Source organism: Oncorhynchus clarkii, chromosome 18 (genome assembly GCF_045791955.1).
Source record: "Oncorhynchus clarkii lewisi isolate Uvic-CL-2024 chromosome 18, UVic_Ocla_1.0, whole genome shotgun sequence".
In the NCBI taxonomy this organism is placed as follows: Eukaryota; Metazoa; Chordata; class Actinopteri; order Salmoniformes; family Salmonidae; genus Oncorhynchus; species Oncorhynchus clarkii.
The window spans coordinates 32,760,365-32,904,543 of NC_092164.1; the positions used below are offsets into that span (position 1 = coordinate 32,760,365).

Consider the following 144,179-nt stretch of genomic DNA (forward strand, 5'->3'; position numbering starts at 1 on the left):
CTCTTTCGTGTCTTCTGAGATTCCCAAAGATTGGAAAGCAGCTGCGGTCATCCCCCTCTTCAAAGGAGGGGACACTCTTGACCCAAACTGCTACAGACCTATATCTATCCTACCATGCCTTTCTAAGGTCTTCGAAAGCCAAGTCAACAAACAGATTACCGACCATTTCGAATCTCACCATACCTTCTCTGCTATGCAATCTGGTTTCAGAGCTGGTCATGGGTGCACCTCAGCCACGCTCAAGGTCCTAAACGATATCTTAACCGCCATCGATAAGAAACATTACTGTGCAGCCGTATTCATTGATCTGGCCAAGGCTTTCGACTCTGTCAATCACCACATCCTCATCGGCAGACTCGACAGCCTTGGTTTCTCAAATGATTTCCTCGCCTGGTTCACCAACTACTTCTCTGATAGAGTTCAGTGTGTCAAATCGGAGGGTCTGCTGTCCGGACCTCTGACAGTCTCTATGGGGGTGCCACAGGGTTCAATTCTTGGACCGACTCTCTTCTCTGTATACATCAATGAGGTCGCTCTTGCTGCTGGTGAGTCTCTGATCCACCTCTACGCAGACGACACCATTCTGTATACTTCTGGCCCTTCTTTGGACACTGTTAACAACCCTCCAGGCAAGCTTCAATGCCATACAACTCTCCTTCCGTGGCCTCCAATTGCTCTTAAATACAAGTAAAACTAAATGCATGCTCTTCAACCGATCGCTACCTGCACCTACCCGCCTGTCCAACATCACTACTCTGGACGGCTCTGACTTAGAAAACGTGAACAACTACAAATACTTAGGTGTCTGGTTAGACTGTAAACTCTCCTTCCAGACCCATATCAAACATCTCCAATCCAAAGTTAAATCTAGAATTGGCTTCCTATTTCGCAACAAAGCATCCTTCACTCATGCTGCCAAACATACCCTTGTAAAACTGACCATCCTACCAATCCTCGACTTTGGCGATGTCATTTACAAAATAGCCTCCAATACCCTACTCAACAAATTGGATGCAGTCTATCACAGTGCAATCCGTTTTGTCACCAAAGCCCCATATACTACCCACCATTGCGACCTGTACGCTCTCGTTGGCTGGCCCTCGCTTCATACTCGTCGCCAAACCCACTGGCTCCATGTCATCTACAAGACCCTGCTAGGCAAAGTCCCCCCTTATCTCAGCTCGCTGGTCACCATAGCATCTCCCACCTGTAGCACACACTCCAGCAGGTATATCTCTCTAGTCACCCCCAAAACCAATTCTTTCTTTGGCCGCCTCTCCTTCCAGTTCTCTGCTGCCAATGACTGGAACGAACTACAAAAATCTCTGAAACTGGAAACACTTATCTCCCTCACTAGCTTTAAGCACCAACTGTCAGAGCAGCCCACAGATTACTGCACCTGTACATAGCCCACCTATAATTTAGCCCAAACAACTACCTCTTTCCCTACTGTATTTAATTAATTAATTAATTTTGCTCCTTTGCACCCCATTATTTTTATTTCTACTTTGCACATTCTTCCATTGCAAATCTACCATTCCAGTGTTTTACTTGCTATATTGTATTTACTTTGCCACCATGGCCTTTTTTTGCCTTTACCTCCCTTCTCACCTCATTTGCTCACATCGTATATAGACTTGTTTATACTGTATTATTGACTGTATGTTTGTTTTACTCCATGTGTAACTCTGTGTCGTTGTATCTGTCGAACTGCTTTGCTTTATCTTGGCCAGGTCGCAATTGTAAATGAGAACTTGTTCTCAACTTGCCTACCTGGTTAAATAAAGGTGAAATAAAATAAAACAAATGTTTTGTTGTTTATATACTTATATAACGGATGTGTGTGTTTTAAAAATTCAGCGATACAAGCCTGTAAATGTACAGTGAGGGAAAAAACTATTTGATCCCCTTCTGATTTTGTACGTTTGCCCACTGTCAAAGAAATTATCATTATATAACTTTAATGGTAGGTTTATTTGAACAGTGAGAGACAGAATAACAACAACAAAAATCCATAAAAACGCATGTCAAAAATGTTATACATTTATTTGCATTTTAATGATGGAAATAAGTATTTGACACGCTCTCAATCAGAAAGATTTCTGGCTCCCAGGTGTCTTTTATACAGGTAACGAGCTGAGATTAGGAGTACACTCTTAAAGGGAGTGCCCCTAATCTCAGTTTGTTACCTGTATAAAAGACACCTGTTCACAGAAGCAATCAATCAATCAGATTCCAAACTCTCCACCATGGCCAAGATCAAGATCAAAGAGCAGGGACAAGATTGTAGACCTACACAAGGCTGGAATGGGCTACAAGACCATCGCCAAGCAGCTTGGTGAGAAGGTGACAACAGTTGGTGCGATTATTCGCAAATGGAAGAAACACAAAATAACTGTCAATCTCAATCGGCCTGGGGCTCCATGCAAGATCTCACCTCGTGGAGTTGCAATGGTCATGAGAACGGTGAGAAATCAGCCCAGAGCTACACGGGAGGATCTTGTCAATGACCTCAAGGCAGCTGGGATCATAGTCACCAAGAAAACAATTGGTAACACACTACGCCATGAAGGACTGAAATCCTGCAGCGCCCGCAAGGTCCCCCTGCTCAAGAAAGCACATATACATGCCCGTCTGAAGTTTGCCAATGAACATCTGAATGATTTAGAGGACAACTGGGTGAAAGTGTTGTGGTCAGATGAGACCAAAATGGAGCTCTGTGGCATCAACTCGCCGTGTTTGGAGGAGGAGGAATGCTGCCTATGACCCCAAGAACACCATCCCCACTGTCAAACATGGAGGTGGAAACATTATGCTTTGGGGGTATTTTTCTGCTAAGGGGACAGGACAACTTCACTGCATCAAAGGGACGATGGACGGGGCCATGTACCGTCAAATCTTGGGTGAGAACCTCCTTCCCTCAGCCAGGGCATTGAACATGGGTCGTGGATGGGTATTCCATGATGACAATTACCCAAAACACATGGCCAAGGCAACAAAGGAGTGGCTCAAGAAGAAGCACATTAAGATCCTGGAGTGGCCTAGCCTGTCGCCAGACCTTAATCCCATAGAAAATCTGTGGAAGGAGCTGAAGGTTTGAGTTGCCAAACGTCAGCCTCGAAACCTTAATGACTTGGAGAAGATCTGCAAAGAGGAGTGTGAGAAAATCCCTCCTGAGATGTGTGCAAACCTGGTGGCCAACTACAAGAAACGTCTGACCTCTGTGATTGCCAACAAGGGTTTTGCCACCAAGTACTTAGTCATGTTTTGCAGAGGGGTCAAATACTTATTTCCCTCATTAAAATGCAAATCAATTTCTAACATTTTTGACATGTGTTTTCCTGGATTTTTTGTTGTTATTCTGTCTCTCACTGTTCAAATAAACCTACCATTAAAACTATAGACGGATAATTTCTTTGTCAGTGGGCAAACGTGCAAAATCACCAGGGAATCAAATACTTTTTTCAAGGTGTTGCACACATGGATCGTTGAGAAAACGGGGATTAATATCCTGCTACGTATCCTGAATTGTCTGTATACTTAATACTTAATGTTTGCAAAAATAAAAGTTATAAATTAAAATGAAATGTTCTCGTTAACGTTATTGTACATCAGAGAGGCAAGAAGGATGGTGGAGCAGATGTTGAAAAACATTTATTATACCCCTTCTAACCGGGGGGTCTTATGGGGGGGGGGGAAGAAGCGGTTCCAGAGAGCTATAGCCGAGGAAACAGGTAGCAGGTTAGGCGCTTGCAGATAAAAATGATGGAAATCGCTACATGCTAACGGTTATAGATATTTTCGCTAAAATAGCATTTGTAAGGGTCTTAAAAAATAAGAGCGGGCAGAGGTGACCCGGGCCTTTGACTATATCTTGAAGGAAGGAGGAGCACCCAAGAAAGTGCAGACTGACGGCGGAAAATTGACGGCAGAAACTCATGAAGAAGCACAATATCGTACATTTTAATACAGGTTCGGATTTGAAAGCTTCAGTTGATGAACGCTTTAAACTTCTTAAGGCTAATGGACACTATTTTCACGTCCGGATGAAAAGTGTGCTCACAGTAAACTGCCTGCTACTCAGGCCCAGAAGCTAGGGTATGCATATTAGGCTCCTAGACACCTGCCCAGAGGTAAGTTACAACCCTTAAATCACACCTGTTGTGGATTTCCTAACCGATCTTCCACCTTCACAGGGTAACACCACGATCCTGGTAATTGTGGATCATTTTTCTAAGTCGTCTCCTGCCTTTGCCCGGTCTCCCTACGGCCCTACAAACTTCAGAGGCCTTGTTTACGCACTTCTTCCGGCACTACGGGGTGCCTGAGGATATAGTGTCTGATCGGGTTCCCCAGTTCACGTCAAGGGTCTGGAAGGAGTTCATGGAACGTCTGGGGGTCTCGGTCAGCCTTACCTCGGGTTTTCACCCTGAGAGTAACGGGCAGGTGGAGACAGTGAACCAGGATGTGGGTAGGTTTCTGAGGTCTTATTGCCAGGACCGGCCAGGGGAGTGGGCGGCGTTCGTGCCCTGGGCAGAGATGGCCCAGAACTCGCTCTGCCACTCCTCCACTAACCTCTCCCCCTTCCAGTGTGTATTGGCGTATCAGCCTGGCTCCTTGGTATGAGAGTCAAATCGGGGCTCATGCGGTGGACGACTGGTTCAGGCGCGCGGAGGAAACATGGGAGGCCGCCTATGTTCACCTTCAGCGTGCCATGCTTCGCCAGAAAGTTGGTGCAGACCGTCACCGCAGAGGCCCCGGTGTTCGCACTGGGAGACCGGGTCTGGCTCTCGACCCTAAACCTGCCCCTCCACCTGCCCTGCCGGAAGCTAGGTCTGCAGTTTGTGGGGCCATTTAAAGTCCTGAGGAGAGTGAACGAGGTATGTTATAGGTTACAGCTTCCCCCCGATTACCTCATTAACCCCTCGTTCCACGTGTCTCTCCTCAGGCTGGTGGTGGCTGGCCCGCTCTAGGAGTCTGAGGTGCGGGAGGTTCCTCCGGCCCCTCTGGACATCGAGGGGGGCCCAGCGTACTCCGTTCGTTCCATACTGGATTCGAGACGTCGGCGAGGGGCCTTCAGTACCTCGTGGACTGGGAGGGGTATGGTCCGGAGGAGAGATGCTGTGTTCTGGTGGAGGACGTGTTGGACCCTTCAATGCTGCACGAGTTCCACCGTTTCCGTCCGGATCGCCCTGCGCCTCGCCCTCCGGTCATCCCCCGAGGCCGGTGTCAGTGTCAAGGAAGGGGGTTGCTCACCGAAGTTGCTGCCTCACCTTGTTCGGGCGGTGTTCGGCGGTCGATGTCGCCAATCTTCTAGCCATCGCTGATCTATTTTTCATTTTCCATGTGTGTTGTCTTGTTTTCCAATACACCTGGTTTCATTTCCCTCATTATGTGTTGTGTATTTAGCCCTCTGTTTCCCCATGTCTTTGTGCTAGAGGTCGACCGATTAATCGGAGTGGCCGATTAATTAGGGCTGTTTTCCGTTTGTTAGGAAAACTTGAAATCGGCCCTAATTATTTTGGGGCGCCGATAATAAAAAAAAAAAAAGAAAATTAAATTTTTTATACGTTTATTTAACTAGGCAAGTCAGTTAAGAACACATTCTTATTTTCAACGACGGCCATAGGAACGGTGGGTTAACTGCTTTGTTCAGGTGCAGAACGACAGATTTTCACCTTGTCAGCTCGAGGGATCCAATCTTGCAACCTTACAGATAACTAGTCCAACGCAATAACGACGTGCCTCTCTCTCGTTGCACTCCACAAGGAGACTGCCTGTTACGCGAATGCAGTAAACCAAGGTCAGTTGCTAGCTAGCATTAAACTTATCTTATCTATCTTATAAAAAACAATCAATCATAATCACTAGTTAACTACACATGGTTGATGATATTACTAGATATTATCTAGCGTGTCCTGCGTTGCATATAATCTGACTGAGCATGCAAGCATACAAGTATCTAAGTATCTGACTGAGCGGTGGTAGGCAGAAGCAGGCGCGTAAACATTCATTCAAACAGCACTTCCGTGCGTTTTGCCAGCAGCTCTTCGTTGTGCGTCAAGCATTGCGCTGTTTATGACTTCAAGCCTATCAACTCCCGAGATGAGGCTGGTGTAACTGAAGTGAAATGGCTAGAAAGTTAGCGCGCGCTAATAGCGTTTCAAACGTAACTCACGCTGAGCCTTCTAGTAGTTGTTCCCCTTGCTTTGCATGGGTAACGCTGCTTCGATGGTGGCTGTTGTCGTTGTGTTGCTGGTTCAAGCCCAGGGAAGAGCGAGGAGAGGGACGGAAGCTATACTGTTACACTGGCAATACTAAAGTGCCTATAAGAACATCCAATAGTCAAAGGTTAATGAAATACAAATGATATAGAGGGAAATAGTCCTATAATTCCTATAATAACCTGAACCTAAAACATCTTACCTGGGAATATTGAAGACTCATGTTAAAAGGAACCACCAGCTTTCATATGTTCTCATGTTCTGAGCAAGGAACTGAAACGTTAGCTTTCTTACATAGCACATATTGCACTTTTACTTTGTTTTACTTTTGTACATATTACACTTTGTTTTTGCATTATTTAAACCAAATTGAACATGTTTCATTATTTACTTGAGGCTAAATTGATTTTATTGATGTATTATATTGTATTATATTTTATTGTATTATATACTTATTATAAGTTAAAATGAGTGTTCATTCAGTATTGTTGTAATTGTCATTATTACAAAACAAAAATGTAAAAAAACCAGGCCGATTAATCGGTATCGGATTTTTTGGTCCTCCAATAATCGGTATCGGTATCGGCGTTGAAAAATCATAATCGGTCGACCTTTACTTTGTGCGTGATTGTTTATTGTTAGGTCGGTACGTTTCCGACTGGTTCATTCCCGGGTGCTGCCTTACTCAAGAAAACAGAAAAAGAGACGATGTAAAGATATTCTTCCTCCTCCTCTGACAAGGAGTAAGAAATGTCGGACCAATGCGCAGCGTGGTATGTGTTCATGATGTTTATTGACTGAACACTGAAAATACAAAATAACAACGTGAAATAAACGAAAACCAAAACAGTCCTGAAAGGTGCAGAAAACACTAGACAGAAAATAATGACCCACAACTAAAATGGGGAAAACAGGCTACCTAAGTATGATTCTCAATCAGAGACAACAAACGGCACCTGCCTCTGATTGAGAACCATACCAGGCCAAACACATAAACACAACATAGAAAAAAGAATATAGACTACCCACCCCAACTCACGCCCTGACCAAACTAAGACAAAGACATAACAAAGGAACTAAGATCAGAACGTGACAGACGATATTTGTATGCGGGAATATTAACTCAATTATATATATATTTTTTTATTGTTTGCCAACTGATATGTGACACATAATAATGCAAAAATAACATGCAAAACAGTCAAGCCCCCCAAAAAACAAGCAAGCCCAGCTTTATTAACTCAATGATATATATATATTCCCCCCCCCCCCCCCCCCCGTTTTTTGCTAATAATGTGGGACTCAAAACAGGTGGGGCTCACCTGCCGTGAAAGAAGGGGGCCCGCTGGTCCTGCTAGTATTGCGCCTACAGCAATGGAACACCGGGAGGCACACACCTCTTTCTGAAACAAAAACGCGATCCTCTGTCAACGTCTCGCTTCAGTTCACGCGCACATCAGAGAACTACAGCTCTCTCAAAGGACTAGGTACGAGCGCGAGAGAAGAGAGAAGCTAAATACACCACGGGTGCTTGACTCGTTTTATGTCAGTCACATGTAGCCTACTGTTCAATACCTATATAGTGGTTGGCGTTTGGATGAATCAAAAGGCATACTTGAGAAAATAACAGAAGGAATCAAGTGAGCAGCTCTCAGCTCTGAGCACTGAGCAGGCATGTCCCGAAGGAAGCAGAGCAATCCAAGGCAATTTAAATGTAAGTTTATATTTCTCTACCTTGTGTGTTGCTTTATTAAAAAACATATTTAAACACATGCTGTATTATCTTCAACATATAGAAAGTATTTCACAATAGAAAGTGAGAGACATCATTACGATCAACTTTTGATTTGTGAATATTTCAGCAGCCTAGGCATGTCCCGAAGGAAGCAAAGCAATCCAAGGCAATTTAAACGTAAATGACTTCTGTGTTGCTTTATTAAAACACAGAAAACACGGGTTACTGAAATATTTACGAATTAAAAGTTGATTGTAATGATGTCTCTCACTCTCTATTGTGAAATACATTCTACATGTTGAAAAAATACAGCATGTGTGGAAATATGCAAGCGTATTTGGAAGAAATCATCATCATTATAACAGTAGGACTATATACTATATAATGAATGGTCACAATCATTTGTAAATAGTTGTATACAAAATGTTCTGGAGTTTTGTGAAATGTGGTGATTTTTGCAACTGTTATTCTTGAGCTATTGCAGCCTACTTTTTGTTGTTGTTGCTCTTTTCATGCTATTTCTTAGAAGTGTTTAATTTAATAAAATGTGTCCATGTGTTCCATCAGCTGCCATGTGAAATCCTTAGATTAGGGCCAACTGAATTTATTTAAATTGACTGATTTTCTTATATGAACTGTAACTCAGTAAAATCTTGTTGCATTTATATTTTTGTTCAGTGTATTTTTAACTACTAAAAGTCACTGCATTAAATATAATTTTTCTGTGTGCTTGTGGGAAGATTTGTATTGTCATTTATCATTGATTCGGGGTAAAATCACCCAACACATTCTGATGACCTGTCCTAAACCTTTAACCTCATACAAACCACTGCCCTCATATGGCATTTGTTTACACAATGTTTACATGTTTCTAAATATATATATATATATATATATATATATATATATATATATATATATATATATTTCATCATGACTATGCCCGTGGCTGTTTATGATATATGTTATGTTATTGTTATGACAGTGTTATGCAACCCTTATTACAGAGGGTTCAAGTGAAGTGTTTACCTTGTATATAATGCAGTCTGTTCTGCTCACCTTATGTCATTGGACTGCCTTGGTGTTATCAGAGTAAAAACTCTAGTGTGTTTAAATCATTTAACTATTTCAACCCTTCAAACTTACATTAGGTCAACGCACGTGACCTGTATGTACTTTAATACAGTGTGTACTGTAACGCAGTGTGTACGGCTCACCCCCTATTATTGGGTTATACGTCAAAGTAGAAACTCAAGTATAGTTGGGGGAATGTGGTGAGCCTGAGAGCCAGCCCATCAGCACAGACAGTTATAGCAGAGGACAAAAAGGTTGTTAAAGGGTGAGGAGGATTTTTCTGCTCCCCCTTCAATGGAACGCATTGCCCCTGCCTGTTATCTGGCCATGCGATTCACAGTGAGCAGAGTATTTTAATATTTAGCTTATTCCATTCTCTGGGGTGCCCTCTGCAGAGCAGATAAAAAAGAGGAGGTCTGAAAGAGCTCCATTAATTTGCCCCGATGACTGAGGTGATAAGGGGAGATAATGGAGAAGATAAGCTGTAGAAGATATACCATCAGACACCCCATTATTACCATTAGAATTCCAGCCTGGCAGTCTGCAGTTTCCTGATAATCCCCCACCACCACTGGATGATAACACAAAAAATAGTCACTCTGTCCACACTCCCGAGGCCCTTTGTTATCCCACCTCCAGGATATTCTGATAATATGGTGATATATATATATTATGTCTTTTTTCCCCCGCCTCAACTTTTGTGCCCATATTAGTATAATTATTTCTCTATTTTTTCCATCACACAGAGATATAACAAAGGCATTTCTTTCTGGGAATCTTTCACGTTGGCTTTTCCACCTTCTTTAATCTTGCCTTCCCCCCCCCAAAAAAAATACAGAGCTTTTATTGTAATAAGAGTTAGATCCCAAAACCAGATAGATGAAAAGGTGGTGTTGTATGGGAAAACATATATCAATGGTATCAGCCAAATCTAACCAGCCCAAGTTGGTGGCAGCTGTTGTTCTTTGCCTTATCACCTCCAAGCCAATATGCCAATAAATATTGTTCAGATTGGGCTGGCCAAAGTTATGACAGGGAGATTAAAATAATGTCCAGTGCATTGCAGATTGGGCTAGGCTGGGTATGTGTGATATGGGGTCGTGCTTTGAAACCTTCACAGTGTCCACACACCACCATGTCTCTTCTACACACAGCCTATCTGCTCCTTCAGAGGTAGTGTACTGTAAATACCCATGTTTCAATTGGGCACCTGTCCTGACTCTTTCTGCTAGTGTGCACACTGTAATGCACGGCTCTCCAACCCTGTTCCTGGAGACCTACCCTCCTGTAAGTTTTAATTTCAACCCCAGTTGTAGCCAATTTAATTTGAGGTATTATCAACAGTGAAAAACGTGTTTCTCCAATACCCTTAGCCACGTTATTCCCACACTGTAAGAAGTACCGTATTAATTATTTACATAAAATTGCATGGCAATGCACTCTGGGTGATTTGAAGCGTAAACAGTCAATTATACCGTAAATTCCAAATAAATCTTGGTTTAACAGTACATTACTGTTACTGTACAGCACTGTGGGATTGGCAACTTGCAACCTTTTCAAACAATTAGGATTGATAGGACTGAGAGACATCAAGGTCTGAAGTGAACCAAACATGGTGTGTAAAACGTTTACTGCATAGGATTTACCTAAACGAATTACACCAAACATTACACTGTAATAAAAACAGTGATTTATACGGTCCATTTTTACATTAATCAACAGTAAAATACTGTGAAGCATTTTGTGGGCAGTGAAAGAATTGCTGTATTTCGAATGATACTGTAATTCCATCCCACAGAATACAGTACCATAACGTATCTTTGGAGCGCTAAAAACCTTTTGACCACTAATGGGTGCACGGTGTTGCTAGTACAAACTGGAATAATGTTCCGGGATTCTTCCGATGGCATTGAGGAGTACACCACATCAGTCACTGGCTTCATCAATAAGTGCATTGATGATGTCATCCCCATAGTGACCATACGTACATACCCCAACCAGAAGCCATAGATTACAGGCAACATCTGCACTGAGCTAAAGGCTAGAGCTGCTGCTTTCAAGGAGCAGGACTCGGAAGCTTATGAGAAATCCCTCTATGCCCTCCGACGAACCATCAGACAGGCAAAGCATCAATACAAGACTAAGCTTGAATCGTACTACACCGGCTCCGACGCTCGTCGGATGTGGCAGGGCCTGCAAACTATTACAGACTACAAAGAGAAGGACAGCCGAGAGCTGCCCAGTGACACAAGCCTACCGGACGAGCTAAATAACTTCTATGCTCGCTTCGAAGCAAGTAACACTGAAACATGCACGAGAGCATCAGCTGTTCCAGACGACTGTGTGATCATGCTCTCCGTAGCCGATGTGAGTTAGACCTATAAACAGGTCAACATTCACAGGGCCAGACGGGTTGCCAGGATGTGTACTCAGAGCATGCGCTGACCAACTGGCAAGTGTCTTCACTGACATGTTCAACCTGTCCCTGACGGAGTCTGTAATTGCAACATGTTTCAAGCAGACCGCCATAGTCCCTGTGCCCAAGAAGGTAACATGCCTCAATGACTACCGACCCGTAGCACGTATGTCTGTAGCCATGAAGTGCTTTGAAAAGCTGGTCATGGCTCACATCAATACCATTATCCCAGAAACCCTAGACCCACTCCAATTGGCATACCGCCACAACAGACATTCTTGTCGTGATGTGTGTTTTGTCCTATATATATATATTTTTTTGTTTTTTATCCCAGCCCCCGTCCCCAGCCCCCGTCCCCGTAGGAGGCCTTTTGCCTTTTGGTAGGCCGTCGTTGTAAATAGGAATTTGTTCTTAACTGACTTGCCTAGTTAAATAAAGGTTAAATAAAATGTAAAGATCCACAGATGATGCAATCTCTAGTGCACTCAACACAAGGTACACCTATGTGAGAATGCTATTCATTGACTACAGCTCATCATTCATTACCATAGTGCCCTCAAAGCTCATCACTAAGCTACTTTACAGTAGGTGTACTGTAAAATGAAATACAGAATTTTGCTAGCCACTGAGTTGCCTGTAAGTTACTGTCAAATTCACGGCTCTAATGGTTTTCGTCCTCCTCTTCTGGGGAGGAGTAGGAAGGATCGGACCAATGTGCAGCGTGGTAAGTGTCCATAATATAATTTTAATGAAATATAACTGAACACAGAAAACAAAAGAATAAGAGAATAAATGGAAACCGACACAGTCCCGTATGGAGCAAACGCTGACACGGAAAATAATCACCCACAACCAAAATGGGGAAAACAGACTACCTAAGTATGATTCTCAATCAGAGACAATGATCGACAGCTGCCTCTGATTGAGAACCATACCAGGCCAAACACAGAAATACAACATAGAAAAAAGAACATAGACTACCCACCCCAACTCATGCCCTGACCAAACTAACACAAAGACATAATAAAGGAACTAAGGTCAGAACGTGACAACGGCAACCCCTTTACAGTGTATAGTAGTTCCAGGTGATCAGAATTTGAATAAACAATATGAAATGTATGTTCTAAATATTCTAAATTTCCCTTATTAATTATAAAAGTCTGTCTTCTATTGTTATTATATGCCAATTTGATAGTGTGGCTCTCAGTCAGTGAAGAATTAATAATTCCCAGATCAATGCGACATGAAGAGGGGTGACTGCATGCCAGCGTCTCTCTCTCCATCCCCAGCATCTGTGCACTCTGCTAATTAGGTAGACTGTGTTGTGGTCCATTGGTCTACAAAGAGGCGGCAGGTAGCCTAACGGTTAAGAGCGTTCGGCCAGTATCCAAAAGTTTTCCGTTTTGAATTCCAGATCGTACTAGGTGAAAATCTGTCAATGTGCCTTTGAGCAAGGCACTTAACTCTAATTGGGTAAGAGCGATTGACACATGTACAGTAGTTGGGACCTGACTAAGAGGAGTTCATGTTCCTTTCTCTCCCCCTCTACAATATTATAAAACAATACTGATGAAAGGAGTGCTGTCAGGTGATCCTCTCTGTTAGCAAGCGGAGCACTGAGCGGTCTGGCCAAGGCAGACCCTGTGGCAGGTTATGAAAGGTGTTAATGACTGCTTTCTTTGTTAAATGAGGGGGGGTTGATAACTACTTCCTCGGATGAATGAAAGGTGTTGATTTGTTACAGTGTTTCCCTTTTGGGGTAGATTTACTGTGGTGTACATTTGGGGCTATTGTGTTGAGAGGCTGGTTAGAAAGTGTTGGAGTTGATGAGAGTGAATTGTATGGACTGTTTGGGCAACTTTCTGTTGTGCCTCAATATGCAGAGAAAATGTGCATTAAAGAATATAATATGTCTTCAATCAACTACACTGGAAAAACTTTTAAAGTTTGTTTTGTGATGGAAGAATGAGGTACAAACTGGTGTGAACTGCTTAATTCCAGAATTGACACAATCATCGCAATCCATTGAAATTGGCCTTGTTCTTTTCTGATATAATCAATGTAAAAAAGCAAGACAAGCAAGATGTTTATTTGACAAATCTTTATCACTTATGTTCCAGTGTTTGTAGATTTGCTATTAGTGATGTCCAGCAAGCCTGCGGCAACAAAATCCCTTTTATTTTCAGGTTAACCTTCAGTTAGCTCGCAGGGATCAATGCTTGTGTTAGTCAACCACCATTATCAGTTACACGATCTCCCTTCTGTTTGTTGTTGTTGAATAACATCGATACCAATATCTAGTCTGCTCATGGTAGAACACGGAATGCGAGTTGTGAAGAAAAAAAAACATTGCAGGATTTAATTATTTCATTAATTCGTTTTTCTGCACAGAGGGAGGTGGATTTTCCTCAAAGTATGGCAGGATAATCAGTGTGTTCTAATGTATTGTAAATGTAAAGGATTTGATTCAGAGAGGAAGGAAGTTGATTTTTTTCTGTAATTCGCTTAATTTAATTCCTTGTTGTAATTTGAATAATCAGTGAAGTTCAGAAAGGATTTGACTGTAGAGAGAGAGAGAGAGAGAGAGAGAGAGAGAGAAAGAGAAGGCTTAACCCTACTAGAGTCTGAAGTCCAATGTCTCCTGTTTTCGGATGATCTGGTGCTCCTGTCCCTAACCAAGGAGGGTCTACAGCAACACCTAGATCTTCTGCACAGATTCTGTCAGGCAAGGGGCCCTGACAGTAAATCTCAGTAAGACCAAAATGATGGTGTTCCAAAGAAGGTCCAGTTGCAAGGACAACAAATACAAATTCCATCTGGACACCGTTGCCCCCCCCCCCCCCCAAAAAAAAAAATAATGTTAACTTCCACAATGCTGTGAACAATCTTAGAGACAACGCAAGAAGGGCCTTCTAACCCTATTACATAAAATTCGATATACTAAGTAGGATCTGGCAAAAAATACTTGAAACATTTATAGAACCCATTGCCCTTTATGGATGTGATGGGATCCACTCACCAACCAAGAATTCACAAAATTGAACAATCACCAAATTAATACTCTGCATGCAGAATTCTGCAAAAATATCCCCAGAGTACAACATAAAACAGCAAATAATGCAGGCAGAGCAGAATTAGGCCGATACCCGCTAATGATCAAAATCCAGAAAAGAGCCGTTAAATTCTACACCCACCTAAAAGGAAGTGATTCCCAAACCTTCGATAACAAAGCCATCACCTACAGAGAGATGAACCTAAGCAAATTGGTCCTGGGGCTCTGTTCACAAACAGACCCGAGAGATCCCCAGGACAGCAACTCAGTTAGACCCAACCAAATCATGAGAAAACAAAGAGATAATTGCTTGACACATTGGAAAAAGTTAACAAAAAAAATGAGAAAACTAGAACGCTGTTTGGCCCTATACAGAGAGTGCACAGTGACAGAATACCTGACCAGTATGACTGACCAAAGCTGCTGCTCCAGTTTAAACTGTTCTGCCTGCGGCTATGGAACCCTGACCTGTTCACCGGACGTGCTACCTGTCCCAGACCTGCTGTTTTCAGCTATCTAGAGACAGTAGGAGCGGTAGAGATACTCTGAATGATCGGCTATGAAAAGCCAACTGACATTTACTCCTGGGGTGCTGACTTGTTGCACCCTCAATAACTACTGTGATTATTATTATTTGACCCTGCTGGTCATTTATGAACATTTGAACATCTTGGCCATGTTCTGTTATAATCTCCACCCGGCACAGCCAGAAGAGGACTGGCCACCCCTCATAGCCTGGTTTCTCTCTAGGTTTCTTCCTAGATTTAGGCCTTTCTAGGGAGTTTTTCCTAGCCACCGTGCTTCTACACCTGCATTGTTTGCTGTTTGGGGTTTTAGGCTGGATTTCTGTACAGTACTTTGATAAATCAGCTGATGTAAGAAGAGCTATATAAATACATTTGATTTGATTTAAGGAAAGCTTTGACTATTTACAGACTCAGTGAGCATAGCCGTGCTATGGAGAGAGGCTGCCGTCGGCAGACCTGGCTCTCAAGATAAGACAGGCTATGTGTACACTGCCCACAAAATGAGGTGGAAACTGAGCTGCAATTAGAGACACATATTTCCCTCAGATTACACAGACCCATGCAGATCTCACTTAGACTTTTCAGCAAAACTCTAAACACATTCTCATACACAAAACACATTCTGCACTCTAATGCACATGTCATCCATACTGGTAAACCAAGTGGCAACAATCAAATACAAATAGAGAACCCATGTCATTGATTGAACACAACCACTCAAAATTGATTTAACCTGTTTCAAATGATGCGACACAACCAATATAAACCAGTTCTGAGAGCAAACAGGTTGTTGAAGGTGGGAAGGAGAAAGTCTGAGAATGGATACTGTAGTACAGTGCATTGTAGGCTGTATACTGTACAATGGACAAATTGTATGGCCCTGAACATTGTGCTTTCCATTTATTAACAGTACTGACTGCTCAATAGATTTTGACTGGTTGCAGGTTCATATCAACATAGAACAAGAATTACAGTATCACAGAGACAAAGGACAAGTTTGTGAGATGCAGGGTACAGTACTGTAAAAATAGGGGTACAAGGAGGAGGAAGAACAAAAATCAAAATTGCAAAGTGCAAAGCAGAGTAGTATTTCTGATCAAAAGACAATGACGTAAAAATATGAATATTTTTTTAGATTAAAAATGTACTTCTCCCTGAGAATTGTATGTTTTGAATGATGTGTTTTCTATTTTTCGGTGCATTGTTTACTGACTGCTTGAGAGTATATATAATTTTGATCACTTTGTTTATGATTTGAGAGCAGTGTTTGATTTTGAACACAGGTATAACTTTTTGAGGCGAATGTTTCATTTTGCAAGAGGAGTCAGAGGTTATGTAAATAGTGCTTGAAGATGAGGTTTTGTGTTTAATGTTTTCAGGAAATGGAGCAAGGTTTCAGAAATTGTGTTTTAGCAATTGAGAAAAACTGTAATTGAAATTGAACTGTGAGTGAGTGAGTGAGAGAGAGAGAGAGACAGAGAGACAGAGAGACAGAGAGAGGGAGAGGGAGAGGGAGAGGGAGAGGGTATGGGTCTGAAGAGGAGAGTGAAGGTGATAAATTGGAAGGGAAGACAGACAGGTCTGATAAACACAGATTGGTTGATGTGAGGCAGCCAGACCAGCCACCAAGGAATCAACAGTTTGACTGTTGCAACTAGATCAAAATCTCTAGATCTCTTCAAACAGGGGGAACAGTAAGCAAGTCAAGGACAAACCCAGGTCAACTGTCCTTCCGTCTCCTTTCCTTTCTGAGTGTTAACACTACCAGTGTCCCTCTATTGTAAAGTTTAGGCTTTATTTTGTTGACACTAAATACAAGAGGCAACACTTAAGGAAGTATTGGTGCTCCTCTCCTCTCTCCCAGTTAAAAGGGGGGGGGGGGGGCATTTATTATTCTGGGGGATTTGAACCTTTGGTGGTTAAGGGCTGTGCAATCAGTCTTCCTAATCTCATTTAAAGATGGAAATAAACAATCAGTCTTCATGGTGAGGAAGAAAGCCCAGAGATGCACGTGGGTAGGATTATGGTAATGTGGGAATGAAACAAGCGTCTTTAATACACTGCACTAATAACTCTTTATGCATGCGAGAAGAAGATGGTTCCAACAAAAATGGGGGAGGACGACTCTCAATCACATTGTTTCTTTGAACCGAAAACCTAAAATTTGCATGCAGATTTTTCAACATTAATCTGGGACTATTTGTTACAGATGGTAAATGTTCAGAGAACAAGTCAGAAAAAGGCCACAAAAAATCTCAGGGTAGGATTTCTGAGCTAGGATCAGGTCTTCCATGTCCATATGACCTTATTCATTATGATCTAAAAGGCTAAACTGATGCAATGTTGAGGGAGACATTTTTATCTTCCCTCAAGTCCTGGAGGTAAACAACAGTTAATTTAGGTCTCAGGTTGTGCTTTCTCTCTCTCTCTCTCTCTCTCTCTCTCTCTCTCTCTCTCTCTCTCTCGATTCCTGGCCCACTGAAAACAGCCCTGAGGTGATAGCAGCACAGACCTAGGGAGAAATAGAGAGAGGGAGAGAGAGTAAGAGTGAGAAAGAGTGAGTGATATAGAGAGAGGCCAGAGATAGAGAGAGCCGTTAGTCACGGCACTGAGGAGATTGGACACACAATGCAGCATGGCACCGCACAGCGTAACGTGGTGGATCGGATTCCCTTGTCCCCAGCCAAGGTGCCACAGCTGCGTGTTTGATGTGTGGCAGCCGGGCAGGAGGGGCATGTGGAGAGTGCTATGCTCTCTCTCTCTCTGAAATAAAAATTCTGATCGCATTATTGGCATGAAATACAATTTGTAGATTTTTCCAAAGCAGTATAGTGGTATAGCATTTCAGTAAATACAGTACAATGCAATGAGGATAATGAAATACAGTTAATTTCAGTAGTAATAATAATAGTACATATAATCATGTATACAGGTACAACAATACTGCTGTTGTATTGTGTAATCTTCGGTTGATACATTTTATAAAAAATAAAAATAAGATTATAAAAAAATATATATATTGGCAAATAAATAAAAAACAAAATGTACATGGATGATGGTCACACTATTACTTGTAAGTTATATACAATGTAAATACTTCAAGTAGTTAATGGCCATGGGATGTCCCTAAGACTATGAAAATCATATACGTACATACTGTATCTGGCAGTAATATTTGAGGTTTCTCCCTCATCCAGATTCACAGCTTTATGTCATTAGTAAATGCATAGAAGTTGGGAATTGATTGAGATATTTTCTTTAAAAATATTTGGGAGTATTTCTCACAGTAGAGGAAAAAGTGCATCTCTGTCCCTACCTCCCCTGTCGTGCAGTGACCACATAGACACTCCTCTTTGGATAGCCATGTCTTTTTGTGTCTCCCTTTTTCGATAGCCAATTAGTGATCACTGAGCCTGTATTTGGTCAGGATCTGTCTATGTTTTGTATCTCTGATAGCTCTGCAGCGCAGGAGTACTGTGTTTAAGCATTTTATTCTTGATTCTGCCAGGGCCACATGCCTTTCCAGGTTTAAGGCGTTGTATTTTCTTTGAAAGTTCAGCCTGTGTAAGTTGGTAGTCTATTGGGTTCTGGTTGTTTTTGATTGTGTGTTGTAAGGAGCTGCATTTTTCTTGAATATTTTGGGGATTTAAAGTAAGGTCTTCTGATGGTATTATTTCATAGAGGTTTTCTAAAAAAAATGATCCAAATGTTACCATTTTGAATGGCTAGGTCATTCCTTTGTTTTCCATTTAAACCATTCCATTTCTCCCAGAACAATCTTCAATCTCTTTCAGAGTATTTCCAAAATGCTTCCATTTCTTCCATCTTAGATTTTGTTTGTATTCTTTCAATGTGTCACAATATTGTTGCCGAACATCTCTATCCTGTGGTTGGTGATGTTTTCTACTTGATAAAGCTCTAAAACATTTTCTTATGAGATTACGTTCAGCATCAAACAATTTCCCTTTTTGAGGTTTCCAATTGTAATTTTTTCCCCCCGTTTGCATAAATTTACTTTTGTGGCTACTTTATGATACATCTCATTTCATTTATTCACAGCCAAATTGATGTCAGGGAGGTTTGGGCTGAATGTACTTGAAAAGAAATCAGTAATACAGATTGTAATTTCTGGGCAATGCAATGCTGTGTTTAAGTGTGCTGCGATGTCAGGGGCCCATCTGTATATTTTATTTAGATGAATCAGTGTACACAAATTCCCGCCCGTAATGGTGTCTGTGGTCTGACAGTGAATGCACTAATGGTGGAGGGGTTCAAGTCTGAGATTGCATAGTCAACAACATTGGTCACAAGAGCTGAGCAGTAGGTGAATCTTCCCAAAGAAGAGATGCACTCTCCTTTCCATTTGAGTTTACTACCTGGTCAGGGCTAGTTCTATTACTAGTGGGGTATATGGAGGGACGTCCAAATGTACTGTATGTCTATTACCCTCAGGCTTTGCGGTTCGGAAGCTGTTCTAGCATTAAAATCCCTACACAAAATGACATTCCCCTCATCTTGAAACTGGTTGGTCTCTCTTTGGAGATGATCAGAAAACTGATCATCATAGTAAGATGAATCTGAGGGAGAAGCATAAACCACACCTATGTATAAATCATTGTCACTAAGGATTGTGCCCTTTTCTGAGTTTAACCAAATCTGGGTTTTAACCTTTTTATTTTTCTCAGGGAAGGGTCCCGTTTATATCATATGATCAATCCTCCCAAGTCCCTGCCCTGTTTTATGTTTTTATGTTTTAATGATTGAAGTAGAATTTCCTTATAGCCCGAAGGACTTTTAGAGTTTGTGGTCTTAAGACCTAAGGTAGAGGAGTACAAGCCCTGGATAATTCAATAACTAAAACGCAACTAAAATATAAATGCAACATGCAACAATCTGAGTTACAGTTCATATAAGGAAATCACTCAATTGAAATGAATTAATTAGGTTATAATCCATGGATTTCACATGACTGGGAATGCAGATATGCATCTGTTGGTCACAGATTCTTTAAAAAAAAGGTAGCGAGCCTCCCGGGTGGCACAGTGGTTAAGGGCGCTGTACTGCAGCGCCAGCTGTGCCACCAGAAACTCTGGGTTTGCGCCCAGGCTCTGTCGTAACTGCCCGCAACCGGGAGGTCCGTGGGGCGATGCACAATTGGCCTAGCGTCGTCTGGGTTAGGGAGGGTTTGGCTGGTAGGGATATCCTTGTCTCGTCGCGCACCAGAGACTCCTTTGGTGGGCCGGGCGCAGTGCGCGCTAACCAAGGTTGCCAGGTGCACAGTAACTAACAATTGGATACCATGAAATTGGGGAGAAAAAGGGGTAAATAATAATAATAATCTTTTTTTTTTTAAAAGGTAGGGTGTGACCACCATTTGCCAAAGAGTTGATCAGGCTGTTGATTGTGGCCTGTGGAATATTGTCGATCCAGAGCATCTCAAACATGCTCAATGGGGTGACATGTCTGGTGAATATGCAGGAAGAACTGGGACATTTTCAGCTTCCAGGAATTGTGTACAGGTCCTTGTGACATGGAGCAGTGCATTATCATGCAGAAACACGAGTTGATGGCGGCGGATGAATGGTACGACAACGGGCCTCAGAATCTCGTCACGGTATCTCTGTACATACAAATTGCAATCGATAAAATGCAATTGTTTTTGTTGTCTGCCTATACCATAACCCCACCGCCTCCATGGGGCACTCTGTTCACAACATTGACATGAGCAGACCGCTCGCCCACACGACTCCATACATGCTGTCTGCCATCTGCCCGGTACAGTTGAAACCATGATTCATCTGTGAAGAGCCAGTGGCCATCAAAGGTGAGCATTTACCTTCTGAAAGCGGTTACGACGCCAAACTGAAGTCAGGTCAAGACCCTGGTGAGGACGAGGAGCCCCCAGATGAGCTTCCCTGAGACCGTTTTTGACCGTTTGTGCAGAAATTCTTAAGTTGTACAAACCCACAGTTTCATCAGACGATACCACAGGTGAAGAAGCTTGATGTGGAGGTCCTGGGCTGGCGTAGTTACACGTGGTCTGCGATTGTGAGGCTGGTTGGACGAACTGCCAAATTCTCTAAAATGACAGTCCTATGGTAGAGAGATGAACATTTAGTTCTCCGGCAACAGCTCTGGTGGACATTCCTGCAGTCAGCATGCCAGTTGCATGCTTCCTCAAAACATGAGACATCTGTTCCTAATGAAGTGACAATGGGCTGATTGATTTGAAAATGCTTCTTAGGTTTCACGCCTTAGTGTTATTATGAACACTGGTAAGATGCATGTCTATGGAGATGCTAACCATAGCACTAAGGCCGAGGACGAGTTCAGGTCCAGGGACCGTAAGGTTGACAAACACTTCAGATCACATTGACTTCTATTGAAGTCTCAGGTGCTGCTGCAGTGCTGTGTCCCTGGGCCAAGCAAGCTACGGTCACCAGGTTCGAAAACCAGGAGCCAGGCATCAGCCAGCATTGTGTGTATGTGTGTGTTTGTGTGTATGTGTGCGTATGTGTGTGTGTGTGTGTGCTTGCGTGCGTGCGTGCGTCTGTCCGTGAGTGTGCATGGTATAGAGGCAGTGTAGTGGCTGAGGCTCAGGAATGATTTCCACATTCAATTACCTCACCTCTAATTAGGGGACCTGTGGAGGGCGCCAGCTCTGTGATACAGGCCCCATACTGTACTGTGGAGCCAGCTGATAGTGTGCACTGGCGCTATCACCTTGCAAACACACTCCTACTACATCGCAGGAGGGAGACAAACATAACTATGTAATTTACAGTCACTCAGATCATACCTGCATATTTTATTTTGTAGGTTAGTGTGTGTGTCTCTATGTGTTGTGGTTTCTCTAGCTCTTCTGATTCAGTCAGTGTTTGAGAGAAGGAAGGCTTCTCCCTCATCCATTTCTGTACATTTGTATTGTTCGTATCACAGTCAGTCTACCAGAGTTTATAAAAAAAAAAATTGTGAGCTTTATCAACAAGTGAATTACAACACAATCCAATCAATCAATCAAATTGTATTTGTCACATGCTTCGTAAACAACAGGTGTAGACTAACAGTGAAATTCATACAGGCCCTTCCCAACAATGAAGACAGAAAAAAGCTAAATAATAGAAAAACAATAAAAGAAGGAATAAATACACAATGAGTAATGATAACTTGGCTATATACACGGTACCAGTACCGAGTTGATGTGCAGGGTACGAGGTAATTGAGGTAGATATGTACAGTACAGTGCATTCAGAAAGTATTCAGAGCCCTTCCCAATTTCATCATTTTATTACTTTACAGCCTTATTCTAAACTGGATTAAATTAATTTCCCCATAAATCTACACACAATACCCCATAATGACAAAGCAAAACAGTTTTATGTTTTATGTTTGCACATTTATGAAAAATTTAAACAGAAATACTTTATTTACATAAGTATTCAGACCCTTTGCTATGAGACATGAAATTGAGTTCAGGTGCATCCTGTTTCTATTGATCATCCTTAAGATATTTCTACAACTTGATTGGAGAAACAAATTCTATAGATTTTTTCCCGGAAGGTTCTCTCATCTCCACAGAGGAACTCTAGGGGTTCTGTCAAAGTGACCATCAAGGTCCTTCTCCCCCAATTGCTCAGACTGAACCAGGTTTTCCTCTTGTCTGTGTTTAGCACCACACCATGTTTATTCCACATCAGTTAACTGATGCTAGCAGTAGAATCCGATTAAAAAAAACAGATACTGTCACGTCTACTCCTGCTCCTCCTCTCCGGTGTGCGATGTCGCCGGAATACTATCCACCGGTCCTGGGAATCATCATTGCTAACACCTGGCACTCATCATTACGCACACCTGGCACTCATTGTTATGACTCACACCTGGACCTCATAACCTCCTCTTTTTAGGTACCTTCCTTTTGTTCAATCCTCAGTTGGTATTGCACCTGCGTTCATGTTACCTCGCTTCTGTTACGCTGTCTTGTTTCATGTTTGTTGTTTTCATTAAACGTTTCACCTGCACCTGCTTCTCGACTCACAGCGTCATCGTTACAGATATAAATATAACTTATGGAACAGTGGGGACTGTGAAGAGACAGACACACGCATACACATGATAACACACGCACTCTACACACACGTACACATGTACTCTGTCTGGTGTAAAGCAGACTGAACCAGGTTTTCCTCTATGTCTGTGCTTAGCTCCATTCTGTTTCTTCTTATCCTGAATAACTCCTTAATGATTACAACAGCCATGGCTATATGGAACTCTATTCCACATCAGTTAACTGATTTTGTATTGTGTGTATATACGTATGTGCTAGTAGGGTAGTGGCACGAGGGCACACACTTAATGTGTTGTGAAAAGTATTATGAAATGAAATATATGTAACTGCCTTAATGTTGCTGGACCCCAGGAAGAGTAGCTGCTCCCTTGGCAGCAAATAATGGGGATCCATAATAAATACAAGCAGACCCATAACATGATGCAGCCACCACTATGGTTGAAAATATGGAGTGCTACTCAGTAATGTGTTGTATTGGATTTGCCCCAAACATAACACTTTGTATTCAGGACAAACAGTGAATTGTTTTGCCACATTTTTTGCAGTACTACTTTAGTGCCTTGTTGCAAACAGGATGCATGTTTTGGAATATTTTTATTCTGTACGGTCTTCCTTTTCACTCTGTCAATTGCGTTAGTATTGTGGAGTAGCTACAATGTTGTTGTTGTTGACTCAACACATTTCAGCTTTTCATTTTGAATTAATTTGTAAAAATGTTAAACAATTCCACTTTGACATTATGAGGTACTGTGTGTAGGCCAGTGACAATGACAAGTAAATGTAATCCATTTTAATTTCAGGCTGTAACACAACAAAATGTGGAAAAATCAAGGGGTGTGAATACTTTCTGAAGGCACTGTAGGTAGGGATAAAGTGACTAGGCAGCAGGATAGATAAACAGTAGCAGCAGTGTGTGATGAGTCAAAAGAGTTAAGTGCAAAAAGGGTCAATTTGTATTTTGTATTTATTATGGCAAGGCAGCAGCTACTCTTCCTGGGGTCCAGCAAAATTAAGGCAGTTATACAATTTTAAAATCATTACAATACATTCACCGATTTCACAACACACTGCAATACAGAGAGTCCGTGTAGATATTGGTTTGCTAAGTATTTAGCAGTCTTATGGCTTGGGGGTAGAAGCTGTTCAGCGTCCTATTGGTTCCAGACTTGGTGCATCGGTACCGCTTGCCATGCGGTAGCCGAGATAACAGTCTGACTTGGGAGGATGGAGTCTTTGAACATTTTTAGGGCCTTCCTCTGACACCGCCAGGTATAGAGGTCCAGGATGGCAGGGAGCTCGGCCCCAGTGAAGTACTCGGTCGTCTCACGCACTACCCTCTGTAGCACCTTACAGTCAGATGGAGAGCAGTTGCCATACCAAGCGGTGAGGCAGCCAGTCAAGATGCTCTCACGCTGTGTGTAAGAATAAGAGAGAGTAAAGTCTGTTGACATTGTCAGTTTTAAGGGACTCAAATCGAACAGCCAAAAAGCACATTGAGTCGGATATTTCAAGCCACATTTCAAACACCTTTGTAGGTAGTTTGAAGTCAGATACAAATCTGATTCCTGATTCCTGGCCATGCGACCTGTGTATGAATGGTCAAATCTGATTTATTTGCCCTCAAGTGTTTTTTAGACTGTTGCTTGTTGACAGTTTGACAAGAACATGTTGTAGCTAACTAGCTTGTTAATTGATTAAAAACAAATGAGTGAATGTGCTAGAAAGCTAAGCAGCTACCTAGCTACTGTATATACTGTATTATACTATATACTGTACTGCTGTGGCTAGCCAGAAAGAGTTCTTACACTATCACTTTGAACATTCTAAGCAACTGGGAAACATCCGTGGCAGGCATTGTTGTCACCGAGCACCACCACCAATCATCCTACACCACCGTGCACACACCCATCGTTACTTTGACAACTAGCGTAGCCATGTCAGCAAATGACTTCTGTCTGTACACACACAAAAGGCCTTACTGCTCAAAACTGATTTGAGCATTAAGGCCTGCAGTGTGAACAAGGCTTAAGAGCACACACATGCATGCGTACATGCATGCACAAACATACTCACATGTGTAAGTGCACACACAGACGCACATACACACGTTATATTCTTCTCTCCGTGTGGGGACCTAAAATGTATTTCCATTCAAAATCCTATTTTCCCTAACCCCTAACCCTAAGCTTAACCCTTACCCTAACCCGTAACCCTAAACCTAAGCACTAACCTCTTACATGACTCTAATTTGAACCCTAACCCCTAAGCTTAAAATAGCCTTTGCCCTTATGCGGACGTGGGAAATGTCCACACGAGGGATACTTTTCCTTGTGTTACTATCCTTGTGGCGACTTTTGGGGACTGTAGATCCCCCCCACAAGGATATTTGTATTTGTGTTTATTTATTAATGATCTCCATCCTGTGGTCCAGCAACATTAACAGTTATATACAGTTTAAAATTTGACATGACATTACATTTCATAACACTTTACACAACACATTTAGTGTGTTCCCACAGGCCACTACTCCACGATCACATACAGTATTTACAATAAAAACATCCATGTGTACGTGTGTGTAGAGTTCGTGTCTTATCACGTGTGTGTGTGTGTGTCTGTGCCTTTGTGTGTCTCTTCACAGTCCCCGCTGTTCCATAAGGTGTATTTTTACCTGTTTTTTTGAAATCTGATTCTACTGCTTGGAATAGATGTGGAATAGATTTCCATGTAGTCATGGCTCTATGTCATGGCTCTACACGACTGAAAAGTAGTCCAGGTGCGACAAAACTAGAAGAACACACCCACCCACACGCACGCACGCACGCACACACACACACACACCCACCACAAACAATAAGTTTGTGGTGCAAAACCAATATTCTCTTTACACCTCATGTATCCTCAGTCAGACTCCCAAGCATAAATTCTAATGTAAATATGCAAAGTTTCAAATAACTTGAAAAAATGTCATACAGTATTTCAAAGGTGAAAATGTCCTGAACTAATTCCTTCAGGCAGGTAGGTAGCCGCAATTCCTTCACCGCCCCTGATTAAAGCAAAAACAGGAATATACAAATATCAAAGAATTTGCGTAGCTCGGAGCAGCAATGAATCATTGGGATTTAAATGAGTACAATTGTGTGGAGGGGAGGAAAATTAATCAAATATGAACTTCCCAGAGGCATCAGGAGTAAATGAAAAAAATCAACATTGTACTGGCAGATAAAAAAGTGTGTTATGTTCTGACTACCTTCAGTGGCTTGCTTTTGCTTTTGTGAATATTTAGCCCTGCAGTGCAACCTTAGGCTTTTGGATCAGTTCCCGTTTTGCTCACTGTGGAATAACCACTTTGTTGTGTAGAATATGCTTTTATTCAGAATTTAAAAGCAGAGTGGAGTAGAACCCATTGATTGTATCAACCTATTTCTCTCTTGATAAAAATGTTTTCTATTATTCTAGTCTAATCTCTGCCTGAGAAGAGGAAAGACCTCTGTGAAGGCAGATTGTATTGATCATTGATGTGGACATCTTATTTTGGGAATGCTTGAACTGACTGTCATCTCTCTCTCTCTCTCTCTCTCTCTCTCTCTCTCTCTCTCTCTCTCTCTCTCTCTCTCTCTCTCTCTCTCTCTCTCTCTCTCTCTCTCTCTCTCTCTCTCTCTCTCTCTCTCTCTCTCTCTCTCTCTCTCTCTCTCTCTCTCTCTCTCTCTCTCTCTCTCTCTATTCAATTTAAGGGGCTTTAATGGCATGGGAAACATATGTTTACATTGCCAAAATATGTGAAATAGATAATAAACAAAAGTGTAATAAACAATAAAAAAAACTGTGAACATTACACTCACAAAAGTTCCAAAAGAATAAAGACATTTCAAATGTCATATTATGTGCAAATAGTTAAAGCACAAGAGGAAAATAAATGTACAATGGTGTTTGTTCTTCACTGGTTGCCCTTTTCTTGTGGCAACAAGTCACAAATCTTGCTGCTGTGATGACACACTGGGGTATTTCTCCCAATAGATATGGGAGTTAATCAAAACTGGATTTGTTTTCAAATTCTTTGTGGATCTGTGTAATCTGAGGGAAATATGTGTCTCTAATATGGTCATACATTTGGCAGGAGGTATGGAAGTGCAGCTTAGTTTCCACCTCATTTTGTGGGCAGTGTGCACATAGACTGTCTTCTCTTGAGAGCCAGGTCTGACGACGGCGGCCTCTCTCCATAGCACGGCTATGCTCACTGAGTCTGTACATAGTCAAAGCTTTCCTTAAGTTTGGGTCAGTCACAGTCGTCAGGTATTCTGCCACTGCATACGCTCTGTTTAGGGTCAAATATCATTCTCGTTTGCTGTTTTTTTGTTCATTCTTTCCAATGTGTCAAGTAATTATCTTTTTGTTTTCTCATGATTTGGTTAGGTCTAAAGGGATCGGGAGACAGGCACGGGAATGCGTAATCTTTTTTTAAATGTTAAATTTCACCCAAATTACAGCGTGCCATGTAAAGGCACAGGGACGAAGACCAAACAACGCGTATGCAAAACACAGGGTTGAAACCACAAAAAAATAGCGATGAGTACCTAAAATAAATACACCAGGGCGAGACCCTTAATCATCTGCGCAACACAAGCGGCACAAAAGCCAAAACACAGCACAGGTACTCACATGACCAACGAACATTGGAACAATAATCGACAGCCCAATGGAAACCAAAGGGCACATTTATACAATTAGTGTGCGTAATGACACAGTTCCGGAGGGATCCGTGACAATATAGTGTTTTACGTTGTACACTAAGGATATTTATGCAGAATCCTCCATGCAGAGTCTCAATTGGGTGTTTGTACCGTTTTGTGAATTATTGGTTGGTGAGCGGACCCCATACCTCGCAATGGGTCCTATAACTGATTCAAGTATTTTTCACCAGATCCTAATTGGTATGTTGAATTTTCTCATTCTCTCAATCTCTCTCTATTTTGTTCTCTCTCCCCCTTTTCGGAAGTTGGTGTGGAAGGGGGCCAGACGCTTTGTGAATTAGAGGAGAACGTGGCGCTGTCTTATGAAGACTCTATGGATGAGAACCTCTCTGATGATGCCGGCCGCAAAAGTGTGAAAGATGCAGATGACTCCAGCAGCAAAGGTGATGCTTATACTTGATATATGCTAGCCATAGTATATATGTTGGTTTCTTTATATACTGTAACACTTGATAACTGTTGAGATCCCCCACCTCGTCGAACATCCCATTCCAAAATCATCGGCATTAATATGGAGTTGGTCCCCCCTTTCCTGCTATAACTCCACTCTGCTGGGAATGCTTTCCACTAGATGTTGGAACATTACTGCAGGGACTTGTGTTGAGCGATTAGGCCTGGCTCGCAGTTGGCGTGTCAATTCATCCCAAAGGTGTTTGATGGGGTTGAGGTCAGGTCTCTTTGCAGGTCAATCGAGTTCTTCCTCATGATCTCGACAAACCGTTTCTGTATGGACCTCGCTTTGTGCATAGGGAATTGTCATGCTTAAACAGGAAAGGCCTCACCCAAACTGTTCCCACAAAGTTGGAAGCATAGAATAATCTACAGCATTGTATGCTGTAGCCTTAAGATTTCCCCTCACTGAAACTAAGGGGCATAGCCCGAACCATGAAAAACAGCCCCAGACCTTCAGCACTTCAGCACTCAGTGGTCCCGTTCTGTGAGCTTGTGTGGCCTACCACTTTGTGGCAGAGCCATTATTGCTCGTAGACATTTCCACTTCACAATAACAGCACTTACAATTGACCGGGGCAGCTGGAGCAGGGCAGAAATTTGACGAACTGACTTGTTGGAAAGGTGGCCTCCTATGACGGTGCCACGTTGAAAGTCACTGAGCTCTTCAGTAAGGCAATTCTACTGACAATGTTTGTCTATGGAGATTGTGTGGCTGTGTGCTCAATTTTATACACCTGGCAGCATAGGGTGTGGCTGAAATAGCATACTTCTGAATATACTGTATAGTGTACTACTATGTATGCAAAGGCTCTGACTTCTGACCTGGCTGTGTCATGGCCACAGTCCGGTTTTGCAGTTTCACTCCTCAGATGGTTCTATAATCGAACAAGTCCCGGCATTCAAATACCTTGGCATTTGAATTGACAATGATTTAATGTTAAAAAAGCATACGAATGAGCTCGTTAAGAAGCTAAGATTTAAAGTGGGCTTTTTTTTAATAGAAACAGATGTTGCCCCTCTCTAGTCAGCAGGAAGCAGATTGTGCAGTCAACCTTTCTATCTGTTCTTGATTATGGTGATACTATTTCTGAAAGTGCAGCTGGCACTACTCTTATACCCCTGGATGCTGTTTGTCATAGCACCCTTTGTTTTATCACAGGTTTTATTACTCATCACTGCATTCTTTACCAAAACATTGTCTGGTTGTCTTTAAAGTCATGTAGATCACATCATTACGCTCTTTTTTTTGTTTACAAAGCCCTGCTTCATAAGCTTCTGACATACCTAACATCAGCAGAGGAGTCAGCCTCGTACTTTATGTAGACGTCGAGCAGTCAGGCACATACAGTTACGGCTGTAATATCAGGGTTATCATCCATTCTAAACAGAAAGTTCTTTTTTTTCTAGGCCCAGCCAAGCTAACTCCATTTCATCCTCCCTTACAATACAAACTCCTTCTAGCAGACATCAGTACAGTTAAACCAATAATAGATTAATACCAGGCTAGCAGCTGTGTACAGTAGCTTTGCAAATCTCTCTGTAATTCCTCATGTCCTTCATTCAACTGATGTTGAACTTTTCCTGTTAGTTTCGCAGAACATCACTGTTACATTACTGCATTGTAATAAACACACATCAGACATTTACTCCAGTTTAGGTTGCTCAAGGAGCACAGCTTAATGTCACTGTCCTGAGGCTGCCTACTCGTGAAGTCTATACCACATTCTCTCTCTCTTTTGCTGCATTCATTCCCAGTATGAACGGCGTCAGTTAGATAGCATAGACTCAGCTAATGCTTTAGTTTGCAGTCATATTTCAACAGTTTTTTAAAAATGAATTTGCGTAATAACCATTTCATGTCTAAATGAATAGCAGGTTGACTGTAGAATAACCAAGTCGATGTTACCATTAGATGGCCCCTTTGCTGCCGAGTGAGGCTGACCTCTGAACTATCCTTCCTCAGGGGAAGAAGAGTGTGGACAATCAAAATCACAGGTTGATGATGGACACAGTGGGAAGTCGGGAGTAAGGCCACAGAACAAGGAAGAGTGGGACGGACCAAGTAAGACAACACAGACATGCACGCACACACACTACACTATCCCCGATTATTTAACCAACTCATAAATCCACCACAACTTCATCACAATTTGCTGGAGGTGTGGTGGACTTATGAGTTGGTTAATTAACCGGAACAAACACAAGTCATACACGTAAAGGATCTGGCATATCTGGTTCATATCTTTTCATGGTTTTGTAGCCATTGTCTAGTGTGATATTACTAGCACAGACAGACATTCAGTCTTTGTCCCAGATTACTACAGTCAGTGTGGTATCGTCTCTCTCTCTCTCTGCTCTCCTTCAGGGCAGAACATGATTAAAAGGAGATAAAGAATCATGTCCATGTCAGTAATGAGCTACACTGCCTTTTATCTGATCGTCTAGAAATATGTATTTTTCTTCAAGATTTTGCTGCTCTTTGGTGAGGTTGCTTAGGGAAGGGTTTTCCAAACCTCTCCAGTCGTTCCAAGTATTTGAACTATTCCACAGCTAGCAGACCTGATTCAAATGGTCAACTAATCATGAAACACTTGACTAGGTGAATCAGGTGAGTTAGTTCTGGGCTATAACAAAATTGTTAAATGTCTTATTGTCCCCAAGGAGAGGTTTGAGAATCACTGGCTTAGGGAATAATTACACTATATGGAAGGGTGGTTATACACACTTTCCTCTGATGGGATACAACATATTTTATATATGAATCTTGAAATTTAAACAAAAATGATTTTTTTAATGGAATTTTTTTACTTTTATGTCAATTGTGGTGTCCTGTCAACGTTACATCTTCCTAACAGTGAAATATAAATGTGTTATATAATCACAAACCTATTCTATAATCAATCTATAATAATAAGCCTGTAGGCATACAGTTTCAATTGACTTTCAACATTCATTATCACCGCCAACCACTCTGACTTGGATATAACTTTTTCCAACGGCCAAGAAATGTACATTTGATCCTGTCCAATAATAAGTCCAATAATACGTTTTGGGAGAGAGTAGAGCGAGAGAGAGATGAATAACGAGAGAGAGCGAGAGAGAGAGAGAGAGAGAGAGAGGGAGACAAAGTGAGACGGAGGAGCGACACGGATACAGCAGCAAGTAACGAGGGCCTGGGAGGATCGGACTAGGGATGGGGATGGAAAATGGATTTTAATGGCAGTGTTGGATTAGAGAAATCCCTGGAACAATGTTAAATCATTACAGCTCCAGACGACATCAAAGTCCCCATGATTGAGTCCCTAAAGCCTTTTCACAGGGGGACTGGAGGAGAGCAAAGCGGGTGTAAACCAGTGGCGAGACCAGGCCGGCCACATTGGGCTAGAGTGGATTGGAAATGTAAGAGCAGGGAGATACATCGGGAGACAGTCTCTTTACTTCTGATATATTACAGTATGTGATGTGGTGAAGCCAGGGATGTATGTAAATACTATATATATATATATATATAGTATATGTATATAGTCCTACAACTGAAAGGTGTTATTGAAAGGAGATAGTTATGTGAAGTGATGAAGTCAGGGATACAGGATACATCTACTGTATAGTATACGTGTACATCTGAAAGGTATTTTTGAGAGTGCCACATTGGAAACGAACTCAGTTAAATAGCAATAAATAAATCAACTCCAAATGTAACACTATTTGGGGTTTATATGGTCCCACCCACGGGTTGTGTTAAAACTACTCTTGTCATCGTGTTGATATTTTTGGAGTTAAAGCATCACTAAATTAAGTGAATATCCAACCCTCAGAGAGTTACTTAAATTTACTATTGTCAGTGTTGTTTTTAACAACTCCCTTGCCATTTTACACTGTTCTGTGTTGTTTTGAATTAACAATCAACTTCCTTTGAGTTCTAAGTGTGTGAAGCCTTATTTGAAAATGTCTTAATGTGTCACATTATGTTGGTTTGCAATGTGACATCCAATGTCTGTTGGAAGCCAACTTGCAGGAAGACATCACTCACAACTTGTGTTTAGAATGCTTGTCAGAGTAGGGAAGAAATCCCAGTCCATGAAGACGACCTACACTACGTAAACTGGAATAACTATCTCACTAACGGTTGCTTTAAATCCAACCACTTACATTTTTGCGAAACTAATCCAATCTGTATGTTTCTTATCTTTGGGTGGCATAAGATAATTAACAATCAAATGCAAACAATCAAAACACAGATTAAAAATCATTTTCAAAATCTATCTGTAACAGGACATGCTTGGAAATATGACAATGAAGCCCCTCCCAAATCTGTGGATCACTCCATAGATGTAACTTCCTGGCTCTGGTTACTCTTAATGGAGTTAAAAGTACTCTGTCTCAATCAACTCCAGATATCAATACTAACTCCAGGAATTGTATCACTCTCTTCAATTTAACCCACATTTTTTTAAAGGCTGTGATTTCAACTATCCTTGATTTACTGTGTAAGAACAGGAAGATTGACTTTTGACATGCAGAATGTGAATAGGCTTCTGTATACATCTGAAAGGTGTGGAAAGTGTCATTCGTATAACATAAGCCAATCGAGTATTATATATCTCGCTATACTTCCAATTCCTCCTTGGTGAATATTATCAACACACTTGTCCACTTGACCCCCACTTTGTCTCGTTTATAAAGGCAGTGTCTAAATGATGGATCTCTCACTATGTGGATGAACGAGGGAGGGAGGAGGAGGAGGGACCTGGTTGTCAGCCGAATTAACTAAGATACCAAATAATGCTGTTAATAATAATATTCATATCGATAATGATAAAGGCCTCTAATCTTCACAAAAACAAAACGCCATGTTCCTCCCTGATTGTTGGAGTGTTGCGGTATTCAATTAGGAGGTTTTCTCCAGCATATTAATCATCTCCTCAACAAACAACTCGGCAGTAATTAAAGCCTCAGCCTGGATAAAGACTTGTTGCTGGATCATCAGTCTGTTTATCAACGCTCACACAGCCGCTGTTAAGTAAATTTCGTGTCTTGAGGGGAATTTCAATTATCGCAGTCAGGTTAGCCTATATTTTTTGTGAGTTTAGTTTATTTGGATCAAACAAACAAATACATGATAAAGTACAGAACACTAACAGAGAAGAACAACATAAGATATTACATTAAATTAAAAATAAGAGTTATATAGACACCAAGAGGCAACAAAAATACTATTTACACAGTATTCATATATAGATATTCATATATACAGTACAGTTAAATTCGAGATGCTCAGTGATACAAGATGTTATTTCATTTATTTTTTAAAGCTAAACTTGCTTTTTGCGAGAGTTACCTCTGGTGGCAGAGCATTCCACGGTGACATGGCTCTATACATAACTGAGTGACGCATTAAATCTGTTTTTGGTTCGGGTACCATGAAGAAACCCATAGTGGCGTGTCTGGTGGGGTATGTCTGTTTTAAGTGTATGCAAATAGATTATACAAGTGGTTAGGCATTTTCAACACACAAATGTTTCTTAAAAAGATTAGAAAGAGTCCATTTCTCCTCAAGTGATTGAGGGAGAGGACAACTGCTTAAGTTTGGATGTTTGAATTCAAGTCTGTCAATGGAATGGAAAGTGCCTTAAGTGTTTGTAAATGGGGGGAGAGTGGCAGATCTAAAGGAAGAATAGAACTAGAAAGGCTTGACCTGAGCAGCGATGCTGCCTACCCCACAGGGGTTTGACAGAAAGGCCAGGGGAGTGAAATGTAAGCTTTCTGATAATGGTAAAATAAAATGGGAAGTGTGTGGAAGGAAAAGAAAGCCTGATGGGCCAGAGGAAACATACACAGGTTACTGAGGAAGTATGGAAGTCAATCAAGGAATAAATTGTATCATTAATATTGTTATTTATTATTCTCCCAATTATATACAGAGTGATTTAATATGAAGATGCATATTTTAATTATTGCATTAGTGTTTTGTGGAATTGGCTATTTAGATGGTTCTAGACCGGTTGTGGGATTGGGATTTCCGTCTACAGAACACAACCTTTTCTTTAATGTTGGGGTGATTATATCAGTGCTATACTGTATATCTGAGTCTTGAGCTTGTGGTTGGTCAGCCCTGAACCATCAGCAGGGGCTGTACACGGTCTCACAGTACGACTGTGAGAGGACTTAACACATCCATCACTGTGCTGCAGCACATCATAAAATCACTCCACACCCTACAACCTCTTTATTCTCCAACAGCTTGAAACCCCCAACGCACTCAAACAGACTACTGCACCACAGCAGCAAGATCATTCCCTTCTCCGTGAAATCTAGACAGAGAGAGAGAGAGGGAGAGAGAGAGAGAGAGGGAGAGAGAGAGAAGTAAAAAACCTGTGACAATGTGCCTGAGAAATGTGTTTTTTTCCTCTCACTTCCTCTCCTAAGCCAAAGATGGGCTTTCTCCAAATCCTTGTGCCCTATCAGACAAATTAAAGTAAATCAAGCATGAAATGAAGCAGTAGAGCCTGGAGATAAGGTCCCTTTAAGTCCCTCACAGATTACGCTGTAGAGAGAGAGCAAGAGAGGGAGTGAGGGGTGTGTGAGAGAGCGAGAGGGAGCGAGGTGCATCAGGTCCCCAGCAGTGGAGGAGGCCAGCCTCTCATCTCAGCACAATAGGAGCCTGTGTATTGGATTACTGATGTGGGGGAGCGGTGCAGTAAGACGAGAGGGAGACAGAAAAATGAAAACAGAGTTTAAAATGTTCTTTAAATCTCCCGAGCCCCCAATGTTCCCCCCAAAAACCAAACTTAAATTAATTGTATTTTTTTTTTAACAGAGAAAGTCATCAGAGAGAGAGAAATTTGACTTGAGAGTGAGAGAGAGAGAGGGAGAGAAAGAGAGAGACAGAGAGAAAGGGGGAAATGTGCGTTGCGTGACAGACATGAAGATATTTTTAATGGATATTGGAGTATTGGATTTATGTATTCCGTGATGTTTTTACGGGTATGCTCAGTGCTCATTGAATTTAACAAGACCAGTGGGCCGCTCAACCAGGAACTCCCTGCCTCTCTGTAATCCAAGTTCTTAGTCACGAAGAAAAAAACTACTCCTGATCACACTGAGCCAGAGACTTAGGTTCGTCAGCCTTTCTATTTGGTTGATCTCCTAGAGCATTTTCAAAAAATACTCCTGAAACTGGGTGATTTGTATTTTATTTTGTATGAACTTTTATTTAATCAGGGGAACCCAATTGAGACCAATGTCTCATTTACAAGGGTGCTCCGAAAAAGTCCATCAATACAACAAAAAGAAATAAAAACTACAAGACAGCTAAAAATACATTACATCCGGTTATTGCTACAAGTTACAATAATCAATTGAAACAAATGCACAATTCAGTGAACTCATTTAATAGCAGTTTTAAACTAACTAGAGTTTTAAACTACCCTATCGGCACCAGGGAATCCAGGTGTCATTTGTTTTGTAAGGTATTCCATAACTGTGGTGCGTTAAATCTAAAGATGGATTCACTAAACTTTGAGAAGACAAGCGGGACCTTAAGAGTTAATCCACCCTGCGAACGGGTTTGGTATCAAAATGTTGTTATATTTCCACAGAGAAAGGAGGTATGTTAGAAGCTTGTGGAGCCAAGCTTTGTAAACAAGAAGGGAGTAATGAAGTGGGTATGCAGGATTTTTGTGAGGTCCAGCTGACCTTCTTATACAGGATGCAGTGATGAGTATTAAAACTGTCACCTGTAATAAAGCCAAGGGCGCTATGGTAGACGGCATCCAAAGGTTTAACTATCACCATAGTCAAGAACTGGCAGAAACATGTACAGTACAATCTGCTTCCTGCTGTTCATGGAGAGGCAAGAGCTATTTCCAAAAATGAAACTTTAATTAAAGCTGCAATATGTAACTTTTTGGTTATAGAGTTATAGATCTGTCATTCTCGTTAAAAGCAAGTGTAAAACGGTAGAGCTGTTCTATGTGCACTATTTCTATACTTCACATTCTTAATTTTTGTTTTAGCGTCTTTTACATCAGTTTCAAAACAGCTGAAACTACTATATTTTTGGATATGGAGCTGTTTAGATGGTACAATTATTCTCTCCACTATACTTGCTTGTTTTGTCACAAACTGAAATTAGGCGAATTATAATTTTTCTACATAGTGCACCTTTAAATCTTTGCTTTTTAACTAGCTCATCAGGATGTTTTTTAGGTGTTAGATCTTAATCAATCTAAACGTCCAGATCTTTATTGGCGGTAACCCGCTCGATTTGAGAAACAATCAATGAGTGAATATGTAGCCCATCTGACATATTTTTTGTTTGGCCTGCATTAAGTACAAGTTTTAAATCAACATTGCCTTCATGTAATGTAACAAAATCAGCATGGTCAACAGTCAGTGCAATGGCATACATAACCATATCATCTGCATACAGATTAATATGAAGGGATTTAATACATAGACCAATATTATTTATATGAATAGTAAAGAGAAGAGGACCAAAATCTACCCCTGTGGTGCACCTTTCCTAATATCAAGGAAACTAGACTTGACACCATCAGAAAGCACACATTGTGTCCTGTTTGTCAAATACAGTGTCGGTCTTAAACCATTTGCAAACCATGGTAAGCCATTTGGGGCGGCAGGGTAGCCTAGTGGTTAGAGCGTTGGACTAGTAACCGAAAGTTAAAGTTCATATCCCCGAGCTGACAAGGTACAAATCTGTCATTCTCCCCCTGAACAGGCAGTTAAACCCACTGTTCCTAGGCTGTCATTGAAAATAAGAATCTGTTCTTAACTGACTTGCCTGGTTAAATAAAGGTGAAATAAAGGTGAAATAAAGGTGAAATAAAAAAATATTTGCAAGACTCCTTATCCAGGCCCATTTCAGACAGCATTTGAATGTGTAGGGAATGGTCAATGGTGTCGAATGCCTCGGAAAGATCTAGAAATAAGGCAGCACAATGTTTTTTATGATCTAGGCAATGTAACAGCATCTAAAACAAGCATAGTGTCTGAAACCGTGCATGTTTAGAATAGAGTGAGAAGTTTAAAAAGTTCTTAGCTGGGATTTGGTCAGGGATTCTAATAGCTTGGCTAGGCAAGATAACTTGGAGATTGGGCAGTAATTATCTAAGTCAGAAGGATCTCCATGCGTGTGTAGGGGGAGGACATGTGCCATCTTCCAAATCTAAGGGATAAACCCAGTATCAATTGTTAAGTTAAAAATATAGGTTCAACAATAAGTGGGGCTGAAAGCTGTAGTAGATCATGTGAATCAGCTCCTGTGGATTTTTTTTTACATTGATCATTAGCAATGTATTTAATACATCATATACAATACCAGTCAAACGTTTGGACACACCTACTTATTCAAAGGTTTTTCTTTATTTTTTAAAAACTATTTTCTACATTGTAGAATAATAGTGAAGACATCATAACTATGAAATAACACATATGGAATAATGTAGTAACCAAAAAAGTGTTGATCAAATCAAAATATATTCTATATGTGAGATTCTTCAAAGTAGCCACCCTTTGCCTTGATGACAGCTTTGCACACTCTTGGCATTCTCCCAACCAGCTTCATGAGGTAGTCACTTGAAATGCACTTCAATTAACAGGTGTGCCTTGTTAAAAGTTCATTTGTGGAATTTCTTTCCTTCTAATGCGTTTGAGCCAATCAGTTGTTTTGTGCCAAGGTAGGGGTGGTATACAGAAGATAGCCCTAATTGGTAATAAAACAAGTCCATATTAACAGCTCAGATAATCAAAGAGAAGCGGCAGTCCATTACTGACATGAAGGTCAGTCAATCTAGAAAATGTCAAGAACTTTGAACATTTCTTCAAGTGCAGTCACAAAAACCATCGAGCGCTATGATGAAACTGGCTCTCATGAGGGCCGCCACAAGAAAGGATGACCCAGAGTTACCTCTGCTGCAGAGGGTAAGTTCATTAGAGTTACCAGCCTAAGAAATTGCAGCCCAAATAAATGCTTCACAGAGTTCAAGTAACAGACACATCTCAACATCAACTGTTCAGAGGAGACCACGTGAATCAGGCCTTCATGGTTGAATTGCTGCAAAGGAACTACTACTAAAAGGACACCAATAAGAAGAAGAGACTTACTTGGGTCAAGAAAGCAATAAGCATTAGACCGGTGCAAATCTGTCCTTTGGTTTGATGATTCCAAATTTGAGATTTCTTGCTCACAACCGCTCTGTCTTTGTGAGAAGCAGAGTAGGTGAACAGATGATCTCCGCATGTGTGGTTTCAACCGTGAGCTTGGAGGAGAAGGTGTGATGGTTAGGGCTCCCGAGTGGCACAGTGGCCTAAGGCACTGCATCTTAGTGCTAGAGGCGTCACTACAGATCCTGGTTAGATCCCAGGCTGTATCACAACCGGCCATGATCGGGAAACCCATAGGGCGGTGCACAATTTGCCCAGTGTTGTCTGGGGTAGGGTTTGGCTGGGGTAGGCCGTCATTGTAAATAAGAATTTGTTCTTAACTGACTTGCCTAGTTAAATAAAAAAAAATGTAAATGGTGTGCTGGTGACACTGTTGTTGATTTATTTAGAATTCAAGGCACACTTAACCAGCATGGTTACCACAGCATTGTGCAGTGATACCCCATTCCATCTGGTTTGCTCTTAGTGGGACTATAATTTGTTTTTCAACAGGACAATGACCCAACACATCTCCAGGCTGTGTAAGTGCTAGTGATGGAGTGCTGCATCAGATGACCTGGCCTCCACAATCACCTGATCTCAACCCAACTGAGATGGTTTTGGACGAGTTAGAGTGATGGAAAAACAGCCAACAAGTGCTCAGCATATGTGACTGACCGGCTCAAATGTAGCAACATTTGAAATGGTGTTTTTTACACTGGATAAAAGTAGAAACTCAGAGCTACAAAATGTTATACCATACAGTACAGTTTAGGAACAATTGATTACAAGTTGATAAACTTGTAAACTCACTTGTGAGAAAATGGCCTTTGATTGTTTTGGTAGTACTATTGAAGAGCCCTTTGTCGACACCCATTCAGCATCGTTCACACCCCTTCATGTTTTAGCCCCACCCATCTCTTTAAGGGTTGATCCGAATGTACTAACAGCAGTGAAGTACCCAAGCTAACTTGCTAGCTACTTCCAGACATCTAAGTGAGAGAGAACAGTTCACTGAGCATTACTCGCCCTATCAGAGCTGGTCAGGCTGTTATGTTATCCAGAGTGTTGGTGACTGCAACTGTGCTGTCAGATTGTCAGTTCGTAAATTCAGAGCGTTTCGCATTCAGAGCGCACACCAGACCCTCTGGCCGATGTTTACTGATGTTTACTGACACCGGCCATATTCAGTGGGTATAGAGCTTTCGCAAATTCATCCGTTATTCTCCGCCCTCTAGCACACTCAGACGAGAGTGCTCTGAAATCAGAGTAGATGGCCAGACTGAATTTACGAACGCACCCGAAATGGTTACTTGCATAGTGGAGTCTTTTGTTAGGACATGTAGCTAGCTAGCTAGGTACGTAAACAATGAACCATAATCACAACTCATGATGTTACTACCCTTTATGAATCTGCAGGTAGCTAACCAACCAGGTTCAATGTTAGCTAGCTAACATTAGGCTATAGTTAGCGAAGCAAATGGCTCTGAGATACGAATAATAAGGTTATACACGTAACGTTATCTAGTGAGCCAGCCAGTTAATGTTAGCTAGCTAGCTAGCTAGCTAGGTAAGTAAACAATGAACCATAATCACAACTCATGACTTTACTATCCTGCATGAATCTGCAGGTAGCTAACCAACCAGGTTCAATGTTAGCTAGCTAACATTAGGCAATAGCTAGCCAAGCAAATGGCTCTTTCCGTCCTAATTAGAAAGGTGTAATATCTGAAAATGTAGCTAGCTTGACTCTCTTACCCACATTCATGGTTGGATGCGTCTCCTGTCGGATGCCATGGTTGCCCTTAGTTTGAGATGTAATCTGGAGACGGTTGTTTTGTCCATCTCCTTAGCTATCATACTAAACTTCCACTGTTATCAAAACCCAGTCCTCCAGAAAGTTGAGAGCAATACTTATGCAGTTTTAATACACGATACATTTAAAAAAAGCAGTGTTAGACAGGATTACCTAGACATACTGACCAGCTCAAATTGACAGAAGCGTGCTATATGGCAGACCAATCCAAACTCATCTCTCGGCATATCCAGCCCACACATTATCTCAGCCAATCATGGCTAGTGGGAAGGTTGCTGACTCTTTCTTTGGCTACACCAACTAAGCTCAGAATTGAACACTTTTATTCATATTTTACAGATGGCATACACATTTGTTATTAAGGCACATGAAAGTTCACATGTTCTAAAAGGCATTTCTACCCAAAAATGCATTTTGATAAAAAAAAAAGTTTACGTTCAAACGGCTCTCCTGAGAGGTAGTGACCCGCGACATACGCCTAGTTTCCTGAAACGGGTCACATATGTGGGCACTCCTTCAAGGCTTTTGGAAAAGCATTCCAGGTGTGGCTGGTTGAGAGAATGCCAAGAGTGTGCAAAAGCTGTCACCAAGGCAAAGAGTGGTGACATTGAGAATCTAAAATATTTGGATTTGTTTCAAAACTTTTTTGGTTACCACATGATTCCATATGTGCTATTTTTGATTTCTTCACAATTTTTCTACAATGTAGAAAATACTAAAAATAAAGAAAACCCTTGAATGAGTAGATGTGTCCAAACTTTTGACTGGTACTGTACATCAAATGGTTGAAATGAAAATAAAGTACACTGCATTCGAAAAGTATTCAGACTCCTTGACTTTTTCCACATTGTTACGTTACAGCCTCATTCTATTTTTTATTTTATTTTCCTCATCAATCTACACACAATACCCCATAATGACAAAGCACAAACAGGTTTATAGAAACAGTTGCAAATGTATAAAAAAAAAAGAAATATCACATTTAAATAATTATTGAGACCCTTCACTGAGTACTTTATTGAAGCACCTTTGGCAGCGATTACAGCCTTGAATCTTCTTGGGTATGAGGCTACAAGCTTGGCACATCTGTTCTTGCAGAGCTTCTCCCATTCTTCTCTGCAGATTCTCTCAAGCTCTGTCAGGTTGGATGGAGAGTGTCGCTGCACAGCTATTTTCAGGTCTCTCCGGAGATGTTCGATCGGGTTCAAGTCTGGGCTCTGGCTGGGCCACTCAAGGACATTCAGAGACTTGTCCCAAAGCCACTCCTGCATTGTCTTTTGTGTGCTTAGGGCCATTGCCCAGTTGGAAGTTGAACCATGGCCCCAGTCTGAGGTCTTGTGCGCCCTGGAGCAGAGATCTCTCTGTACGTTGCTACATTTATCTTTCCCTCTATACCAACTAGTCTCCCAGTCCCTGCCGCTGAACAACATCCCCACAGCATGATACTGCCATCATCATGCTTCACCGTAGGGATGCTGCCAGGTTTCCTTCAGACGTGATGCTTGGCAGTCAGGCCAAAGAGTTCAATCTTGGTTTCATCAGACCAGAGAATCTTGGTTCTCATGTTCTGAGAGTCCTTTAGGTGCCTTTTGGCAAACTTCAAGCGGGCTTTCATGTGCGTTTTACTGAGGAGTGGCTTCCGTCTGGCCACTCTACCATAAAGGCCTGATTGGTGGAGTGCTGCAGAGATGGTTGTCCTTCTGCTAGGTTCTCCCATCTTCACAGAGGAACTCTGGATCTCTGTCAGAGTGACCATCGGCCTTGACCACCGGGTCTTAGTCACCTCCCTGACCAAGACCCTTTTCTCCCGCTTTCTCAGTTTGGCCAGGCGGCCAACTCTAAGAAGGGTCTTGGTGGTTCCAAACGTCTTCCATTTCAGAATGATGGAGGCCACTGTATTCTTGGGGACCAGCAATGCTGCAGAAATGTTTTGATACCCTTCCCAGATCTATGCCTAGACACAATCCTGTCGCTGAGATCTACGGACAATTCCTTCGACCTCATTGCTTGGTTTTTGCTCTGACATGCACTGTGGAACCTTTTATAGACAGATATGTGTGCCTTTCCAAATCATGTCCAATCAATTGAATTTAGGTGGACTCCAGTCAAGTTGTAGAAACATCTGATGATCAATAGAAACAGGATGCACCTGGGTCTGAATAATTACACTACCGTTCAAATGTTTGGGGTCACTTAGAAATGTCCTTGTTTTTGAAAGAAAGCTAATTTTTTGTCCATTAAAATAACATCAAATTGATCAGAAATACAGTGTAGACAATGTTAATGTTGCAAATGACTATTGTAGCTGGAAATGGTTGATTTTTAATGGAATATCTACATAGGCGTACAGAGGCCCATTAACAGCAACCATCACTCCTGTGTTCCAATGGCACGTTGTGTTAGCTAATCCAAGTTTATAATTTTGAAAGCCTAATTGATCATTAGAAAACCCTTTTGCAATTATGTTAGCACAGCTGAAAACTGTTGTCCTGATTAAAGAAGTAATACAACTGGCCTTCTTTAGACTAGTTGAGTATCTGGAGCATCAGCATTTGTGGGTTCGATTACAGGCTCAAAATGGCCAGAAACAAATAACTTTCCTCTGAAACGTGTCAGTCTATTTTTGTTCTGAGAAATGAAGGCTATTCCATGAGAGAAATTGCCAAGAAACATCGTACAATGCTATGTACTACTCCCTTCACAGGACATCGCAAACTGGCTCTAACTAGAATAGAAAAAGGAGTGGGAGGCCCCGGTGCACAACTGAGCAAGAGGACAAGTACAATAGTGTCTAGTTTGAGAAACAGACACCCCACAAGTCCTCAACTGGCAGCTTCATTAAATAGTACCCGCAAAACACCAGTCTCAACGTCAACAGTGAAGAGGCGACTCCGGGATGCTGGTCAGAGTTCCTCTGTCCAGTGTTTGTGTTATTTTCCCCATCTTAATCTTTTCTTTTTATTGTCCAGTCTGAGATAGTGCTTTTTCTTTGCAACTCTGCCTAGAAGGCCAGCATCCCGGAGTCGCCTCTTCATTGTTGACGTTGAGACTGGTGTTAGAATAATATCTGTGTTAGATTAATATCTAAGAGAGTCTTTATAGTTGAGGCGAGTAGTTATCAGCTGAGTTAGATTTAGCTCAATACAAATATCTTTCAGCCGATCAGATACTGGCCTCAACCAATCCAGAATAAGACCACCCACTGTTAATTAATCGGATTTAGCATAGTTAGACAGCAGGTCAGACAATTTGTTAATGGCACATAAGGAGGCCAAAGGAGGGTGATAAATTACCGCTAGCATCAGATGGGCATTATTACCAAGGGCCACATTTAAGACAAGACATTCAAATTACTTAGGGACAGAGGGTGTAATGGATACAGAAACATTTAAGGTGCTCTTTATGTATATGGCGACACCCCCTCCTCTGCCAACTCTGTCAGATCTAAAAACATTATAATCAATCAGAGACAAATCAGAGTCTGGCGTAGACTTCTTTAGCCGAGGTTCAGTTATAACCATGTCCACCTTCGTTTGAGAAGCCAGAGTTACAATAAAATAGATTTTCTAAATACAATTTCTGGCATTTACGTGAATTAGTCCAATGCCGCAGGTGTGGGATTTCAGATCAGAGGGAGTTTCAAATACGTACATGCCATGTTTAGCAAGTACATTTAGAAAATATTAGAACATCTCATGTGGTAGGCTTGAATTGGAATAGATACAGTACAATATTGCCTAGAACTGAACCATTAGGACGTGGATTAAAACAAGAGTCAATGAGGGTTACCTGTTGCGGGCAAGGACTGATATCCCGTCATTTTTGTAGTACCTCTTCGATATTAGCAGTCAGCATCCTAGTTCCTCTCCTGTTCGGGTGCAACCTGTCCCCTTTTAAGAGCTGAGGATGTTCCCAAAATAAATTGAAATTGTCAATAATATCCAACGCTCTTTCGGGTCAGAGTTTAGACTTCATCAAAGAGTCCAACGAAAAAAGACGGGAGAAACTATCAACTCCAAGATCATGGTTAAGAATAGGACAAGAAAAGATAATCCGCTTGCCGGTAGCCAATAGCCCTCAAGTATTTGAAATTCCGTCTCAACTCCCAACACTCTCCTCCACTATTCACATCAAAACGGGATGGACAAAGAGGCTTAATCCACTCTATCTGTTGGCTGTCACACTGCTGGGGCTAAAGCCTAATCAAGGAGACAACTAGGTCATCAAGGATCAAAGCTATGGGAGAGACGCTTTAGTGAAGTTTATGATCTGTTAATTGACTGCAGAGGGAAGAGGGGCTCAGTGATGGTGTTGATAGTGGTGGTGGTGTTCAGTATGATGAGGAAGGAAGTCATTCTGAAATACACTGAAGGGACCTTGTGATAAATGTTCTCTAGCTAAATGTTCTCTACCTGTGTTCCCGGTAGAATAACCGTAGAAAGGCTTCTACATTGAAACCAAAAGGTACTACCTAGAACCAAAAAGGGTTCTTCAAAAGGTTATCTCATGGGGACAGCTGAAGAACCCTTTAACGTTCTAGATAGTACCTTTTGTTCTAAGAGTGTACCGAAGACTATCATACACTAGTACTCTCTGACTGAAAATGCTACTGCAGTGGTGTGGTGCCTCATTAAGATAATATGGAGTAAAAAAAAACGTTTTTATTAAAGAATTTTGAACTCAAGCTGAGCCATGATTGAATGTTAATAAATAATCTAAATACAGATTGTGCTCTGTTTTATAGGAGAGCTGGAGATTCTCTATGACGGTACAGAGTGGCAGACACGTTCTCGCCAGGCACTTCCTGTGGGCATCACATGGGGTCCTTTCGAGGGGAAGATCGAAATGACCACAGCAGGAAGTTACATGGTAGGCTACTCAATAATGAACACTGTTTATGTTCTGGAGATGTGATATGAACGATATGATAACTATATTTGGATGGGTCCAAATATACAATGCATATTGTAAAGATCTTCCCAATGACATGAAACATTTCCATATTTTCACAAACTATACTGAACAGAAATATAAATGCAAAATCTAAAGTGTTGGTCCCATGTTTCAGGAGCTGAAATAAAAGATCCCAGAAATGTTCCATACGCACGAAAAGCTTATTTCTCAAAAATGTTGTGCACAAATTTGTTTACATCCCTGTTAGTAAGCATTTCTCCTTTGCCAAGATAATCCATCCACCTGGGATGGAGGGGGTGGCATATCAAGAAGCTGATTAAACAGCATGATCATTACACAGGTGACTAAAGTAATACTGTGACACTAGAGGGACAGAGATGGCGGACTGAAGATGGCGGTGCAAAAAGCCTCATGAGAAATTGCAATATTCAATATCTAAAACTGACTAAATAGTAGTACTATACTGATCTATGTACTTGTGGGCAATAGCATTCAAGCTGGATAATAACTCACCAAAAAGGCTAGAGAAGTTTATTGATACATATTACGAACACCAAAGCAAAAAGCATGTTGGGAGAGGAAACGAAAAAAACAGAGAATCAAACTCCAAGAGAAAACGACGAGATTCCTCGACAGACACCTATGATTTATGCTTTTCACCACCCGGTACGGTAAGAGTTGAAACCAACCTGCTAAAATCAATAAATGATAAGTTGGGCGTACTTGAACTTGTCAGTAAAGCGACGAAGGCGAGCCTCGAAATGAGTGATGAAAAAGCTGTGACAATGTAGAAAGAAACCAACAAGCTTAAAGGTCAATACTATTGAAACGGACATTAAAGAACATAAAGAGGAGAGCATGTTTCTGAGAGAAGCCTTACTTGGAATACAGACTCGATCCATGCAAGAATATCTGGTATTGGGTGAAGATCCTGAAAGTGTGTTGAAATAATTCCTTTTTAAAGCCCTACAGATCCCAGGCGATACTGTCAACAAAATCAAACTCGAACAAGTACCCCATTTTGGACAGCGATATGAGTGCCCAATCGTTGCCAAATTTGCATTCTTTAAACGTAAAATAATGGTTAAAAGCCTGGGCAAAAGACTCGCTGGCATGAAAATAAGAATGAATGATCAGTTCTGGAGGAACTTTCAGAATGAAGCAAAGTTCTGTACCCATTCTTCAAGGTGAATAGACTTGAAGGGAAACGTGTAGCTCTCGTAGTCGATAAACTGTACACTGATAATCAACTTTTCCGAGACACCAATCACTTCTCCATGGCTATTCTAAATAATGCAAAGTTTCCATAGAGGATTCAAATAATGGAACACCCAATATTATCCATGGTCGGGATTGTAAAAAAAACAACAACTGAAAAACAGTCAAATACAACAATTGATACAAAAATAAACTACAAATACACTATACCATTCAAGATAGGGAATGTTGTAAAAATAATTATTATTCAACATTCTATTCTTAGTATTTATAAATAGATTTAAAAAAAAACAGCATTAGAAGAAAGGATAATTATTAAATAATGCATCTTCATATATGAGGAACTGAAACACAAAAGTACTAAAAGCCAGAAATGAGGTAGGAATCAACATGGTAGGGATAAAAACACAGCAAACAGAGGGCATAGAAGGCACCGTATGTGGGTATGTGCGAGTGTATATGTGATGGAAGGTGGGGTGTGTGTTTTTGTGTTTGGAAAAGTGTGGAGTTAAGTGAGTGAAAAAGGAAAATGGTTGCAAATGCCAGAGCCCATGTGTGTGTGTCTGCGAGCAGGAGTTGTGACAGAGAGAAATATTCAATTTTGTGCAGATATGGGATAAACATTTTAAAGGAAATTCTAAATATAGTTTAGGTATTTATTGTCCTATCATGATGGAACAGTCCCTCACCCTATACACCCACCTGAGTGACCCACACACTCAGGAGAATTCCTTATCTGTTTTATAGGCCTACTGCAAGTAGCCTATACGCAGCCAAGACAGAAAGACCAGAAACCCACTAAAGCAGCACTGCCCCCTCAAGAGTCTGAGCCTGCCTGACAGGGTTGGTCCAACGAAGCCAAAGCCCCTAGATGGGTGAGCATAACGTATAAGGAATTTCTCAAAGCTGCTAATGAGAACCTTGATGAACTTCCGGTGATGTGCCCCCACCCAGGTAATGGAAGTGCTGGCAACACTAGCTGCTGTAACCCATGGAGAGGGGGGTCACACTACGACAATCAAAGATGGGGAAACTTATTGTGACCCTGGTGGCACAAAATAATCAAAAGGTCTGACTGCACAGAGATGTTTGGGAAAATGGTCACAACTGGGGACCAGCGTGTGTGTGTTTCAGGGTAGGGGGGTGTATTTGAACTCCATCAGCTAGGATTTGAAATTGGTTAATCAAATCTCCCCATTCTTTCTCAATTTTGCATGCCTGCTCAAACAGCTACAACTACATATGCATTCACACCTCAAATCTTCTCTTGAGTTGGGCTCGGAGATGGAACAACTGAGCTTGTGGTTGTTTGTGGGGAAAGGGTGGGGAGTGTGTGTGTGTGTGTGTGTGTGTGTGTGTGTGTGTGTGTGTGTGTGTGTGTGTGTGTGTGTGTGTGTGTGTGTGTGTGTGTGTACATCTGTTGCTATGGGGTGATGATGTTAGGGACAATACAGGATGGATCACAATAATTGTTTGCTTGCCGAAAATGTGATTTTTGCAATGCCAATCCTGGTTATAGGTAACAATCCTGGTTATGGGTAACAATTGTGGTTATAGATAACAATCCTGGTTAGAGGTAACAATCCTGATTATAGGTAACAATCCTGGTTATGGGTAACAATCCTGGTTATAGGTAACAATCCTGGTTACAGGTAAAAATCCTGGTTATGGGTAACAATCCTGGTTATAGGTAACAATCCTGGTTATGGGTAACAACCCTGGTTATGGGTATCAATCCTGGTTATATGTAACAATCCAGGTTAGAGGTAACAATCCTGGTTAGAGGTAACAATCCTGGTTATAGATAACAATCCTGGTTAGAGGTAACAATCCTGGTTATATGTAACAATCCTGGTTATAGATAACAATCCTGGTTAGAGGTAACAATCCTGGTTATGGGTAACAATCCTGGTTATGGGTAATAATCCTTTGTAGGAAGTGCCTACATTATTACGCATATCATTTGTTAATTGTGGAAATAAATTAAGATATCCAATTTTCTTTATAAATATATTTGTTTCAATTACTTTATTTTAATTACTTTAATTGCTGTATACAACACAATTGAGGTGAGGGCGTTGGAAATGCTTTTGGCAGTTAATCTGCTTCGGTTCTGTGGTGGCACTGTGTGATTTTTTAAAAGGATGTCCCAGCGAAAAAGAAGAGGGAAACATGCCACTGATACCTGCAAGACAAACTGCCCGAGTGGCTCCACCTGTCCACCGACAGGCCCATAGAACTCGAGAGAGCTCACCGAGCACTGAGGCCCCCACCAGCAGCCAGACAACCACCGCGCCCAATCACCATACGTTTCCTGAGATTCACCGACAAGGAACGAGTCCTACAGGCGGCGAAAATCATCACCATTACAGTGGGAAACGTCAAACTCACTTTACACCAGGACCTGTCAGCTGGAATACGCCGAAAGCGCAGAGAGTTTGACGAGGTGAAGAAATACTCCATTGACCGAGGCATCTTTAGGGGATTCAAATACCCAAACGAGCTCAGGATTCTTCACCAAGGGGCCCTGCGACACTTCAAAACTCCCGAAGAGGCAAAACGTTTTTTGAAAGACAATCCTGGGCAATGAGAAACGGACCAATGACTAAATGCGATTAATGCTATTACTAAAGGGGGTAAGACAACATATAGCCGATATCCAAAGACCCACCCGCCCGCTAAATGTCATTATAGCCGTCTAATCTATATTTGTTTTCCTTTAGCTGAGAGGGATAGGCTCAACAGCCTAACCTAGGCCTACTAACGTTTCGGCCTACTTTTATTTCCCCTTTTTTTGTGTTGCTATTATTACTTGTGGTTCCCTATGTCCCTTGGGGGAGGTATATGTAGGCTGGGCTATTGATTTGATTTTCTCCCTCTTTTAATGTGGTCTGGACGGGGACTACGTGGTCACTTACTCAATGCGGGGCGGAGAGGATGAGGCATTTCTTTAGTGGGGAGGGGGAGACATTGTGCGTTGCTAGCTGTTCCAGTTATGAGACTGAGCGGGGGGATAATAGATCCAACGGGATATGTTGAGTTGTTTGGGAACTCGGCTGGAAGGTTCAGAGATGATTATTTTATGTACATCATTTATTTTCCTTTTATGTGAACGCAGCTGTAACTATTATCCACCTTTACCCAGAGATGACTTGCACTAAAGTTCGATTACTGTTCGATGATGATGACTAGCACCTTAAATCTATTGACATGGAACTGCCATGGTCTAGGTCATGCAATAAAATGGAAAAAGATACTATGTGCTCTAAAAAAAGGAAAAAGCAGACGTTGCGCTATTACAAGAGACACACCTCTGTGATGCCGAACATGCCAAACTCCACAGAGCTTGGGTGGGACAGGTGTATTTCTCATCTTTCAAATCAAACAGTAGAGGTACAGCCATACTTATCCATAAGAATGTTCCATTCATAACTGACAAAAACATATCTGATCCGGAGGGGAGATTTATTTTGATAACTGGGTCACTGTATGGACAACCAATTACTATCTTAAACATATTCGCCCCTAACACAGATACTCCTGCTTTCATGTAAAAAATGATAACCCTGTTCAATGAGCATTGTGCTTCCTTTGGAGTGGTGGCCGGAGATTTTAATTGTACCCTTAACCCAACACTAGACAAATCATCTCAAGTCCCCACCACAAATCCTAGATCTGCAAAGATGTTGAACTCTCTTACTAAAGAGATGGGACTGATAGATATCTGGAGAGAGACTAATGGCTATGGACTATACATACTACTCTAATGTCCATAACACCTACTCCCGTATAGATTACATTTTATCCCAAAGAGTTTCATAAATTCAGCCACGTGTACAATCGGACCCATAGCACTTTCAGATCACGCCTTTGTCCACCTCCGCTTTGACCTCTGCAAAAACATCCCAAGGTCAAAGAGCTGGAAATTCAACACCTCCATGCTATCAAACGAAGCGTTCCATACATTGGTAACTACATGTATAGACAACTACACACAAGACAACAAAGATTGTCCTGTTTCTCAGGCCACAATGTGGGACGCTGCCAAAGCCACACTAAGAGGTCATCTAATTGCATATGCTTCCTCTAAGAAAAAAGCAATGGAAGCACACAGGCTAGATCTTGAGAGGGAGCTAGAATGCTGTGAAAGAGTACATAAACAATCCCCAGACAGCACCTCCTGGAGTCAACTTAAAGCAGCCAAAGCCAAACTGAATTTGGACTATACTCGGGAGATAAAAAAAAAAATGTTTTCTTTACTAAACAGAAATACCATGAGTATAGCAATAGGCCGAGTAGATTGCTTGCTTAGCAATTTAAAAAAGAGCAGTCAGAGCGTACAATCATGGCTATCCAAACAGCAGAGGACGAGGTCACATATGACCCAAAAAAGATCCATTTAACTTTTCATGATTTTTAGTGCAAACTATATACCTCTGAGAGAAAACACACGGAGGCAGAACTCCACTCCTTCCTAGAGGGAATCTCACTACCTAAACTATCAGAGACCAACCAAGAAGATCTCAACTCCCCCTTCACTCCTGAGGAGATCCTGGAGGCAATTACCTCCATGCCAACTAGTAAGTCCCCAGGCCCAGATGGATTCCCCAGAGAGTTCTACAAACCTTTTTGGCCCCAGCTTAGCCCTATTTTCATGCCAATGCTGGATGATTTTTGCAAAAACTGAGTTCTCCCAGACTCAATGCACACAGCTCGCATTACAATGTTGCTCAAAAAAGACAAGGACCTTCTATCCTGCTCGTCCTTCCTTTAAGCTTGTTGGATTTCGACTACAAAATAATTGCCAAATTGCTCACCAAAAGACTAAACACTCTTCTTCTCAAAATAATAAAATCAGACCAAACTGGATTTATTAGAGACAGATACTCTTCTGATAACATTCGCCGTCTTTTTGATATTATTGATCAAGTAAACGCACAGAAGACCACTGTCCTGCCGGCTTCACTGGATGCTGAGAAGGCGTTTGACAGAATGGAGTGGAGCTTTCTGTTCTCAGTCTTAGAAAAGTTCAATATGGGCCCAAAATGTATTAAATGGATCAAATCACTATAATCTCATCCAAATGCCATGGTGACTACTAACGGACTGAATTCTGACAGATTCCCTTTGGGACGGGGCACAAGACAAGGGTGCTCACTGTCCACCCTGCTCTAATTGTTGGGGGCGGAGCCGCTGGCAGAGTTGATAAGGAGCAATCCAAGTATTACGGGTGTTTCTGCAGGCAGCCTGCAGCATAAGATTTCGCTTTACACGGATGTTGTCTTGCTCTACATATCCAACCCTGAGAAATCCCTCCCTCCCATTTTAGACACAATTGCTCAGTATGGCAAGTTTTCAGGTTATAAGATATATTTTAACAAATCCACTGTCTGCCCTCTCAATCTTACACTCACTAGCTCTATGAAGACACTATGTCCATTCCAATGGAAGAGACAGGGGTTTCAATACCTTGGGATCTTCATAACACTAGATCTGAATAGCCTTTTCAAGGAAAACTATCTTCCACTCCTGGATCGAATCAAGAACGATCTCCAAACCTGGATCTCCCTCCCAATTAGCTTAGTAGGAAGAATGAATGTCATCCATATGAACATCCTCCCTAGACTGAACTATTTATTTCAGATGCTCCCATGCTATCTCCCAGTTTCCTTTTTCAAAACAACTAACCAAAGCATCACCAAATTTATATGGGGCAATAAAAAACTTAGGATCAAGTTCTCCACTCTATCGAAACCTGAATCTAAGGGTGGTCTTGCCCTTCCCTCCCTTCAATTGTACTACTGGTCTGCCCAAATCCGCAACATGCTAACATGGATCACAAACAGACAAGAGTCAACGTGGATTCAGATAGAAGCCCAATCCTGTGGTTCATTGCCACTAAGCTCAATTATATTCATTAATAACTTTAGTGAAGTGGGCAACATAGCCAAAACCTTTGTGATTTACAGCACCCTACTAGCGTGGAGGGACTGTAAGAAATACCTGGGCATTTTCTCCCAAATATGTTCCCACTCGCCCGTAGTAGGCAACCCAGACTTGCCAAAAGTCCTGAAGGATGCCAACTTTAATCTTTGGCATACTCTAAGAATCAGGACCTTTTCAGACCTATTTCATCAGAAAAACACTACACTAAAATCCTTTCAAGAGCTCTGCAGTGAATTCAATGTGCCAAGATCCCATTTAAATTCAAATTAGACATGTCATTTCCTGATTTACTACCAAGAGGAGGTGTAGAACTCAGTTGAATGAAGTTGAAACCCTTCTTGTCACAGCACAATCCATTAATGGCAAAATATATTATATCTATAGACTCCTTTCTGAGAAAGGAGGCTCCTCCTTTACTCCTTTGAAAATAATCTGGGAAAAGGACCTTGGTCTGACTATCAGTGACGAGTTATGGACGGAGGTTTGCAACAGGGTATACTCCTCCTCTACTAATGTAAAAATTAAATTTTATACACTCTTTTGAGACTCCATAGAATGAAAACGACATCTCTCCTAACTGTAAAAAACAGTGGGGCAAAAAAGTATTTAGTCAGCCACCAATTGTGCAAGTTCTCCCACTTAAAAAGATGAGAGAGGCCTGTAATTTTCCTCATAGGTATACTTCAACTATGACAGACAAAATTAGAGAAAAAAATGTCTGCATTAACAAGGACAACACACAAGTCGTTCCATCATTGTATGATTTTTGTGTGCAAATAAACTCAAGCTTATGGACAATGTCAAATGTGAAATAGCAAACACCTGAGTGAGTTGGGTGCTCAATTATGCAAGTACTTTCCCGAAACGGACGACACAAACAACTGGATTCATTATCCCTTTCATGTTCTGCCTCCAGTCCACTTACCGATATCATGCCCTGCCTCCAGTCCACTTACCGATATCTGAACAAGAGAGCCTCATCTAAATTGCAACAAGCGGGTGAAAAGCTGTGAAAATTGAATTTAATCAGAAGCCACTGCAAGATTTCTGGATTGGGCTGTGCTCAGAGTATCCTGCCTTGGCAAATTGCCCTATTAAGACACTGATGCCCTTTGCAACCACATACCTATGTGAGAGTGGATTCTCGGCCCTCACTAGCATGAAAACTAAATACAGGCACAGATTGTGTGTGGGAAATGATTTAAGACTGAGACTCTCTCTAATACAACCCAACATTGCAGAGTTATGTGCATCCTTTCAAGCACACCCTTCTCATTAACCTGTCGTGAGTTATTCACAGTTTTCGATGAACAAATAATGTTTTATATGTAAGATGGTTAAATAAAGAGCCAAATGATTGATTGTTATTATTATATTATTATTTGTGCCCTGGTCCTATAAGAGCTCTTTGTCACTTCCCGTGAGCCGGGTATAATTTGTGTGTGGCAGGCTTACAATGATGTCAACAAACAACATTTGAGAGTGCGCTGACCCTGGTTCTGGAAGAGGTACGCAGCTGAAGGTTGAATGTTTGAAGGGGTACGGGACTATAAAACGTTTGGGAACCACTGGCTTAGAAGATAAATCCGTATTTCCCTGGCTAAAAGAGAATATAGTACCTATTGTTGACAGGACACTCATTCCACTATTTTAGATGAAGTTGTGTGGAACAAGGCCTGGGGGGGGGGGGGGGGGGGGGGGGGTCTAAATATACTTCTCCCATGGGAAAAGGGAAAAGAAGCCCAAAAAGGGTGATGATATTAAGTAGCAATAATTTTGATCCGAATGTGCAAGTTGTTCAAACAGATCTGCAAGGTAGATGATTCTTTAAAATATGTTATTGGACCATAAACAGATTTCTCTCATTAATCTATACGGTCCAAATAATGATGATCCACTATTCTTTGAAAATATATATAATACTGTAACTTATCAAGCCTACAACAAGTAATACAAAACTATATTATTATGGTGGGAGATTATAATATGGTTTTAAATACCTCAATGGAGCTTGAAGGAAATCACACTACAAACCATCACCCTTATGCACTTAAGGAAACCCCGAATATCATGGATATATTGGAACTACTGGTATATGGAGGCTTAAATATCCTGACCGAGTGAGATAAACATGTCATTCTGAATGAATATCATGGATATATTGGAACTACTGGCATATGGAGGCTTAAATATCCTGACCGAGTGAGATAAACATGTCATTCTGAAAGAATATCATGGATATATTGGAATTACTGGTATATGGAGGCTTAAATATCCTGACCGAGTGAGATAAACATGCCATTCTGAATGAATATCATGGATATATTGGAACTACTGGAAATATGGAGGCTTAAATATCCTGACCGAGTGAGATAAACATGTCATTCTCGTTGGCACCAAAAGTTTAAAAAGTGTTGATAGGAGACAGAATGCGGTCAGACCATCAAATAATTGTTATATACATTACTCTTACAGAACTTCCATGTGGGTGAGGATTTTGCAAATTTAATCAAAGCCCATTGGATGACAACATATTTTTTAACCAGGACAGAATAATTTATAACAGACTTTTTATGACAAAATATACGCAAAAGTTTGGGGTGACTTAGAAATGTCCTTGTTTTTGAAAGAAAATCACTTTTTTTTTGTTCATTAAATAACATCAAATTGCTAAGAAATATAGCGTAGACATTGTTAATGTTGTAAATGACTATTGTAGCTGGAAACGGCAGATTTTTTACAGAATATCTACATAGGCATACAGAGGCCCATTATCAGCAACCATCACTCCTGTGTTCCAATGGCATGTTGTGTTAGCTAATCCAAGTTTATAATTTTAAAAGGCTAATTGATCATTAGAAAACCCTTTTACAATTATGTTAGCACAGCTGAAAACTGTTGTCCTGACTAAAAAAGTAATAAAACTGGCCTTCTTTAGACTAGTTGAATATCTGGAGCGTCAGCATTTGTGTTTTCGATTACAGGCTCAAAATGGCCAGAAATAAATAACTTTCTTCTGAAATGCGTCAGTCTAATCTTGTTCTGAGAAATGAAGGCTATCCCATTTGAGAAATTTCCAAGAAACTGAAGATCTGGTACAATGCTGTGTACTACTCCCTTCACAGAACAGCACAAACTATCTCTAACCAGAATAGAAAGAGGAGTGGGAGGCCCCGGTCCACAACTGTGCAAGAGGACAAGTACATTAGAGGGTCTAGTTTGAGACACAGATGCCTCACAAGTCCTCAACTGGCAGCTTCATTAAATAGTACCAGCAAAACACCAGTCTCAACATCAACAGTGAAGAGGCGACTCCTCGATACTGGCCTTCTTGGCATATTAACAAAAAATTGATGGAAAAGCAGTACAGATAGATACCAATAAAAGCTGTACCAATATCAAAACAAATTGTATTTGTCACCGTGAAATGCTTAATTACAAGCCGTTAACCGAACAATGCAGTTTTAGAGGCTCTGTCACGGTCGTCCTCCTCTTCATCTGAAGAGGAGAGGCGAGATGGATCGGAAGACCAAAATGCGGCGTGGTAAGTGTCCATGGTAAATCTTTAATCAAGAAAATACTGACACTGCATACAAAACAATAAACAAATGACGACCGTGAAGCTAACAAAATAGACCTGTGCTGACACAAGCCACTGACATAGACAATCACCCACCAACAAACAGTGCAACCCAGGCTATCTAAGTATGATTCTCAATCAGAGACAACTAATGACACCTGCCTCTGATTGAGAACCATACTAGGCCGAAAACATAGAAATGCCCCAAAACATAGAAAAACAAACATAGACTGCCCACCCAACTCACGCCCTGACCATACTAAATAAATACAAAACAACGAAAATAAAGGTCAGAACGTGACAGGCACAGAATGCGTTAGAGGAAAAACAAAAAGAAATTGAGTAACTTATTTAAGAAAGATTGAGTGTAATATATTATAAAAAATAAAGCAAACTGGATGAAATATGGGGAAAAATGCACCAAAATCTTTTTTCATCTTTAAAATGCTACCAAAAATAATTTACTGAAACTTGTTACAAATGATGGAGTCACCCATGATTCACCAAAATAGATTTTGGAAGAGGAAGCAAAGTACTTTAAGCATATGTTTTCATTTCGGTCTCCTCCATCTCCATTAATCAAAGTTAATTGTATGGAATTTTTTTCTATTAATAATGTAAAATGAACAGCTGTACAGAAAGACTCATGTGAAAGCCAACATACAGAGGAGGAACTTCTATATACAATTAAAGCCTTTAAGTCTGGGAAAGGGCTGTATGACATACCAGTTTTGATACACCAAACATTTGTTATGTACTCAGACTACCCTTAATTAGCATGTTTTAACCACTCCTATAAAAATGGTAGATAATCAGATACTCAATAATAAGGTCTGATTTCATTATTACTGAAACAGGACCCAAGTGGTAATTATAAAGATCCAGTCCATTTTAACAGTTGGAGGCCCCTTACAATTCAGTGTTGTGATGCAAAAAAAATGAGCAAAATGCATAGTGCATAGAATTAAAAAGGGATTGTCAGATATTATTCATACTAATCAGAGAGTTTTTTTTACATGGACGATACATTGGAGATAATATAGGACAAGTACTGGAAACAATAGAACACTATGAAAAATCTGGGAAGTACGACTGGAATATTTCAATTTTGGAGAATCTCTTATAGTTATGTATAATAACCCTAGGTGTAAAATAGTAAATAATGGCTACTTATCATTAAGTATTAAACTGTCAGAAAGAACAAACCAAGGTTATCCACTATCGGCATATCTATTTACTATGGCCATCAAAATGTTAGCTATTAAAATTAGATCCAACAATAATATCAAAGGGCTAGAAATCTAGGGCTTAAAAAAAGGTGTCATTGTACGATGATGATTCATGTTTTCTTTTAAATACACAATTTAAATCCCTCCATAATTTAGATCTAGATACCTTTTCTAATCTGGATTATAACAGAATTATGAAAAGTTTACTATATTACGTATTGGATTACAATTTTTGGGGGGCGGGGTAGTTTACCAATAAAATGGTCTGATGGTAAAGTATTCATATCCTGAAAGAAAGAAATTCTCACATTTTATTACAAAGTTATCAAAAATAGATAAAATATTGATACCATGATTTGTGGACAAATCACCCCGATTAACTCTTTAGTCATATCCCAGCTTACCTATTTGCTTATGGCCTTGCCTACACCGAGCTAAATTAAAACGGGCCTATTTACAGTTGAAGTCGGAAGTTTACATACACCTTAGCCAACTACATTTAAACTCAGTTTTTAACAATTCACGTAACAATTCCCTGTTTTAGGTCAGTTAGGATCACCACTTTATTTTAAGAATGTGAAATGTCAGAATTAATAGTAGAGAGAATTATTTATTTCAGCTTTTATTTTTTTCATCACATTCCCGTGGGTCAGAAGTTTACATACACTTAATTAGTATTTGGTAGCATTGCCTTTAAACTGTTTAACTTGGGTCAAACATTTCGGGTAGCCTTCCACAAGCTTCCCACAATAAATTGGGTGAATTTTGGCCCATTCCTCCTGACTGAGCTAGTGTAGCTGAGTCGGGTTTGTAGGCCTCCTTACTCGCACAGAATTTTTCAGTTCTGCCCACAAATTTTCTATAGGATTGAGGTCAGGGCTTTGTGATGGCCACTCCAATACCTTGACTTTGTTGTCCTTAAGCCATTTTGCCACAGCTTTGGAATTATGCTTGGGGTCATTGTCCATTTGGAAGATCCATTTGCAACCAAGCTTTAACTTCCTGACTGATGTCTTGAGATATTGCTTCAATATATCCACATAATTCCCCTACCTCATGATGCCATCCATTTTGTGAAGTGTGCCAGTCCCTCCTGCAGCGAGGCACCCCCACAAGATGATGCTGCCACCCCCGTGCTTCACGGTTGGGATGGTGTTCTTCGGCTTGCAAGCTTCCCCCTTTTTCATCCAACCATAAGGATGGTCATTATGGCCAAAACAGTTATATTTTTGTTTCATCAGACCAGAGGACGTTTTTCAAAAAAATACTATCTTTGTCCCCATGTGCAGTTGCAAACCGTAGTCTGGTTTTTATGGCGGTTTAGGAGCAGTGTCTTCTTCCTTGCTGAGCGGCCTTTCAGGTTATGTCGATATAGGATTTGCATTACTGTGGATATAGATGCTTTTGTACCTGCTTCCTCCAGCATCTTCACGAGATCCTTTGCTGTTGTTCTGGGATTGATTTGCACTTTCACATCAAAGTACGTTCATCTCTAGGAGACAGAACGCATCTCCTTCCTGAGCGTATGACAGCTGCGTGGTCCCATGGTGCTTACACTTGCGTACTATTGTTTGTACAGATGAACGTGGTACCTTCAAGGATGAACCAGACTTGCGGAGGCCTACAATTTTTTTCCTGAGGTCTTGGCTGAAATCTTTAGATTTTCCCATGATGTCAAGCAAAGAGGCACTGAGTTTGAAGGTAGGCCTTGAAATACATCCACAGGTACACCTTCAATTGACTCAAATTATGTTAATTAGCCTATCAGAAGCTTCTAAAGCCATGACATAATTTTCTGGAATTTTCCAAGATGTTTAAAGACACAGTCAATTTAGTGTATGTAAACTTCTGACCCACTGGAATTGTGATACAGTGAAATAATCTGTCTGTAAACAATTGTTGGAAAAATTACTTGTGTCATGCACAAAGTAGATGTCCTAACCGACTTGCCAAAACTATAGTATGTTATTAACAAGAAATTTGTGGAGTGGATGAAAAACGAGTTTTAATGACTCCAACCTAAGTGTATGTAAACTTCTGACAACTGTATATAATTAATTTTATTTCAGAGGGCAGAAATTATACATATTAAACCCTTAGACCTCACACTAAAGGCTTCAGTCATACAAAACATATACTGTACTTCAATCCGAACTGCTTCTCCAGCAGATTATTAAGAATGTCACAACCCATGTTAAAGAATGGTCTTTTAACTTGGTCTTTTAACTCTTAACTTTCAATTATTTGAAAATGAAATCCTCTCCAAAATGTTGCTATTTTTAAACAAGCCATAAACAATTGGTTGCAATTTCAGTTTAATCCACCAGAAAAGACAGAACAAATATTACGGTTAAACTCAAATATACTAATTGATTTTTAAAAAACATTATGTTTTAGTTTTTTTAAACTATCATCTTTGTAAATGATTTTATAAATAGGACTGGTGGACTTATGTCACACATGCAGCTAACAAAAATATATGGAAATGTCTGCTCTATACTCAAAATTTCAACCAACTAATTGCAGCATAAAATGGGAAGAGGCAAGAGTAAGCGGGAGAAACTAAGGAACATGTCTGTCGGCCCCGCATTAAAGACCAACATTGGTTAAAGAAAATTGTGATAAACAAGAAAGTATACCCGTTTAATTTCAAGACCAAAAAATGGATAGCTGTGCCATATAGAATGCTAAATAGTTGGGAAGAGATTTTTGATTTACCGATAAACAAAACAACGCTGGATTCAAAACTTTGACTTTTTCAATTTAAATGATTATTCAACATTTTTGCAACCAATATAATGTTTTATATATATATATATATATATATATATATATATATATATATATATATGAGGGATACAACCATCCCAGCTCTGCAGATTTTGCTACGAATGACTGAAGAATTGCACCATTTACTTGGAGCTAACTCTGCAAATAACTCTGCTGGGTGATTTAAAAATTCATAGTCAAACGATCAATAATATAATAACACTCTGTTATCTTTAATTTAAAATCTGTAGAAGCTATAAGAACAGAAATGTTCAGAATTGTTCTAAAACTTCACAGCACAGTTTAAAAATATGGCAAATAGAAATCAAAACTGGATGCTGTTCAGAAATAGATGGGAGGGGTTGAGTGGAGATGAAGGGTGGGACTAAAAATAACAAGATAACTAATGTATAATATACTGTGTCCGTAAAATGTATATACAGTAGGTTTGGAACTTTTGTGTAACAGTACAGTTGAAAAATATATGGCAAACAGAAATCAAAACTGGATGGTCTCAGGAGATAGGAGGGCTTGAGGGTAGCTTAAGGATGGGACTAAAAACAAACAAAATATAACTATTGTAAAATATACTCTGTCTGTAAAATGTATATAATATGTATAACTGCAATTGGCACGCTGACTGCAAGAATGTCCACCAAAGCTGTTGCCAGAGAATGTAATGTTAATTTCTCTATCATAAGCTGCCTCCAACGTCGTATTAGATAGTTTGGCAGTACATCCAACCGGCTTCACAACCGCAGACCATGTGTAACCACGCCAGCCAAGGACCTCCACATCCAGCTTCTTCACCTGCAGGATCGTCTGAGACCAGCCACCCGAACAGCTGATGAAACTGTGGGTTTGCACAACTAAATAATTTCTGCACAACCGTCAGAAACTGTTTCAGGGAAGCTCATCTGCCTGCTCATCGTCCTCACTAGGGTCTTGACCTGACTGCAGTTTTGAGTTGTAACTGATTTCAATGGGCAAATGCTCACCTTCGATGGCCACCGGCACGCTGGAGAAGTGTGCTCTTCAGGGATTAATCCAGATTTCAATTGTACCATTTCAACTGTACCAAACAGATGTCAGACATATGGTGTGTATGGCATTGTGTGGGCGAGTGGTTTGCTGATGTCAACGTTGTGAACAGTGCCCCATGGTGGCGGTGGGGTTATGGTATGGGCAGACATAAACTACGCACAATGAACACAATTGCATTTTATCAATGGCAATTTGAATGCACAGAGATACCGTGACGAGATCAACAGTGGGCCGTGGTCACACCAGATACTGACTGCTTTTCTGATCCACGCCCCTACTTTTTATTTTAAGGTATCTGTGACCAATAGATGCATATCTGTATTCTCAGTCATGTGAAATCCATAGATGAGGGCCTCATGAATCTATTTCAATTGACTGATTTCTTTACATGAACTGTAACTCAGTCAAATCTGTGAAATTGTTGTATGTTGCGTTTATATTTTTGTTCAGTGTAGGAGACAATCGTTGTGACCTCTATCATTCCACCAACTTACTTAAATTTTTTGGGTTTCTGCAAAGTTACAATATGTTCGCTTGTATTTGTTTGGAATGTATGTGTGTTTGTGTGTGTGTGTGTGTGCGTGCATGTATGTGTACCCACGTGAGCATGTGTGTGTGTAATCTGCGCCTGTGGCAGGTTCCCCTCTCTGAAGCACGGTGGTATCGCTGGCCCATTGTTGTCGCTGCTGTCAGAGCAGGGAGAGGCCGATGCAGCCTGTGCTGGCCTGATAAGGAAAAGAGGATTCAGCCAGGCTGGGAAGAGCAGAATCAGTGGGACTTGAGGAGAGTGGACTACACTGGAGTTCTCACTCTCCCTCTCTCTCTCTCTCTTATATTCCCACTCAGTCATATTCACGTAGACACAAATCTGGAACGTTGGACTTACATGTCCTGTCCAAGATGTCTTTGAAAGATTCCTTTGATGACAACATTGGAATGCACCTCCTGTTTAAAGTCCATCTTATTCTTTGAACTCCATTGGAATGTTTGCATTTTGAATACACATAATACAACTCTCAAGTTTATACTATCCTAATTCAACATCATTTGACCAGTGAAATCGTGCAATACTGAATTAGGCATCAAGTTCCATAGATACTGAGGGATAATCAATACAAATGTGAACAGCAGCAGTCCAGCAGCTTTGAAGGTCTATCCTGTAAGGATGATGCTGCGGTATCCCATAGCTTAAAGCAAAGTTCTTTAGACTCCTCTGTGATAGAGATCATGAACGCCTGAACAGTCTCCATTGGTCATAGATGCTTTTCTTCTCCTCTCTCAACTCCCTTGCTTCTCTCACCTCCACCAGAAAGGCAGGCAGCATGGTACAGGCTGACGATCCGCCCGGTGAGGTATTTGGTATTTTATTAGAATCCCCATTAGCGGTTGTGAAAGCAGCAGCTACGCTTCCTGGGGTCCACACGAGACATAAAACATGACATAACACAGAACATTAATAGAAAATAACAGCTCAAGGACAGAACTATTACTGAACAAAAATATAAACGCAACATGCAACAATTTCAAAGATTTGACTGATTTACAGTTCATATAAGGCAAACAGTCAATTAAAATAAATGCATTAGGGCCTAATCTATGGATATCACTGGGAAAACAGATATGCATCTGCTGGTCACAGATACCTTAAAAAAAGGTAGGGGCGTGGATCAGAAAACCAGTCAGTATCTCGTTTGACCACCATTTTCTTCATGCAGCATGACACATCTCCTTTGCATAGAGTTGATCAGGCTGTTGATTGTGGCTTGTGGAATGTTGTCCCACACCTCTTCAATGGCTGTGTGAAGTGGCTGGATATTGGCTGGAACACGCTCAATCGGTGACATGTCTGGTGAGTCTGCAGGTCATGGAAGAACTGGGACATTTTCAGCTTCCAGGATTGTGTACAGATCCTTAAGACATGGGGCTGTGCATTATCATGCTGAAACATGAAGTGATGGCGGCGAATGAATGGCATGACAATGGGCCTCAGGATCTCGTCCCGGTATCTCTGTGCCTTCAAATTGCCATCGATAAAATGCAATTGTTTTCATTGTCCGTAGCTTATGCCTGCCCATACGATAAACCCACTGTCACCATGGGGCATTCTGTTCACAACTTCAACATTAAAAATTCATCATGCCAATTGCACACTCCCTTAAAATGCGAAACATCTGTGGCATTGTGTTGTGTGACAAAACGGCACATTTTAGAGTGGCCTTTTACTGTCCCCAGCACAAGGTGCACCTGTGTAATGATCATGCTGTTTAATCAGCTTCTTGATATGCCACACTTGTCAGGTGGATGGATTATCTCTATCGATTGCGCAAGCAGGGCTGGTAAAACCCTGGATCATTGTTATTCTAACTTCCGTGACGCATATAAGGCCCTCCCCCGCCCTCCTTTCGGAAAAGCTGACCACGACTCCATTTTGTTGCTTCCAGCCTACAGACAGAGACTAAAACAAGAAGCTCCCGCGCTCAGGTCTGTTCAACACTGGTCTGCTGTTCCCACATGCTTCAAGAGGGCCACCATTGTTCCTGTTCCCAAGAAAGCTAAGGTAACTGAGCTAAACGACTACCGCCCGTAGCACTCACTTCCGTCATCATGGAGTGCTTTGAGAGACTAGTCAAGGACCATATCACCTCCACCCTACCAGACACCCTAGACCCACTCCAATTTGCTTACTGCCCCAATAGGTCCACAGACGTCGCAATCGCAACCACACTGCACACTGCCCTATCCCATCTAGACAAGAGGAATACCTCCAGTGGGGAGAACAAGTATTTGATACACTGCCGATTTTGCAGGTTTTCCTACTTACAGGGCATGTAGAGGTCTGTAATTTTGAAATACTTGTTCTCCTCACTATGTGAGAATGCTGTTCATCGACTACAGCTCAGCATTTAACACCATAGTACCCTCCAAACTCGTCATCAAGCTCGAGACCCTGGGTCTCGACCGGGCCCTGTGCAACTGGGTACTGGACATCCTGATGGGCCGCCCCCAGGTGGTGAGGGTAGGTAACAACATCTCCACCCCGCAGATCCTCAACACTGGGGCCCCACATGATTGTGGACTTCAGGAAACAGCAGAGGGAGCACCCCCCTATCCACATCGACGGGACAGTAGTGGAGAGGGTAGTAAGTTTTAAGTTCCTCGGCGTACACATCACGAACAAACTGAATTGGTCCACCCACACAGACAGCGTTGTGAAGAAGGCGCAGCAGCCTCTTCAACCTCAGGAGGCTGAAGAAATTTGGCTTGTCACTTAAAGCACTCACAAACTTCTACAGATGCACAATCGAGAGCATCCTGTCGGGATGTATCACCGCCTGGTACAGCAACTGCTCCCCCCACAACCGTAAGGCTCTCCAGAGGGTAGTGAGGTCTGCACAACGCATCACCGGGGGCAAACTACCTGCCCTCCAGGACACCTACACCACCCGATGTCACAGGAAGGCCATAAAGATCATCAAGGACAACAACCACCCGAGCCACTGCCTGTTCACCCCGCTATCATCCAGAAGGCGAGGTCAGTACAGGTGCATCAAAGCAGGGACCGAGAGACTGAAAAACAGCTTCTATCTCAAGGCCATTAGACTGTTAAACAGCCACCACTAACATTGAGTGGCTGCTGCTAAGATACTGACTCAACTCCAGCCACTTTAATAATGGAAATTGATGGAAATTGATGTAAAAAAATGTATCACTAGCCACTTTAAACAATGCCACTTAATATAATGTTTACATACCCTACATTACTCATCTCATATGTATATACTGTTCTCGATACCATCTACTGCATCTGCCTATGCCGTTCTGTACCATCACTCATTCATATATATCATTCATCTTTATGTACATATTCTTTATCCCTTTACACGTGTGTGTATAAGGTAGTAGTTGTGGAATTGTTAGGTTAGATTACTCGTTGGTTATTACTGCATTGTTGGAACCAGAAGCACAAGCATTTCGCTACACTCGCATTAACATCTGCTAACCATGTGTATGTGACAAATAAAATTTGATTTGATTTGATCTTGACAAAGGAGAAATGCTCACTAACAGAGAAGTAAAGAAATTTGTGCACCACATTTGAGAGAAATACAGTTATTGTGTGTATGGAACATTTTTGTGATCTTTTATTTCAGCTCAACAGTTTACATGTGTTCATAGTTTTGTTCAGTGTTCATACATTTAACACATTACACATAACCTACATGTCAGTACATACTGTGCATTCACACACAATATCTATATCAAATAGGGGAGAGGTGTGCCGTCAGGCTTTATCTGTTTTTTTCAAACCAGGTTTGCTTTCCACTTGAGCTGAGATGGAAGGGAGTTCTATGCAATCATGGCATCTATCATGGCTCTTTAATACTGTACATTTTCTTGAATTTGTTCTGGATTTGGGGACTGTGAAAAGACCCCTTCGTGACATGTCTAGTGGGATAAGTGTGTGCATCAGATCTGTGTGCAAGTTGACTATGCAAACAATTTGGAATTTTCAACATATTGTTTTGTATAAAATAATAAAGAAATTGATGCAGTCAGTCTCCTTTACTTTTAGCCAAGAGAGGCTGGCATGCATAATATTGGTATTGTCCCTCTGATTACAGTGAATACGTTTTTCTAGGTCCTTCTAATCAAGATACAATCAAACTAAAGCCTGTAATACTTATTTTGTGGAGTGTGGTATATAAAAAGCAAAGCATCTCTTTATCACGGACAGACCATCTTTACAACCATTGAATCAATATGCTTTGACCATGACAGTTTACAATTTACAACAAACACCAAGTAATTTAGTCTCCTTAACTTGCTGAACTGCCACATTATTCATTAACCGATTCAGCTGAGGTCTAGAACTTGGGGAAAGATTTGCACCAAATACAATGCTCCTAGTGTCACACCCTGACCATGGTTTGCTTTGTATGTTTCTATGTTTTGTTTGGTCAGGGTGTGATCTGAGTGGGCATTCTATGTTGGATGTCTAGTTTGTCTGTTTCTGTGTTTGGCCTGATATGGTTCTCAATCAGAGGCAGGTGTTAGTCATATTTAGGTAGCCTGTTTTGTCATTTTGGGTTGTGGGTGATTGTCTATGTTAGTTGCTTGTGTCAGCACAGGTCTCATTATAGCGTCACGGTCGTTATTAATTTATTGTTTTGTATAGTTTGTATTCAGTGTTCAGTGCTTTCTTTAATAAAAAAATCATCATGAACACATACCACACTGCATTTTGGTCCGCTCCTTACGATGATCGTGACACCTAGTTTTAGAGATATTCAGGAATAGTTTAATAGTGGCCAACCATTCTAAAACGGATTGCAACTCTTTGTTTGGGGTTGCGGTGATTTCACTAGCTGTGGTTGCTGTCATGTATATGGTTGAATCATCAACGTACATAGACACACAGGCTTTGTTTAATGCAAGTGGCAGGTCATTAGTGAAAATAGAAAAGAGTAGAGGCACAAGAGAGTAGTCCTGTGGTACACCACACTTTACATGTTTAACATTAGAGAAGAAAACCCTCTGTGTTATATTAGATAGCTCTGAATCCATGATATGGCAGAGGTTGTAAAGCAAGAACACATACACTACCTTTCAAAAGTTTGGGGTCACTTAGAAATGTCCTTGTTTTTGAAAGAAAAATATTTTTTTTTGTCCATTGAAATAGCATCAAATTGATCAAATACAGTGTAGACATTGTTAATGTTGTTAATGACTATTGTAGCTGGAAACGGCAGATTTTTTTAATGGAATATCTCCATAGGCATACAGAGGCCCATTATCAGCAACCATCACTCTTGTGTTCCAATGGCACGTTGTGTTAGCTAATCCAAGTTTATCATTTTAAAAGGCTAATTGATCATTAGAAAACCCTTTTGCAATTATGTTAGCACAGCTGACAACTGTTGTCCTGATTAAAGAAGCAATAAAACTGTCCTTCTTTAGACTAGTTGAGTATCTGGAGCATCAACATTTGTGGGTTTGATTATAGGCTCATAATGGCCAGAAACAAGTAACTTTCTTCTGAAACTCGTCAGTCTATTCTTGTTCTGAGAAATTAAGGCTATTCTATGCGGGAAATTGCCAAGAAACTGAGGATCTCGTACGACAATGTGTACTACTCCCTTCACAGAACAGCACAAACTATCTCTAACCAGAATAGAAAGAGGAGTGGAAGGCCCCGGTGCACAACTGAGCAAGAGGACATTAGTGTACATTAGTGTCTAGTTTGAGAAACGGACACCTCAAAAGTCCTCAACTGGCAGCTCATTAAATAGTACCCGCAAAACACCAGTCTCAAAATCAACAGTGAAGAGGCGACTCCGGGATGCTGGCCTTCTAGGCGGAGTTCCTCTGTCCAGTGTCTGTGTTCTTTTGCCCATCTTGAGCTTTTATTTTTATTGGCCAGTCTGAGTTAATCTAAGACATGGCTTTTTCTTTGCGACTCTGCCAAGAAGGCCAGCATCCCAGAGTCGCCTCTTCACTGTTGACGTTGAATCTTAGCTAGCAGTCATCATCATGAATCAAGTCGACAATCTCCTGGAAAATCCTTTTTAATCCTTGTTTTATGAAGAGAAATAATGAATAGAAATTATAGATAAAACATATCGGGTGCTCATCGGCCATTGAACATAAACATTGCACAACAAGTTGGAAATCGTAAATTCAACAATGAGTGGTTGACAATTGGAAGGAATCAGTGACAGTGGCTAACTGCAAGCATTGCAAAGCAATCGCGAGCATGCTATTCAGTGGAGTGGCTGTGTGGTCCCAAATCTGGGATTAAGTGTCCCTTTTCCAAATATAAAATGATTTGTGCCGTGCTCAAAACAACTGTTAACTCAGAACTGTGAAAACTTGACTTCAGTGAGTTCAAGAGACTGGGAATTCTGGGAAAAACGAGCTCCGACTAGGAAACAGGTTTTGAACGGTCATTCAACTCAGAATTGTAAATCGGTAACTCGGGCCTCTTTCTAGAGCTACAACCTGAAGACCAATGACGTCATTATGATCCGACGTTATTTTTTTCTGAGTTCCCAGTTGTCTTGATAGCACCATAAATCCAGAGAATTCCGGACTTTGATGACAAAATTTGCCCATGATGGACCTCCATGCCACCTTCCTGTTCAAGTGAGCACAGCACAACAAGGTGAGTCCAAAAATGTCTTGTATGCTGCTGCATAAATGATGTAGTATGACAGGGAGATATGTATACTGTAGCTAAGAAAGTAATACTAAGTGTATGTTGAGTAGTAAGCTGTTAGTAGCCCATGTGCCACACCCTAATTATTTGTTCTATTTACCCCTCTTAATTTTGCCAACTGTTCTGACTTGATGGTGCACATGTAGCCTATAACCTGTTTTATAGAATTGTAATCATCAAATTTTGTAAGGGCTTTCATTGTCTGCTTATAGGCCCCCTTTATTTATCCTACGGTTCTGACTTGGTGTACAGGGAGAACACTGTAAGAACGGCCCATGTTCTGAATTCTGTTGTTGTACATTTCAAAAGCGCTAAACAAATAGTTATATTGACTACGTCCGTCCTAGCTCACTCATTAATGTCTTAATCGAAATTATGGATTGCCTCTCATCCACTTGTCATCCCATTATGCCATAGTTTGTACATATCAAATGTCAGTACAAAACCACATTTGTTTTAGCAAGTCAGCCAAATCAGGTATGTTTTTCTAAAACGCAGTAAATGAGCCAAATGAACTGTTTCGCTGCCAGACAAAACTCCGCTGATAGCCAGGTGTAGCAGTGGGAAGATGGTGGGACTGCTGTTGGGACAGCTTTATGTAGGCCCCATTTGTCAATGTTATACTCCAATTATTGTATTGTTTAGTGTTGTGTTGTGGCTTTGCTTGTATGCATCCCACTTTTTATATATATTTTTTTTTGCTCCACCAAGATTCACATGCTAAAATCACCACTGGGCCATTATACTATGGTCAGTACATCCAATGGGTATGGATACAGCTTTGAGCAGAGTTCTGTAGCACTGGTAAAAATGTCATCAATACATGTATATGATATAGTTCCTGTACTGTTTATAAACACCCTGGTAGGTTTATTAATAACCTGAACCAGATTACAGGTACGGCTCAGGGCGAAAAGGGTCCATATCAGGGGATATCTTTACATGACAAGTGTTTTAATGTTCTAGAGACTACAGACCATTTCCAATGCTTGTTTTCAGTTTTGTGGATATGCACCATATTCTGACAAATTCTGAATCCAGATGTGCCTTTTAGACAAATATGATATTAGGATATAGGATATATATTAGGATGATATTAGGATTCGTCGGAATAATATCACACATGGACATTTCCTAAGGACTTATTCAATATAATTTCTCTCTTAACGTTGACAAATACTGACTGTATACATCAAACATCTGTGTTTTGTGAAGATTTGAAGCTACACTACATGACAAAGTATGTGGACACCTGCTCGTTGAACATCTAATTCCAAAATCATGGGCATTAATATGGAGTTGGTCCCCCCTTTGCTGCTATACCAGTCTAGACTCTTCTGGGAAGGGTTTCCACTATTTGTTGGAACATTGCTGTGGGGACTTGCTTCCATTCAGCCACAAGCATTAGTGAGGTCGGGCAATACAAAATTGCGTTTAATAATTTTTTTACTAAATACCTAACTAATCACACAGAATAACATATACAAAGAATTTATTATACCTGGATAATTCTTTACGTCATGGGAAACATCCCTAGCGGGCTGAACAGATATGACAGCTTGTTACACAAAGGAAAAGGGTCTGGGTTTGAGTGAAAGAGCGGGACACTGGAACCGAGGAGAAGCTGTGCTATCTTAAATACAGTATCATATGCATTCTAAATTACCGCCCATTTGGAAAACGAAAATGCAATAAATATTTACTCTGAGCTGCACTTCAGTAGGTTGGTGGTAGATGGGAGACCGTGTTGCCAAACCGAGTCCTCTGTCCTTTGAAAAATGTCTCTGGTGGTCACTTGGATAAGTTGTAGTAACGTCGTTGTGTGGTAGATGGGATACTCTGTCGGTTCCTTCCTAACCTGTGTTTGCAGCTGCGGTCGCTAACTCAACGGCTAGGAGGTATCACTTCTGTCGTGAATAAGAGTTCAAGGTTCATACCATTCGCAACCAAAGCTCATGCTGATGTTGGCTTCGTTCTGTAGTTTTTGTCTGAACCATTCTGACATGGGATCGTCATCTCACATCCGCGGAACAGGAAGTTATGTTGTCGTCAAGAGCTTATATAGGAAGGGAGAAAAGGGGTGTGTGTCATAGTTTACAACCTCTGTCTCTTCACGTGGGCGGGCCACTGAGTGAGCAGCTCTAACTTATGAAAACCCACATCTCACATTTTAGAAGCTAAAATCCCATTTCATCCCATCACAAATCATTTCATATTCAAACATTTAAATTGAAAGACAATTCCATGTGAATCTGATAACTGATGTATAGACTTTCCACTGTGGAGTTTGTCATCTTATCATTGATGAGAATGTCTCAGATGACAACTGAACTGACATCATATTCATTAAGTACCACTGCATATGTTCAATTGTTCGGATTACCAGAATATATTTCATTTCCCCCCACATTCTGACGTTCCCAGAATCTCTATGTTAACCAAGGGGTTTTGCAAATGTAACCTTAGTAGGGGTAGAGAGCGGAAAAGGGGGGTAAGAGGTATTTATGACTGTCATAAACCAACCCCCAGGCCAACGTCATGACACACCCATCCAGCCGACGGCTGGTATTGCACATAGTGATTTTAGGCTTGTTTGCGGCTACTCGGCCATGGAAACCCATTCGGCCATGCAAACCCATTCGTCGGGAGCTTCATGAAATTTTCATGAAACTCCTGACGAACAGTTCTTGTGCTGCCGTTGCTTCCAGAGGCAGTTTGGAACTCAGTAGTGAGTGTTGCAACCGAAGACAGACGATTTTTACATGCTACGCACTTCAGTACTCACCCATTCTGTGAGCGGTCCATTCTGTGAGCTTGCGTGGCCTACTACTTTGCGGCTGAGACGTTGTTGCTCCTAGACGTTTCCACTTCACAAAAACAGCACTTACAGTTGACCGGGGCAGCTCTAGCAGGACAGAAATTTAAGGAACTGACTTGTTGGAAAGGTGGCATTCTATGACGATGCCACTTTGAAAGCCACCGAGCTCTTCAGTAAGGCCATTCTACTGCCAATATTTGACTATGGAGATTGCATGGCTGTGTGCTCGATTTTATACACCTGTCAGCAACATGTGTGGCTGAAATAGCCAAATCCACTAATATGAAGGGGTGTCCACATACGTTTGTATATATAGTGTATATTGATTCCAGATAAGCTTCTTTTGGCTGCGGTCCATATCCAAATCTTTTTGATATGCTGAAGATAAGGACAATTCCTAATGCATTTCTGTGTTTTCATCACATGCTCAATCATTTCACAAATATGTGATTCATATTTTTCTTTCATGCATGTAATTTTGGGATTTCCTCCAGATATCAAACCGGATACTGACTCATTAGATATCCTGAGATAGGCCTATTTGGACATCTCATGTACTTTATTTGATGACAAATACTGACGGTATTGTACATTTTCTCAGCACGTACAATGCACATGCTCTTGAATTAGGTCCATATCAGAATATAGCATTTTCATATGCTAATGATATGTATTTTCTGATACTTATTTTAGGTTTTAAGGACATGCTCAATAATTTGACAAATAATAAATCCATATAATTCTTTCAGACATTTGCTATAATTGTTGTATTCCCTGTGGATAAAGGCGCACGCAAACCTCAAGCTAAAGGCACTGTAACTGGCAACCCAGCAACAAGAATCATGTATTTTCTGCTGTGGTGTTCCAACTGTCATTTTTTATTTGGGTGTCACTTATTGAGTGTGTAAACAGTGTGTGGTAGAGCTGACAACTGGAGAAACAATTAGAAGTGAGAAGCTGTTCAGAAAACACCTGAAAGAAGTTAACGCTAAAGTGAGTAGCTAATTCGTGAAGTTTTATTTGTCTTAGTAACTAGAATCAAGAACATGATCTAATTTGGCCAGCAGCCAGTCGTGCTAGCTAGCTAACGTTAGCTAGGCTTGATAAGGTGAAAAGCTAAATGGTAGCCTACAATAGCTAACAAATAACGAAACGGCCTTCCCTTCAGGGATTCTTTTGACCCCCTATCAAGCCTCAATGTGACAGCTAATTTTTTTAAACATATATGTTTGGATGTTAAATGACGATACGGAGGCATTGATGCGAGTAACCAGTCTTGTTCAGTACATTGCAATACATCCGGGTATCTCAAGCACACCGGTAAAACACTGGAGTTGCAGTAATTAACATTTACCATCAGATGGCATCACTATCATCTTACACCCATAACGTCTTCCCTTTTATAAAATAGAACAGGAGCTGCCAATTCACGAACAAAACAAACTTAGTAATACTTTCCAACATGAACAGTTTAGGTTTTTTCAGGTATCAACACATTTTTGATACCTTTTCCCAATTTTTTTTATATCTCTGTCTGTCAACAATCCCGAATTGGAAACCTACAGATTAACCTCTTGAAGCTAGGGGGCACTATTTTTACAGATTAAGTATTTTTGGTGGCTTGGACAGACGCCCGCAGCGTGAAAAGACAAGGGGCTTCTCTCGAGGACTGCGGGTTCCCGCACAGGTGTGTCACCTGACTGTGACAGGGGAGTATTGATGGGCGAGGGAGTGGCTCACCTGTGATCCGCTGGCTCTTTGCCCTGTGCCTCAGGCCCCATGTGACTTGCTGGGGTTCCGTCCTTTGTCACGCGTCCCCTATGACCATCAGGGTTCTGAGTAGAAATCACAAGTGCAATATAACAAAACACAGTTTAGCTTGTTGTTAATCCACCTGGCGTGTCAGATTTAAAAAAAGCTTTACAGCAAAAGCTATCCAAGCGTTTATGTTAGAACATCTCTCTGAGCAAACAAAACATTACAAACAGCTAGCAGCAAAGTAGATTGGTCACGAAAGTCAGAAAAGCAATAAAATGAATCGCTTACCTTTGATCTTTGGATGTTTGCACTCACGAGACCCAGTTACACAATAAATAAATGTTCCTTTTGTTCCATAAAGATTATTTTAAAATATTTTTATATCCAAAATACCTCCATTTGGTTGGCGAGTTTTGTTCAGAAATCCACAGGCTCGAGCGGTCACGACGGGGCAGACGAAAATAGTAGTAGAAAATAGTATCCGTAACGTTCGTAGAAACATGTCAAATGTTTTTATAATCAATCCTCAGGTTGTTTTTACAATAAATAATCAATAATATTTCAACCGGACCGTAGCTTTTTCAATAGGAGAGAGAGAGAAAATGTCTGCTCCAAGCTGTTGCACATGCAAAACTCTGCTGGCACCCAGCCATCCACTGACGCGATGTGATCCTTCTCACTCATTTTTCAGAATAAAAGCCTGAAACTATGTCTAAAGACTGTTCACACCACGTGGAAGCCATAGGGAAAGGAATCTGGTTGATATCCCTTTAAATGGAAGGAAGGCATGCAATGGAACAGGGAGATTCGTTTCTCTTAGGCACTTCCTTGTTGGATTTTCCTCAGGTTTTCGCCTGCAATATCAGTTCTGTTATACTCACAGATAATATTGACAGTTTTGGAAACTTTAGAGTGTTTTCTATCCTAATCTGACAATTATATGCATATTCTAGCTTCTGGGCCTGAGAAATAGGCCGTTTCATTTGGGTACGTTTTTCATCCAAACATCAAAATACTGCCCCCTACATTCAACAGATGGAACCCCATATCAAAATATTTTTCAACCAGCACAGGCTTCATTAAATCAGAAATAGCGATTAAATATTCAGTTGTTTTTTGAAAATCTTCCTCTGATTTACAATCCAAAGGGTCCCAGCTACAACATGCATGGTTGTCTTGTTAGATAAAATCCTTCTTTATATCCCAAAAAGTCAGTTTAGTTGGCGCCATCGATTTGAGTAATCCACTCGTTCAACATTCAGAGAAAGGAATCTTAAAAGCTACCCCTAAACTTTGTTAAGACAAGTCAAAATGCATTTCTAGTTAATCATCAGGTACCCTAAAATGTATTTGAATGTAATTAAACTATAATATTTAGAAGTATGTTCAATAGGAAAGCAAAATTATTAGTCCTCTTCGTCACGCGCACGCACAGACTGATTTCCAACTCTGACTCCTAGTACTAAAACTCAAAATTCTTCCTCGTTTGGGAAGAAACATGCCTGAAACCTTGAACAAAGATTGTTGACATCTAGTGGAACAAGAGGAATTGAAATCTGGGAGCTTGAATTGCATATGCCTAGCTTTTCATTGTAAGAGCATGGGATCTCAAAAAAAAAAAGGTTTTCAGGATGGTTTTTCTTTGCTTTTCTCCTACCATATCAACTGTGTTATAATCTCATACATTATTTTAACATTTCTACAAACTTCAAAGTGTTTTCTATCCAATGGCACCAATTCTATGCATATCCTTGCTTCTGGGCCTGAGTAACAGGTACTTGAGCAAGTCAGTCAGACAGGAAGTGGAGAAAAATAGACCTTAGCCTGAAGATATTCGTCACACACATTATCAAGCATTGCACACAAATTATCCAGATAATGAATGAACCCCAGCCTAAAACCCCAAACAGCAAGCAATGCCGATCTAGAAGCATGGTGGCTAGGAAAAACTCCATAGAAAGAACATTGTTTGACTAATAGAATCAGTCAATCAGGCATATGTGAGTGTCAGTTGGTGTATGTTTATGATGTGGGGCTAAAGCTACTGACCCGGAAGCTAGGCTCTCTCACTTCTCCCAGTCTTTTGGGAGGTTGGGTGAATAATTAGCCTGTCGTAGCGGATGTTTGCAATGTCCCACTGCTCTCTGGCAGCTTTCATGGCTGGGATAAGTTATTTCCGCCTCTGGTGCCTAGTTTCTTAGTAGTCCTCGTTAAGGATGATGTTGGTTCCTCTCAAGTTCTTGGCTTTTTACAGGACAGACATTTTGTCCTTAAACCCTAGGAACTTGAGCAGTATCAGCCTGGGTCTTTCACCTGGGCTGGTTACAGGTTTTCCACCTCAATCTTCCTATGGTCCATCTGGAGCTTTTCATTGATACATTTTCATACTTTCTCCTCAGACTCAACTTAGTTCTCGTGTGAAGACTCTGGTATGCCATCCACAATGATGTTATGACTCCTGGATTGTCCCTGTAGATAGTCTGTTTTCCCAGGTATTGTTAATAATGATTCACAGACAGTGCTGATGTCATCTCGCATGGACTTACAGTTAGGTGTCATATTGTTGCAAGTCTCTTTCAGGACATCCACCTCTCCTTGGGAGAACTGCAAATTGTTCTTAATGTCCTGGACCTCTCTGGTCAGATCATCCATTATTTTATTAGTTGAGTCCATCAGTATTTGGACAAAGCTCTTGAAGTTATTTTCCTGTTGTTGTAAGAACTGCTTGTTTAAAAGATCCATCACCTGTGATAGAGAAACACTGTCCTCTCCTTTACTCCCACCGGCTTTGGTTTTGGATGTCATGGTAGCAACGTAGGCTAACGCTGGTACTCCATGCAGTTCCAGACAGGGCAGGTTGCAGGGCAGATGGAAACAGCAAGACACAGAAGGGATTTGACAGCCACAAGCCTGGGACAATCTGTGGCCCCAGCCACAAGGGATAACCGTGTCGCAGGCTGTGTGATGCTGAGGAGTATTTATGTCTGTAATAAAACCCTTTTGTGGGGAAAAACTAATTCAGATTGGATGGGCCTGGCTCCCCAGTGGGTGGCTGACTAAATACTTATATATATATATATATATATATATCACACACACAGTGGGGCAAAAAAGTATTTAGTCAGCCACCAATTGTGCAAGTTCTCCCACTTAAAAAGATGAGAGAGGCCTGTAATTTTCATCATAGGTACACTTCAACTATGACAGACCAAATGAGGAAAACAAATCCAGAAAATCACATTGCAGGATTTTTTATGAATTTATTTGCAAATTATGGTGGAAAATAAGTATTTGGTCACCTACAAACAAGCAAGATTTCTGGCTCTCACAGACCTGTAACTTCTTCTTTAAGAGGCTCCTCTGTCCTCCACTCGTTACCTGTATTAATGGCACCTGTTTGAACTTGTTATCAGTATAAAAGACACCTGCCACAATCTCAAACAGCCACACTCCAAACTCCACTATAGCCAAGACCAAAGAGCTGTCAAAGGACACCAGAAACAAAATTGTAGACCTGCACCAGGCTGGGAAGACTGAATCTGCAATAGGTAAGCAGCTTGGTTTGAAGAAATCAACTGTGGGAGCAATTATTATTATGGAAGACATACAAGACCACTGATAATCTCCCTCGGTCTGGGGCTCCACGCAAGATCTCACCCCGTGGGGTCAAAATGATCACAAGAACGGTGGACAAAAATCCCAGAACCACACGGGGGGACCTAGTGAATGACCTGCAGAGAGCTGGGACCAAAGTAACAAAGCCTACCATTAGTAACACACTATGCCGCCAGGGACTCAAATCCTGCAGTGCCAGACGTGTCCTCCTGCTTAAGCTAGTACATGTCCAGGCCCGTCTGAAGTTTGCTAGAGAGCATTTGGATGATCTAGAAGAAGATTGGGAGAATGTCATATGGTCAGATGAAACCAAAATATAACTTTTTGGTAAAAACTCAACTCGTCGTGTTTGGAGGACAAAGAATGCTGAGTTGCATCCAAAGAACACCATACCTACTGTGAAGCATGAAGGTGGAAACATCATGCTTTGGGGCTGTTTTTCTGCAAAGGGACCAGGACGACTGATCCGTGTAAAGGAAAGAATGAATGGGGCCATGTATCGTGAGATTTTGAGTGAAAACCTCCTTCCATCAGCAAGGGCATTGAAGATGAAATGTGGCCGGGTCTTTCAGCATGACAATGATCCCAAACACACCGCCCGGGCAACGAAGGAGTGGCTTCGTAAGAAGCATTTCAAGGTCCTGGAGTGTCCTTGCCAGTCTCCAGATCTCAACCCCATAGAAAATCTTTGGAGGGAGTTGAAAGTCCATGTTTCCTAGCAACAGCCCCAAAACAGCACTGCTCTAGAGGAGATCTGCATGGAGGAATGGGCCAAAATACCAGCAACAGTGTGTGAAAACCTTGTGAAGACTTACAGAAAACGTTTGACCTCTGCCATTGCCAACGAAGGGTATATAACAAAGTATTGAGATAAACTTTTGTTATTGACCAAATACTTATTTTCCACCATAATTTCAAATAAATTAATAAAAAATCCTACAATGTGATTTTCTGGATTTTTTTTCTCATTTTGTCTGTCATAGTTGAAGTGTACCTATGATGAAAATGACAGGCCTCTCATCTTTTTAAGTGGGAGAACTTGCACAATTGGTGGCTGACTAAGTACTTTTTTGCCGCCCCACTGTGTGTGTATATATATATATATATATTTTTTTTTTACACCAAATACAAACATACATATATACGAACAACAACTTACAGACGTACACAAACAACAACAATCTCCTCTGCCCAGACCTGCATGCTCACAACCTCATTCCTAGTGCCTGCATTATTGTTTGCCACATGGCCTTAAATTGTATCAATTTGTTTTTCTTGGTCTCCCATGCTATTTCAATAAAACATGATTAGATTTTTCCATTGTGTTAAGGATGGCAGATTGATCAAACTTTTTCAATAGAACACTTTTTCAGTGACTTTCAAAACAACAAACTGTGCTCTCCCTCGTTCCGCGTTGCCTCTCAGTGAATAGAAGGAGAAACATGGAAGACCTGTATCCAGTTGCTGTTAAAAAAATGGAACCATGATGCTGTTTCCCTGGATAAGTAGTGAGAAGCTAGAATGACATATTGAAGTCAGCATGTTCCTTATGTTGATGACGACCTCCCTGCAAAAAAACAGCCCAGTCTGACCATGAGATGGCAAGCCCCTACTGCTGCCGAGGCCTGATAAGTGTCCCTCACCCCTGCCTCTCATCTCCCCCGCACGGTGCAGTGCCAGGGCCCTACGACAAAACCCTGTCAAATTAGCCAACCAGGTGACTGAAGAGATGAGGGAGAAGAAAAATGGCAGCATTCAGCAGAAATGCAGATTTCTGGCCTATTAGGCTAATGAAAGATTAATGCTATAATTAAATAAAATGTCTGAGAGCAAATTTAGAGAGCTCTTTCTTCCATGGTTGAATATAGCCAAATCTTTTGTTAAAATAATTGCTAAAAATGTTCCTTATGGGACACTATAATTCACACGATTTTACGTATAGCTGTTATCGATATGATACATCTTGCTCATCTTATTGTCTAAAGTGGACAGCTGCCTGCAGATCCATGTCATCATCTAATGACATACAAATCTATGCATCAGCTGGGTGTGATACATTCAGTCACAATGGCTCAGGATGAGTTAAATGCATTCAATTGTACAACTGACTAGGTGTCCCCCTTTCGCTTGTATGTATGCAGAATAATTAGATACTTAAAGCTACAGCCTAGGATCTGGAATGTGTTTAATGATCATTTCAATTCTTGATATAGAGTATACTCTGTCACTACCATTTTGTTATTTTTCGAATACCAGAATGTAGCTTTAAAACCAGTGTGATCTGGGTTGTATGGGAACAGACTCCTTCTTCTAGAAGCAGTCATTGATGGTATACCAGCCTATGGCTGAACATGAGGTAGAGATCAGCTCACAGAGATACATTGGAACTTATGTCCTGACCTGATCCACTCACTGTGATCCTAATCTAGCGGTTGAAAGTTCACGTTAGATTGAACAGTCGGCCAAAGTCTAGAAAAACTAAAAATCAATGATGGTTATCTTGTAATGTGAGTCAACTTGTTGTTATATTGATTTTCATTTAACGACAAGGTTCCTAAAACCATGGCAGAGGCTGTGTCTGAAATGGCACCCTCTTCCATAGAAATACATTAAATGTGTTATTTTTAATTACATGCACTATTCCTTATGCACATTCAATATTCCATTGTCAAAAGAAGTGCACTATATAGGGAATAGAGTGCCATTTCGGATGCACTCAGAGTCTCTACAGTACACACAGTTGGACATAGATAAGTTCACTTCACTTCAAGGATGCCCAGCATTGCTGTTTAGCTCAGAGGAGAGGGTCAACTTGTTACAGATTAGGAACACTTACATTTAGACAGAGAGTAATGTGTCAAGCAGTGGTATTATGTCTATGTCTCTTTGAAAGCACATTAAATCACTCTTTATGAGAAATTACATACCATATCCGAACTAGGCAGGAAGTGAAATATAGTCCAAGATATTGACACAATCATTTATCCCTGCATTGTGATCTGTAGACCTGGGTCACTCTTTTGAAACGCACACCAATTCTTTAGATTCTTTCCCTTCCCTGCCAGTCTTCAGGAGGCAGCGTCGATGATACAGATAGAGGTACAATGTGTCTAAAGATCACTTCTAAAGCAGCTCTCCTCCCTTCTTCTTCTTCTCCATCCGAACTCTCTTCAGGATTCTAAAGCACCCTGAAGGACAAGAAAATTCAAAAGAGCCCCGTAACCCCATTGTCACTGAGGACAAATTCAAGTGACGGCCTAGGCCTGGGCTGTACCCCATAAGACACTCCCCACCACACACACACCACACATGCCATCCTTCAATCTCACTGTCAGGTCAACTGTGAAAAAAACTATGAAAACTTTCCATAAGAGCGACAGGCCTGATTGATGAATGAGTGATCACAGGTTTTTAGACAGCAAAATGCTAACGTACCACCAACGTCTTTCCTGTCCTTCAGAGTGCCCTGTCCCCAAAGCGGCCTGTCCCAATGGTTCTGACTGGTGGTCCCAGGTGGCTTCAGGACATCACCTGGCTGGCAGCAGAAGATGGCAAGAACAACTGTGTAGTGTACAGCATAGGTACGTACCCTATTTGTTCTTTCACTAACACTGTACTATTGGGAACAGGTCTCCCTCGTTAAGGTGTCTATCGACCTGAGGGGACTTCCAGGTTTAGTAAAAGCTAGAGTAGAAAATCTTGTCTTTAACACAAACTGTAGTAATCAACTTCCCTAGAGACTGTGAGAGCAGGGATGTGTCTTTGGAGGTCTTTACATATAGTTGAAGTTGGAAGTTTACATACACCTTAGCCAAATACATTTAAACTCAGTTTTGCATTTGAGTCTATTTGTACTCAGTTGACTATTTTTTTAATTCAAGAGCATGAAGTTTTCAAGACACCGACTATCGTTTATTGTAAGAAGTGGTGCATTTATTCAACATATTACTTCCTTTACAGTTTTCAATGATTCTGTATATTTAATGTTGTTGCTTAATATACCGCTTACAGTTGCAATTCGTTGTCATAAAGAAGAGTTGTCCTTGATTCAACTGTAAGCTGTCTGTATATTAAGCAACATCATTGAATCTATATAATCATTCCATATTAACAACAAACATAAACATGACATTTCCATGAAATTAACACCCCTAAAATGTGTAGGCATAATGTTAATAATTCACTTCAGTTATCATTGTTTGACGAAATCAAAGCTCTAAATGCTTTTTAAAATATGAAGACTTCAGGCAACGAGAAGCTTTTCAGGTTATCAGTTATCTTAGGACACAGAGCAACACTGAGAGTGAAGAATAACAGAACATCTCCACCAATGTCATATTCTATTATCAGTCTGTTGAAAGAGAATTGTATCCTGAGGGAGACTCCACAGACACAGCATCGACAGCAGCAGCCAGTCAGTGTGCTGCGATTGTGTTTAATTAAAACACAACAGAGATGAACTGAATCATGCTTCTCAGAGGGAAGTTAGTCATGAATTGTACACAGCGGTAATTGATTGGGTTTAGCCACAGTAGTCAGGCTGGATAGAGACTGGATGGGGTGGCAGAGGATCAGACAGAAAACAGAGGCCTATAATCTATAGCTGGGCAGTGGGTAGTTCTGTCACTGAGATAATGCCACTGTACAGAACATTGGCTGTGGATGGGTGATTTTAGAAGATGTTTTAAATATTGATAGTTTACTCATCTGAATTATTGTAGCTACTGTAACATGCTAGTACTGTATTCATATTTAGTGGACAGACGCACGTGACATAGGATGGTGTGTCAACAGACTGTGGTATGCAACGATTAATGAGGAATCTCTCACTGATCATTTGGACAAATGACAATTTAGCAGGTGTTTGCATATTTTCGAATCTTGGAATTGGAGGGGACATTTGGCCCATGGTTTGGCTCTGATGCATTTACTCAAGATTTTAGTTTTGGGTTTCTGAGATTAATACTGTATATGCCAACTGTTCTTGGTGTTTGTTTCAAAACACATTTATAAAGCAGGGTGCCTCACATAATTTCATCTTTGCTGGTGACTTCAATGTGACTTTCTATAGAGGTTTTCAGTGCCTTTTACGATGAGGTGCATTGCTTTAAAATATTTGTTCTTCTAATCGTGTCAGGATTGTTACCAGATTTGATTGTGAGAATTCACTTAAGCAGAAACGGAGAAACAGAATCTCTTGCTCCATTGACTCCCGGTGCCAAAATGGCAGCACATATTATTTATGTGTTTTATATATGCTCTCTATACTGTCAGAAGGCTTTTGGCTTATCTTGAATGACTGTCAGGGCCTGCATGGGATGTCAGAGGAAAGGAAGGAAATATATGAGATTATTAGACTCTGCTGGATGTTGTCGGAAGGTCTGACGACACGTCATAAAGCCTGGTTTGATCAATGCTGGACGAGGTGACAAGACTTAAGTCCTTATCGTGCCCTAGTCCCTGATGCTCGTAGACGGTTGTTAGGACTAGGCAGGGGGTTTAGACTGTTCATTAGATGGTAGCTAGGCCCTAGTCGCTGCACTTAGATGTATCATCTCTCCCCCGTCTCGCTCCTCCTCCCTTCATCCCCCTTCTCCCTGACTGATATGTGACAGCCTTATGGAAGTTGCTTGCTCTGAGGAAACATAATGGAAGTGCGGGGTCGGGACGCAGCAGGGTGAAACTGAGGCCAATGTCAGAAAAATGTCTGCCGTTGCAACAGGGAGATAGAAATTGTTAGTGGCTTATCAGTACAGTTCCTGTTTTGGGCGATGGCACGCTGTTGTAGCATCTAGCTGTATTACGTATGGACGCTGTGCTTTACAGTGGTGCAGGTATACAGTAATATGCTGCAGCTATGTATTTTTCAGATGTTGTAAAACTGGGTCTAAATAGTAGTTACAGTAGTGGGTCTATATTACGTACAGATATAGGTAATACATTATGGCGCAGCTGTGGTTTGCAGTCAAATGTCTTATTGGATCTAGGATGTTGTAGAAGTTTGATATCAATGTTTTGCTTTCACACTCCCACACTTTGATGAGGAAGTGAGAAGTAACAGCACCAGAGATCCTGGCACAGGGAGTAAAACGTAACAGCCACAGAGATCCTGGCAGAGGGAGTGAAAAGTAACAGGCCCAACAGGAATAATCCTGGCACAGAGATGGGCAACCATCCTGGATAGAGGGAGGGAAGAAGGGAAGGAGAGAGAGAGAGAAGGAGGAAAGTATCTGACAGGACAGGAGGAGTGATCCCTTAAGCTTTTCAGGAACAGAGGATGCCTCTCTTTGTATTTCCCTCTTTTCTTTTTTTAACCATACAAAGATTATGATGTGCTTTGTCTTTTATTATACATCATGCATATCCCTCTTAAGTGTTCCAGAGCATACCTACTTACCTCAAAATAGCTCATTTTTAAATGCAATTAAAATATCTGTATGCATGAATATGCTACAGTACCACCTCTTCAGTTTAAATTATGAAAATCAAAAACATTAGGATTACATTTCCAGGAACATAATGATGTGTTAAATGTGCCTAAATCTGATCATAGTTACACTAACCAAGGACCAACTAACTAGGGCTACGTCCTTGCTGTAATCAAGCAAGAGCCAGGGCTTACACAGTAACTAGATGCCATAGATCAAATGATGTATCCTCTACCCACAACCAACTTTACAACCTTCTGCACCAACCGTGGCCACAGAAAAGTATAGTGTAGTATACCGACACCCTGAGAATAAACCTGGCCAGTCTCTGTTTGACTGATCAGAGCAGAGATACACTACATGACCAAAAGTGGAGTTGGTCCCCCCCTTTGCTGCTATAACAGCCTCCATTCTTCTGGGAAGTCTTTTTACTAGATGTTGGTACATTGATGCAGGGACTAGCTTCCATTCAGCCACAAGAGCATTAGTGAGGTTGGGCACTGATGTTGGGTGATTAGGCCTGGCTCGCAGTCGGCGTTCCAATTCATCCCAAAGGTGTTCGTTGGGGTTGCAGCTGTTCGTCGGGAGCTCCATTTCAAGAAGCTCCCGACGAACAGTTCTTGTGCTGCCTTTGCTTCCAGAGGCATTTTGGAACTTGGTAGTGAGTGTTGCAACCGAGGACAGGCGATTTTTACGTGCTACGCGCTTCAGCACTCGGTGGTCCCGTTCTGTGAGCTCGGGTGGCCTACCACTTCGCGGCTGAGCCGTTGTCGCTCCTAGACGTTTCTACTTCACAATAATAGCACTTACATTTGACCGGGGCAATGACTTGTTGGAAAGGTGGCATCCTATGATGGTGCCACGTTAAAAGTCACTGAGCTCTTCAGTAAGGCCATTAATTCTACTGGCAATGTTTGTCTATGGAGATTGCATGGCGGTGTTCTCGATTCTGTACACCTGTCAGCAGCGGGTGTGGCTGAAATAGCCAAATCCACTAAGTTGAAGGGGTAAAAAAATAAAGGGAACACTAAAATAACACATCCTAGATTTGAATGAATGAAATATTCTTATTAAATACTTTTTTCTTTACATAGTTGAATTGCTGACAACAAAATCACACAAAAATTATCAATGGAAATCAAATTTATCAACCCATGGAGGTATGGATTTGGAGTCACACTCAAAATTAAAGTGGAAAACCACACTACAGGCTGATCCAACTTTGATGTCATGTCCTTAAAACAAGTCAAAATGAGGCTCAATAGTGTGTGTGGCCTCCACGTGCCTGTATGACCTCCCTACAACGCCTGGGCATGCTCTTGATGAGGTGGCGGATGGTCTCCTGAAGGATCTCCTCCCAGACCTGGACTAAAGCATCCGCCAGTCTGTGGTGCAATGTGGCGTTGGTGGATGTAGCGAGACATGATGTCCCAGATGTGCTCAATTGGATTCAGGTCTGGGGAACGGGCGGGCCAGTCCATAGCATCAATGCCTCTTGCAGGAACTGCTAACACACTCCAGCCACATGAGGTCTAGCATTGTCTTGCATTAGGAGGAACCCAGGGCCAACCGCACCAGCATATGTTCTCACAAGGGGTCTGAGGATCTCATCTCGGTACCTAATGGCAGTCAGGCTACCTCTGGCGAGCACATGGAGGGCTGTGCGGCCCCCCAAAGAAATGCCACCCCACACCATGACTGACCCACCGCCAAACCGGTCATGCTGGAGGATGTTGCAGGCAGCAGAACGTTCTCCACGGCGTCTCCAGACTGTCACGTCTGTCACATGTGCTCAGTGTGGACCTGCTTTCATCTGTGAAGAGCACAGGGCGCCAGTGGCGAATTTGCCAATCTTGGTGTTCTCTGGCAAATGAAAAACGTCCTGCACGGTGTTGGGCTGTAAGCACAACCCCCACCTGTGGACGTCGGGCTCTCATTACCACCCTCATGGAGTCTGTTTCTGACCGTTTGAGCAGACACATGCACATTTGTGGCCTGCTGGAGGTCATTTTGCAGGGCTCTGGCAGTGCTCCGCCTGCTCCTCCTTGCACAAAGGCGGTCCTACTGCTCAGTAGGACAAAGGCGGTCCTACTGAGGTAGCGGTCCTGCTGCTGGGTTGTTGCCCTCTTCCACGTCTCCTGATGTACTGGCCTGTCTCCTGGTAGCGTCTCCATGCTCTGGACACTACGCTGACAGACACAGCAAACCTTCTTGCCACAGCTCGCATTGATGTTCCATCCTGGATGAGCTGCACTACCTGAGCCACTTGTGTGGGTTGTAGACTCCGTCTCATGCTACCACTAGAGTGAAAGCACCGCCAGCATTCAAAAGTGACCAAAACGTCAGCCAGGAAGCATAGGAACTGAGAAGTGGTCTGTGGTCACCACCTGCAGAACCACTCCTTTATTGGGGGTGTCTTGCTAATTGCCTATAATTTCCACCTGTTGTCTATTCCATTTGCACAACAGCATGTGAAATGTATTGTCAATCAGTGTTGCTTCCTAAGTGGACAGTTTGATTTCACAGAAGTGTGATTGACTTGGAGTTACATTGTGTTGTTTAAGTGTTCTCTTTATTTTTTTGAGCAGTGTATATATATAGTGTAGCTTCCTGCCTGCCTGTCAGATAATAACAGCATTTGCATTAAATGTCAATCATGTGGCATCATCATCCCTGCAGTCTGCTCTGCTCTGCATCTCATTATTTATGAGCTTTGGCTGGCATGGGGATGAACCAGGAAAAGTCTCTGATTAGCACCACTGAGTATGTGAGCTGTGGTAGTAACTATCAGCAGCCCGCTTTAAAGAATTTCCCTTATATCCTCAGTACATTTTTATAATAGCTTTTCAGTGACAATGAGACATGTCTGCTAGGACTCCATTTACGAAGTCTAAGCTAGCATCATAAACCTGTCAGGCACCATGCAGAGTTCTGGCTGAGCATCAAGTCATGTGTTTTAATTATACTGAACAAAAATATAAACACAACATGTAAAGTGTTGGTCCCATGTTTCATGAGCTGAAATAAAAGATCCCAGGAATTTTCCAACACTTATTTCTCTCAATTTATTTGCATAAATTTGATCACATCCCTGTTAGTGAGCATTTCCTCTTTGCCAAGATAATCCATCCACCTAATAGGTGTGGCATATCAAGAAGCTGATTAAACAGCATGGTCATTACACAGGTGCACCTTGTGCTGGGGACAATAAAAGGCCACTCCAAAATGTGCAGTTTTGTCACACAGCACAATGCCACAGATGTCTCAAGTTTTGAAGGAGCGTGCATTTGGCATGCTGACTACAGGAATGTCCACCAGAGCTGTTGTCAGTAAATTTAAAGTTAATTTCTCAACCATAATCCACCTCCAACATCATTTTAGAGAATTTGTCAGTACGTCAAATCGGACTCAAAACTGCAGACCACGTGTAACCACCTCAGCCGAGGACCTCCACATCTGGCTTGGTCACCTGCGGGATCGTCTGAGACCAGCCACCCGGATAGCTGATGAAATTGTGGGTTTGCTAAACCGAAGGATTTCTGCACAAACTGTCAAGGAAGCTCATCTCCATGCTCGTCGTCTTAACCAGTGTCGCTTGCCCTGACTGCAGTTCGGCGTCGTAATCGACTTAAAATGCTCACCTTCGATGGCCACTGGCACACTGACAAAATGTGCTCTTCACGTATTAATTGCGGTTTCAACTGTACCGGGCTGATTGTGTCGTGTGGGTGAGCGGTTTGCTGATGTCAAAGTTGTGAACAGAGTGCCCCAATGTGGCGGTGGGTTATGGTAAGGGCAGGCATAAGCTACGGACAAAGAACACAATTGCATTTTACAAATGGCAAATTGAATGCACCGAGATACCATGACAAGATCCCGAGGACCATTGTCGTGCCAGTCATCCACCGCCATCACCTCATATTTCAACATGATAATGCACGGCCCCATGTCACAATGATCTGTACATAATTCCTGGAAGCTGAAAATATCCCAGTTCATGGCCTGCATACTCACCAGACATGTCACAAATTGAGCATGTTTGGGATGCTCTGGATCGGTGTGTACAACAGCGTATTCCAGTTCCTGCCAACACCCAGCAACGTCGCACAACCATTGAAGAGTGGGACAACATTCTACAGGCCACAATCAACAACCTGATCAACTCTATGCGAAGGAAATGTGTCGCGCTGCATGAGGCAAATCTCACCAGATACAGACGGGTTTTCTGAACCACGCCCCTACTTCTTTTTTTAAAGGTATTTGTGACCAACAGATGCATATCTGTATTACCGGTCGTGAAATCTATACATTAGGGCCTAATTAAGTTATTTCAATTTGTCTTTGTATTTATTATGGATCCCCATTACCTGTTGCCAAGGCAGAAGCTACTCTTCCTGGGGTCCAGCAAAATTAAGGCAGTTACAATTTTAAAAACATTATAATACATTCACAGTTTTCACAACACTGCGTGCCCTCAGGCCCCTACTCCACCACTACCACTTATCTACAATACACAATCCATGTGTACGAGTGTGTATAGTGCGTATGTTATCGTGTGTGTATGCATGTGTCTGTGCCTATGGCTGTGTTGCTTCACAGTCCCCGCTGTTCCATAAAGTATATTTTTATCTATTTTTTAAATCAAATTTTACTGCTTGCATCAGTGACTTGATGTGGGATAGAGTTCCATGTAGTCATGGCTCTATGTAGTACTGTGCGCCTCCCATAGTCTGTTCTGGACTTGATGACTGTGAAGAGACCTCTTGTGGCATTTCTTGTGGGGTAAGCATGGGTGTCTGAGCTGTGCGCCAGTAGTTCAAAAAGACAGCTCGGTGCATTCAACATGTCAATACATCTCATAAATACAAGTGGTGATGAAGTCAATCTCTCCTCCACTTTGATCCAGGAGAGATTTATAGATTTATTACAAGATTTAATTGAGGTTTAGGGTTTAGTGAAAGATTTGTCACAAATAAAATGATTTTAGTTTTAGAAATATTTAGGTCAAACTTATTCCTTGCCACTCACTCTGAAACTAACTGGAGCTCTTTGTTAAGTGTTGCAGTCATTTCAGTCGCTGTAGTAGCTGATGTGTATTGTGTTGATTCATCAGCATACATAGACACATTAGATTAACTCAAAGCCGGTGGCATGTCATTAGTAAAGATTTATAAAAGTAAGGGGCCTAGACAGCTGCCCTGGGTAATTCCTGAATCTCCCTCGATTATGTTGGAGAGGCTTCCATTAAAGAACACCCTCTGTGTTCTGTTAGACAGGTAACTATTTATCCACAGTATAGTATGGGGTGTAAAGCCATAACTAGGGCTGTGGTGGTCCCAAAACTTTGTCAGCTGGTGATTGTCAAGCAAATAACTGTCGGTCTCACGGTAATTGAATGTTAATTAACATAAACACATTTAGCATCTCCTTGATTCCACAAGCCATTTTAAAAAGTCTAATAAATCCATGTAATAAAGCCTACACCTTCACAATAAATCCATTATTTATTTTAGACAGGTCTAAAGAAGCTTGATATGAAGAAAATGTAGTCTATTTTAGAATAAAAAAATAGCATACTCTGAGTTGTTCTTATGTTAGGTCCTGGTGTGGCTATGCCAAATGGCTGTGGGCTACACTATTTAATTTAGCAGACAAAGATTTGCTTATTCTGTGGCATTATTTTATATTATTTTATAGTATGAAGAATACAATTGAACAAAGCTGAATAAAATATAAATATAAACAATTTGAAGGAGTGCGCACATGCGCCTATTCTGTGTTGAGCGGTTAATATATAAATAGGTACTTCTCTATGCTTAATTTAGAGTTATTAATGTAACTTTAGTTGTTCTACAAACGTTGCTCTATATGTTTATATTTTTATATGCATGTAATGGTTTTATTATAAAGGTGCATATTTATAGTGAAAATTATCTCCCCAAACTTGAAAACGCAAACACTGCTTATAGTTAGGCTCTACACCCCTTGTAAAGCAGATGAATGTGCTTAATTTGGCCACTTTAGTTGTGATACAAACCTTATTAAATCAAATGGGCTAGGCTACATGAGGTGTGCGACTGATTCGAACAAGTCACAAAAAAAAGGCATTGTTTCTTATGCTGGGCATCAGTCACAAGTGATAACATCACAACTGATAGGCTAATATTATCACCCATCAGACTGTTCTTGATTTAATCTTGTCTTTACATATACTAAATAATGTGACATGTTATTTTATTTAGAATGGACCATTATCATGCACCTGTATCGAAACAGGGGCAGCAGGAAAAAATTGATGTAATCTATGGACTTAAATAGTGAATGGAGGACGCTTTTCCCTGTTGTCACGGCTGGCTGAAGGACTGGACCAAGGTGCAGCATGGTAAGCGTACATTTCCTTTATTTAAAAATGACGCCGACAAAACAAAGAACAAAACCGTGAAGCTTTGGGCTATGTGCCCTGAACAAAGTCAAAATTAACTTCCCACAAAACAGGTGGGGGAAAAGGGTACCTAAGAATGGTTCTCAATCAGAGACAACGATAGACAGCTGTCCCTGATTGAGAACCATACCAGGCCAAGACATAGAAATACAAAACATAGAAAAAAGGACATAGAATGCCCACCCTAGTCACACCCTGGCCTAAACAAAATAGAGAATAAAAAGCCTCTCCCTGACCAGGGCGTGACACCCATGGTTTATTTTCATACCAGCCAGGTAGGCTATACTCCTGTTGTAAATAGAAGAAATGTACTTAATATTAGGAAAGTTGAGAAATAAATATAGTAGGCCTAACCTGTAGAATGCCGATGGGCACCACATCTTTTTGTTAGAGGCCATCACTCTGTTTTCTCCCTCAATTGCATAGCCTATAGAAATGTTGCGCAACATGAGCTCATGGGCACTCATGAAGTGTTTTATTAGATTTTCGAATACATTTTCATTGATGTCAGACGGATTAGAGGAGCAATAGAGTGCTGAGTACCAGGCAGTTAGTAAGTTTGGCAGGCTACTAATGACCATCAGCAGCAACAGCCCTAGCCATAACACATACGTTTTTCCAGCAGCAGACTATGATCGATAATGTCAAAAGCCACACTGAAGTCTAACAAAAGTGCCCCCATAATCTTTTTATCATCAATTTCTCTCAGCCAATCATCAGTCATTTGTGTAATTGCTGTGCTTGTTGAATGTTTGTGCTTTGCCTCATCCCGCTCAACCATACAATTTTTAATTCCTCATCAATCCACTGGGATTTAACTGTTTTTACTGTAATTTTCTTAATGGGTGCAATTTCATAAATGTGTCATGGGCAGCATCTGGTTGCACCTCATTACACAAGACAGACCAACAAATATTATTTACATCATCAACATAGAAATCACTACAAAACCTCTTGTATGATCTCTTATACACTATATTAGGCCCAGCCTTTGGAACTTTGGTTTTCCTAGATATGGCTACTATATTGTGATCACTACATCCGATGGATCTGGATAGTGCTTTCAAGAAAATGTATGCAGCATTAGTAAATACAGTTGAAGTCGGAAGTTTACATACACCTTAGCCAACTACATTTAAACTCAGTTTTTCACAAATCCTGACATTTAATCCTAGTAGAAATTCCCTGTTTTAAGTCAGTTAGGATTACCACTTTATATTAAGAACGTGAAATGTCAGAATAATAGTAGAGAGAATTATTTATTTCAGCTTGTAATTATTTTATCACATTCCCAGTTGGTCAGAAGTTTACATACACTCAATTAGTATTTGGTAGCATTGCCTTTAAATTGTTTAACTTGGGTCAAATGTTTCGGGTAGCCTTCCACAAGCTACCCAGAATATGTTGGGTGAATTTTGGCCCATTCCTCCTGACAGAGCAAGTGTAACTGAATCAGGTTTGTAGGCCTCCTTGTTCGCACACACTTTTTCAGTTCTGCCCACAAATTTTCTATAGGATTGAGGTCAGGGCTTTGTGATGGCCACTCCAATACCTTGACTTTGTTGTCCTTAACTTCTTGACGCACCCATCCCGTTCGCGGGATCATTTTCATCAACACCCACTGAATTGCAGCGCGCCAAATTCAAATGAAATTACTAAAAATATTACATTTTCATGAAATCACAAGTGCAATATAGCAAAACACAGCTTAGCCTGTTGTTAATCCACCTGGCATGTCAGATTTCAATACATCTTTTCGGCGAAAGCATTACAAGTGTTTATGTAAGAACATCTCTCTCAGTAGAAAAAATATTACAAACACCTAGCAGCCAAGTAGATAGGTCAAGAAAGTCAGAAAAGCAATAGATTAAATCGCTTACCTTTGATGATCTTCGGATGTTTTCACTCACGAGACTCCCAGTTATACAATAAATGTTCCTGTTGTTCCATAAAGATTATTTTTATATCCAAAATACCTCCATTTGTTTGGCGCGTTATGTTCAGAAATCCACAGGCTCGAGCGGTCACGACATCGCAGATGAAAATTCCAAATATTATCCGTAATGTCCACAGAAACATGTCAAGCGTTTTTTATAATCAATCCTCAGATTTTTATAATATATAATCTATAATATATCAACCGGGACTGTCGCTTTTTCAATAGGAGAGGGAGAGACAATGGCTGCCCCACATTTGCATGTTGCGCAAGCAAAACTCTGCAAACACCCAGCTATCCACTGACGCAATGTTATCTTTCTCGCTCATTTTTCAAAATAAAAGCCTGAAACTATGTCTAAAAACTGTTGACACCTTGAGGAAGCCATAAGAAAAGGAATCTGGTTGATATCCCTTTAAATGGAGGCAAGGCATCCAATGGAACAGAGCTTCCAGGAAAAACAGCACTTTCTGGTTTGATTTTCCTGCAATATCAGTTCTGTTATACTCAGACAATATTTTGACAGTTTTGGAAACTTTTGTGTTTTCTATCCTAATCTGACAATTATATGCATATTCTAGTTTCTGGGCCTGAGAAATAGGCCGTTTCAAATGGGTACGTTTTTTTTGCCAAAAACGAAAATCCTGCCCCCTACACTCAAGAAGTTAATTAAGCCATTTTGCCACAACTTTGGAAGTATGCTTGGGGTCATTGTCCATTTGGAAGACCCATTTTCAACTAAGCTTTAACTGATGTCTTGAGATGTTGCTTCAATATATCCACATAATTTTCCTGCCTCATGATGCCATCCATTTTGTGAAGTGCACCAGTCCCTCCTGCAGCAAAGCACCACCACAACATGATGCTGCCACCCCCGTGCTTCACGGTTGGGATGGTGTTCTTCGGCTTGCAAGCCTCCCCCTTTTTCCTCCAAACATAACAATGGTCATTATGACCAAACAGTTCTATTTTTGTTTCATCAGACCAGAGGACATTTCTCCAACAAGTATGATCTTTGTCCCCATGTGCAGATGGAAATTGTAGTCTGGCTTTTTTATGTCGGTTTTGGAGTAGTGGCTTCTTCCTTGCTGAGCGCCCTTTCAGGTTATGTTGATATAGGATTTGTTTTACTGTGGATATAGATACTTATGTACCTGTTTCCTCCAGCATCTTCACAAGGTCCTTTGATGTTGTTCTGGGATTGATTTGCACTTTTCTCACCAAAGTACGTTCATCTCTAGGAGACAGAACGCGCCTCCTTTCTGAGCGGTATGATGGCTGTGTGGTCCTTTGGTGTTTATACTTACGTACTATTGTTTGTACAGATGAACATGGTACCTTCAGGTGTTTGGAAATTGCTCCCAAGGATGAACCAGACTTGTGGAGGTCTACAATTTATTTGTCTTGGCTGATTTCTTTTGATTTTCAATTATGTCAAGCAAAGAGGCACTGAGTTTGAAGGTCGGCCTTGAAATACATCCACAGGTACACCTCCAATTGACTCAAATGGTGTCAATTAGCCTATCAGAAGCTTCTACAGCCATGACATAATTTTCTGCAATTTTCCAAGCTGTTTAAAGGCACAGTCAACTTAGTGTGTGTAAACTTCTGACCCCTTTGAATTGTGATACAGTGAATTATTAGTGAAATCATTTGTCTGTAAACAATTGTTGGAAAAATTACTTGTGTCATGCACAAAGTAGATATCCTAACCGACTTGCCAAAACTGTAGTTTGTTAACAAGAAATTTGTGGAGTGGTTGAAAAAATAATTTTAATCACTCCAACCTAAGTGTATGTAAACTTACGACTTCAACTGTTTGTGATCAATACATGTTGATGATTTCATTCCTGTGCTGTTTGTAACTACCCCTGTACAGTAGGTTGACTGATGACCTGAACCAGGTTTCAGGCACTGGTTACAGTTTGAAGCTTCTTTTTAAGTGGGCAGCTTGATGAAAGCCAGTCAATATTCAAATCACCCAGAGAATATACCTCTCTGTTTATATCTAATACATTATCAAGCATTTCACTCATTTTATCCAGATGCTGATTGTTAGCACCTGGTGGTCTATAGCACCCTCCTTCAAGAATGGGCTTTAGGTGAGGCAGATGAACCTGCAGCCATATTACTTTAACAGTATTTAACATGAGATCCTCTCTAAGCTTTACAGGAATGAGGTTCTGAATTTAAACAGAAACACCCACACCATTTTTATTGCTACCACTGTATCAAATGTATTATCTAAGTGAGTTTCAGACATAGTCAGAATATGAATGTCATCTGTTACTAGCAAATGATTGATTTCATGAACCTTGTTTCTTAAGCTACATATGTTAACGTGGGCTATTTTGAGCCCTTTTCGTCTGGGATGCTTACTTGCTTTACTGGGAAGCTTAGCAGAAGTAGATATTATCATGTTATTTATGTTAGAGCAGCAGGGTGACTGACGGAAGGTTGCCGACGTCGACTTCGAAATTGTAGGATTAGGCATGCGGCCGCAGACCCCTAGCGACGAAGGTGCAGGAAGATCAGACTCCAGGATGGCCAAACTATTCGTTGTTTGTATCAGCTCCGGGCTTCTTGTTGGGAGTGTAGACTGCTTTGCGGGAGGCCGCTTTCTTCGTCTTCCACGGCTCGTGACATGCGACCATCGTTGATTGATCCTTCGACTCCGCTATTTAATGGGGAGCTCTGGGCAACACCGGCCAGTTGGATAACGACAAACGACAAGGTGGAGAGGCATCTAACAAGCGCAAATTTCGCCCAGCCACCGGCGTAGAAAATGGAAACATTCCACTCTTCGTTTTCTACAGTTTCTTTCGTAGGCTGGCGACCTGCGTGATCAAGCCTATAATCCTAGGCAAGCAAACAATTGCCGCATTGGAACTCTGAGTGATCCGGTTTGTCCCGAAACATGAAACAGCCTCTGTTGTTCAGAAAAATAAGCATTTGCCAAAAATGGAGTGAGTGCATAGTGAGGTTGGAAGGGTTCAGGCAGCTCTGCCGCACTCTCTCCATATTCATATTCCTCAACAGCTGTGTTATCACTTAAAAGCCTTTCCAATTACAACAACAAGACAAAAACTCCTTTGGATTCAGTCCAGACCTGCTAAATGATAAAATAAGCGCTCATTCTCTCGCTCCCTGTCTTTCTCCCTCTTAATCTCCACAAAGCACCTTGGAGGCCGCTCACCCAAATACATGCCAATGAAGGCGGAAGTGTCATTCAGAGATGCAGGTGTCACATTTGATAATAAACTTCTGGATGAAATATGCCTGGGCTAATGAGGCACAGGGCTAGCCTGTCAGGGTTGGAACCATTGGCAGTGGGGATTGTTTGCGGGCTGATAACGTTCTGCATTGCGTCAACATTCCAAAATCCATCATTAATAAACAGAGCAGTCTCTATCATAGGGAGCGTCTGGATCTGTGTGTTAAGTGGAAGACATTGCTTTCCATTACGGAATGCTTGTGGGATTCAGGGTGGGAGGACTGGAGGAGGATAATGGGGTGTATAATCTGCTCATATTTATTTAGCTGTTCGTGAGGGTTTTATACGGATTCCATACCTCAGTAGTAAATTAAGCAGAAGAACACAAGAAAGCTATGTATTGTCATTTATTTAGCTAGTTTTGAAAATAAAAGCAGGAATGAAGAACTTCTCAGTGGAGTGTTCTGACCAACTTTTAAAAGACCATCCAAAGGTCTACAAGAATAGGTCATCGTTCTGTCATTATTTGATACTCTCTACCATGATCAATTATACCCCTATTGAACTGATATGTGGATCTGGTGAATATGTTTCTCTGTTCACATTTTTAGGTTTTCCTAAATAATTTATCCTCTTAGATGTAAGGGACCTTCGTGGTTCTGGTACCGGTTCCGACCAAAGACAAAGCACATGCCTGCAATTGTTACATCGTAGCGCAGCATGGTAGCACATTCAGAGATCAATTTATAGCCATTAATGTAAAATAATTTATATAGATTTTTTTTTAAATCAAAAAACGCTTTCTATTTCTTATAGACGGACAATTTTATTATAAGATGAACGAGCTCAGGAAGCCAAGCTAGAGCTTTGTAAAACGTTTACAGTGATGGTGGCTGACCTTTTGATCAAGAAAGACCTTTAGAAAATAAGCAAATTTTCTCTAAACATACAAATATGTATTTTACAGTTATAAGGAAAGTGAAATCTTATAGTTAGTAGTTTTATAATGTGATTCGGAAAGCATATACTGTAAGTCATTTCAAGCCTAATTCATAGTTTTGTTGAATAGGAAATCAAATCATATAAAATATAATATTGGAATATTTCTACCATATTTATACTGTGCACTTGAGCTTATGTCTTCAAAAGTGACTAAACCTCAGAGTAATTTATAACTATTTTTACCAGAAAGGTGAGATTTGAACCTTTCTTTGAGTATGCGGCATTACTATACTGAAAAGTTAATATTAACAGAACATGCAACAATTTCAAAGCACATTTCATAGTATAGAAGGAAATCATTCAATTGAAATAAATTCATTAGGCCCTAATCTATGGATTTCATATGACTCGGCAGGGACACAGCCACGGGTGGGCCTGAGAGGGCACAGGCCCCCCCATTTGGGAGCCAGGTCCAGCCAATTAGAATCAGTTTTCCCCCACAAAAGGGCTTTATTACAGACATAGATACTCCTCAGCACCCCTCCTCAGACGATCCCATAGGTGAAGAAGCCAGATGTGGAGGTCCTGGACGTGGTTACACATGGTCTGCGGTTGTGAGGCTTGTTGGTTGTACTGCCAAATTCTCTAAAACGAAGATGGAGGATGCTTATGGTAAAGAGATTAGCATTCAATTATTTGGCAACAGCTCTGTTGGACATTCCTGCAGTCAGCATGCCAATTGCCCACTCCTTCAAAACTTGAGACATCTATTGCATTGTGTTGTGTGACAAAACTGCACATTTTAGAGTGGGCTTTTATTGTCCATAGCAAAAGGTGCACCTGTGTAATGATCATGTTTAATCATGTTTAATCAGCTTCTTGATATGCCACTCCTGTCAGGCGGATGGATGGGTTATCTTGGCAAATGAGAAATGCTCACTAACAGGGATGTTAACAGACATTTTAGAGAAATAAGCTTTTTGTGTGTATGGAACATTTCTGGGATCTTTTATTTTATTTAATGAAAAATGGGACCAACAGTTTACATATTGCATTTATATTTTTGTTCAGTATAGTTATTGTTTATGGCCCTCTCATGATAAATTGTTACTTTTGGTGATTACGTAGATTACATTTTCGATTACATTTAGTTACATCTGGTTTTAAAGGAACGTTCCACAGCATGTCTCCAAGACTTCACCGCAAGTTGTTAATGGCCCTAGTTATCCAAATTGGCCAAGAAAAAACAAACAATCACGCTAATAAACAATAAAATGGTATTTTATCCAACCAGGAAGTCATTTGTTCGAATCATGAGATTACTACAGCTTCGATGATGCTTTGCGTCTGGAAGGCAGGTACGTGGAGGAGTGTCTAAGCTGGGTGTTAGATTGGCACTAGCTCTGAATAATACATGTTTAAAAACAGGCAGAACTCGAAGTGGATCTAGTAACGATACACGACCACAATGCACACAACACTATATGAAAAGATGACGATATAAAAGCATTAGCTAGCAGTCGCAAAACACTTACTCTGGGATCATTTGAGTGATGAGGCGAAAGCAACCAACTGTAGACAAAAGTCGAGGAGTGACGTCGGGGGAGGTTAATCTGCGACAGCCGAAAGTCGGACACTGATGTGGTTTTTCAACAGCAGGGCTCACTGCAACATGGTAGTGTTGCCATTGTTTATAAAAGTTGTTCTTGATAATGTGGAAATAAACATGTCTCCAACCCCCATATCACACACTCACAAACTGGAAATGTGTGTGTTCATCGTACACATGAATTGTGGGGGGGGGGGGGAAACGATTGGTTGTTAATAGAGTCTCCCACAATGCAGGTGATGGTTGCAGGATGAAGTTGGTGAAGAGCATCTGAAGAAACTTGCAGTCGATTGCAGTCCAAACTTTATGACCTTTGATCACATGATTTTTGTAAAGTTCATGCAGTCAACATGTAGGCACAAGTCGGACAATTCTGCCCTCTGTCTCTGTAGCGATTACAGTCATGGCGGATTCCACATAGTCAGTGTTTCACGGGCTTCCACAGCTTTGCAGCTGCTCGCATCTGTGTTGTTTTTGTTTGTTAACTCGTTGATTTGGGGACTACTTTAACTTTGGATGAGCTACTAGGGACACATTGCCAACTGGTTTGTGCCCCGATATTCTATCCTCATGCACAACATATTGAGAAAGGACACCGTCCACGACTATGAGTCGGTCTACTAGCCAGAGACGTGGCCTCTGTGCTTCGCTTCCTGGCTTGTTCCTCTCCAACGTGCATTCACTCACCATCAAAACTGATGAACTAATCAGCCTAGACTCCAGAGTTTTATGTTTTATGTTTACTGTTCCGATATTGTATTCTGTGTATTCTGTTTGTATATTGTCTACTGCTGGCAGCACCTTCTCACTCAGTCAAATTCCGGTTATGTGTAAATGTACTTGGCGAATAAAGGTGATTCTGATTCTGATTATTCAACAAAACTTGATAAAAGTTGTACTCGTCCAACTCTGCAAGGGGGTCATGGCTTGCAGCAGCCATTCTACTCATGACTTCTACTCATGGTTCTCTGACAGTAGTAACAAGAGAAGCTCAGGGTCACTGAGGGTCAAATCTGGAACATAACCATACATAACTTTTGCTCTACAGAACTCATTTGGAAGCTGTTTTCACAGTCCTACATGTTTGTAATGTGATCTGGGAAATGATTTTGGGGTACAAAATGTCCAGAACGTTCCTTTAAAATCATGAGGAGAACTGTCCTCCTCTTCCTCCCTGGAGGAGCCTCCCTGTTACATTAATCCCACAAACCCATTACAATGCCGTAACTTTAAGACTTGGATAAACAAAGACCATCATTTAGAGGGAAGTGGACATTTGCTGGCTCTGGATCTTTGAGTCTGTTGGAAGAGAGGAAACAAAGACCAAAGGGAGTGGAAGTTTGTTGGCTCATGTACTGTGAGGCAATCGAGGAAGACAAGAGTTAGATAGAGACTAGGAGAGTACTGTCTGTCTGACTGGCACTTTGCAGGAGCTTAGCTCATCCAGCCAGTAAAGCAGCAGCAGACTGACAGCAGCTGGTTACCCACACCAATAACAGTCCGTCAAGAAACTCACTCAACTCGCACTTCCAATTTTTTTTTTAGAAGATTGGACACAGGTAGAATTTATTTTACATATGCGTAAAGACCCTCAAAACTCACTGCAACCCCACCCCCCGGCCCCACCCATATGTAGGATGGAGAATAAATATGAATATGAAATATGCATTACCCCTAAACAAGCATCCTGGCCCTGGGATTGTAGCGGATGTTCAGTTGCTTCGTGCTGCTGTCCTCTCCGCTGTCTGTTTGATCTAGTGCTCTGGCATTGCGATCAATGAGGACACAGGTGCAGGGCGCAGATGGCAGCGTGCTGATACCAGGAGGGGTGCGGGTTGGATGGAGGGGGAGTGGAGGGGGGTTCAGAGACCGTGCCAGGATGACAGAATGGTACCAGAGACGGGGGCCCTCCCCTTCCCTCCCCTTCCCTCCCCCTCCTGTGAAACATGCAGTCCCATCTTCACTAATGGAGGTTGTTGTTGTTTTGTTCTCAGTGCAAGCTTTTGATTTGTGGTTCAAGCTAAGGGAAACTGCACTCCGAAACATAGTTTTAGTGTTCTGAGTTCCAATTTAATAGATCTTTGGACATAAAAGGTTTAGGCCTCCTGGGGAGCTAATCATAACAAAGTAGCAAGGGCAGCCTATTACCACTGTAGTGTCCATGAAACGCTTGTTTTAATAGTCCAAAACAAGCATTTCATTACACCTGCATTAACTCCCGAGTGGCGCAGCGGTCTATGGCACTGAATCTCAGTGCAAGAGGTGTCACTACAGTCCCTGGTTCGAATCCAGGCTGTATCACTTCCTGCTGTGATTGGGAGTGCCATAGGGTGGTGCACAATTGGCCCAGCGTCGCTGGGGTAGGCCGTCATTGTAAATAAATATTTTTTCTTCACTGACTTGCCTAGTTAAAATATAAAAAAATAACATCTACTAAATATGTGTCTGTGAGCAATAAAATGTGATTTGTAAAAAGTGACTGTTAAAGCGTAACTGTCAAAGGCTACTCCCCTCTGTATGCTATGGTATGTCTAATGTCATGTGAATCTCGGTGTAATCTGGATTCCCTGACTGAGAATGCAATTGATTCTGGTATATGAGCAAGAAAAATGAGAATTAGAGACAAATCAGATTCTAATAAAATGTTGAAATACTCTTAATTGCCATCTCATTGCTTGTTTATGACTTGTTTATGACGAAGTGCAGTGTGGTAACAGTAATCCACGGAGAGATCGCCACCTTGTGGAGAAGAGGTGTCACCTCTTGATCAACTGCTACAAGGGAAAGAAAGGAATGGCATTTTTTTTTTTAACTAGGCAAGTCAGTTAAGAACAAATTCTCATTAACAAAGACGGCCTACACCGGCTAAACCCGAACAACGCGGGGCCAATTGTGCACCGCCCTATGGGACTCCCAATCACGGTTGGTTGTGATACAGGCCAATTTCATCCTTTACAAACCTTTGTTGCTGCTGTTGCTGCTTGGCTTTGAGAAGTGATTGGCAGAATTTTCTTTGAATTCTTACTTGTTACTATAAACAGTTACTATATACAGTACTTTGCTAAGAAATCACCTGCAATTCTAATTTGAAGGTTATGTGAATCCATCACATTACATGTAATGTTGAAATAGCAATTGTCAGAGCCTTATATTCTCAACATAAGGCTCTGGCTTTAGCTGAAATCAATCATACTAGTTCCATTCACATGCGTATGATTGTTTTGTGTGTTTGCCGTGCACATCTTTAAATGGAGAGCAGAAGCATTGTCCAGCTGGTCTGTCAGTACCCTGTGTCTTTCTTCTAGTGTTTAGCTCCAACGTATCATGGTTAGCTCGTTATCTCGGCAGCCAGACTTTTGTAAATAGTCATATTAAAAGATGGAGAGGCTGTCATTGGGAGAGAGATAAATGTTATCATGGCTCCAAAGCCCTCCTTTCTTGTTCTTCTGCCTAATTAGTTTGTTCTCTGGCCTCCTGTGGAATGTTCCATGCCAAGGCTTCTAGAATTAGATTTTCCATGACTTTCATGTTAAAAGTGTTTGTTCTAGGATGTAAACTCAGAATAAAAAGAAGTGTCCTCTCATTGTCAACTGTGTTTATTTTCAGCAAACTTAACATGTGTAAATATTTGTATGAACATAACAAGATTCACCAACTGAGACATAAACTGAACAAGTTCCATAGACATGTGACTAACAGAAATGGAATAATGTGTCCATGAACAAAGGGGGGGTCAAAATCAAAAGTAACACTAACAGTCAGTATCTGGTGTGGCCACCAGCTGCATTAAGTACTGCAGTGCATCTCCTCCTCCTGGACTGCACCAGATTTGCCAGTTCTTGCTGTGAGATGTTACCCCACTCTTCCACCAAGGCACCTGCAAGTTCCCAGACATTTCTGAGGGGAATGGCCCTAGCCCTCACCCTCCGATCCAACAGGTCCCAGACTTGCTCAATGGGATTGAGATCCGGGCTCTTCGCTGGCCATGGCAGTACACTGACATTCCTGTCTTGTAGGAAATCACCACAGAACGAGCAGTATGGCTGGTGGCATTGTCATGCCAGGGTCATGTCAGGATGAGCCTGCAGGAAGGCTACCACATGAGGGAGGATGTCGTTGAGATTGCCTACACTGACAACAAGCTCAGTCCAATGATGCTGTGACACGCCGCCCCAGACCATGACGGGACCCTCTACCTCCAAATCGATCCCACTCCAGAGTACAGGTCTCGGTGTAACGCTCATTCCTTCGATGATAAACGCAAATCTGACCGTCACCCCTGGTGAGACAAACTCGTCAGTGAAGAGCACTTTTCGCCAGTCCTGTTTGGTCCAGCGACAGTGGGTTTGTCCCCATAAGCAATGCTGTTGCCGGTGATGTCTGGTGAGGACCTGCCTTACAACAGGCCTACAAGCCCTCAGTCCAGCCTCTCTCAGCCTATTGCGGACAGTCTGAGCACTGATGGAGGGATTGTTCGTTCCTGGTGTAACTTGGGTAGTTGTTGTTGCCATCCTGTACCTGTCCCGCAGGTGTGATGTTCGGATGTACCGATCCTGTGCAGGTGTTGTTACACGTGGTCTGCCACTGTGAGGACGATCAGCTGTCCATCCAGTCTCCCTGTAGCGCTGTCTTAGGCGTCGCACAGTACAGACATTGCAATTTATTGCCCTGGCTACATCTGCAGTCCTCATGACTACTTGCAGCATGCCTAACCCACGTTCACGCAGATGAGCAGGGACCCTGGGCATCTTTATTTTGGTGTTTTCCAGAGTCAGTAGAAAGGCCTCTTTAGTGTCCTAAGTTTTCATAACTGTGACCTTAATTGCCTACTGTCTGTAAGCTGTTAGTGTCTTAACGACCGTTCCACAGGGGCATGTTCATTATTTGCTGAGTTTATATTGAATGCGGTGGACTACATGGGTTTTACTCATGTTTGACTTGCACAGAGAGAATTCCTTTATATCATTTTCAAGCTGGTGTATCTGAATATGACCTATTAATCATGTAGCCTAAGCCCTAAGCAATTGTACAGTGTGCGAACTGAAGCAGAGAGCTTTACGATACAACATTGGAGTATTATTGCAGGCATAGTCTTTTTTTCTACAATACATATTTTAACTGATATTCAGACATTATAAGTACACAGTTTCTACCTGATTACTACAAAGAAGAACACATTTTTTTTCTCAGGTGGACAACTTTGGTGCACTACAACCAAACCCATCATCGAAGGAGAGGAGCTAGCTGCGTTTGCTGTGGACTTCTACTCCCGTCTTCAGGCGGTCAACCAGGCAGCTCTCTCTGAGGGAATGTACCCGGCCAGACTGCTGGACTCCATCCAACTATTGCCCCAACAGGCCAACATGGCATCCATACTTCCCAACGCTATTGTCAACAGTAAGTACATCTTAAGCCTAGGAGACTAGGGCCCATGCCAAATCTTTTCAGCCTCCTGAGGGGGATGTGTGTTGATGTGTGTGTGTGTGCGTGTGGGTATGTGTCCATCCATGCATAGTTGTGTGTGTTTGTCTGTGTACGTAAGTTTGTGTATTTTTGTGTGTGTGCGTGCGAATGAGTGTGTGTTTGTCAATTAGCTATCTCAGCTTAGATTAGTCTGTTTGGCAGGTATAAGAGCCTACGGGTTCTCCTTGACCTTCAGTTTGTGTTAAAATTAAGTATTTACTCTTCATCCACATAGACAGCACCCCCATCAAATAACAGCCCATTTACGCTGATTGAGGTCTATTGGGTTCAGGTCATCACTGTTTGATAGTCTATTCCAGCCCTGGTGAAAAATTTAAGTTAACTTAAGCTAAAACGCTTTCCTCACCCAAGAGACCGCACTGAGGCTTTTTAGAGAGTCGATTAAGTACAGTGAGATGTGATTCTAATGTCTATATGTGTGTATTCATCATGATTGGTTGGATTTATAATGCTTTTCCAGTGCTCAATGCACTGTACATGGTAGGCCTAATGGGGTGAACCTCTCCTCATCTCTGTATTCATCTCTGTCTTTCTGCAGAGGACATCTTCCCTTGTAAGGCGTGTGGGATATGGTACCGCAGTGAGAGGAACCTGCAGGCTCATCTGATGTACTATTGCAGTGGGAGACAGAGGGACTCAGTCTCAGACATGATGGCAGAGCAGTTAGACAGGAAGACTGGTCCCCATCACATGCCCAACGTAGGCCCCGGCCCCTACCCACACTGCAATTTAATTGGATCAGTACAGCAGGCCTTGGAGATGCACTTGAACACCCACAATGGTAAGCTGAGAGGAGAATATGTTGACATTGTTAGATTCTAAGTTCTGGTACAAATCTAGTCGGATACCAAAAGTCAAAATAGATTTATTCAACACACTGGGCGTTGCAGCTGCAAAAGCACTCATACAATTCACAGAATCATATATTTATACCTTCCGATTAGGTGGAGACACATCCTTGTATTTCTAGGATCAACGATCAATCTCTGTTGCAGTGCAAGAACTGTGTCTGTTCCTCCTATTTATTATTATTGACCTTTATTTCAACAGAGATCACATACAGGTGAAGTGGGAAGTTTGCATACACTTAGATTGGAGTCATGAAACTTGCTTTTCAACCACTCCACAAATATCTTGTTAACAAACTATAGATTTTGGAAAGTCGGTTAGGACATCTACTATGTGCATGACAAGTAATTTTTCCAACAATTGTTGACAGATTATTTCAATTAGAATTCACTGTATCACAATTCCAGTGGGTCAGAAGTTTACGTACACTAAATTGACTGAGCCTTTAATTAAACAAAGTCTTGCTCCAAAAGCTTCCGACTTACCTAACATCACTGTTAAGATTAAAACTACAAGTTGGTTAACTTTGGAGACTCCTTTTGTGTCTACAGAGCTAGGTAAATCGGCTTTTAATGTCTTTTGCACCCAATGTTTGGAATAATCTCAAATACTTTTTGATTGGAAGTCCCTAGGGTAATTCAGACGGCTGACAGGGGATTTTTATTTAAAAAAAAAAATGTTTTAACCTTTATTTAACTAGGCAAGTCAGTTAAGAACAAGTTCTTATTTTCAATGACGGCCTAGGAACAGTGGGTTAACTGCCTGTTCAGGGGCAGAACGACAGATTTGTACCTTGTCAGCTCAGGGATTTGAACTTGCAACCTTTCAGTTGCTAGTCCAACTATCTTTGTTTATCTATACTTGCCTGTTGCATATGTTGTTCTTCCAAGATGGCGTAGCAGTCAGACGTCTTTCTCTTTTGTCCTGTCGTGTCCCTTGTATATATTTTCTACATTTTTTTTCTTTGCATATTTTTTTTAGATATTTTCCTAAACCTCAACTTCTAAATACTCTCCTGCAACCCGCCTCACCCAATGTGGCGTGGATCTGCTTTTTTCTAAAGTATTTCTATTTAACTCCGAACTGGAATACCTCAACTGAAGCTAGCCAGCTATCAGTTAGCAAACCATTGCTAGCGGTCATCAGCTAACCTTTAGCTCCGAAAGCTCTCGCCAGCTCGTACGCGTTTCAAATCAGAGCATACCGGACCTATTTTTCTCTCCATATCCCCAAATTCCTACCACAAACTCTGAACATTTTCATATGGATCTTCCCAACTAGCTAACCGCAATGTGACCACTCCTGGCTAGCGTTTCCATCCCGGAGCAAGCACCAATTAGCCTGAAGCTAGCCCGGCCAGGGCTCCTGTGCTACTACCGAAGTCCACTCCTGGGCTACAATATCTGGACCCCTTCTACTGCCGGTACGGGGCACGGAACCCCATCGATCCTCTACGACTGGAATACGGACATAATCTGCCCTAGGATTCCAAAAGGCCCCTCAGGCGCAACGCCCACTGAATGCCCATTCTGCTAACCTACTAGGCCTGCTAGCTACCTAGAGCTTCTTGGAACCCTACTAACTCCACGACTGGTCTATCGACGTCACCGCACGAAGAGGCAAAAACACTTACCCCCATCACGACGTCCCCCAAAAGCTAACTTGTTAGCCCCGGTCTACTAACTGCTAGCTTGCCTGCCCTGGTCTGCTAACTGCTAGCCCCGGTCTGCTAACTGCTTGCTTGCTAACCCCAGGCTTCTAACTGTTAGTGTGTTAGCATCGGCCTGCTAACTGTCTGAATCGCTGTGTTCCCAGTCAGCCCAACCACTCACTGGACCCATATGTTCACTTGGCTACGCATGCCTCTCTCTAATAACAATATGCCTCGTCCATTACTGTCCTGGTTAGTGATTACTGTCTTATTTCACTGTAGAGCCTCTAGCCCTGCTCAACATGTCTTAACAGCCATGTTGTTCCACCTCCTATATATGCGATGACATCACCTGGTTTAAATGTCTCTAGAGACTATATCTCTCTCTTCATTACTCAATGCCTAGGTTTACCTCCAATATACTCACATCCTACCTTACCTTTGTCTGTACACTATGCCTTGAATCTATGCTATCGTGCCCAGAAACCTGCTCCTTCTACTCTGTTCCGAACATGCTAGATGGCCAGTTCGTATAGCATTTAGCCGTACCCTTATCCTACTTCTCCTCTGTTCCTCTGGTGATGTAGAGGTTAATCAAGGTCCTGCAGTGCCTAGCTTCACTCCCCAGGTGCTCTCATTTGTTGACTTTTGTAACCGTAAAAGCCTTGGTTTCATGCATGTTAACATTAGAAGCCTCCCTAAGTTTGTTTTACTCACTGCTTTAGCACACTCTGCCAACCCGGATGTCTTAGTCGTGTGTGAATCCTGGTTTAGAAAAAACAACCAAAAACCTTAATCTCCATCACTAACTACAACATTTTCGCCAAAATAGAACTGCCAAAGGGGGCGGTGTTGTAATCTACTGCAAAGATAGCCTGCAGAGTTCTGTCATATTATCCAAGTCTGTACCCAAACAATTCGAGCTTCTACTTCTAAAAATTCACCTTTACAGAAACAAGTCTCTCGCTGTTGCCGCTTGCTATAGACCTCCCTCTGCCCCCAGCTGTGCCCTCGATACTATATGTGAATTGATTGCCCCCCATCTATCTTCTGAGCTTGTGCTACTAGGTGAACTAAACTGGAACATGCTTGACACCCTGGCCGTCCTACAATTCAAGCTTGATGCCCTCAATCTCACACAAATTATCAATGAACCTACCAGGTACAACTCCAAATCCGTAAACACGGGCACCCTCATAGATGTCATCCTAACTAACTCGCCCTCCAAATACACCTCTGCTGTTTTCAATCAAGATCTCAGCGATCACTGCCTCATTGCCTGCATCCGTAATGGGTCTGCTACCAAACGACCACCCCTCATCACTGTCAAACGCTCCCTAAAACACTTCTGCGAGCAGGCCTTTCTAATTGACCTGGCCGGGGTATCCTGGAATGACATTGACCTCATCCCGTCAGTAGATGATGCCTGGCTATTCTTTAAAAGTGCCTTCCTCACCATCTTAAATAAGCATGCCCCATTCAAAAAATGTACAACTAGGAATAGATAAAGTCCGTGGTTCACTCCAGACCTGTTTGCCCTTGACCAGCACAAAAACATCCTGTGGTGTTCTGCATTAGCATCGAATAGCCCCCGTGATATGCAACTTTTCAGGGACGTTAGGAACAAATATACACAGGCAGTTAGGTAAGCTAAGGCTAGCTTTTTTAAACAGACATTTGCATCCTGTAGTACTAAAAAAGTTCTGGGACACTGTAAAGTCCATGGAGAATAAGAGCACCTCCTCCCAGCTGCCCACTGCTCTGAGGCTAGGAAACACTGTCACCACCGATAAATCCACTATAATTGAGAATTTTAATAAGCATTTCTCTATGGCTGGCCATGCTTTCCACCTTTCTGCCCCTTCCCCGTTCAACTGCCCGGCACCCTCCACAGCAACCCGCCAAAGCCCCCACCATTTCTCCTTTACCCAAATCCAGATAGCTGATGTTCTGAAAGAGCTGCAAAATCTGAACCCCTACAAATCAGCCGGGCTAGACCCTCTATTTCTAAAATTATCTGCCGAAATTGTTGCAACCCCTATTACTAGCCTGTTCAACCTCTTCTTTCGTATCGTCTGAGATTGGAAAGCTGCCGTGGTTATCCCCCTCTTCAAAGGGGGTGACACTCTAGACCCAAACTGCTACAGACCTATATCTATCTTTCTAAGGTCTTCGAAAGCCAAGTTAACAAACAGATTACCGGCCATTTCGAATCCCACCGTACCTTCTCCGCTATGCAATCTGGCTTCAGAGCTGGTCATGGGTGCATCTCAGCCACGCTCAAGGTCCTAAACGACATTGATATGAGACATTACTGTGCAGCCGTATTCATCAACCTGGCCAAGGCTTCGACTCTGTCAAACACCACATTCTTATTGGCAGACTCGATAGCCTGGGTTTCTTAAATTATTGCCTCGCCTGGTTTACCAACTACTTCTCTGAGTTCAGTGTGTCAAATTGGAGGGCCTGTTGTCCGGACCTCTGGCAGTCTCTATGGGGGTGCGACAGGGTTCAATGCTCGGACCGACTCTCTTCTCTGTATACATCAATGATGTTGCTCTTGCTGCTGGTGATTCTCTAATCCACCTCTACGCAGATGACACCATTCTGTACACTTCTGGCCCTTCTTTGGACACTGTGTTAACTAACCTCCAGACGAGCTTCAATGCCATACAACTCTCCTTTCGTGGCCTCCAACTGCTCTTAAACACAAGTAAAACTAAATGCATGCTATTCAACCGATCACTGCCCGCACCTGCTCGCCCGTCCAGCATCACTACTCTGGACGGCTCTGACTTAGAATACGTGGACAACTACAAATACCTATGTGTCTGGTTAGACTGTAATCTCCTTCCAGACTTACATCTCCAATCCAAAATTAAATCTAGAATTGGCTTCCTACAAAGCATCATCATGCTGCCAAACACACCCTTGTAAAACTGACCATCCTACCGATCCTCGACTTCGGTGATGTCATCTATAAAATAGCCTCCAACACTCTACTCAACAAACTGGATGCAGTCTATCACAGTGCCATCCGTTTTGTCACCAAAGCCCCATACACTACCCACCATTGTGACCTGTACGCTCTCGTTGGTTGGCCCTCACTTCATACTCGTCGCCAAACCCACTGGCTCCAGGTCATCTATAAGTCTCTGCTAGGTAAAGCCCCGCCTTATCTCAGCTCACTGGTCACCATAGCAGCACCCGCCCATAGCACGTTCTCTAGCAGGTATATTTCACTGGTCATCCCCAAAGCCAATTCCCCCGTTGGTCGTCTTTCCTTCCAGTTCTCTGCTGCCAATGACTGGAACGAACTGCAAAAATCTCTTTAAGCTGGAGAGTCATATCTCCCTCACTAGCTTTTAGCACCAGCTGTCAGAGCAGCTCACAGATCACTGCACCTGTACATAGCCCTTCCATCTACCTACCTCATCCCCATACAGAATTTATTTATTTATCTTGCTCCTTTGCACCCCAGTATCTGTACTTGCACATTTGTCTTCTGCACATCTACCATTCCAGTGTTTAATTGCTATATTGTAATTACTTCGCCACCATGGCCTATTTATTGCCTTAACTTACCTCATTTGCACTCACTATATATATACTTTTTGTTTTCTTTTGTTCTTTTGTATTATTGACTGTTTTGTTTATTCAATGTGTAACTCTGTGTTGTTGTATGTGTTGAATTGCTATGCTTTATCTTGGCCAGGTCACAGTTGCAAATGAGAACTTGTTCTCAACTAGCCTACCTGGTTAAATAAAGGTGAAATATGCTTGTTTTTGTATTGTGCAGGGCTCATTTGTAAAATAAAATTGAAGTTGGAAGTTTACACACACCTTAGCCAAATCCATTTAAACTCAGTTTTTCACAATTCCTGACATTTATTCCTAATAAAATTCCCTGTCTTAGGTCAGTTAGGATCATCACTTAATTTTAAGAATGTGAAATGTCAGAATAATAGTAGAAAGAATTATTTATTTCAGCTTTTATTTCTTTCATCACATTCCCAGTGGGTCAGAAGTTTACATGCACTCAATTAGTATTTTGTAGCATAGCCTTTAAATTGTTTATCTTGGGTCAAACGTTTTGGGTAGCCTTCCACAAGCTTCCCACAATAAGTTGGGTGAATTGTGGTCATTTCCTCCAGACACAGTGCTGGTGGAACTGAGTCAAGTTTGTAGGCTTCCTTGCTCGCAAACGCTTTTTCAGTTCTGCCCACATATTTTCTACAGGATTGAGGTCAGGGCTTTGTGATGGCCACTCCAATACCTTGACTTTGTTGTCCTTAAGCCAGTTTGCCACAACTTTGGAATTATGCTTGGAGTTATTGTCCATTTGGACGACCAAGCTTTAACTAAGACTGATGTCTTGAGATGATGCTTCAATATATCCACATAATTTTCCTGCCTCATGATGCCATCTATTTTGTGAAGTGCACCAGTCCCTCCTGCAGCAAAGCATCCCCGCAACATGATGCTGTCACCCCCGTGCTTCACAGTTGGAATGGTATTCTTCTGCTTGCAAGTTTCCCTCTTTTTCCTCCAAATATATCGATGGTCATTATGGCCAAAAAGTTATATTTTTGTTTCATCAGACCAGAGGACATTTCTCCAAAAAGTACAGTCTTTGTCCCCATGTGCAGTTGCAAACCGTAGTCTGGCTTTTTTTATGGAGCAGTGGCTCCTTTCTTGCTGATTGGCCTTTCAGGCTATGTCGATATAGGACTCGTTTTACTGTGGATATAGATACTTTGTACCTGTTTCCTCCAGCATCTTCACAAGGTCCTTTGCTGTTGTTCTGGGATTGATTTGCTTTTCGCACCAAAGTACGTTAATCTCTAGGAGACAGAATGCGTCTCCTTCCTGAGCAGTATGATGGCTGCGTGGTCTCATGGTGTTTATACTTGAGTACTTTTGTTTGTACAGATGAACGTGGTACCTTCAGGCGTTTGGAAATTGCTCCCAAGGATGAACCAGACTTGTGTAGGTCTTCATTTTTTTTTCTGAGGTCTTGGCTGATTTCTTTAGATTTTCCCATGATGTCAAGCAAAGAGGCACTGAGTTTGAAAGGTAGGTCTTGAAATACATCCACAGGTACACCTCCAAATGACCTCAAATGATGTCAATTAGCCTATCAGAAGCTTCTAAAGCCATGACATCATATTCTGGAATTGTCCAAGCGGTTTAAAGGCCCAGTCAACTTAGTGTATGTAAACTTCTGACCCACTGGAATTGTGATACAGTGAAATAATCTGTATGTAAACAATTGTTGGAAAAATTACTTGTGTCATGCACAAATTAGATGTCCTAACCGACTTGCCAAAACTATAGTTTGTTAACAAGAAATTTGTGGAGTGGTTGAAAAACAAGTTTTAATGACTCCAACCTAAGTGTATGTAAACTTTTGACTTCAACTGTATACCAGCCGTCGGTAAATACACCCAAAATCAAAAATGTAATTCAACAAAATAGCCTCTAGCCTGTTTAACCGTAACTTTCTTCAACAAACAATTCACTCTCAAACAAATATGTGCTGTTGGGTATACTCCTGTGTCCGTATTGCATTTACTTGGTAATAGACACGCTTCTAGTTTAAAATATTTAACCTTTTTTTTTATCTAGCCAAGTCAGTTGAGAACAAATTATTATTTACAATGACGGCCTACACCAGCCAAACCCAGGCGACGCTGGGCAAATCGTGCGCCGCCCTATGGGACTCTCAATCACGGCCGGATGTGATACAGCCTGGGGGACTGAGATGCAGTGCCCTAGACCGGTGCGCCACTCGGGAGCCCGAATACAAAGTGTTATGTTAGGGGTAAATCCAAGACAATACATTACTGGCTGCATCATGTTATGGGTATGCTTGCCATCGGCAAGGACTAGGTTTTTTTTGTTTTAGGATAAAAAGAAACAGAATAGAGCTAAGCACAGGCAAAATCCTAAAGGAAAACCTGATTTCAGTCTACTTTCCAACAGACACTGGGAGACAAATTCACCTTTCAGCAGTACAGTAACCTATAACTCAAGGCCAAATATACCCTGGAGTTGCTTACCAAGACAACATTGAATGTTCCTGAGTGGCCTAGATACAGTTTTGACTCAAACCGACTTGAATATCTATGGCAAGATTTGAAAATCGCTGTCTAGCAATGATCAACAATGAACATGAAAAAAGAATAATGTGCAAGAATTTTGTGAAGATTATTGACAAAAATTAAATACATTTTAATTCCACCTTGTAGCACAACAACATGTGAAAAAAGTACATGAGTGGAACTTTCTGAAGGCACTAACAATCTAAAATGTCTTCTTCTCCTCAGGTGTTAAGATGGAGGAGGTGGTGTCCACTGGCAGCAGTAGTATGACATGCACAGTCTGTGACCACACAGCGGACTCCCTCACCAGCCTCCAACAGCACATTCTCTCCCACCTGTCTCAGACAAGCTACCGGTGCTCCCACTGCCACTTCAGCTTCACCTCCCTCAGGGAACTGGACAAGCACCGGGAGAATCACGGACACAGCCACAGCCCACTCAGACAGCACGGTCCCAGGCAGGTTGAGACAGAGTACTCTCCCAGGGAGGGCAGCAGCGTGGAGAGGAGCCCCCAGCGGGCCATGGTGAAAAAGGGGAAGGAGCTCCTTCAGAGCCCAGTACTGGGTAGCATCCTTGACACCAGGACTAGTCCCAATGTGGAGCTGGAGAAGATGGAGACTTTCCCAGTGAAAGCTGACCCTAACTCAGGAAGCAGGGCTAGTTTCTCCTACACCAGTGTCAAATCGGAACCCTCCAGCCCTCGCCAGGCATCCTCACCCATCCAGAACTACATGGGCCCCGCTGCTTTCCCAATGGGGCCATTCTTACCCCATTTCCCCTTCTCACAGGACATAACAGCTGCCCCCCAGGCCTCAGAGATCCTGGCTAAGATGTCCGAGCTGGTCCACCGTAGACTGAGGCATGGAGGTACTAACAACTACCCCCCTCATGTCATGTACAGCACCCTTGTCCCCAAAGGGGCCACTTGTTTCAAATGCAATATCACTTTCGGTAACTTGGACAACTACTTAGTTCATAAAAAGGACTACTGTAATAGCCGTTGGCAGCATGTGACCAAGCCACATGATTACGCTGGTGTCCTGGACAAAGTGGCTGATACAGGGAGCCCTAAAAGTGGGGATTTGGGTGGGTTGGGCAGCATGAACATGGGTCAGGGTCATCAATCTGACCACAACAGTCATCTCATGTCCCCCCGCCTGAACTTGTCAGGACTGGATGTTGGGGAAGGGAAGGCACAAGTACATGCTGAGCTCACTGGTAGCGTGAAGAACCCCTCCACCCCCACCAGTTCAGATGAGAACCCCTCTATACAGGGAGATGTGACAAGTCCCAAAACATCCCAAACGCCCGAGACAGACCCTAACAAGACAACGTGCGAGCCCTGTAAGATTACCTTTAGTCGTACCGAGACCTACATGGTTCACAAGCAGTATTACTGCGCCACGCGTCATGACCCGCCCATGAAACGAGTGCATGGAAACAAACTGCCCGCCACCCAGAGAATGGTTCGTACGCGGAAACGGAGGAAGAACTTAGAAATTAGTGTTCCCAACCATGAACAACAGAGGCCTCCCATGAGTCATCCCCCACATTACTTTGGGATAGCATCCATTGAAGGACGAGGCATGTACCAAGACCCAGGGAAGATATATGGTAACCAGTTTCACCCCAGTTACAACTTGTTTTTTGGCATGGTTCCTAAGCATCCAGAGGCTAATCTCCCTGTCACTAAATCAGCTCTGATATCTAAGTGCAACACCATAGCTCAAGATGATCAGGACAGCCCTATTGATCTCAGTAAAAAGTGTTCATCATCAAGCCCTGGTAAATTATCTACCGCTCCTAAAAGACTCACGGACTATCACGAGTGCACAGAGTGCAAGATCAGCTTCAACAAAGTGGAAGACTACCTTGCGCACAAACTGAGCTCTTGCCCCATCACTGCTCCAGATCACAAAATATCTGCGGTTGTAAAAAGAGAAGGGTTTAACAACCCAGTAGATGACAACGATACAAACCTGGAGAAATGTGTCACCAATGGAGCCAATAAGGTGTCTTTTCAAACAGGTAGCACTAAGGGGGATCAGCTCGCTGTCATCAAAGAGGAAAACAGGGACCAGTGTCTGTCCCAAGAATTTAGCCCTCCATTATTTAAGAAAATTAGACGTGATGAACAGATTTCACCCTTTTATGGAATCAAGCCTGCCGACTACACCACAGGTACGGTGGTGATGCAGAGAGAGCTCAGCGAGCAGAGACAGAGCCCCAATGAAGGGAGTGAGGTGGAAAAAGAACAGCCTATGCCTGATGGCTACCAGGAAACACCAGGTGTTTTGCCCCAAAATGGCTGCCAGGAGCCTGAGAGCACAGAGAACACACTCCAGGACAACACGCTTGTTAATTCCTATCTCCCAGACAGCCAAGTATCATCCTTGTCAGATTCAGACAGTCCTGTCAGTGTCAACCCCAAGAACAGCCCTTCCTCATCCTCGTCCTCCCCAGCAGTATCTAAGACAGAGGAGGTCTTACCCTCCTGTGTGAGAAGCCTAAATGGCTCCATCCAGGCAACACAGGGTAACGTCAAATACTGCCACCCCTGTGACATCCAGTTTAACAACCTGTCCAACTTCATAACGCACAAGAAGTTCTACTGCTCGTCACACACCGCCGAGCATGTCAAATGAGTTTGGTTCGGTGCCCAGTCTCACCTCCTAAACCTGCCTCACACAGGGTAAATGCAGCACTGCTGGTGGACAATCAAGAGTAGCAGCTCCTTCAGTTTAATAATGCAAACATGTTTGTGGGACAAAATAAATGTCATCCTTTCCCTCCTATGTGATTTATTTATTTAATTTGAAAAATACTTCCACTGTTAAGATTTTAATTGAAAAAAGTTATATTTAAAGCCTTGTGTCATACGCATAGAGAATTTGACTTTTGAATGCCTATTTATATATTGATTATGAAGAGAGGTACAACAAAAACTATTTGGGGCTGAAAAGCCTCAAACCCTAGTCTATCTGTACAGATTATTTTAGTATGTTTACCGTCATTAAGTGATACAAAAATACTGTTTTTTAAATTATAAATTATAGGACATGTTTGTTAATCTTATATTTCAGTGTAGAACTTTGTCACGTACTTAATCTGTAAATTGTAGCTTGTATATTCATTTTAAATGTCTGATTTTACTCTGATGCAAAACTTGTTTTTAAATGTACCTCTGATTTTGTTCTCCTTTTATACCTCTATTAAAAAGAGAATTCATATTTTTATTTTGTCTGCTTTGATGAATTGTTGATAACATGTTTGAGTATTGACCATGAAGGCTGGGTGATGTGATCATTCCAATGTCAAAAAATACAGTACATTGTTCAAATGTGTTGCTATGCATGCCTGTGTTTGGAATAAAATTCCTCAATGTTTGATATTTTTACTTTATGTGTTGTGGAAATATTAATAAAAATCTCAGGCGCAATTTGCTTTGTGATGTCTGTCTATAGTATCTCCTACCTCAAATATGCATCCTCACAATACACACATGATATTACATCACCACCTAGTGGGTGTATATTGAATAGATATTTTTTTTAAATAATGCTTGTTCTATCTGCATACCAAGGATACTCATGACTGACTTGGACATCACTTCTATGCATGCTAATATCTACAGGGGGCTTTTGGCTTTTTCAAAATGCTGAGTAATTTATGTTGAAGGAAAATGAAAAAATAAATTCAACAATGTTCTGCAGTCTGACCATTCCATTTGGCTTAGTAAGGGTTGAATGTCCTCATGGTATTTGATACTTTGATGCATTTCACAGCCTCAGCTTACATTACAGTGCAGAATTCAATATATATGACCTGAAATATCTAGCAAGAACACTAATTTAGTTTTACAAACATGTAATTTACAGAAGCATTATAAAGTGTCGTACAAAATGTATTACAGTCTTTCTTTCACCTGTCCATCTCCTCATTTGCTGTCACTGTCACTTGTCCACTCAAGCTTAACATTGTCATCTATCACCCACCAGGTCCCCTTGGAGAATCCCTCAATGAACCTGACATCTTGATAAGCTAATTTCCTGACGATGGCTCACTGCTCTTCTTACTAGGCAACGTTAACCGCCCGACGTTTGCCTTCAATTAATTTCTTTCCCCTCCTTGCCTTTTTTGGCCTCACCCTTTCCCAATCCCCTCCAATTCACAAGGCAGGCAATATGCTTGATCTTTACTTGAGGTTGTTTGCCTACTAATTTCACTTCAACCCCCCTCTGATCACTACTTTGTTTCCTTTTCTGTCTACCTTTCCTCCAACCCTAGCCACTCAGCCTCTTCCCAGACGGTCATGCGCTGTCACGATCTTCTCTCTCTCGACGACTGGTCCCAGGTTGACGACATCCGCTCCTCATTCACTCAGCCTATTAGGTCCACTGGTCCCACTCTCACAGAACTAACCTATGCCTGGAACTCTTTCTCCCCTCTCTCCAGATGAAATCCTGCAACTAGTGAGGTCTGGCGACCCGAAAACCTGTCCACTCAACACCATCTCCTCCTCCCTACTCCAGACCATCTCTGGAGGCCTTCTCCCATTCCTCACTTCCCTCATCATCCTCTCTGACTTTAAAATGGCTCGAGTCGCTCCCCCCTCAAGAAACCAACACAACTTACTGTATCTGGACGTCAACAACTATAGACCTTTATCCCTTCTTTCTTTTCTTTCCAAAACAATTCAGAGTACTTTCTCTGATCACCTGAGGACTTATCTCTCCCAGAACAATCTTCTTGACCCTAACCAATCAGGCTTCAAGACGGGTCACTCAACCCAGACTGCTCTTCTCTGTGTCACAGAGGATCTTCTGGACCCCTAACCAGTCAGGCTTCAAGATGGGTCATTCAACCTAGACTGCTCTTCTCTGTGTCACAGAGGATCTTCTGGACCCCTAACCAGTCAGGCTTCAAGACGGGTCACTCAACCCAGACTGCTCTCCTCTGTGTCACGGAGGCTCTCTGCACTGTCAACGCTGACTAGATCTATCTGCTTCCTTCAACACTGTGAACCATCAGATTCTCCTCTCCACTGTCTCAGGGCTGGGGGTTTCAGACTCTCCTCTCTGCCAAAGCTGACTCTCTCTCCTCTGTTCTCCTCCTCCTAGATCTCTCTGCTGCCTTCAACAGCTTGAACCATCAGATCCTCCACTCCACCCTCTCAGGCCTGGGCGTCTCAGGCTCTGCACACTCTTGGATTGCATCCTACCTGGCAGGCCGCTCCTACCAGGTGACGTGGAGAGGATCTGTGTCTGCACCACGTACTCTCACTACCGGTGTCCTCCAGGGCTCGGTTCTTGGCCCTCTCCTCTTCTCTCTATAAACCAAGACACTCTGCTCCATCATATCCTCACATATCCTCATATCATTGCTATGCGAATGACAGTCAACTACTTTTCTCCTTCCTCCCTTCTGACACCCAGGTGGCGACACGCATCTCTGCGTTCCTGGCAGATATCTCATCTTGCATGTTGGCCCACCACCTAAAGCTCAAATTCGACGGAGCTGCACTTCCTCCCTGGGAAGGCCTGCCCGCTCAAAGACCTCTCCATCATGGTTGACAACTCCACATTGTCACCCTCCCAGACCATCTACTCCAAGACCATGGTTCTTGCCTACGGAGCAGCAAGAGGAACTTCCCTCCCTATCTTCAGGCTATATTCAAACCCTTCACCCCAACCCGAGCATTCTGTTCTGCCACCTCTGGTCTCTTGGCCCACCCACCCCTACGGGAGGGCAGCTCCCGCTCAGCCCAGTCCAAGCTCTTCTCTGTCCCCGAGTCCCTGCCCATCTTCCGAAAGCACCTACTAATCTAACATATGTAATTGTTTTAAGATGGTCATGCCATGGATTATTTAGCTATTTGATTTAGAATTTTAGGACCCCTTTATTTGATAAAATATAGAATTTTGGCCTTTACATCTATAGCCGCATTGAATACATTGAAAAAAAGACAGTCGAAAAATATATCATAAGGAATAAGGTTTAGAAGTCTCTGTCCTCCAGTACTAGGAAATATAAAATATAAGAAAGCTCAGAAAAAATATATATTTTTACACATATTTAACCCCATATTTTTGGGGGCACAAAATTACCTCCGTACTTTCATTTGCTTGTATAGGTTATCTTCAGACGAGTCCCGTGACACTTGTGGGGGACCTAGAGCAAAACGGTGAACACAGCCGTGTTTGTGAGAGTCTCCCCTTTCCATAGAGTGGTCATAATAGTTCAGGCGCTACAGTCGTTTTTGTGAGAAAATCGATTTTGGGGATGTCTAATGGTCTGACAAACACCGCTGTAGCTCGGCCATCTTCCAGATGCAAAAGGCCAACATAGGTGAATGCGTTAGATTGATGGGGACTTTTTTTATTATGTTACTCAGTTTGACGCATGGGTGAATACACTAACTGTAAATCGCTCTGGATTAGAGCATCTGCCAAATGACTAAAATGTCAAATCTCCTGTTGCTGATGATCACAGGGGCAGTGCCCACTTTGACCACTAAGTGTCACTGAAGCACTAATATCACAAATGGAGTTATTTGTCAACAGTACTTTGATTTAGATTTTATTAGGATTGTTTCTAGCCCAAGGGCTAGTCTTTCAATAGTCCTTAAGAAATGTAATTTAAAAAAATCACAAAAACAGAAAACAAGATCCACATTCCTATTACTTATACATATGAGGTACACCCCCCAGCCTACTCCCACCCACATACCTCATGTGCACATATTAATAAATAATACAACATATTACAATAACCTCTTAGACCCACTATATTCATTGAAGACATTTTGCAATTTAATCTCTTAACTTTTTGAAACTTTCTGGCAAGGAGTTCCAGTACCTCACTGCCCTGAAACTAAAAGCTATTTTGCCAAGCTCTAATTTTGGTTTTGGTGGTCTATAGGTGGTCTTGGTTCTGCTCTGTGTGTTACGAGAGAGTTTGTTTTTGACCATATCCAGTTTATCATATATATAGCGCTTGGTCTTTCAGAGGGGTGAATTTGATGTACATGGACTTTGTAATGCTGAACATATTTACTCTCCCTGATAGATTTTTCTTAATGTTGTCTTGTATCAGATTAACATGGCTCTGGTCTGCCACACAGATCTCTGTTGGACTAGACTTTCCCATCACAAAACTAAGCAGAGAGACTTTATACAAAACTGTTCTCTGTAATATATTTCTCATCACACAGACTAGTCGACCAGGTCCATGTCAAAGAAAAGCTGTGGCAGCACAGGCTGCTAAGGAAACACATGTCCATCTTGTCATAACGCTCCTGGAGACACCAGGCTGTTCATTCTCCATCATTTAACAGAACACATTTTTGTTTTACATTGTATTTATTGGTTGTTGTAATCAGGGCATCCTTGGGAGTGACAACATGGTCTCAATGGGTTTTCCCTGAATAAATAAATAAAGAACAATAATGGTAATAAAAATGGTTTTATTCTACCCTTACAGAATAACCACATGATTTTTATTTGTTAGGGATCCCCATTAACGTTAGCTGCTGACTCTTCCTGGGGTCCAAACACAATAAGGCACTTATTATATAAAACAGTACATCATTTAACATTATTACACCTCTACATATCTACAATACAAAATGTTTAATACCAACATACAACAATATTACAATGTATGTGTGTGTAGAGTGCGTGTGCTAGTGCCTGTGTGCGTATGCATGTTGTGGCAACCCGGGGGCCTGCACGGAGCTACAAAGGAAGGAGCAGGACCATGGTCAGCTCTACAGGGATAGAGAGGCCAAGGTGAGTCAACACCATGGACAGCTCTACAGGGATAGAGATGCCAAGGTGAGTCAACAACATGGACAGCTCTACAGGGATAGAGAGGCCAAGGTGAGTTCACACCATGGACAGCTCTACAGGCACCAACAGGGGCTGGTGATTCAACACCATGGACAGCTCTACAGGCACCAACAGGGGCTGGTGATTCAACACCATGGACAGCTCTACAGGCACCAACAGGGGCTGGTGATTCAACACCAATACTACCCAGTCCAGGTGCTGCAACCAATTGGACCTGGAATTGGTCCCACCTGTTCCTAGATAACCCAACGGGTATAGGTAGTGGTGCAGTCACTCGGGCAGACAGGCAGAGGGTACGCCTAAACCTCAGAAGAACCAGAGTGAGTATGATAAGCATAGCGATTAGACACTCAAAGAAGATACCAGGCAATGTTTGACTCACCTGTCTCTCTCTCTTCCTTTTCTTTGCCCCCAAAGGAAGAGGACTCATTCCCGGGCAGCACGCCACCCAGCGCATGTTTAGAGAAAACATTAAAACCCCAGACTCATCTCTGTCTCTCTCTTTTGTTTGTACATTAACATAGGCGGTCCGTGGAGCCGCAACGCCAGACACAGAGCGACCAACTCTTTATCGGAGAGGCCTTTCAGTTGTATTTCTCCCCTTGCCGTTCCCCCCAACCTTTATTAAATAACTACTTTTGTCTGAGCACCGTAAAACTGTCTCCCACTGTCTTATTTTATTGTGAGTTTCACCTCTGACTCCCCTGGGCTGCCACACTTGGTGGAGAATGCTGGCAGAACCCTCCCATGCTCTGAACTCACAATAAAATAAGAAGCCAGTGGTCATTATGGAAGATGCTGTAACAGCATCTTCCTTGTCCTTCAGGAGGCAGTCCCAAAGCTTACCCAAGCCATGCTCCGGCTGGACCAAATGGTGGAACAGGGCAAGGTGGCCCCCTTTCTGACTGGAGAAGTCAAAAGGGCCTGTAGGGACTTGGCACTGACGGACGTCGACAACTATGTTGCTCTGAAAACTGTCATATGGCCAATTATGGGCACAACATACCAACCCGGGCCCAATGGTTCCACTCCTGGGCCTATGATGGCCACCCCCGGTAAGACCTCTAATGTGGTGACAGGTAGCCTAGTGGTTACACCATTGGACTAGTAACCGAAAGGTTGCAAGATCAAATCCCCGAGCTGACAAGGTAAAAATCTGTTGTTCTGCCCCTGAACAAGGCCGTTAACCCACTGTTCCTAGGCCGTCATTGAAAATAAGAATTTGTTCTTAACTGACTTGCCTAGTTAAATAAAGGTATAAATGTCAAAAATAGCCGAGCTGGTTAGACTAACTAGAAGTTGGCTTACTACGGGGGACGGCTATTAGCAATAGATCGACTAGTAATGGACAAATGTATCCGGGGCCTCACCACCGATGCAAAGAGCCATGCTGCTCAGTGCAACCCCCGTCAGTTGACACCCTGGTCGCTATATTAGAAAATTACCAGGTTACTGTAGAGATGTTGCGAAGCAGTATGCCAGAGCCCAGTAGGCCTGAAGTCAAGGCCGAACCAACGCATGGTAGAAAGGGAGACACCTATTTGAACCCCACTTCAAGATGGCTTCCTATTACTGAACCCAGATCACCCCAGTTGCGGGGACCAGGAGGGACACCCGGCCTGAAGCTGCCCGTTGAAACAATGAGTCCATGCAAATGGCCAGTCCCGCAGAAAAGACCACCAGAACGTGCGGCTACATCACAACCTGCTGGGTCCAGGAAGCAACTGCAGCCCCTCAGATCCCAGTCAAAATAGGCAGTCAGGATGTGGCTTCCTCGTTGGACACAGGTAGTTTGGTGACTCTCATCAAGCCTCAATTTGCCGCCGACCCCTTAGGGCCGCCCATAACAGTGGCTTGTATACATGGAGATACAAAAAGTTACCGTACCTGCCGTGTGGAAGTGCAAACTCCTCAAGTTAGCTTTGTGATTGTAGCTGGGGTAGTAGACAAATTGCCAGTTGATGTCTTAGTGGGCCGGGACTGCCTGGTTTTCCAGAGATTCTGGAGCAGGGGGGTCACAGCCTCTAGGAGAACAGCTTCATGGAAAAGGAAAATGGTTCCCCGACAAAGAAGCATCATACCAGCCTGTGCCGCCGCTTTCCCGCCCTCCTCCTCAGGCTCTGTGCAGGCCACAGCTAATCCCCCCCTTGGCTCTCCCCAGCACCGACCGAGATGAAGAGTTTTCAGAGTTTTCCTTTGCGGAGGAGGGAAAGGGAACCTCCCTGGGACAGTTCGGCACTGTCCAAATCACCGATCTTAACCTGGAGCTGGCGAATGGATGAGTGTGGGAGTTGTCAGTCGAAAACCAGTAGAGGGGGTGAGTGTGGGAGTTGTCGGTCGAAAACCAGTAGAGGGGGTGAGTGTGGGAGTTGTCGGTCGAAAACCAGTGGAGGGGGTGAGTGTGGGAGTTGTCGGTCGAAAACCAGTAGAGGGGGTGAGTGTGGGAATTGTCAGTCGAAAACCAGTAGAGGGGGTGAGTGTGGGAGTTGTCGGTCGAAAGCCAGTAGAGGAGGTGAGTGTGGGAGTTGTCGGTCGAAAACCAGTAGAGGGGGTGAGTGTGGGAGTAGTCGGTCGAAAACCAGTAGAGGGGCTGAGTGTGGGAGTTGTCAGTCGAAAACCAGTAGAGGGGGTGAGTGATCGTTCCATTCCACATTTTGCGGTCAAAAACAATCTATTGAGATGAGATGAAATGCTAGAGTGGTTCTTAGTGCCCAAATGTTACATCTCCAAATTCCTATACCTAGCATACTCACATTTGCTTGGAGCACACCTAGGAGTGAAGAAAAACTATTATCGGATCCTGGCTCGGTTTTACTGGCCCGGAATGAAGAGTGCCAGAAAACAGACCCAAAGGTAATCTATCAAAATCCCTTAACCAATAATCGAGACAAGGACAAATTGGGACCTCTGCCCAAATCCAATTGAGGACATACAGTTTAAGTCGGAAGTTTACATACACCTTAGCCAACTACATTTAAACTCAGTTTTTCACAATTCCTGACATTTAATTCTAGCAAAAAGTCCATGTTTTAGGTCAGTTAGGATCACCACTTTATTTTAAGAATGTGAAATGTCAGAATAATAGCAGAGAAAATGATTTATTTCAGCTTTTATTTCTTTCAACACATTCCCAGTAGGTCAGAAGTTTACATACACTGTAACGGTTTTCTATATGAGAAGGAGAGTCGGACCAAAATGCAGCGTGTAGATTGCGATCCATGTTTATTCAACAAACGAAAACACAAATCTAAATACAAACACTACAAAACAATAAACGTAACGAAAACCGAAACAGCCTATACTTGTGTAAAACTAACACAGAACAAGGACATCATGATACTAAGGACAATCACCCACAAACACACAGTGAAACCCAGGCTACCTAAATATGGTTCCCAATCAGAGACAATGACTAACACCTGCCTCTGATTGAGAACCATATCAGGCCAGACATAGAAATAGACAAACAAGACATCCAACATAGAATGCCCACCAGGTTCACGTCCTGACCAACACTAAAACAAGGAAAACACACACGAACGATGGTCAGAACGTGACATACACTCAATTAGTATTTGGTAGCATTGCCTTTAAATTGTTTAACTTGGGTCAAATATTTTGGGTAGCCTCCCACCAGCGTCCCACAATAAGTTGGGTGAATTTTGGCCCATTCCTCCTGACAGAGCTGGTGTAACTGAGTCAGGTTTGTAGGCCTCCTTGCTCGCACACGCTTTTTCAGTTCTGCCCACAAATTTTCTATGGGATTGAGGTCAGGGCTTGATACCTTGACTTTGTTGTCCTTAAGCCATTCTGCTACAACTTTGGAAGTATGCTTGGGGTCATTGTCCATTTGGAAGACCCATTTGCGACCAAGCTTTAACTTCCTGACTGATGTCCTGAGATGTTGCTTCAATATAGTCACATAATTGTCCTACCTCATGACGCCATCTGTTTTGTGAAGTGCACCAGTCTCTCCTGCAGCAAAGCACCCCCAAAACATGATGCTGCCACCCCCATGCTTCACGGTTGGGATGGAGTTCTTCGGCTTGCAAGCCTCCCACTTTTTCATCCAAACATAACAATGGTCATTATGGCCAAACAGTTCTATTTTTGTTTCATCAGACCAGAGGACATTTCTCCAACAAGTACGATCTTTGTCCTCATGTGCAGTTGCAAACCGTAGTCTGCCTTTTTTATGGTGGTTTTGGAGCAGTGGCTTCTTCCTTGCTGAGCGGCCTTTCAGGTTGTCAATTTAGGACTCGTTTTACTGTGGATACCTCCAGATACTTTTTGTTTCCTCCAGCATCTTCCCAAGGTCCTTTGCTGTTGTTCTGGGATTGATTTGAACTTTTTGCACCAAAGTACGTTAATCTCTAGGAGACAGAACGCATCTCCTTCCTGGTGTCAATTAGCCTGTTGTCAATCAGAAGCTTCTCAAGTCATGACATCATTTTCTGGAATTTTCCAAGCTGTTTGAAGGCACAGTCAACTTCTGACCCACTGAAATTGTGAAACAGTGAAATAATCTGTCTGCAAACAATTGTTGGAAAAATTACTTGTGTCATGCACAAAGTAGATGTCCTAACTGACTTGCAAAAAACTATAGTTTGTTAACAAGACATATTTTGGAGTGGTTGAAAAACTAGTTTTAATGACTCTAACCTAAGTGTATGTAAACTTCCAACTTCAACTGTATACTGAATATGCATATATACTACCGATCAAAACTTTGGGGTCACTTAAAAATGCCCTTGTTTTTGAAAGAAAATAAAAAATAATTGTCCATTAAAATAACATCAAATTGATCAGAAATACAGTGTAGACATTGTTAATGTTGTAAATGACTATTGTAGCTGGAAATGGCTGATTTTTAATGGATTATCTCCATAAGCGTACAGAGGCCCATTATCAGCAACCATCACTCCTGTGTTCCAATGGCACGCTGTGTTCGCTAATCCAAGTTTATAATTTTAAAAGGCTAATTGATCATTAGAAAAAACCCTTTTGCAATTATGTTATCACAGCTGAAAACTGTTGTCCAGATTAAAGAAGCAATAAAACTGGCCTTCTTTAGACTAGTTGAGTATCTGGAGCATCAGCATTTGTGGGTTAGATTACAGGCTCAAAATGGCCACAAACAAAGACCTTTCTTCGGAAACTCGTCAGTCTCTTCTTGTTTTAAGAAATGAAGGCTATTCCATGTGAGAAATTGCCAAGAAACTGAAGATCTCGTACAACGCTGTGTACTACTCAGAACAGCGCAAACTGGCTCTAACCAGAATAGAAAGAGGAGTGGGAGGCCCCAGTGCACAACTGAGAAAGAGGACAAGTACATTAGTGTTTAAGTTGAGAAACAGACACCTCACAAGTCCTCAACTGGCAGCTTCATTAAATAGTATCCGCAAAACACTAGTCTCAATGTCAACAGTGAAGAGGCGACTCCGGGATGCTGGCCTTCTAGGGAGAATTGCAAAGAAAAAGCCATATACAGTGGAGCAAAAAACTATTTAGTCAGCCACCAATTGTGAAAGTTCTCACACTTAAAAAAATTAGAGAGGCCTGTAATTTTCATCATAGGTCAACTATGACAGACAAAATGAGAAAAAAATCCAGAAAATCACATTGTAGAATTTTTAATGAATTTATTTGCAAATTATGGTGGACAATACGTATTTGGTCAATAACAAAAGTTTATCTCAATACTTTGTTATATACCATTTGTGGGCAATGACAGAGGTCAAACGTTTTCTGTAAGTCTTCACAAGGTTTTCACACACTGTTGCTAGTATTTTGGCCCATTCTTCCATGCAGATCTCCTCTAGAGCAGTGATGTTTTGGGGCTGTTGCTGGGCAACATGGACTTTCAACTCCCTCCAAAGATGTTCTATGGGGTTGAGATCTGGAGACTGGCAAGGCCACTCCAGGACCTTGAAATGCTTCTTACGAAGCCACTCCTTCGTTGCCCGGGCGGTGTGTTTGGGATCATTGTCATGCTGAAAGACCCAGCCACGTTTCATCTTCAATGCCCTTGCTGATGGAAGGAGGTTTTCACTCAAAATTTCACGATACATGGCCCCATTCATTCTTTCCTTTACACGGATCAGCCCCAAAGCATGATGTTTCCACCCCATGCTTCACAGTAGGTATGGTGTTCTTTGGATGCAACTCAGCATTCTTTGTCCTCCAAACACGACGAGTTGAGTTTTTACCAAAAAGTTATATTTTGGTTTCATCTGACCATATGACATTCTCCCAATCTCCTTCTGGATCATCCAAATGCTCTCTAGGAAACTTCAGATGGGCCTGGACATGTACTGGCTTAAGCAGGGGGACAGGTCTGGCACTGCAGGATTTGAGTCCCTGGCGGCGTAGTGTGTTAATGATGGTAGGCTTTGTTACTTTGGTCCTTTGGTCCCAGATCTCTGCAGGTCATTCACTAGGTCCCCCCGTGTGGTTCTGGGATTTTTGCCCACCATTCTTGTGATCATTTTGACCCCACAGGGTGAGATCTTGCGTGGAGCCCCAGATCGAGGGAGATTATCAGTGGTCTTGTATGTCTTCCATTTCCTAATAATTGCTCCCACAGTTGATTTCTTCAAACCAAGCTGCTTACCTATTACAGATTCAGTCTTCCCAGCCTGGTGCAGGTCTACAATTTTGTTTCTGGTGTCCTTTGACAGCTCTTTGGTCTTGGCCATAGTGGAGTTTGGAGTGTGACTGTTTGAAGTTGTGGACAGGTGTCTTTTATACTGATAACAAGTTCAAACAGATGCCATTAATACAGGTAACGAGTGGAGGACAGAGGAGCCTCTTAAAGAAGAAGTTACAGGTCTGTGAGAGCCAGAAATCTTGCTTGTTCGTAGGTGACCAAATAGTTATTTTCCACCATAATTTGCAAATAAATTCATTAAAAATCCTACAATGTGATTTTCCGCATTTTGTCTGTCATAGTTGAAGTGTACCTACGATAAAAATTACAGGCCTCTCTCATCTTTTTAAGTGGGAGAACTTGCACAATTGGTGGCTGACTAAATACTTTTTTGCCCCACTGTATATCTCAGACTGGCCAATAAAAATAAAATATTAAGATGGGCAAAAGAACACAGACACTGGACAGAGGAACTCTGCCTAGAAGACTAGCATCCCCGAGTCGCCTCTTCACCATTTTGAGAAGAGTTCAAATAGTTTTGAATGAAGTGTTTGGTTTTGCAAGAGATGTTACGCGAGTGCAGCAAGGAGCCACGATAAGTTGCTAGCCAGCATTAAACTTATCTTATAAAAACAATCAATCTTAACATAGTCACTAATTAACTACACATGGTTGATGATATTACTAGGTTAACTACCTTGTCTTGCGTTGCAGATAATCAAACGCCTGTTAATTTATCATCGAATCACAGCCTACTTCGCCAAACGGGTGATGATTTAACAAGCGCATTCGCAAAAAAGCACTGTTGTTGCACACAAGTATATATTTTTAAACCTGCATATTTAGTTAAAATAAATTCATGTTAGCAGGCAACATTAACTTGGGAAATGTTGTCACTTCTCTTGCGTCCTGTGCAAGCAGAGTCAAGGTATATACAGCAGTTTGGGCCGCCTGGCTCATTGCAAACTGTGTAAAGACCATTTCTTCCTAACAAAGACTGTAATTAATTTGCCAGAATTTTACAGAATTATGACATAACATTGAAGGATTGTAAAATGTAACAGCAATATTTAGACTTATGGATGCCACCCGGTCGATAAAATATGGAACGGTTCCATATTTCACTAAAAGAATAAACGTTTTGTTATCGAAATGATAGTTTCCGGATTGGCCCATATTAATGACCTATGGCTCGTATTTCTGTGTGTTTATTTTATTATAATTAAGTCTATGACTTGATATTTGATAGAGCAGTCTGACTGAGCGGTGGTAGGCAGCAGCAGGCTCATAAGCATTCATTCAGACAGTACTTTCCTGCGTTTGCCTGCAGCTCTTCGCAATGCTTGAAGCACGGTGCTGTTTATGACTTCAAGCCCATCAACTCCCGAGATTAGGTTGGCAATACTATAGTGCCTATAAGAACATCCAATAGTGAAAGGTATATGAAATACAAATGGTACAGAGAGAAATAGTCCTAAAATTCCTATAATAACTAAAACCTAAAACTTCTTACCTGGGAATACTGAAGACTCATGTTAAAAGGAACCACCAGCTTTCATATGTTCTCATGTTCTGAGCAAGGAACTGAAACGTTAGCTTTTTGACATGGCACATATTGCACTTTTACTTTCTTCTCCAACACTTTGTTTTTGCATTATTTAAACCAAATTGAACATGTTTCATTTGACACTAAATGGATTTTCATTTATGTATTATATTAAGTTAAAATAAAAGTTCATTCAGTATTGTTGTAATTTATTATTACTGTCACGGCTGGCTGAAGGACTGGACCAAGGTGCAGCATGGTAATACATTTTTTTATTTCATTCAAAACGAAGAACAAAACCACACCGTGAAGCTTTGGGCTATGTGCCCTGAACAAAGACAAAGTTAACTTCCCACAAAACAGGTGGGGGAAAAGGGTACCTAAGTATGGTTCTCAATCAGAGACAACGATAGACAGCTGCCTCTGATTGAGAACCACACCCGGCCAAACACATAGAAAATCATAGAACACAGACTGCCCACCCAAATCACACCCTGACCAAACCAAAATCAAGACATAAAACACTCTACGGTCAGGGCGTGACAGTCCCCCCCCCAAAGGTGCTGACCATGGCCGCAAAACCTGAACCTATAGGGGAGGGTCTGGGTGGGCATTTCTCCGCGGTGGCGGCTCGGCCCACTTAGGGTGACGCCTCTAGAGCGGGGACCCTCACCGCCGACCCCGGACTGGGGACCCTCGTAGCGGGCCCCGGGCAGGAGGGAGACCCTGGCAGCTCCGGACAGGAGGGAGACCCTGGCAGCTCCGGACAGGAGGGAGACCCTGGCAGCTCCGGACAGGAGGGAGACCCTGGCAGCTCCGGACAGGACTCACCGGGCTGGGGAGACATCCAGGAGGCCTCTTCCTTGGCCGAGGCATCGGATACACTGGGACGTGAAGGCGCACTGGTGGTCTCGAGCGCAGAGCTGGCCCCACCAGTTCTGGCTGGATGCCAGCCTCCCCCCCGGCAAATGCGGGACGCTGGCACCGAGCCTACCGGCTGTGAATACTCCGCCTCGGTACCGTGCGCATCACCCCATAGCACGGGTCCTGACCAGTCCCATGCTCGCCACGGTAAGCACGGGGAGTTGGCTCAGGTCTGCTTCCTGACTCTGCCACACTCCCCGTGTGCCTCCCCCAAAAAAATGTTTTGGGGCTGCCTCTCAGGCTTCCTTGCCAGCCGTGTTCCCACATACCGCTGGTTCCTTTCTCTGGCTGCCTCTGCTCTCCTTGCTACCTCCACCTGTTCCCATGAAAGGCGATCCCTTCCCGCCAGGATCTCCTTCCATGTGTAGACTCCCTTGCCGCCCAGAACGTCCTCCCATGTCCAGGAGTCCACCTTACCATGCTGCTTGGTCCGTTGGTGGTGGAAAGTTCTGTCACGGCTGGCTGAAGGACTGGACCAAGGTGCAGCATGGTAGGCGTACATTTTTTTATTTTATTCAAACCATCGCAGACAAAACGAAGAACAAAACCACACCGTGAAGCTATGTGCCCTGAACAAAGACTAAGTTAACTTCCCACAAAACAGGTGGGGGGAAAAGGGTACCTAAGTATGGTTCTCAATCAGAGACAACGATAGACAGCTGCCTCTGATTGAGAACCACACCCGGCCAAACACATAGAAATAGAAAATCATAGAACACAGAACATAGACTGCCCACCCAAATCACACCCTGACCAAACCAAAATCGAGACATAAAACGCTCTCTACGGTCAGGGCGTGACAATTACAAATATATACATAAAAATCGGTCGATTAATCGGTATCGCCTTTTTTGGTCCTCCAATAATCGGTTTCAGTATCGGCATTGAAAAAATCATAATCGGTCGACCTCTAATAATGTCTAGATGCTTTTTACAGTGGAGATCAAGTTTATAACTTGCCTGGCTGGGCTGATGAGACAGTGGATTGCACAGTCAGATGGAACAGAGTAAATAGGCATTTTAACGTCATAGATTTAGCCGGTGGTAACTTGTGGAATAGATTTCAGGATTAGACCCACCCATTGTATAAATGTCCATATCGCCCACCTCACTTGTTTTATTTGATACATCACCACAGAGGTCTTGTTAACATTTGGAAGTAAACCTCTAGCCATAGTTACATTTGAGTAATTTAGCAGACAGAGTGACTTAAGTGCATACATTTTCATTCGTATTGGTCCCCCATGGGAATCAAACCCACAACCCTGGTGTTGCAAGTACCATGCTCTATGTTGAGACTGAGCCACATGGGAGCATAGTTGAAAATATCATTGGCATCAGTCAAAATGTACTTTGTGTACCCTATTTTGTCATCAGGCCTAAGTAGGTCTATGTACTTTGCTAGATTTTTCAGTCTTCATATATTTTTTATTATAATGTATCTTTTAGACCACAGCCTTGTTGTAACTAAAAGTACACTATTATGCACAAACAGAAAACCGTAAACTTTCACCAGCAGGGGACACTACAATAAATGCAGATGGGATCGACAACTCAAGAGAATCTACTTGCTCCAGATGTTTCTTTTTTTGTTTAACTAGACAAGTCAGTTAAGAATAAATTCTTATTTACAATGACGGCCTAGGAACAGTGCCTTGTTCAGGGGCAGAACGACAGATTTGACCTTATCAGCTCAGGGATTATATCCAGCAACCTTTGGGTTTTTCTGGCCCAACGCTCTAACCACTAGGCTACCTGCTCCCCCCTGGTTGTGAGCTGTTCCATTCCGGCTGTACTGTGTAGGTCAAGTGTTTCAACTGCAGGCTGTGCTATTTGTGCATAGGAATAAGCCACACCAATAAATCACATTTCAAACATGTAGTGTGTGTTGTTGTAGCTCTTACCTGTATGTAGAATGCCATTCATTTTCAAAGAACCTGCTTTTGATCAGCTGCCTTGGCGGTTGATCTGCTTCTGTTCTGTGGGTGACACTGTGTGCTCTTTTCAAAGGATGGGTCCCGGTCTCTCGGGGGTGCTGAGATCCGGGGGTACGGGGGTGGTCTGCCGATCACTCGGATGACAACTCAATTTGGGATGGGAAGGGGTTTTAGCGGGTGGAATAGTGGGGAACAATTTGGAGGTTTACTTAGTAGCGATGCAATTGTCATGGTATATGGACACTCAATCCCTATGTTACTTTTTAATGGTGAGTTTACAAACATATATTATGATAGATTTGAAACTTGTATCTCATTATGGTAAATGGTGAAATAAGTATATCCAGCTATAATTGTAATGGCTTAGCAGACAATAAGAAAAGACGATCAGTATTTACCTGGCTAAAAGAGAAGGAATATAATAACTATTGTTTAAAGGAAACTTATTCAACAATTTTAGATGAAGTTGTGTGGAAAAAGGCCTGGGTGGGCGAAATATATTTCTCCCATGGGCAAAGAAATTCAAAAGGGGTGATGAAAAGATGGTGCCGAAGGTTAGGGCTGACGTTTTATCGTCTCTTAAACAATTTAGTTTGTCTTTTTGCGTTGTTCGTAACTTGTTTTGTACATAATGTTGCTTCTACCGTCTCTAATGACCGAAAAGAGCTTCTGGACACCAGAACTGGGATTACTCACCTCAAACTGGATGAGGAGGTCTTCTTCAATGAGTCGGACGCGAGGGATATACTACAGACACCTGACCAGGCCCAGATCCCAGTGATTCGCTGGATAAGGAAACGTAGACTTCACGGAAAGAGATCAAGATGCCTTGCGAGGATCAAAATAAATGGGACTAAATGAAAGCACGTATATCCTACGAACGGGACATTAAAAACGCTAATATCTTATGTTTCACCGAGTCATGGCTGAACGACGACATTAATAATAAACAGCTGGCGGGTTATATACTCTATCAGCAGGACAGAACAGCAGCCTCTGGTAAAGACACAGAGCGGGGGCCTATGTATTTATGTAAACAACAGTAGGGTGCGCGATATTTAATGAAGTCTCAAGATTTTGCTCACCTGAGGTAGAGTATCTCATGATAAGCTGTAGACCACACTATATACCTAGAGTATTCATCTGTATTTTTCGTAGCTCTCTACAGTGCCTTGCGAAAGTATTCGGCCCCCTTGAACTTTGCGACCTTTTGCCACATTTCAGGCTTCAGACATAAAGATATAAAACTGTTTTTTGTGAAGAATCAACAACAAGTGGGACACAATCATGAAGTGGAACGACATTTATTGGATATTTCAAACTTTTTTAACAAATCAAAAACTGAAAAATTGGGCGTGCAAAATTATTCAGCAACCCTTAAGTTAATACTTTGTAGTGCCACTTTTTGCTGTGATTACAGGTGTAAGTCGCTTGGGGTATGTCTCTATCAGTTTTGCACATCGAGAGACTGAAATTTTTTCCCATTCCTCCTTGCAAAACAGCTAGAGCTCAGTGAGGTTGGATGGATGGAGAGCATTTGTGAACAGCAGTTTTCAGTTCTTTCCACAGATTCTCAATTGGATTCAGGTCTGGACTTTGACTTGGCCATTCTAACACCTGGATATGTTTATTTTTGAACCATTCCATTGTAGATTTTGCTTTATGTTTTGGATCATTGTCTTGTTGGAAGACAAATCTCCGTCCCAGTCTCAGGTCTTTTGCAGACTCCATCAGGTTTTCTTCCAGAATGGTCCTGTATTTGGCTCCATCCATCTTCCCATCAATTTTAACCATCTTCCCTGTCCCTGCTGAAGAAAAGCAGGCCCAAACCATGATGCTGCCACCACCATGTTTGACAGTGGGGATGGTGTGTTCACGGTGATGAGCTGTGTTGCTTTTACGCCAAACATAACGTTTTGCATTGTTGCCAAGAAGTTCAATTTTGGTTTCATCTGACCAGAGCACCTTCTTCCACATGTTTGGTGTGTCTCCCAGGTGGCTTGTGGCAAACTTTAAACGACACTTTTTATGGATATCTTTAAGAAATGGCTTTCTTCTTGCCACTCTTCCATAAAGGCCAGATTTGTGCAATATACGACTGATTGTTGTCCTATGGACAGAGTCTCCCACCTCAGCTGTAGATCTCTGCAGTTCATCCAGAGTGATCATGGGCCTCTTGGCTGCATCTCTGATCAGTCTTTTCCTTGTATGAGCTGAAAGTTTAGAGGGACGGCCAGGTCTTGGTAAATTTGCAGTGGTCTGATACTCCTTCCATTTCAATATTATCGCTTGCACAGTGCTCCTTGGGATGTTTAAAGCTTGGGAAATCTTTTTGTATCCAAATCCGGCTTTAAACCTCTTCACAACAGTATCTCGGACCTGCCTGGTGTGTTCCTTGTTCTTCATGATGCTCTCTGCGCTTTTGACGGACTTCTGAGACTATCACAGTGCAGGTGCATTTATACGGAGACTTGATTACACACAGGTGGATTGTATTTATCATCATTAGTCATTTAGGTCAACACTGGATCATTCAGAGATCCTCACTGAACTTCTGGAGAGAGTTTGCTGCACTGAAAGTAAAGGGGCTGAATAATTTTGCACGCCCAATTTTTCAGTTTTTGATTTGTTAAAAAAGTTTGAAATATCCAATAAATGTCGTTCCACTTCATGATTTTGTCCCACTTGTTGTTGATTCTTCACAAAAAATACAGTTTTATATCTTTATGTTTGAAGTCTGAAATGTGGCAAAAGGTCGCAAAGTTCAAGGGGGCCGAATACTTTCGCAAGGCACTGTACATACCACCACAGACAGAGGCTGGCACTAAAACCGCACTCAATGAGCTGTATTCCGCCATAAGCAAACAGGAAAATGCTCATCCAGAGGTGGAGCGCCAGGTGACTTTAATGCAGGGACACTTAAATCAGTTTTACCTCATTTCTATCTACATGTTAAATGTGCAACTAGACGGAAAAACGAGACCACCTTTAGTCCACACACAGAGACACGTACAAAGCTCTCCCTCGCCCTCCATTTAGCAAATCTGAGAATAACTACAGTGGGCAAAAAAGTATTTAGTCAGCCACCAAAGAAATCTTGCTTGTTTGTAGGTGACCAAATACTTATTTTCCACCATAATTTGCAAATAAATTCATTAAAATCTTACTATGTGATTTTCTGGATTTTTTGTCGTTCTGCCCCTGAGCAGGCAGTTAACCCACTGTTCCTAGGCCGTCATTGAAAATAAGAACTTGTTCTTAACTGACTTGCCTAGTTAAATAAAGGTTAAAAAAATTGCCCTTTCACACCTGGACAAAAGGAACACCTGTGTGAGAATGCTATTCATTAACTACAGCTCAGCGTTCAACACCATAGTGCCCTCAAAGCTCATCCCTAAGCTCATCCCTAAGTTTAGGACTAAACACTTCCCTCTGCAACTGGATCCTGGACTTCCCGACGAGTCGCCCCCAGGTGGTAAGGGTAGGTAACAACACATCCGCCACAATGATCCTTAACACGGGGGCCCCGCAGGGGTGCATGTTCCGTCCCCTCCTGTACTCCCTGTTCACTCATGACTGCATGGCCAGGCACGACTCCAACGCCATCGTTAAGTTTGCTGATGACGCAACAGTGGTAGGCATGATCACCGACAACGTTGAGACTATAGGGAGGTCAGAGACCTGATCGTGTGATGAAAGGACAACAACCTGTCCCTCAACGTGATTAAGACAAAGAGGATGATTGTGGACTACAGGAAAAGGAGGACTGAGCACATCCGCATTCTCATCGACGGTGCTGCAGTGGAGCAGGTTGAGAGCTTCAAGTTCCTTAGTGTCCACATCACCAACAAACTAACATGGTCCAAGCACACCAAGACAGTCGTGAAGAGGGCACGACAAAACCTATTCCCCCTCAAGAGACTGAAAAGATTTGGCATGGGTCCTGAGATCTTCAAAAGGTTTTGCATCACTGCCTGGTATGGCAACTGCTTGGCCTCCGACAGCAAGGCACTACAGAGGGTCATACGTACGGCCCAGTACATCACCGAGGCCAAGCTTCCTGCCATCCAGGACCAGACGGTGTCAGAGGAAGGCCCTAAAAATGTTCAAAGACTACAGCCACCCTACTCATTGACTGTTCTCTCTGCTACCGCACTGCAAGCGGTACCGGAGTGCCAAGTCTAGGTCCAAGAGGCTTCTAAACAGATTCAACCCCCAAGCCATATGACTCCTGAACATCTAATCAAATGGCTACCCAGACTATTTGCATTGCCCCCCCCCCCCCCTACATGTACAGTGAGGGAAAAAGGTATTTGATTTCCTGCTGATTTTGTACGTTTGCCCACTGACAAAGAAATTATCAGTCTGTAATTTTAATGGTAGGTTTATTTGAACAGTGAGAGAGAGAGTAACAACAAAACAATCCAGAAAAACACATGTCAAAAATGTTATAAATTGATTTCCATTTTAATGAGGGAAATAAGCCACTTTCACTATTAGCTCTACTTTAGCAGTGATTGATAGCTCCTGCTATGAACATCACCAGCTTTCTCTTATCTATGTATACGTAACCCCCGGTCTAGATGCTCCTACCCATCTCTCCCTTCAACCTGTATCTCCCTAGACCTGGATCCAACCTCACTGCCTCAGCATATGACACCCTTCTCACCACTCTCACTTGGTGCACCTACACTGCAACATTGCCTGACACCCACCATATGGGTACATAAACCCTCACATAATAACTCATATATCACATGGTTACTTTATTTGGCTGTACCCTGTCCTTGAAGTGTAACAGAATAGACAGGCTATCTAACCCTAACTCCACCCCTTGTTGCTTGCAAATCTTTGAATATTCACTAGAATGTTGTCGCTTTCCTCTTTAGTGCTAACACTCACAGGCACTCACTCCTGTTATCACCCATTTAATTCACTGCGTCCCTGCTTGATCAGTCCAGCTGCTCGACACCACTTCACACTTCCCTATTTGTTTCACTCTGTGAGATGTTTCCCTCTGCACAATGTCCTTACACAACAACAAGCTCCATCTCTTAACACTTTAGCATTGACAACTTCAATGAAACGATGTTGTTCTCCTCAAACGTCATTTTCAGCCTCCTCTGTGCCTCCATAGACCTCTAGCTCCCCTTCACATTGATCCCGGAGTCCCGAACAGTTCTAGGTTAATCTCCTGATGTTTATTGTCCTGGTTTAGACCTAGCTATGCTGAAGACTTCTTCCCCGGGAGTTCTAACAGAAACATGTACGTAGCTAGTTTCCACACTGCCATCTAGTGTGTAGGAGAAGGGTTGATGACAGTAGGGAAGAAATGGTTGGGTAAAGAAATCGCTTGAGGACTCGGAGCAGCTAGCTAGCTCGTTAGTCATTCGTGGAGTCAAGTTCGAAGACAAACTCGTTAGCTAGCTAAGTATTAGCAGGCTAGTAGTAGTAGTAGTAGCTCTGTTAATGTCATGGAATTGCTGTGAATCTCTGGTAGGTAGCTAGGTATTCGTTAGCTTAGCCAGCTAGATAGCTACCTGTTTGTACAGATATGTCATAATTTGCTAAGACTTTGTCGGTATGCTAATTTTGGTTAGCTAGCAAGCTGACTAGCTAACCTTAACATTGTTAATTAACGTTACCTAGCAGGCCAGAAGTAACGTTAGGTGCTAGTTAGCTAGAATGGTAGCTAGTTAGCCAGGAACTAGCTGCAGTTACGTTAGCTGTGTGGATTATGTTAGGCCAGGGTGTCTGACCCATAATGTGAATATGCCTCTTGTGGTTTAACAGGATATGGCAGAGTTGAGATGCCGGAAAACAGTGGTAAAGGAGGGAGAAGAGGAGAAACACCAGCAATGTGAATCTGAACCTTGCTCAGAGAATTTTACAAGTAACCAACCACACTCAATAGGTGTCAACTGTAGGCCTGCATGGTTTGGTGACAGCCAGGAAATAAATGTATGTGGGTGAAGTTGTAATGTATTCCTTTTCTTTTACCAGTGGACAAGGTTAGTCTGAAGGAGAAGTGTTCAGAGGACACAGATGGAGCTACCTGTGGGGTTCAGGAGAAAGAGAAGGAAGATGAAGAGGAGAAGGATGAAGATAAAAAGGAGGAGGCAGACAGTCAGAAGCCCTCTCCTGTCAAAAGAAACCGGAGCGCCTGCAGATGTGAGTGGATCTCTTGTTATTTTCTCGCAGTAAGGGTAGGGATGGAGCCTCTCACTGATGAATCTCTTTCACCAGATTCTTCCTCCAATGCTTATGTGCAGATAGCCTGGGAACAAGGTTACTCACTGACTGACACAATCACACAGTAAAAGACGTGCGTTGGGTAGTGTGTGACTTTTGTCTGACAGTAACGTGATGCTCAAACGTACTCTACCCCCACTCCGCAGCGGTTATGCTTCAGAGTCTAGTGAAGCTGTTCTTCGGATGCCTGGCAGCAGTTACATGTGGCATGATGTATGCAGTGTATCTCTACACCTACCACGAGAGGAAGTTCTGGTTTTCTAGCAGACAGGTGGGTAGCGCTTGCCTGGGTACTAGTCTGTGTTACCATTCTACTCCTTACCACTCCTTGTCATGCCACACTTGCATGACAAGGAGTAGAAAGGAGTGGAATGATAGCCTACAGACTAGTAACCAGGCTAGGGTAGCGCTTGGTCTTCCCCAATCCATTTTTCTCTCTCTCTCTCTCTCTCTGATACATCGTTAGATAATGGCCAGGTGTTAACAGAAATATGAACAGTGCTTACCCTGCCTTTGTGTTTATTTTGTTTCAGGAGCTGGAACGGGAAATCACCTTCCAGGGTGGCAGTGGACTCTACTATTACTACTACAAACACATGTTGACAGCACCCTCCTTTGAAAGAGGTAATAGCCTAATCTTTCCCCAAACAAACCAGTATCCAATACAAATCAGTGGTTTTGATATCCAAACCTGAGACAACCTGTCTCACCCAGTCACGGTTATACTGTAACACTATCATATGTTGCCATACTGTTACTACATCTAAGGTTTTCAGTCATCTTATTATCTCTGTGTTATGTATTTGTTGATTTTCTGCTTTAGGGATATACGAGCTGATGAGAGACAACAGGACTGTGTCTGGTCAGACCATCAACGCAGTGGAACGCCTGTCTCTGTACCCAGAGCTTATTACTAGCCTGCTCTATAGAATCACAGGAAGCCAGGTCAGTGCACCACCGAGAGATCATCTCTTTCCCTTGATCAAAAAGATCTGACATGAACTTGTGGTTTTTGGCTGCATGGAAACTTGCGTTAGTTGACGTGCTGCCTACCCACCTCCTGCAGTCTTATCAGCCATAAAGATGCTAGTGATGTACTCTGTGTGTGTCTGACTGGTAGGGTTTCCTCCACCCTGCAGGATGTAATAGAGCCAGTATACTTCTACATCGGGGTGGTGTTTGGCCTCCAGGCTGTCTACGTCACTGCCCTCTTCGTGTCCAGCTGGGTGATGAGTGGCACGTGCGTGGCTGGCATACTTGCTGTGGCCTGGTATGTTATCAACCGGTGAGTGGGAGATGGACACACTATCAGACACAATGTGTGTGTCCCAAGTGGCACCCTATTCCCTTTATAGTGTGCACTACTTTTGACCAGGGTCTTTTCGATACAGGCAATGGGGACATTGTCCTGCTTTTTCCAGAGGTGTGCACTTGTACCCTCCCTTTCATGGATTTAAAAGCATAGGGGTGTTTCCACCGTTGTTAAATCCATGAGAGAAAGTATTTAAGTGTGATGAATCAGGACATAGCCATTATCATGGTGTTCCTAGGCTTTCAGACATTACAACGTAACTTGTTTTAATTCTGTCATTGTTCATTCATTGTCTCCCCAGACCAGACACAACCAAAGTGGACTATGCCATTCCACTGCGGGACAACTGGGCCTTGCCTTACTTCTCTTGCCAAGTTGCAGCCTTAACAGGATTCCTGAGTAATAACATTAACTCAGCCTCAGAGGTGAGCTACCTTTGCATGTTACCTCAAAAAAACACCTAGGTCATTGGAGTGAGGGAGAGGGAAAGAGTGAGACATTCTGTGTATTGCTTTCAATGAAATTGATTTAAAAGCTGTGAGCTCATCGTTATGTGTGGGATATAGGGAATATGGATATTTTAAGTTTGTGTTTCATCATACCACCTGTGGGTTTTTCCCACGATGGCTCTCCTCTCTGTGTTGTAGATGTTCTGTTACCTCCTGATGAGTGCCACCACCTTCACCTTCATCCTGGTGTGGGAGCACAGCCACTACGTGCTCTTCATCCAGGGCCTGGCCCTGTTCCTGCTCGACTCCTTTGACCTGGTGCCGTCCCGCAAGGTACTTACTTACTGCCCTCCAAAGTTATTGGGATATTATCTCATTTTGAAGACCTACATGCTGACTTCCGTCTTCATGGTTGTTATAGATGATACATTTGCTGAAGGAAATTTTGGTAGGATAAAATGTCATAGTATTCAGTCAATTGGATATAGACTCAGTGCCTCTCTTTTCTGTCTCTCTGTGTGATTGACAAGATGGCTGACATTCACAAGGTGTACCTGAGCTCTCTCTTCCTGGCCTACGTCCTCCAATTCCAGAACCCAGCCCTGCTCAGCTCTCCTTTGCTCAGCCTCCTCATCAGCTCAGTGCTAGCGAGGTACTTCCAGGTAGAGAGAGCTTCTGACTTACTCTGTGAAACCAAATGGCAGTGAGGCTTTGGAGCTGTAAGTTAGCTTCCACCTTGCACACAAAATGATGAAATATTGAACATCCGCTACCGTTCGCACATGGGGGGAACGTTTGATTGAAGCATAAGGTGTAAATTAGGCCTAATAAGATGATGGAAGCTGCTAATGTTAGATAATCAGAGGTTTCTTTGGCAGTTGCCACAATCGCTTTCAAATGTTGTCTGTGGTCTTGTTTTCAGCAAAACATGAAGATGGGCCCCCTAGTGGCCAGACTGATGAAGCTCTTTCTGCATTTCTACCTTTGCTTCACCACCGGGATCACCTTCAGCTATGTGGCCAAGGTGAGAGTCCCTGAGTTTTGGTTCAGTTTCATCAATATTGTAACATTGTTGGAAATATGGGAGTGTTCCCCCTCTGGATGTGTATTGGAAAGGAAATTGCAATGTCTGATTAACAATCACACAACATGTTGTAGTAGATGGGATTTGAGTTGGAAAATCAACATTTTCATGTAATATGCATCTAATTTGATTTCCAGCGACTAATGCCAGTCAGAGAGAGTGATTTCATTTTGAAATTTCTTGAAGTGAAATTCGGACTCAACACTACAACGTGAGTTGTAACACTTTCTAACATACAACTGACCCAAATATTTGGCATTCAGCGATAAGACAACAATAAGATAATTCTAGTGTGAAGTCTTATTGTAGTAATATTAAGTGTTCAATCATAATGTTAACTAGCAATGAACAACAGTAAATATTAAAATGTTGATGAAAATATTGAATGGTTTCTCTTCCTCAGAGACTTTGTGACTAACCGGCTCCTGTGTCAAGAATGCTTCCAGACCCCCAGTCAGGACTTTTTCCTGCGGCTGACCCAAGCATCAGTCCTGCCTTTTTACCTACTGGTCCTCCTTATCTGTCTCATATCAACACTGCAGACCATCTACAGGAGGCTCAGGTTAGAAACTACACATAGCTGTTGTTTTGTGTTCTCATAATGTGGTCGATTTGAAATACAAGAACCTTCATATGGCTATTCAGTCATTTTTGTGTCTCCATGGTGATAGTGGTGAGCCAATGAAAACTAACCTCAGACTCGAAGATGGACGAATAGGAGAGCAACCCGAGGTCATCTACCACGTTTTCCACACAATGCTGTTCGGGGCTCTGGCTATGGTCTTTGAGGGGTATGTTCCTAAACGTTTCAGGTTTACTTGCTATAACCTTTCAGACATGAAAACAAATGGCTGTCATTGTTCACATGTGGTGTTCTCCCGCAGGATGAAGTATTTGTGGACCCCATACGTCTGCATGTTCACAGCGTTTGGCGTGTGTTCTCCAGAGCTCTGGGTGACTTTGTTCAGGTGGCTGAGGCTGAAGTCCATCCACCCTGTGGTACTGGTGAGAGAGGCATTTTCCATTCAATTGTCTCCAATCACCATAACCTCTACGCTTTGAGTGTGGACATGCCTCCGTCTCCATATTCATAGCTAACAAATCGATTCCAGAACACCAAACAGTCCCTTTACAAGTCAGAATGTTGAATACATTTTATTTGAACTTACTCAGCTGATTTCGTCCTTATGCAGTTGGAAATGTGAGACAAAATATTCCCAGGAACGTATTACTTAACCGACTTGAAAACGCATGTGGGCCGCTGTGCGTGGCTGTCACGGTTTGTTCATCACCTGAGGCACGCTCACACAATGTAAATACATGCTGCGTGCACACTAGCCGATCGCGTGCAGGTGTTTACATGGTTATGTGCATGTGTCAGGTGATGGAAATCTCTGTGCAGTACCAGCGTCTTGAAAAGTCAGGTTAATAATAGATATTTATTCTCAAATTTCCAGAGGTTTAAGGGCCAACTGCAGAGACAACCAGTAGAGTAAGTTCATATGTAATTTTATTCTGGTTGTAAGAGGAAGCTTTCCAAGTAATTGTATTGCTTTGTTTCAGACTGTGATACCTTGCTATCACAGTCTGTTTTAGGCTGCAAGCACCATATCTGTTCATAATGTAAAAGTATAGCATTCATCTTTTGCTGCGTGTTTTACCCAAACAGGCCTTGATATTGAGCACAGCAGTTCCAACTATCATTGGATTCAGTTTATGGAGAGAGGTGAGGTTTGCAATATATGCTTTGGAACTTTAACAATTAAGGTGACATTTGTAACATGTTAAATTGGCATAACCCTCTGCCCTTCTTTCAGTACTTTCCCCGTGTCATAGCAGAACTATCAGAGCTGCAGGAATTCTATGACCCAGACACAGTCGAGCTGATGAACTGGATAAAGTGTGTAATCTGCCTCATTGCCTCTCACACAGATAATTTAATACGGACTTAAGGGTTACACAGTACATTCTTAGTGAGGGTTCTGACCCACCAACCCATTTCTGCCTCCCTCCCTCTTTTTCTTTCCGTCCCGCCTCTGTTCCTCTCTTTCCTCTCCAGGACCCATGCCCCGATGGCAGCAGTGTTTGCGGGCAGCCCACAGCTGTTGGGTTCGGTGAAGCTGTGCTCAGGTTGGACTGTGACCAGTCTGCCTCTCTACTCAGACATTGACCTGCTGAGGAGGAGTGAGGATGTGAGTAGGGCTACCTGAATCATATGGTGTGCACTTAGTAGAGTAGACGCAAACAGGAGAAAACATTATGAGATAGGACAAATATTATTAATCCTACAGGTTAAAACATATCTCCCCCTGAAACATGGGAAAGCTGTTTTCCCTAGTCATTTGTTTTTTCCTTTTGTCAATCCCCCCATTTGAAATCTTGTGTTTTGTGTCAAATAGACATACCAGGTGTATGCAATGAGGTCTGCGGAAGATGTCTACAAGATTCTGTCTTTGCACAAGACGAGCTACGTGATTATCGAAGAGTCGCTGTGCAACGAGTTGAGTCATACGAAGGGCTGCAGGATCAAAGACCTGCTGGATATCGCCAACAGCCATGTGAGTACCACTCCCTGCAACATTATACCAGGCACACACACACTTTGATGATAAGCAGTCAATTGTTACAGTACATAACGACGCTCTAAGAAATATAGCCTATATACATGATTGCGTTCTTGTACATGACTGTTCTTTCTTGCGTTGACTGTTGCCCTCCTTCCTCCACCAGGTGGTGTATGACAAAGGCGAGATGTACTCTTTCTCCAAACACGGGCGATTCTGTCATGAGATAAAGATGAACTACTCACCCTACACAAACTACTTCTCAAGGGTTTTCTGGAACAGGTCCTATCACGTCTACAAAGTCAACTCTGTCATCTCCTTCCAGTACTGAAGACAGCTCAGCTTCAGCCTAACTACTGAGACAAGACGTTCTTCTGTCTCTGCAGTGTCTGTTACCATAGTTGGATGCAATACAACCCCTTCGCAGTTGGTACCCGTAAAATCCGTGGAAGCGTGTTGATTGAATATTCAGTCCCCTTGACATTCTACTGGGAGTGTAAATTGTCTTGATATTCTGCACAGTAACAAATCACACATGTAACAGAGTGAGATCCATGATGAGAACATTCAATTGGTCCCCCAATTATTGCATGTCAGATAAGTGGTCAAACTCTTAATGAATAGTTAGGGGCGAAGTTCACAATGCCATGTGAGTCATAGTACTGTATTTTGTTTTCCAAAACACTAATTACTGTGATGTCTTGAGTGAAAGTAAAGCACACGTGCATGTAAGGGAGACAGGTCCACTATTCTCTTGTCATTATTTACCTCTTAATATTGACGCACATGCAGTGCATATGTGTTTTAACAGTTGAAGTTTGCTGCTTTGCGTCTTAGGATGTATTTGCCTGCACACCCCCGTTTCTTCTGTATGATGTAAAAGGGAAGGGCGGATAAGGTTGACCAGAGCTCACTCTTAAGCCTTTTGGCAAGGTTCTCCAATTTGGCCCGTGGGTGGTTGTATTTGGCCCAGCAAGTTTTCTGAGAGAGAGTGTGTGTGTGTGTGTGTGTGTTTGTTTGTTTGTTTGTTTGTTGTTGGACATAAAAGACTGTCAAAACACCAGGAAATCAGCTCCAAGTGATTTTAACTTATGAAAGAGAGAGCCACGTAATCGTAGATGCAGGGTTTGAAATGATTTTGTTTTAGTCAAACATATCTGGGCTTCTTGCGGTCAATTTGCAGACTAGAAAGTAGAAATTATTTGTAATTATGTTCTGGCCCACTGACCATCCGCTCAATAAATAATCGGCCCGCGGATTAATCTAGATGATGATCCCTGCCTTATGGGGAGTGAAGGCAGGCTCTGAGGCTATCCATTTAGGTTGCTTTTCATTTTAAAAACCTATTCTTCTGGATGCCTTAGTCTTTTTTTATTTATTTAACCTTTATTTAACTAGGCAAGTCAGTTTAAGAACAAATGATTATTTACAATGACGGCATACCCCGGACGACGCTGGGCCAATTGTGCGCTGCCCTATGGGTCTCCCAATCACTGCCGGTTGTGATACAGCCCAGGATCGAACCAGGGTCTGTAGTGCCTTAAACCGCTGCGCCACTCAGAAGCCTGAATCTTGACATACAATGTTCACTCAAATGAACAATTATAGGCCACATAGCTAAAGCAGTGGCATTTCACATGCTATATTGAGCTACCGTCAACTTGGATCTTTTACTGGTTGTCACAGTATGCCGGTCTAACTTGCTCTGTCTGGAAATTGTAAAGAAAGTGGATGAATTTGTAAATGCAAAGAAAATATGAAGTCGATCTACGATGTGTTTTAATTGTATTTGTCTCAAATGTTTTGCTAGTGCTGAACTGCAATGACTTTTGCGTAGCTGCTATCTGCTGTTTTTCTCCTGAAATGTCAATGCAAAGAATATATGCTCTTGGAGCGGTCTCGTTTACCAGAATCTGTGCACTCAGTGTCCCTTCCCTGTATGTTTTACCTTAGAGACAATTATGCCTATGCATCTTTGTATAGATTGTTCTTGCTATTCTAAACTGTTGGATCCTTCAGGAGCCGGTATGCCACATTTTATGGTGGCGGATGGTTGACCTGGTCCTTTTTAACCATGGTAAATTCAGAACATAACTCAATAGGAAGTTAGCAAACATACTATTTTATGTTGTGCGTCATATATGTTTTGTGCGTTTTTTTGGAAGGTGATGTATCCTAATTAATGTTCATGATGTAAAAACAGTCAACTGGCTCGTAACCAGCTGATACCTAGCCCTCCAATTGCCAGTTTCCACTAGTTTCAACATGTACAATTATTGAGGTGAAGTTACTTTTTGTCCTCATTGTTAGTAGATACACTATACAGTTGAAGTCGGAAGTATTTCTTGTTAACAAACTATAGTTTTGGTAAGTCGGTTAGGACATCTACTTCATGCATGACACAAGTAAGTTTTCCAACAATTGTTTACAGACATTATTTCACTTATCATTCACTGTATCACAATTCCAGTGGGTCTGAAGTTTACATACACTAAGTTGACTGTGCCTTTAAACAGCTTGGAAATTTCCAGAAAATTATGTCATGGCTTTAGAAGCTTCTGATAGACTA

At 42.1% G+C, this 144,179-nt stretch overlaps 2 protein-coding genes across 2 annotated transcripts; both read left to right on the forward strand.

Moving 5' to 3' along the window:
• The first annotated feature begins 21,308 nt into the window (after positions 1–21,308).
• LOC139372301 (zinc finger protein ZFPM2-like) lies at positions 21,309–113,688 on the forward strand. Its single transcript, XM_071112038.1, has 8 exons — positions 21,309–21,372; positions 28,090–28,227; positions 30,261–30,359; positions 45,022–45,146; positions 79,845–79,965; positions 102,146–102,352; positions 102,978–103,220; positions 111,269–113,688. Exons 1-8 carry the CDS (start codon positions 21,309–21,311, stop codon positions 113,686–113,688), a joined length of 3,417 nt encoding a protein of 1,138 aa, XP_070968139.1.
• Positions 113,689–135,223: 21,535 nt separating this feature from the next.
• On the forward strand, positions 135,224–142,348 carry LOC139373348 (probable C-mannosyltransferase DPY19L4). Its single transcript, XM_071113761.1, has 20 exons — positions 135,224–135,445; positions 135,743–135,842; positions 135,953–136,120; positions 136,348–136,472; positions 136,735–136,825; positions 137,025–137,146; positions 137,341–137,486; positions 137,815–137,938; positions 138,161–138,295; positions 138,493–138,624; positions 138,885–138,986; positions 139,184–139,257; positions 139,450–139,608; positions 139,718–139,837; positions 139,931–140,051; positions 140,716–140,772; positions 140,864–140,946; positions 141,106–141,238; positions 141,446–141,604; positions 141,777–142,348. Exons 1-20 carry the CDS (start codon positions 135,419–135,421, stop codon positions 141,939–141,941), a joined length of 2,343 nt encoding a protein of 780 aa, XP_070969862.1. The 5' UTR covers positions 135,224–135,418; the 3' UTR covers positions 141,942–142,348.
• Positions 142,349–144,179: the final 1,831 nt, after the last annotated feature.

Bases quoted from the DNA above. Each gene is read 5' to 3' on its own strand.
- LOC139372301 (XM_071112038.1), top strand. From the start codon at position 21,309: ATGCATGTCTATGGAGATGCTAACCATAGCACTAAGGCCGAGGACGAG. The intron at 45,147-79,844 runs GTAGGCTACTCA...CCTGTCCTTCAG, and splicing joins CCACAGCAGGAAGTTACATG to AGTGCCCTGTCCCCAAAGCG. The intron at 79,966-102,145 runs GTACGTACCCTA...TTTTTTTCTCAG, and splicing joins CTGTGTAGTGTACAGCATAG to GTGGACAACTTTGGTGCACT.
- LOC139373348 (XM_071113761.1), top strand. From the start codon at position 135,419: ATGTCATGGAATTGCTGTGAATCTCTG. The intron at 138,987-139,183 runs GTGAGAGTCCCT...TTTGATTTCCAG, and splicing joins CCTTCAGCTATGTGGCCAAG to CGACTAATGCCAGTCAGAGA. The intron at 141,239-141,445 runs GTGAGTAGGGCT...TGTGTCAAATAG, and splicing joins TGCTGAGGAGGAGTGAGGAT to ACATACCAGGTGTATGCAAT.